Here is a 133,286-nt window from a genome sequence, read left to right on the forward strand (position 1 = left end):
TTTAAAAACAAAATACAGCATTTTGTTGACTACTATATACCCATTCCTACAACAGTGTCTGGCACATAGTAATTGCTCAATAAATATTGGCAGACTGAATCGCCTTTAAGTCTGTTAAATTACTGGGATGCTTTAAAATTAGACTTTTAATTTCCATGCACTCCTAAAGGAAAACCTATCCTAACAGGAGACAAACTGGAGGAAGCACAGTTCTGTCCAGTGCGTATCTGTAAATCGTGAAACATGGTAATTTTAAAATGTTGACCAAAAAAATCACGAGAATAAAATTCCACCAAGCAGCGTGTCTGAATATTTGTTTACCCACTCCCTATTTTATCCATGTTGTGTCGTGACAAGCGCCCCAGCCAAATTCTGAGTATTTGGTTCTAAAACAGAATTTGTCATAAACGAATTGTATGACCTTTGACACTCACCCGAAAAAAAAAAAGACACTTTGACTTCTTACTTTCCGAGGAATATGATGAAATCAAATGGGAGGAAAAATGAGCAAACACTTCGGAAAAAGTACGCGCCATGGTACTTGCTTAAGCCATCACCATCCCAACTTTCATCCCCACCCCGCCGGGAGGAGGCGACGGGGACTGCGCAGGCGCCTCCCGCCCCCGCCCCCGCCCCCGCCGGCCACGCCCATTCCGCGCCCGGCGCGCGCACGCCGCCCGGCGTCCTCGCTCCCGGGGCGTCGCCCCGCGTGCGCCGAAGTCGCCGAGGCCACCCCCGGCACCGGAAGTGGCCCTGGCGAGTTTGCCTTCAAATTCTTGGTTAGCTGAAGCTTCGCAGCGGGGCTGGCGACGGTTGGACCCGGCGCTGCTGGGACGGTGAGCACCGATCGGGGTGGTTGGGGCTGGGCAGGGCCCTCCTTCCTCGCCCGGAGCCCCGCTCCACCCTGTCCCTCCACCTGTCGGTGGGCGGTTTCCGAGGAGCCTCGGCCTCCGCAGGTGAGGGTTCGCTCGCCTGGTGCTGTGGGGACCGCCGACCCCCGCGGCCGAGTCGGGGAGGGACGTCGGGGCCTGGGTGCGAGACGGCTGCGCCTGCTGCTGGGAGCCAGCCCCGGTCTGCACGGGGGTCTCAGGTCCTAGCTGTGGTCGTGGACACCTGTGGCTTGGGTGACGGTCCCCTCACCGGAGCAGTTCTGTCCGGCGGGGACTCCGGGGGCGCCCCTGAGGACCCCATGTCTAGACCTGTGCCATTGGAGAAGGTTCTGGCCAGGAGAACGTGTTTTTATTCTCCTGTGGACGGATCCTCTCCCGAATCCGTCCACGCTCCCGTCCCCGAAATCCTCGCCCTAGGGAAACGGCGGGTAGGTCGGTGTGACCTCGTTGGGATGGTTATTTCTTACTTAGTTTACCCCGGAGCCGGGGGAGGTCGCAGCCCTTTTTGTGGAGAGTTGGTATCTTTTAAAAATGTTATCCCTCGAAACATTTGGTTCACATAGTGTCGTACAGGACGTCGAAGTTAGAGAGAAACGTGGGTCGGTACGTGCCTTACCGGGGAGATACTCTCGAGCCCTTTTATTTGATCTACAGTAATTTTCTCTGTGAACTGCGGAGTGCCAATTTTATGTCAGTTACTCAATTCCAACAGCACAGTGTTACAGCCTTCTCTCTTGGAAGACTTATTTTAAATGTCTTCCTCTTTGAAATCAGACCTTTCATCGCTGCTGGAAACATTCCTAAGCGTTTTGGAATGTGCCACCCATCTCTGCCGCATGGTAACAATGCTAGAACCCCGAGGTGTCCGGAGCGCTGCCCGCCGGGTTCGTGCATGCCCACCGGTGTCCATGCCGCCCTGCTGTCTTTGTCGTCGGAGAGTTCTCACACAGAAATAGCGGCAGCGTTCTTTTTCTTGGGTTAATCCTAGTAACTTGTGGCCCGTTTTATGGCTTTAAACAAAAGGCAGTGCCCATCAACTTTACAACAGTCCTCGGCTCTGAAAAGCTACGTCAAGTTCCTTTATGGCATTGGTTACTCAAGAAGCGTTTACCTTTTATAGATTCAGTACTAGACGTACTGTGTAGTCTGCATCTCGTTTTGAACCTGGTCTCACAATTCTGACAAGTACCCAGGATTAGAGAATCTTGTAGAATTTACTGTATTAAGGGTTGAATTTCTGTGTACAACAATGTTTGCTTCTTCTTTTTTTTTTTTCTTAGCTACTTAACTGGTTAAAAAGATAGTGTATCGTTTTAATTCTCAGACCCATGCAAGAGGCAACCACTGGATGTGTCTCTCTCATATAGATGTTCCTCCTTCCTTACCTCTCTCCCTCCCTCCTACTCTCTTGGGGAAAAAAATCTATGGAAAAAACCCTCAGGTGAGGATTAACAGACAAACAAACAGATATAGTGTATCAGATCCAAATGGTCAGTGTTGATAATATGCTAAAAAGATTATGCTGGTAGTGTTTATTGATATGGCTTTTAAATTACATTTAAATTATGTTCACTGATTTATTTTTGCATTGTTCAAGGTAAATGTAAAGAAAGTTTACTAAATACATATCTAATATAGGTATTTTTTTCTAAGCAGGTTGTTTTTCAGTGCTTTTTAAAAATATATATATATTTTATTGATTTTTTTACAGAGAGCAAGGGAGAGGGATAGAGAGTTAGAAACATCAATGAGAGAGAAACATCTATCAGCTGCCTCTTGCACACCTCCTACTGGGGATGTGGCCACAACCAAGGTACATGCCCTTGATCGGAATTGAACCTGGGACTTTTCAGTCCGCAGGCCGACGCTCTATCCACTGAGCCAAACTGGTTAGAGCTTCAGTGTTTTTTTTATATATTTACTAGAGGCCCAGTGCATGATTGAATCATGCATGTGTAGGGTCCCCTACACGCTTTCGCTTTCGATCACGGGGGAGCTGGGCGCCTGTCCGCTGGTGCACCGGGCCTGGTGCCTGAGCAGACAGGCACCCAGCTCCCCCGCTTTTGATGGTCCGCGGTGGGACGTGAGCTCGTTTCCCCAGAGGCTCCTTCTGTGCCGCAGCACAGCCATGGCGCAGACGCTGAGCTCGAGCCGCCAGCGTCCCGCCGGCCCAATCGGCCCCCCCGAGTCCTGCCCCCCCCGCCTCCTGGCCAATCGCGGGCATAGCGAAGGTACAGTCAATTTGCATATTTGTCTATTATTAGGTAGGATGATATGATGATTATAAGAGTAAGAAAAATGGATGTCATGCTATAATTAGTCATGGGTCACTCATTTATTGCTTATTCATAATCATCAGTGACTGAGTGTCAATTAGCATTATGGTTGCTTTCATATTCTAGACATGAACATACTGGAAATTGCTTAACATTGTATTGTCACATTTAAAGTTAACATACATTTGGTTCACTGAAATGCCTTAGGAAAATACATGATTTGAACTTTATCTGTTTTTATTTTAGGACATCAGTTTTGCAGATATTTTTAAAATTGATACTGATTTTTAAAATCTGTGCTAAGCAAAGAAAAATACACCTGGAATAAATAAAATGATACCCCTTTCACTAAGCTACAAGGATTTCAGGGTCTCATTTCATCTTATTTTTGTCTTCAGTTAAATTCCTTGCAACTCAGTAGGTGCTCTGTAAATATTTCTTGAATGACCTATGCACATATGGTAAAAACTACAGTATAAGTGGAGCCCTGTCTAAGATTCCTTTAAAGATTAAGTGAATAAGGTATCCTTTTTATTGACCTTTTACATTTTTTTTTTTAGTCTCTGTGTCATTTATTTCTGCTCTGATCTTTATTATTAAGGTGTCCTTTTTAGATGTGAAATAGGGAAGGCCCTGAGTTTGTTGTTTTGGAAGAGAAATCTTAGAATTCAAATATTTGAATCTATTGCCCATTTTTCAGTGTCTTTGATCACTTCTTTCCCTAATCCTAGAGGAGAAAAAGACACTTTAAGTCTGTTTGTGGAGACACTATACCACATCAGAATTAAGCTTGCTAGAAATTTTGCAGTGTTTAATTTTTAAAAATTTGACTCTATTACTTGAATTAAGATTTTATGGTGCATCATACTTAGTTAAAAAAAATGAGTTTAGCTGAATCATAAATACTCAAGTCATGTAAGAAAAAGGGTGGTTTTGATAGAATTATATAAAGGAAAAGTTTGTTGTCAGATAAACCAGGCATCACCACTTAAGGTTATTTTTCTCTTTAATGACCTCTGTAAATCAATCTCATTTTTAAAAAATGTTCTTTTTATTGATTCTAGAGAGGAAGGGAGGGAGAGATAATCATTGAGCAGCAGGCTCCTACACGCCCCCACTGGGGATCCAGCCTGCAATCCAGGCACGGGCCCTTGACTGGAATTGAACCTGGGACCTTTCAGTCCGAAGGCTGACGCTCTATCTGCTGAGCCAAACCAGCTAGGGCTGGACAGTCTCATTTTTATGTGTTTTATTAATTGAACCAGTATGTAGTGTTTACAGTTCATGGTGGTTAAATTTTGGTCTATAGGCTTTTCTTGAAATATATTAATTCATTTATTACCAGATATTGTGCTCGTTAGACCCACTTTCTGTCCTCCTGAGTGTAATTTTAGTAATGATAAGGATATATTCTTGAAAGTTGGAGAATCTTAAATTTAAAGTGCTGACATTTATTTGAGAAGAATAATGTCTTTGGTTTAGAGACTACTAAAAGAACAGGGAGAATTATTTTTGTCTAACATTTAGTCAACTAAGGATATTTTGATACTGTTTTCAGTAAACATGTTTCTTTGATAACCAAGAATTTTTCAGGTCATTTGTTAATGTGGCCTTGGATAGACTTTTCCTTTTTGTTTGTGAGAAAGAGTCAATTCATTGGCTCCTAAGGAATTTTATCTTACTAGAAGGAAATATTCACAACACAGAGAACCTTCAAAGAAGGCCTGGAGTGCGTTTGTGTGTTTTAGGCCATTGACTCATGGCTCTAAAAAAAAAAAAAAAAAAAAAAAAAAAAAAATGAGGACCACTCATATACATTCATGTATAAATAACAACTTAATTTAGATTTTTATTATTTTAAATGGGGAAAGGGAAGAAAGATCAGGAGAAAGTCTATTAAGGGAAAGAGGGAGGGAGCAGAGAAAAGGCATGAGAAGCCTGATAGACAAGCTCGTCCAGATCTGTGCAGCTGGCCTCAGCTGGCCTCTCTGTTGCCTAGACCAGGTGTCAGTGTAGGGCATGTAGTTTCAGGGCAGAGGCAGTCCCAGCTCTGACAGGGCTGATTTGAGGGTCAAGGAATGCCAGTGCTGAGGGGAAAGAGCTGGACAAAGGTAGGAAATTTTAATAGTTAAGACAAAAACTTGGCACTATTCATTCATTTAAAGGTTAATTATCTGCTGTGTGCCAAGCAGAGGTAACAGAAAGCCGTGATCACTGGTCATGGAGCTTTTATTAAGATAGAATATTACCTAAGTGACTCCAGAGAGTTGTTATTTAGGTCATGGGATTTTTTTCTCTTTCTTTTGCATCGCAGATGCCCAATCTTGAGTTACTTATAGACCTCATTTCATAGCTGTGCAGCAAATTACCCTAAACCTAGTGATTTAAAACAAACATTTATTACTCATGGTTTCCTTGGTCAGGCTCTGGGCCTGGCTCAGCTGGATACTTCTGATACAGAGTCTTTCACGAGCTGTAATCAAGGTATCTGGGCTATAGTCATCTCAAAGCTCAATGGGGAGGATCCCTTTGCGCGTAGTACTTGGCAGGATTCAGTTCCTCTGGGCTACTGGAGTGAGGCCCTCAATGCCTGACTGGCTGATGGCCTGGGGCCCTCCTTCAGTTCTTTGCCATGTAGAGCCTCTGCACTGGTTTCCCTTAGAGTGGTCTAGCAAGAGAGCAAGAGGCAGCAAGAGAGCAAAATGGAAGTCACAGCCTAATCTCAGAAATGACGTTCTGTTATTTGTGCATGTTCTGTTTTTTATAAGCTCACATTCAAGGGGAGGTGATTACACATGGGTATGGATACTGGGAGGCAGAGGTCCTTGCGAACCATTGCAGAGGCTCTCTGTGATGATCAATGGATAAAAGGCTCTTCTTTTGTTGTATTTATTTATTTTTTCTTTCCTACTCTTCATCTTCTTTCTCCACTCATATTTCCCTATCTTATCCTTCACAGACACTTATATACTTAATATATACTTAATATATATATTCTCAGATGTGTATGTAGCCTTTAAAAAAGTGTTTTATATAGCACATATAAGTAAAAGCGTTTTTAAAAATCCTCACCCATGGATTTTTTATTTTAGAGAGAGAGGAACGGGGAGAGAGAAAGAGAAACATCGATGTGAAAAAAGAAATATCGCTGGGCTGCCTCCCATAACACTCTGACTGGGGATTAAACTCTCAACCCAGGTATGTACCCTGACTGGGAATTGAACCCGCAACCCTTTGGTTTTCGGGACAATTCTTCAACCAACTGAGCCACCTGACCAGGGCAGATGTAGCTTATTTTTAATTTATAAAGTGTATTAGAATTTACATCTTGTTCTATGTCTAAGATTTTTTTCTGCCCAACCTTGTATTTTGATGAACTATCCATGGTGCTATTTGTAAAATTTACTTCCATCTGCTACGTGGTATTCCATTGTATGTATTCACCACTTTTTTTTTTTTAAATTCATTTCCTAGGTAGATTGCCTCCAACTCCTTGATTTCCCAAATAATTAATGTCATTAACATCCCCAAACAAGTCCCTTACTGGACCTGTGTGAGACTTTCTCTCCATGATATTTACAGAAGAGTGGGATTGCAGGGCCATCGGATGTATGCATACAGAATTCCCCTTAGTACTGCCACATTGCTCTCCAAAACGACTACCAGTTTATACCCACAAATTATATGTGCAGGGTTTTTCCCCCCCAAATCATTGGAAATACTGAATATTATTGGATTTATTGTTATTTTTAAAAGTCTGGTAAATGTAAAAGGGGTGTCTTCTTGTTCTTATTTGCATTCATCTGTTACTAGTATCTGTACTTCTTAGCTAGCTTGAGTTTTCCCTTCTGTGAATTGTCCTTAATGCTCTCTACCCATTCTTGTGTGAAGTCCCTTTGTCCATTAGTGTGAGGAATTGTAAGGATGGATTTTCTGATCTTAAGTTATTCTTGCTGATCATGGAGAAGGGGAAGGGGAGGAAGAGAAAGAGAGGGAGGGAGGGAAAAAGAGTTAGTTGACACTGTTAGCTAACATTTTATTTAGGACTAGAGGCCAGGTGCACAAAATTCATGCACAGGTAGGGTCCCTAGGCTTGGCCGGTGATCAGGGCCAGTTGGGGCCTTCCGGCTGCCAGCCAGGGCCTTCCTTCCCTGGCTGCCGGCTGCCGGCCGGGGCCTTCCTTTGTTCCGTGCCACCCCCTGGTGGTCAGTGCATGTCATAGCGAGCAATTGAACTCCTGAGGGGACACTTTGCATATTAGCCTTTCATATATACTAGAGGCCCGTTGCACAAAGAGATTCGTGCAATAGTCCTTCCTTCCCTTGGCTTCCAGCACTGGTTTTCCTCCAGCACCCGGGACCCAGGCCTTCGCTCCGGCCAGAGTCTGCCTTCTTCGTCTTCGCTGCAGACTCCAGCCGGAGTCTGCCATCTTCGTCTTCGCTGCAGACTCCAGAGTTTGCAGTTTTATCTTTGCTGTGGCACTCCGCTCCTGTAGATTCCTTCATCCCCTGCCCTCCCTCTCATAGCAGGTGTCCTGCCCCGCCTGGCCACTCTGTGCCTGGAGCAGCTGGGCGGCCGCCATCTTTGGCCTTCTAATTTGCATACTCACTCGGATTGGCTGTGGGTGTAGCAGAGGTATGGTCAATTTACATGTTTGTCTATTATTAGGTAAGATAAATACAGATTCCCACTTCTTCATACATAATTGAAATGGGCTTTGTATTCTTACTCAGTTTTGAAATTGAGGTGATCCCAGCCTCAGAAAAAAGAGTTGGTCAGTTTATCTCTTTTTTTTTTTTATGGACCAACTTATATGTGATTGGAATTATCTTCTTTTCTACTTAGAAGGTAGGTAAAAGCTCGCCCATAAAAAAAAAAAAAATCCCTCTGGGCCTGGAGCTTTTTAAAGGGGGAGGTCTTTTATTAAAATTTCCTTTTCTATGCACTTAGACAAAAAGAAAAGGGTACTGGACTTGCACTTGCAAGGGTGAGCAAGGATTGGCCAGGACAGTGCAAGTCAGAAAGGGCTCAGCTAGAAAACTCTCACCTGGCCCTGTTTACCTGTGGGCTGCCGTGGACCTCCCACACACCAAGACCCCATCCCATCTGTCAGATCAGTTGTTTTTCAGAATTTTATGTTTAATTCTGGGACCCATCAACCTTCTGTGAAATAATTGTTATTCTTCTAGGATTGGTTTTCAGAACGGGGGCCAGTAGTTATCTTGGCGTCTGTCTTGCCTTATATTTAGGAATTGAACCTAATAGCTGAGATTAAAGATGTTTGAGTTTGAAGTTCTTAATACATATCCTAATACATAATACATGACATGTATCAATCAAGTCTAACTGCGTAAAGGAACAACAGTTGTTTGAAGAAGGAGAAATATCAAAGACTGGCAGAAAATAGAAGCTGAGGTGGTTGCTGTGATTTTGACATCCCTACTTCTCCCTGGGGTGGTTGTGATCCCATCTCACAAGAAGCATAGAACCCACCCCCTTCTCTAGTATGGCATTGCTGATTTTTAGCTCTTCCACCCACCAACGTTTCCCATTAATCTTGCTTAAATTTTTTTTTCTTTTTATTGATTTCAGAGAAGGGAGAGGGAGAGAAAGAGAGAAGCATCAATGATGAGAGAGAATCATTGATTGGCTGCCTCCTGCACACCCCACACTGGGGATCCAGCCGGCAATCTGAGCTTGTGCCCAGACCAGGAATTGAACTGTGACCTCCTTGTTCATGGGTCAATGCTCAAGCACTGATTTGACCAAGTTGACAGAATTAGAATTGGAACCAACATTTTTCTAACTTCAAAACACACATGTTTTCTGTTCCTCATTGCCTTCCAAAAACTATCTAACATTTTACATTTGTTCTGCAGATATTCAATAATACTTATTTGCCATACACTGAGGATACAGCCTCACACCTTCCAGATGCTAATCCTACTCCCAAATAACTTGGTCTAGTAGAGATTAGACATATCAGTAACTATAATTCAAAGTAGACAAGTGCCTTGAGATGAATGTCCCAATAAAGTGCGAGGGGACTTTACAAGGGGGAGGGTTTATGTTGAACGGAGAATTTCAGAGGTAGACATACAGGGACAACTGCCATCTCACCTGGGCTTTGACACATAGGTAGGGTTTGGCTTTGGGAACTAAGGAATTTCTTTGAAGGATTGAAAGTAGCATGAGCAGATGTATAGAGATGGAAAGTGCAGTATGTATGTGCTTGTGAGTTTCTGGAGGGAGCCCTAGAAAGTATACTTTTAAAAAATTCTTTGTAGTACTTATTTTTAAGAGACATATAATATGAAATGTTTCTTTTCCATTTTTTTTTTTTTTAGCTTACATGTGAGCATGAGTCTTCTTATGATTAGCGAGAATGTAAAATTGGCTCGTGAATATGCATTGCTGGGAAACTATGACTCTGCGATGGTCTATTATCAGGGAGTTCTTGACCAAATGAACAAGTATCTATACTCAGTCAAAGATACGTACCTCCAGCAGAAATGGCAACAGGTGAGAATCATGACTTATGTATCTTTTAAATGGTTTAAGTACTCAGGAGATTTCAGTTATCAGTGCTTTTTGCAGTTACACATTGAGAGTATATCATTTGTTACATGAATTTGTATATAATGTTGAAACTTGATTTATTATATTAGTAATAGTCTATATTCACCATCATCAGTATTATAAGCTCTATTTAATTATTTTAATCGTTGGAATCTAATATTTTTCTAAGTAATGGTTTTCAATTTTTTTTCTAGATCATGTTTTTATCTGGTAAAATTAGAGTTGACTTTATTAAGCCATTTTCAAAAATGCACTTGACACCTGACTCTCATGGATACCATATTTTCTATAGAACAGGATAAAACAGACCATACTTGAATTCCATTTGAGGAACATTAGTCACTGAAGACCAATAGAAATTCACAGGTGGAAACTGTAGAACTTATAGGTACAGTTGAAGGTGGCATTTATAATAAGGTTCAACTATGTCACAGAGGAAAGAAATGTTACAGAAATTAATAGTATTTTGAGCTGGTCTTCTAGGTAGAATAGTATCCCTTGGATTCTACTGAACTGCTTTTTTTTTTTTTTTTTTAATAGTGTTCCATATTCGTCCTTAATTTCTTTAAAAGAGAAAATATCCTACTTTTTAAAATGTAACCTCTTTTCCTAAATCTGCCTCTGCACATCTCTGATGTTACTGGAAGGGGAAAGTATTTCATAAGGAGTTTTGCTTGTCACTGAAAGACTTACAAGACCTTTTGTTCTTAGGCCAGATACTTTTACTTTAAAAGTCTAAGCTTTTTTTGTAAAGATACTTAAGTCATTTAGTTTTAAGACATAACATTACCAACTTCATTTCAACATTTCATATATATATATATATATGTAAGGTTTTAAATTGAGTCAAGATCGCTTTTAAAAAACATCTTGGTTGTATGTGAATCGAGCCATTTATCTTCTGAAACCAAATTGCAATCCACTAGTGAGTTATGAAATTAGTGGATTCTAATCAGCATTTAAAAATTGTCAAATAGCATCAAAAAACGCATCAAAGTACAGCTTACAAAAATATTATTTTACCAAACTTTAAAATTACATCTAACTTTTTAATTTGTTTTGCAATTTGAATAAAAACCGAAAGTCAGCAACATGGCTTAATTAGCCAGAATATTTAATTTATTTTATCAGAATTAATTCTGCAATTGAAAACAAAGAATTAATGAACCATTATTAAAATCTTAACAGAATATCTTGGTGTGATTTATTGAATATTTGATGTCAAAATGGAGGTTTCTTTTTTAAAAATTGATATTTAGAGAGAGGAAGGGAGGGAGAGAGAGAGAGAAAGAGAGAGAAACATCGATCGACGGCCTCTGCATGTGCCCTGACCGGATATCACACCTGCAACCTGGGTATGTGCCCTGACCAGCAATCAAACCCACCACTTTCTGGTGTACTGAATGATGCTCCAGCCAACTGAGCCACACCGACCAGGGCAAAAGTGGAGGTTTCTAACATCTCTAATAAAAGGCACTAGTTTAATCTTGACAGTGATTTATTAGTTATAAAAATATAAATAGCTGTATTCTCCTTCCATCAGGTGTGGCAGGAAATAAATGTGGAAGCTAAGCATGTTAAGGATATCATGAAAACACTAGAGAGCTTTAAATTAGACAGCTCTCCATTGAAAGCTGCACAACATGAGCTTCCAGCTTCTGAGGGAGAAGTCTGGTCCTTGCCTGTACCTGTTGAACGAAGGTAAGTAGAGACCTTTTAAGAAAGACATGCCTTTTGGGGGGGAAAGAAAGTTTATTCACTCCTATCTTGTATGCAGTTATTGCCTTGGCTTCTTTAGTTAATGGGCTTTTATACACTATTTGTGTTCATCTCTATTTGGACCAACTCCAGGGGTTGATTATGATTTTAATGATCTTGTGTTTGATTAGACCCTCACCAGGTCCTAGAAAACGCCAATCATCTCAAAACAGTGACCCGAAAGCACACAGTAACCGTCCAAGTACAACTGTCAGAGTTCACCGTCCATCTGCACACAATCTTCAAAATGACAGAGGGAAAGCTGTGCGTTGCCGGGAAAAAAAAGAACAGAATAAAGGAAGAGAGGAAAAGGTAAATGTTACTGATTTTCATAAATGAAAAAGTTATTTTTTAACTTTAAAAATGAAGACTGTACAGATTTTAATAATTTTTAGTCATTAAAACTGCCAGACTATGACAGCTCTTTCCTTGGGCCTGATAATTCACTAGAGAGCTCACAGAACTTAGGAAACAGTTTACTTACTAGATTGCTGGTTTATTAAAAGGATACCGCTCAGGAGAAGCTGGATTGAAGATAGGGCGAGGAATGAGGGAAGGGACACAGAGCATCCAGGCACTCTCCAGATTAATTAACTCTTTTAATTGAGACAGTGGATTTGGATTTTGCGTCTATAATTTTGTCAGCTTTTAAAATAATTGTTTTTAAACCCAGGGAGTTATATCCTGGTTAATTGACCATCTTCAACTTCATTTTGAGCATCCAAAAGGAATCTACATTTTTTAAAATCTCTCGCTGCTTTCTTTTACCACCTGGTAGCTGTTAGTATGTTAATTTAGAGCAAGTTATTGCATAGGTGTATACTTAAAGAGAAGTGTACTAGGTCAGCTAAATCAATAAAATCCTATTAAAAATGTCAAAATTTGAAATGCCCTAACTTCTCTTTCCTGACCTATTACAGAATTGTTTCTTCTTTCTGCTTAGCTTAAATTTGTTTTGCTTTGGCTACAAACATTCCCTCAGCACTGTGTTCTGTGGGAGAAAGGAAAGTGAGAACTAGAACGTGTCTTCCATATGTATCTTCCTGGGCTTACTGTGTACTTTTCCAATAGTCAGGGACAGTGTCTTCTTTCTCCCCCCACAGCTGCTAGCACAGAACAGATTCTTGGTAGATAATCTCTGAGTGAATAACAACTTCATAAATACTTAGAAAAGATAACCTCCTCTTTTAAATGTTAAACAATGCCTTCCTTATACCTTTCATGTTAGTATTGGATACTGAATAGTCTGTAAATTGTAAAACAGACTTATTTAATCATCTAGTGTAAGACTATGAATATCATAAATATGGATTAAGTCTAGACATTAATGTTGACTGTAGAGAGCACCATTGACAAATCATCATGTTATGGGCAATGAAATGTTATGGACATGGGATAATAATCCTAATACAAGATCGAGTAAATGATTATTTACACTAATGCAGAGCTTCATAAATTTTTGGTTCATAAAATTCATGAGTGTCTCAATAATTTTTTTCACAGCACATCTAGGACAAAAAGAATACCTACTATTTATGAGGAGGTTAGGTTCAAAGAACTTTGTTTATGTCCTATCAACACCTTTCTCAGACCCTGGAGGCAGAGTAGACACTCTTATTCCTCTTCCACATCGATTTTTCCCATTATATCTCTTATCACAGCTATAGTCAAAAACCTAGCTTTCTAAAATACGGCATTTCTGAAAGGAATGTAGTGGTCTTCGTGTAGAAAACTGAACTACTTTGAGTTGATAGTTCATCCAGTGTTCAACAGTTGTTGCCATGCTTCCCTCAAAATTTTAAAATATCAAGTGGGGGCATCTGTAATACTGTAAACAATTTAAACATTTTTGTCTTAAATATCTTTCAAGTGCCCTATGAGTTTGCCATCGTGCCCTGGAATACTTTAGTATATATTTTGGATCTTTGGCCCTAATGACTGACATCACAGGATGGGAGCAGATCTTACCTAAGGACTGAGATGTCTCTATTGGAGGGTGGGTGGGAATAGTGAAAAGGGATATTTAACACAGTCACCGGTGACTGACACTAGACTTTCCATCCAGAAGACAAAACAAGCTGGGCACTTAACGTGTTAAGGAACATTAACGAGGACTGGTTAAAGATTGAGCCATAGTCTTAGTCGAATAATCCATCTATCTTTAACCTTATCTCCTCTGAAGCTTTGAGACGAATATCACACATATCTGATGTTCACTAGTGACCACAATTAATCTCAGTTTTAATTTTTTTGTTCTCATCAGTTCTTGTGCATAATCTTTTTGTTTTTAACACCATTGTCATACTTTTTGAATAAAAATTAAATATTGAGGATGAAACTCTGATGTAGAAGGATGACTTCTAGTCTCTGATTCTGCCTTTATTACTTGTACTATTATATTAGCTTTTTAAAAAATATCACTTGACTCCAATCTTTTTTTCTGACTCAGAAACAAAATACAATTTTTGAGTCAATCAAAAGCTCTTGTTTTTTTGTCCCGATGTAGAACAAATCACCTGCCGCAGTGACAGAACCAGAGACCAATAAATTTGATAGTACTGGATATGATAAGGACTTAGTAGAAGCTTTGGAAAGAGATATAATTTCTCAGAATCCCAATGTTCGATGGTAAGTTATAATAATTGGGTGTGCTGTTGTTGCTTTTTGGGGTAGAAAATGGAGCAGATGTGGGCATATACTGAAGATCAGTCCTTGGGAATAGAACCAGAGTCCATGCAATGAGAGTGTTACATTTAATGCAAAACTCCAGTTCAGGCTGTAACAAGTTTTTATCTGAGACTTTATAATAAAATAAATAATAAAATAATAATTTTTTATCAAATAAAAAATCTTAATTACAGAATGGGAATAAGATCATAGAAATTTCATTCAAAATATGTGTGGCCTGGCTGGTGTGGCTCAATGGTTGAACCTCAACCCAAGAACCAGGACCGTGGTCGGCAAACTGCGGCTTGCGAGCCACATGCGGCTCTTTGGCCCCTTGAGTGTGGCTCTTTCACAAAATACCACGGCCTGGGCAAGTCTATTTTGAAGAAGTGGCATTAGAAGAAGTTTAAGTTTTAAAAATTTGGCTCTCAAAAGAAATTTCAATCGTTGTACTGTTGATATTTGGCTCTGTTGTCTAATGAGTTTGCCGACCACTGAACTAGGAGGTCACTGTTCAATTCCTGGTCGGGGCACATGCCTGGGTTGTGGGCTGGATCCCCAGTAGGGGGTGTTGCAGGAGGCAGCCAATTGATGATTCTCATCATTGATGTTTCTATCTCTCCCTCTCCCTTCCTCTCTAAAATCAATAAAAATATATTACAAAAAATACTATGTTTGTAGTAGTGGTGGTGGTAATTTTGTGGTTGCAACTTCATAGCAATTTCTATGATACCCTTTATCCTTGGTGATTACCTCTTAATAGGGTTGGGGGCAAAGCAGCAGTATTGCAACCTGTCTCTGCTTTATGCCCTTTTTATTTTTTATGGTTTTTAAAAAATGGGCTCATTGTTTTTAAATCATGAAGTTTATGGAATGAGCATCAATAAGAGCAAGAATTTAAAATGAGATGGCATAATAATTCTTGAGTGGGCTGTCGACCTGTGTTCTCTTTGGCCATGCTGAGAATCACCACTGACAAAAACAAAGTACAGATTGTGCTCTTTATGTGGTTGGCATGGCCTCATCACAGTGTCTTAGTTCACCAGAGCCAAAGGAGCGCATTCTGTCAGCAATGTCAAACCCCGTGCTTCCAGGGGTTCTCAAGAACGACTCCATAGCGTTAAATATATACTCCAAAAGGTGGTTTATAAAATATCTTCTGTTTCAGGGATGATATTGCTGATTTGGTAGAAGCTAAAAAGTTGCTTAAGGAAGCCGTGGTATTACCAATGTGGATGCCAGAATTCTTTAAGGGCATCAGGAGACCGTGGAAAGTAAGTTTATTATGGCATGGTCAAAGTGAATGGCCAGTACATTGCTATAGAAAGTCAATATTTATCTGTTTTAGGTGAAGTGAGGAGAGAAAGTAGTAGAGTAAGTAAAGAAAATTTAAATTAAAAACAGTATGTTGTGTTATTCAGAATTTTGTTTAGACCAAAAGCTATTTCTAGGTTCTCAGAATAATAAGTACAATATGATCTTGGAAAGTTGGACACGTGGCAGATTTAGAATGAGCTTGTATTTGCAAATGTAAACAAATTGCCTAATGTAAAAACACTCTATGTTATGTGTCATGTTGCAAACTTGTATCCTATTCTTAAGAAACTAAGACATATTTGCATCTATTGAAGATATTTTTTTAAGAAATGAGACATATCTATATCTAATAAGCACTTTTTAAGGTCATGGGTCGATCTGAAAAGAGACTGTCAAAAAACTCTTAGATTTGGAAAATATGCTAATAGCTAAGCACTAATTTTAAGTCTTTATTATTTATTTATTTACTTACTTATTTTTATTGATTTCAGAGAGGAAGGGAGAGGGAGAGAGAAATAAAAACATCAGTGATGAGAGAGAATCATTGATTGGCTGCTTCCCGCAAACCCCACACTGGGGATCCAGCCTGCAACCTGGGCATGTGCCCTGACCGGGAATCGCCGGTGACCTCCGGGTTCATAGGTTGACGCTCAACCGCTGAGCCAGGCCGGCTGGGCAATTTTAAGTTTTTAAATGTGAAATGATAGCAAGATAAAAATTATAAACATTCTTTGAGTATAAATATGTAAAAAACAATAACTAATTTATTTGAGCAAAAAGACTAGCAGAAAATATATTCAGATAGTATAACAATACCTGTGGTAGGATATGATATTGTAATATCAGTATTATAATATTGATTATATTTTTTCTCAGTTCTGAGTTACATATCTATATATATAAAAGGCTAAGTGACTGACCATTCATCTGCCTGCCCGACCGACTGGCCAGTACATATGGCACACACTGGCAATTTAAAAATAAATGTTGATAAAGCTCTTGCTGACGCCAATTGCAAACGTGTGTTTCAATCTGTCATTGTCGATCGTGAATTTGGTTGTTTTTGTTGACATTCTGAAGCTAAAAGAAAGCAGCAGCATTGACAGAATATGTCTGAAGACCAACTATTGGCACAACCTGACACTTCTATTATAGAGAAAGGGCAAATAGTGATATTAAAACATTTCTTCTAATTAATTTCCTTTCAATGTGCACGAATCTGTGCACCGGGCCACTAGTTTTAAATAATGCTGTTATTATACTTTTATAATAGATAAAGTAAATTTGTGATAAAGTATACTTCTGTTTACCTTTCTATTTGTCTTTTGTCTTAATATTATGTGTTAGTTGAAAAGTGATGCTTAGTAATGGAATTCTTGTGAATTAGAACAATGACAGATACATCCTTCATTTACGCTGTTACATTCCCAACAGGGAGTGTTGATGGTTGGCCCACCTGGCACGGGAAAGACCCTCCTTGCTAAAGCGGTAGCTACAGAATGCAAGACAACATTCTTCAATGTCTCTTCATCAACGCTGACTTCTAAATACAGAGGAGAGTCTGAGAAGCTTGTTCGCCTTCTGTTCGAAATGGTGAATGTTTGAGACAACTCTGATTCTTTACCTCTAAAAGGGGAGAAAGTGAGTTGTCACTATCTCCAGTGTGTAGAATAGCTAGGAAGAATGACATTGTGCCCAGAGTGTGATTCCTGTGCCCCTGAAGCTAGAATCCTTTACTGATGTGAATAACTTGAGTTGCTCTTCATTCCCTTTCCTCTGGAGGAAAAGCCACCTCTGTTAGCTTATGGGCATGCTCACATTATGGGATCTGCCTTACTAATCTGCTATAGGAATTTGAAATGGTGTTTTTAAAATCAGTAGGCTTAGTTATAACATGGTAGATGCAGTATGTTAATGAAAAAAGGTGAAAACCATAAGTAGTTGTGGAACTTAGATCACCTCCAATCTATGAGATATACCAAATATCCCAAGTTTAATGACCCAATCTTTGGCTTAAGTTCTTTGCTCCATACTTTGAGTTTCTTTTATGTTCTTCCACTCCCACTAATCTAGTATCAGTAGGAGAAATGTAATTTAACAACTTCTGGATTGAATTCAGTAGACTTTGCTAAGCTTTACTGATTATTTCAGTCTTGCCGCATTTACGAAGTGGTGCTGCTATAAGTATGAGGACACATTCTTATTGTAAATAGTGACAAAGACTTGCATTTTTACTCTTGGTGGACAGAACCTGGGACCATGCTAATATTATACCAGATCTTCCTTCCTAGGCTCAGAATAAAACAAAACAGCAAACAGCCTCATAATTTCAGGTTCTTTTCTTATAAAGGCTTCTTCTGTTTTCAATTCCTGTTTTATTTTTCCTTCAATTTTGAAAATCTATTAGGCAGGATGCAAATTCTAAGAAGTTCTCAATGGCTTATTAATAGCCCATTCCACAGTAGGAATCTAATGAACCTCTGAGATCATTTTGGAAAATTAGTTTTCCCTTAGCTTCTGGGGCAGGGTGGTGGGGGAAATTATATTGCCAGTATTCCAGAATAACAAGGCCTTTAAAAATGTTACAAGGAGTTAATGACTAAATGTGGGGGTCGTTAGAGTTGGATGGCATGGGTTCAGATCCCACCACTGTCACTTTCCTAGCTGGCTAACTGTGGGCAAATTCCTTTCTTGATCCTCAGTTGCTTCATTTATTAGTATAAAAAGAGGCCAATAATAGAGGACCTACCCCTGCAATGTTCAGTGGGTAAAACAAGCTAATACACATAAATTGCTTAATACAGAGCCTGACATATGAGGCCTCATAGATATTAGCTGTTGCTTTTTATGAATTATTTGATATATTTTCTAATGTAGGGTTTATATTCAAGAAAACGGACCATTTTTTTCTATAGGGGGAAGCCTTTAACAAGGTGCTAAATTGCATTATTTTTTCTTTTTTAAAATATATTTTTATTGATTTCAGAGAGGAATGGAGAGGGAGAGAGAAATAGAAACAACAATGATGAGAGAGAATAATTGATCAGCCGCCTCCTGCATGTCCCCCACTGGGAACTGAGCTAGCAATCCCGGCATGTACCCTTGACTGGAATAGAACCCGGGACCCTTCAGTCCACAGGCCGCTGAGCCAAACCAGCTAGGGCGCATTATTTTTATAATGAGGTTTATGAAGCCCTCTCTAACAGCTTATTTTTTAAAGGTATTAATAGTCTGAAAAAATGTTTTTATTGATGTTTAAAGGGGGAGGGAGGAAGAGACAGAAACATCATTGACGAGAGAGAAACATCAATTGGCTGTCTCCTGCATGACCCCTACAGGGGATCTAGCCCACAACCTGGGCATGTGCCCTGACCAGGAATCAAACTGCGACCGCTTGGTGCATGGGTGGATGCTCAACCACTGAGCCATGCTGGCCGGGCTGGACTTTTATTTTTTAAAAAAACCTTTAACTTGCTTATTCAGTTCTGTTTGAGAAATCTCTGTTATCATTTAGTTCTTTTTTGTGCTGTGATTCTATAAGTTTGGATATTTCATTTTAAAAATGATTAACAAAGGAAACTTTAGTTACTGTAATAAATTGCTTCTTTAGACTCAAGGGTGATACTGTTGAGTCTTACATAGCTATTTACTAGATTAATACTTGACTAGGTGTTATTTAATGGATTAGTCTTTCCTGTTCTGTGGTTTGAGGAAGAATGCATTTAAGGTACAAAAATAAACTTGGGAGGTGTTATTCAGCCATAAGACAGAATGAAGTACTGTACATGCTACAGTATAGATGAGCATTGAAAACGTGCTACGTGAAAGAAGCCAGACACAAAAGATCACATATTGTATGATCCCATTTATTAGAAATGTCCAGAATACAGAAAACAAATTAGTGATTGCAAGTTGGAGGAAGGGAAATAGGGCTTTTTTTGGGGGGTCGATGAAAATATTCTGGTATTTGATAGTGGTGATTGTTACACAACATTGTGAATATACTAAATTGTACAATTTAAAGTGGTTTAAAATGGTAAATTTTATATGAATTTTTATCTCAAACAAAAAAACTTGGGCCATATAAATTTACTCTTCTAGTTCACTACTTAAGAGGATTTTAAAAAGTACTTGTTAAATAAAAAATGGCAATTAGAATTCCTTAGAGAGAATCTATGTAATTTTACTTAAGATACTGATTTTCTTTAACCAACTTTTTTCTAGAACTTTAGAACCCTTAACCAGTATCTGTGTTTTCCCACCAGTTGTTAATATTTTTGTAGTACACAGGACAATCCTGTATTTATATCACTCATAAGTAAATATGTATCGTTATAGTATTGAATGGCAAAAAAGTTTGCCGTATAATACTTGAGTAACTAAGTCTGTATTAGAAACTATATTTTAGCTGTTCCAGTTTTATCCTTTCCCCCAATATTAGGACAAGAGGGAAAGATACACAGTGTGACAGACTCCTCAGCCGTTTTGTGGTTGCTAAACTATAAATTACTTTTAAATGAAATAAAAACCTGGTGTTGCATGGTTTCTTTCTTTAGGCTCGATTTTATTCTCCAGCCACCATATTTATTGATGAGATTGATTCCATCTGTAGTCGCAGAGGGACTTCTGAAGAGCACGAAGCAAGCAGGAGGGTGAAAGCCGAGCTGCTGGTTCAAATGGATGGTAGGCATGTGTATATGCGTGAGTTGACCAAGCTCTGCTCGTGGTGCTAGCCCACACAGCTCCCCATGACGAGAGGGGCTGCAGTGTGACAGCATAAGGTGGTACACTGACAGTGAGTCATGCCAGAAATGATGGCTCTTCACAGGCACCCTTTGGCATATATGCTGTTCTATTTTTAGCCATGCATTTGAAATAAATGCAGATCAATTTGCCTGAGAAGGATATGTATGCTTTTGAAATTAAAAAAAAAAAAAAAGGTATGCAGTTGAGCTGGTCTTTTGATTATTTTGAGTCATATTGTTTGCATACTACAAGAACTTATTTTTCTAGGACCAAAGTTTACATATGTACCAGTTTGTTTTAAAAGTTTTAAAGAGGCTTGACCATTATACTACCTTGTAACGTTGTGCTAAATATTTGATGATCTTTAAGTAATTGAGCTTTATTTTATATATATGAGTTATCTTTTTACTCTCCCCTCACCCTTCTTTTAGGTGTTGGAGGTGCTTCTGAAAATGATGACCCTTCCAAAATGGTTATGGTTCTGGCAGCTACTAATTTTCCCTGGGATATTGATGAGGCTTTAAGACGACGTCTTGAAAAAAGAATCTATATTCCATTACCATCAGGTATCTTCATGTGAATCTTGTCAGAAAGCTCATAACTCTTCGTTTTTCTTAGAAATTTTAAAATTTGGTATTAACTCTCTTTCAAGAGACAAATGTGGGATGTTTTTCCTTATGTTAACTGGCTTGGCTATATCTAGAGCCTGAGAGCCTTGGTATTAGGAAATGTAAAATTCAGTGAGTAATAGCTCTTAAATTTTTAAGCAAATGAGCTCTAAGAGTTGGTAAACAACTTCTCATACAAAGTGGACTTGAAGAAAAATAATACACTGTGTTTATGTGGAAGGCTTATATTTTTAAATTTGTTTCTACCACTAGCAAAAGGCAGAGAGGAGCTATTACGAATAAGTCTCCGTGAGCTGGAATTGGCTGATGATGTTGACCTTGCACGTATAGCAGAAAACATGGAAGGTTATTCAGGTGCGGATATTACCAACGTGTGCAGGTATGAATTATTTTGGAAGCATAGGTTTTTGTGGGTCTAAACTTATGACGTGTTTATGCCAAGTTAAGATAAAGACACACTTTATAGTCTACAGTCAAAGACACAAGTTCTGGTATTTAGTTAGTGTTAGCAGGTGCTGGTAAAATACTGGTATATCTTATAGGTCAAGTCTGCAGTTCATTTGAAAACTACAAGTTCAAGAAGCTAATGTTATAACAGTGAGTGTAAAATAGAAAATCTGTAATTGTCTTGGATTAAAATGATGTTGGTGCAGTTGTTTAGTATACTGTCATGAAGGAAATAGAATTGTGAAATAAATTGACATGGCATACCCAAGTAGAGTACAATCTCAGTTTCAGTGAAAATGTCCAAAATGTGATAGGAATAGCAGTAAAAAAGAGAAAAGACTGCTTCTAATCCAGCTTATTCATAAATTTTATTCTAGTCCAAGTATTAACTCAGATGATTTAGCAAGGTGCTTGATTTAGTTTCGTCCTCTCAGAAGTGAGCCTGTCAGGTTAGGGCTCTTGTGAGGATTAGTGATAATGTGTGTAAAAGCTATGTTGCCATCCCTTTGTATAAGTGGTGGCTGCTATTAAGAATAAAACTTGGTGATAGGAAAGAGGTGCTTGAATCTAAAGTTTCTCCACAAAATACGAGGGGGAAAGGAGAAACCACCTAATAGGATCAGGTAGCTATTCCTGGTCATGTAGGAAATATATTTTTCTAGTTAATAGGTTTTCATTCAATCAAAATATCACTTAAAATTTTTTTAAAACCTAGGGATGCATCCTTGATGGCAATGAGAAGGCGCATTGAAGGTTTGACACCAGAAGAAATCCGAAATCTTTCAAGAGAAGAAATGCACATGCCCACAACCATGGAGGATTTTGAAATGGCTTTAAAAAAGGTTTCTAAGTCAGTATCTGCTGCAGACATTGAAAGATATGAGAAATGGATATTAGAATTTGGATCATGCTAATTCTCACATGTAAACTGTGAGAAACCTGCCTTAAGTATTTGAATAATTAAATGTAGTATTTCATTGCACGGAGTGCTATATTTTTTTAAACTTTCATAATGGTAAGATTTTTTTTTAAAAAAAACCATATGATTCTTAATAAAGGCAATTTTTTAAAGCTATAAGCAATTTATTTTACTTTAGCATTGCCTGATTTATTTCACTTACTACAAATGTTGTAATACAGATGCTGTTACTTAGTTTGGAAAACTGTCTGGATATGCACTTCTAAGAATAGCATCTTCCACGTCCATGGCTGCTCTTTCTTCTAGGTAATAAGACTGGCTCTAGCTCCTTGGGTGCCAGTGGAAAACTGAAAATTCCAGAACATTTTTACACAAGTAGCCAATTGAAACATAAACCAAGCCCAGATTGCCTTCCTGCTTGTGTTATGGTACCTTCCCTCCATTTCCTGGGAGATCTTTAAAGATCCTTCATTTCACTATGCATTTAAAATGAAAAAACATATATCTATATACAACCTTGCCTGACTTTATTCTGCCTGCATAAGAGGCTGCACTACAAGCAAGTAGATACTTCTAAGTCTATGCTGCTCACTGTATTATAATAAAACTCATTCACTCATTCACTCAGGATACTAAGCATAATTAAAAGTTGATGATGTAAGTAAAAGTTAAGTGAAATACAAGTTAATGGTATAAAATTTTAAATAAGATTTCTATTTATGATTACTTGTAAAAAACCCAAAAGACTTATTGTGTCATCCCATAGAAAACAGAGCCTCAAGAATGCTGAGTGCCTTGCTGTGGTCCTTCTCACTGGTAAGGAGAAAAGGCAGGATAGGGATCTACTGACTGCAAAGCCTGTACACGCCAATTGGCCATGTAGCCTTCTACATGGTTCTCACCAGAGCCTACAAGCTTATGCTGAATGGATGAAATAAGACCGTCATCCTTTGGAGTCAGAATTGGTGATTTCTAGCAACTTAGTGAGGAAGGACAGAAAAAAAATAGTGTGACCAACTGGGTGACTTTAGGATTTAAATTGTATGCTATTATTTATAATATGGAGATAGTACTTTTCACAGGGCTGTTATTCCTTATTAAAAACAGGCAAAATGAAGCATCACTCCTCAACTCTCTACCTGCCATGCTTCTCTCATACATCCATATCTATTTAGCGTAAATATGAAGTGGCTTTAAAAACCTGCCATAACTTTCTTGGACAATGTGTTTAAAATGATGGGTTGCAATAAAAACCTTACTGATAAAACAGAATAGAACGTATCTATCACATGGAGTAAAGACAAATACTGTATGTACTAGGTCACACTGTAAAATATAAGTCAATAGGGTAATGGTTAAAAAAAGACCAAGAAAAGAAAAAAAGGCCAAACATTACTGTAGGATAAATAGCACTGTATTTGGAACCATAAGGTATATTCTAATTCCATGATACTGATGGTCCTTTTAACTGACTTGAACATTGGTATCAGCCAGTGTACATGAAAGCAGCTATTATAACAGAAATAATTCTCACTTGGGTAAAGTTTTTATGCCCAAAAGACTATTTTTTCCTCAAAAAAAAGTTTATTTTAGAGTGAGAACATGTCACTATTATTTTTAAATCCTAGTGCATTCAAGGCAAGTGGTCTTGGTACAATGAAATCATGATACACTTCAGTGATTTTTATACTGAGTCACAGACAATATAAAGGCACATTTTACTGAATAAAAAAATAAGTGTTAAGTTCTTGAGCTTTTAAATTACAATTTCATAAAGTGCTTTTCATAAAGTCTTATATATTATAGTAATTAAGTAGATATAACTTCCTTAACAAAGGCACCTTGTAAAGTATTGGCACATGGCATTTTGTCTTGCCCATTTTTCCCCCTTTTTGGTAATTTCAAAGTTTCTTCACTTGTCTTCTCTTCCACTTTGTTTAAAATTTCCTTAACAATTCATCATCTGAATAGCCAGCCCTGTTAAAGAATAAGGTGAACTTTAACTTGACATTTTAAAGGTCAAGTTTTAGGCTGTTTTAGGAGTTGAGCAATTTCTCTAGTGTGTAAACTGATTCTTAATGATTTAAAGAAACATTCAAGTGGCAAATTTAGAGCCAATAGACTAATTCAGAGTCCATGATTTGAGGTGGTGTTTCAAATACATGTTTTATCTTCAAGGATTTCTGCTGTTTTCTCAGGACCATCTGCATATAAGTTGACAGCTGCCACAGGTATAATATTAACTTTATCCAACTGAAGAATTCCTCTGAAATACAAAATTAAAATTGGTAGTAAGATAGGGCTATTTCAAGGTTATAATGAAACTAGAGGCCCACTGCATGATATTCATGCAAGAATAGGCCTTCCTTCCCCTGGCTTCACTCCCAGCCGCCCGGGAGCCGGCACATCCCCGCTCCAGGCCCGCCCGGGAGCCAGCAAGTCCTTGCTTCTGTCCGGATCACCGCTCCTGTAGCTCCCTCCGCTGCCCCTCACAGCCTGCATATGCAAATTAACCTGCCATCTTTGTTGGGTTGATTTGCATACTCACTCTGATTGGCTGTGGGTGTAGCAGAGGTACGGTCAGTTTACATGTTTGTCTATTATTAGGTAAGATATATACCTGGGGTTAGGTGCTTTGCTTCATTTTATCTAGTTTATAATGATTGTACAAACTCTTGAGTCCAAAGTTCACTTTAAGCAAACTGAGAAAATATAAAGGTCTAAGAGGAAGTTCCTTACTTGGTACTGTAGGAAAAGAAAGGATAAAGAATAGATCTCCAAGACAGGTAGTTAGAGCCCTAGACTTGCACAAGTTGGGCAAAAAGACTAGGCCCAAGCAGCTTTCTAAACAGTACTCATTGCTTGAATGGAACCTTAGTCTTTAGACAGCATTTCTCCTTTTGCTACTAACATCCCTGACCAGAAGGGAGATCTTTGCATTGGCTCCAAGACCCTGTACTGCAAGTTCAATGACATCCTAATCAAACCATCAACAGAAGTTAGTTTATAAAACTGAACAAGCTGATTATAAAGTTCACAGGAGAGAAACTGCAAGAACTGCTGTAACAATTTTTTAGAACAGTGGAGAGAAGAAACAGCTGCCCTAAACAGCTAACAAAGATTTTATTGAAATATAATAATTATGGGGGCTGAGGTGGGGGGAGAATTTTGGGGACATATGTAATACTCTCAACAATAAATAAAAAATAAGAGAGTGCAGAATCATAAGAACAAAGAAAAAAACCATTATAACAACTGTGCCCTGGTCATAGGAAGAGTTAAATAGATCAGTGGAAGAGAGTCCAGAAACAAGACTAATGTATATCGGAATTTAGTTCGTAATAAGTTAACATTCCAAGTAATAGGCAAATTACTACTCTAGCTTAAACTATACACAAAAGTGATGGTAAAAAAAATAAGTTTTAAGAAAACATGTTCTTTTAAGATAGAAAAGGTCTACTTAGGAACATTAAAAACACTAGTAGTCATAAAGGAAAAACATGAATTGCTTTCACTCCATATTTAAAACTTCCATATGATACAGGATACCATACACAAGAGCAAAAGACAAATTGTAGTCTGGGATTTAAAAAAAAAAAAGATATTTCTGCAATACATATTATGGATGTATAACAGACAAAGGAACCCCTACATATTAATGATTATAAAAGGCAATACAAATGAAAAAACAGGCAAATTCTATAAACAGGCAAATCACAGGAGGAATATATATGTAGCTAATTATCACAAAGATGCTAGATTTACCTACACTTAGACTAGCAAAGATGCTATTAAGAAAATGCAGCCTTGCCCTGACCAGTTTGGCTCAGTGGATAGAGCATCGGCCTGCGGACTGAAGGGTCCCGGGTTCGATTCCGGTCAAGGGCATGTACCTTGGTTGCGGGCACATCCCCAGTGGGGGGTGTGCAGGAGGCAACTGATGGATGTTTCTCTCTCATCGATGTTTCCAACTCTCTATCCCTCTCCCTTCCTCTCTGTAAAAAAAATCAATAAAATATATTTTAAAAAAAGAGAAAAAAAGAAAATGCAGCCTGGCCCTAACCAGTTTGGCTCAGTGGATAGAGTGTCGGCCTGCGGACTCAAGGGTCCCAGGTTTGATTCCGGTCAAGGGCATGTATATACCTTGGTTGCGGGCACATGCCCAGTAGGGAGTGTGCAGGAGGCAGCTGATTGATGTTTCTCTCTCATCGATGTTTCTCTCTATCCCTCTCCCTTCCTTTCTGTAAAAAATCAATAAAATGTATTTAAAAAGAGGAAGAAAGAAAAAAAATGCAGCCTGGCCAGTGTGGCTCAGTGGTTGAGCGTCCACCTATGATCCAGAAGGTCACAGTTCAATTACTGGTGAGGGCACATGCCTGGGTTGTGGCTTGATCCCCAGTAGGGGGCATGTATGAGACAGCCAATCAATGATACTAATCATTGCTATTTCTATTTTGCTATTGTTAGTCCTCAACCAAGGATATTGTTCTATTGATTTTTAGGGAGATAGGAAGAGAATGAAAGACAGAGAAACATGGATGTGAGAGAAACACATAGATTGGTTGCCTCCTACATGCGCCCTGACCAGGGCCCAGGCCAGGGAGGAGCTTGCAACCAAGGCACGTGCCCTTGACCATAATCGAACCCGGGACCCTTTGGTCCGCAGGTCAACACTCTATCCACTGAGCCAAACTGGCTAGGGCTCATTGATGTTTCTCTCTCTCCCTCTCCCTTCCTCTCTGAAATCAATAAAAAAATATTTTTTAAAACAAGGAAAATGCAAATTAAAATGAGGTTATATTTTTGGCCACACAGCAAAAACAAAAACTATTACCAGTGTTGAGGAAGTGTTAATTACATACACTCTTTCATGTAGTAATTTCATTTTTAGGAATCTAATCCACATAAATACACATGTGCAAAGATATACATGGACATTAACGAATGAACACTACAGCATTATTGGAAATAACATGAATGGAAGAAGATATTTGCCAATGATACATCTGATAAGGGGTTAATATCCAAAATACATTAAAGTACTCATAGAACTTAACACCAAAAAACCCCCACCAAAACCCAAACACCCTGATTAAAAAATGGGCATAGGATCTGTATAGACATTTCTCCGAAGAGGACATACAGATAGCCAATAGACATATGAAAAGATGCTCAACATCACTAGTCAGAGAAATGGAAAATGAGATCATCACCTCACACCTAATAAAATGGCTATCATCAATAACTCAAGTGTAGATTAGGTGGTGGAGAAAAGGGAACCCCATGTGCACTGTTAGTGGGGATGTAAACTGATACAGCCACTATGTAGAACAGTATGGAGGTTCCTCAAAAATTTACAAGTAGAATTACATATGACCCAGCAATCCAACTTCTAGGTATTTATCCAAAGAACTCCAAAACACAAATTCAAAGAAAATATATGCTTCCCTATGTTCACTGTAGCATTATTTATAATAGCCAAGGTATGGAAGCAACCTAAGTGTCCACTGATAGACAAATGGATAAAGATGATGTGGTACATTTATACAACAGAATAGTACTCAGCCATAACAAACGAAATCTTACCATTTGCAATAGCATGGATGGACCTAGACTGGGGTATTACACTAAGTGAAATAAGCTAGACAGAGCTAGACAAATATTGTATGATTTCACTTACATGTGCAATCTAAAAATACTATAATTAAAACAGAAACGAACTGATACAGAGAAAAAACCGATGGTTGCCAGATGGGTGAAAAAGGTGAAGGGATTAAGAAGTACAAATTGGTAGTTACAGAATAGTTTCAGGGATGAAAAGTACAGCATAGGGAATATAGTAAATGATACTGTAATAACTATGTATGGTGTCAGGTGGGTACTAGACTTACTGGGAGGATCACCTTGCAAGTTATATAAAAGTCTAATCATTATGCAGTACACCTGAAACTAATATAATATTGAATGTCAACTGTAATTGAAAAATACAGTAGCTACAACTCAGTTATTAATCACTAAAAATACTAATGTTTCAAAAGTAAAAAATACTTACTTATATTCACAAACTGGGAAAAGCACCTTTAAGATGGTTATTACCGCAGCTGCTCCTATAATTCCAACCACCATGACGTTCAAAAACATAAAGAATACCGGGAAAACACTGTTCCAGAACCTGCACAGATCTTTTCTGAACTTTTCCATCCACTGACACATCACCTAAAAGAAGACTTTTGATTAGATATGCAAGTTTCATTTGAGTTCTAAGAAACTTTAAAAATCATATTCTAGTTTTGGGGTGATAATATTCTGTATCTTGATTGTGGTAGTGGTTACATGGATGTCTACACTTGTCAAAACTTAACTGTTCTTTTTAATGAGTGCATTTCATTTTAAACTTACCTCAGTGAAGTTATTTATAATTTTTAAAATTAAAATTCTAAGACACAGAAATATTACTATTCTTTACAATTATTTATACTGTTCTCTAACTATACACCAAGTGAAAATAATTGCTAACTAACCAGAGGTTAGGCTAGTCTACTTTATACAAAATGGACTGGATTCAACTATGTGTTTTCAATAGTTGGAGGACAAGAAAAGGAAGAGGAAAGGAAAGAGCATCACAGTATTAGCCCTTGGAACACATGGGGAATCTGTTGTGTGTTCCAACAGATTCCCCATGTTGGAACATGTTGCTATAGTAAAGAGTGAGAGAGGATAAAGATACTAAGGCAGCACTGATGGCCTGGGCTGTGAAAGCAGTCTGTTCCTGGGCTACCTTGCTCTGAGGGAAGTGAGGTAGGCAGGGTAAAGATACTACATAAGAGTTCAGGCAGCAAAAAGTGACCTGGGTTTTTTCAGCAACCCCAATCTTGAGTGAGAACTTCCAATAATCATCTCTGGAATCTTAAGACTAACCACAGACCCTGCTCATTTAAATGGAAATTATTTTGAGTAAAGGACCTAGACCAGTGGTCGGCAAACTGCGGCTCGCGAGCCACATGCGGCTCTTTGGCCCCTTGAGTGTGGCTCTTCCACAAAATACCATGGCCTGGGCGAGTCTATTTTGAAGAAGTGGCGTTAGAAGAAGTTCAAGTTTTAAAAATTTGGCTCTCAAAAGAAATTTCAATCATTGTACTGTTGATATTTGGCTCTGTTGACTAATGAGTTTGCCGACCACTGCCCTAGACCATATATACAGAGATATCAGGATACTCTCTCTGAACCCTGAATATTTCCCAATCAGCAGTAGAATGTCATTCGTAATATGTGAGTACTTAGTAGGTGCCAATGCATATTTACATCTGTACCCATTTATTAATCCTTTCAACAGTTGCATCAAATAGGCACTGCTTAAGTGGTGTCCCATTGCACAGATAAACAGAGACCGGGCTTGTCCAAGATCACACAACTAGTAAGTGGCAGGCAGAACCAGAATTCAAACCTAGGCAGTCTGACTCCAGAAAGTGCACTCTTACCCAAGTGTGCTAAGTCACTGCGCAAGATCCTGAGGGCACCATGCATGTGTGTGCAGCAAGGTGGGAGTCATAAAATAAACAGACAAATGGGGATGTGAGAAAGGCAGGAACTGAAAATCCAAAACAAAATGAAATCCAGTGCTTTGATAATCATTATCTGACTATATTATTATTAAATGAAACTTGAAAAAGAAGAACAAGTACCTAAAAATAACACATTAAGACAGTTATGAGTTCATTATTAACCCTGTCCCATGGTTCCAATCCACATGCTTTTCATCTCATTATGCTCTTTTCTTAAAAACCATAAATGTTTATAATGTGAAGATAATCCAAAATACCTAATTTACCTTATAGGAAGATGGAGCCTCTGCTCTGAGAGGAGTTTCAGGTAATTTGCCAGGCAAAGCATCGCCATCTACGGTGGTTTCCACATTCCTGAGAAGATACTGGCTGGTGGTCTGTAGCGAACTAACACTTTCTACTGAGGAGGAAGAGCCAAGTTACCAGAATGCCAGGCGCATGCTGGAGTCTCCTACCAGCCCTAAGACTGCTGTGCCGATAACATTTAGACAGCAGGAATATACATCTTTCCATGGGAGCAAAATACACATATTTGCTTACGCAGATTTAAATGCAAGAAAGGAGGCATAAACTAAGACCATTAAAAGGAAACTATAGCAGTTATGATTCTGTCACATAGTCAAATTTTTTAAAGTTCCATTTCATTGGGAAAAATGAATACTTCTTCCTTTAAATGAATGATAATCTTATTACATATTATATGATTATCCAGAGTAAGAGTAGATAATTACAGCAAAATATCCCTATACAATCAGCATTGATAATACTCTATTAAGACTTAAAACAGTCCTCAAATGGATATATAAAGTAATACATGTTATAAAGCATTTCTGAAAGAAGCTCATTTCAAACATATTAACTATGATTTAAAAGCTACCAACTAAAGAAATCAATAATGGCCTTTTAAAGTACCTTTTTTGGAAAGGTTGGGAAGGGTAAATAAAATGTCGTCATCTCTGGAAATGGAGTACAGCATGCTTTTTTCCAAAGGTAGCGTGTAGTTTGAATGTCTGAGTATTCCCTGGTTCTTAACTAAAAGATCAATTTCAGTAACATCCTTTTGTTGAGCCTATTAAAAAAAAAAAGCAATTACTCTATTTTAAATAATGGTACAATCCCCTAACAATTCAAAACTGAAATTTCCCTTCTAATTTCTGAACTAAGAAACTTGTCATATTCACACAATTTCTTTTTATTGCCCCCCCCCACTCTGAAGCATTTAATTTGCAACTTTAATCATACTCCTGTGTGCTGTAGCACTCATTAATATATGCTTGCTTTTAGTTCTATTTCATTTACTTAGACTTAGCCAGAGGAAATGGTAGCAGTTATGAGTCAAATTCAATCTCTTTACTTACTTGCTCTGTTGATAATGTTTTTAAAGTGATATAGACATGTATGAATATGGTCATTTTTTAAAAAAATTAAGATTACAAAATACTAAATAAGTAAATGCTAAAACAAATAAAAAATTCTAACTGATTGGATATAGGCAACATTAAGGGTACCTTTCTTTGAAGTCAGAAATAAAAAGTAAAATAATTGAACACATGCATAAAAACTAGCATAAATCTTTACAATTTAATTCCCAATTAATAAGCATATTATCTTACTTGTTTTCCATCAATCTCTACTACCTCTTCTTGAATGACAATTAGTCGCAAACTGGAACCAGATGTCATAGGCCACTCTCGAACTAAAATCCTTACACTGACAATTCCAAAATATTCTTTTTCATTCAAATTTTCTAGATTTTCATTCTTCACTATATAAAAAAAAAGTGACAGCTTTGAACAAAAAATGCCTATAAATCTGCTATGGAATTTGATTACTTTGATAACATTTACATGGAACAAGACAGTTGTAAGCTGATTTCTTAGGCTCTCTTCATCTCTGACCTCATTGATATTTCAGATTTATGAAAACAAAGACGACCTGGAGGATCATTACAATGCTTACAGTAATTTGAAAGGGAAAATTGTTTGATGGTCTGTAGATTTTGTAGGAAACACCACACTGGCAACATCCTTCCTAACCAACATGGCATAACTGTTTACAAAGCAGGTCAGAAGACACAGTCAATGCCATATGCAAAGTAAGCACATTCATTCATTCATTCATTCACTCACAAAATCCAGTAATAGACAGGGCTCAGACAATAAAGACAATGTTACTGTTGGAAAGGGAAGGAAAGGGGAAGAAAGTAGGAAAGCCCTCTAACTGCTCCCTATTAATGGATGACAGGTTAGGATTAGCTATTGACCATGTTCCTCTCTAGCTAAGAACCCCACTCCCGACCAAGTAGAGATGGGGTGTGGCAGTTGTAGCTAGTTTACTGAGCTCGTGGCTACCTTACTAAGGAAGGAAGTGCTACAAAAAGGATAAATCAACAGATACCAATGAAACTGGTGCAAATGGCAAATGAACATTTAGTTTCTGTCCCTCAAATGTTACCATCTGAGGATTATGTGCCAAAATGTAACACAGAAGGATATTTTAAATGCAGACCCAGTGGTTTAAACTGATTCTGTGCATTTGGAGGGCCATTCCCTTTATCTGGAATGCTCTGTACTTCTCACTCTCCCCCAGACACATTTTAAACATAAATTCCAACTTAGGAAGTTCTAGCACTGTATCCCTACAATGCTGAGTTCATACCTTTTCTGACTTTTAAAGCACTAAAGGTAGCTCTTTGCTTATAAACCTGCCTCCGGGACTAGGCTAAATTCCTTGGGAGTATGCATCAAGCTTTTTGTTCTATAGCTTTTGTTAAACAGTGACTCCATTCACAATTATAAACACTTAATTTAAAGTAAATATAAATGTTCAAACACCTGGTCTGGTTCTAAATTCTAACTATGCATCAGAAACACCTAGAACAGTAGGGTAACAGAGCCTTATCTCAATCTTAATAAATCAAAATCTCTAGATGGTATAGACCCACTTTTGTAAATTTTTTAAATAGGTGCAGACATTTCTATTGAGAACCTGGCATTTTAACTCAGTCTGACTAAATCTTCATAAAACTTCCTCATTGACTTTGCTGTTTCATTTGTTGAAAAGATAATGGCCCCAAACTTCTCCAAACTGACAAAAGACATTACTGGTAAGTCACAGATTAAAAAACCCACACTTGGGCACATTATAGTAAAACTGCTAAAAATCAAAGACAAAGAAAAATAACATTTAAAGCACCAGGAAAAAACAGAAAAATATTATTCTCAATGGAGCAATGACACACTGATTCTCAGCAGAAATTACAGAAGATGACAATGGAACTTAGTCTTTGATGTGCTGCTATAAACTATGCTTCCATATCCAGTAAAAATATTTCCTAAAGGCAAAGTAAAGATGTTTTCAGACAAACAAAAGTTTACATAATTCATTTTGCTAACAAATCTGCACTAAAAAAAATAGTAAGGGGAATTCTTTAGGCAAAGGGAAAATTACCCCAGAGGGGAACAGAGTCAGGAAGGCATGAGCAATGGAAAGGGTAACTGTGAGGGTAAACATAAATGAGTACTGGACCACAGGAAACAACAACAATCATGATGTTGTACACAGAGTTAAAACGCATGACAATGACACCACAAAACCAGAAAGACACTAAATGGAGTTTAAGTATTCTAAGGTTCTTGCATTGTTTGGGAAATGAGAAAAGTACTAGTTTATTGATCTCCAGGGTAACCATTAAAAGAACAGTAAATTATTATAAAAACCAATCAGATGAAGGAGAATGATGAAAAACCCCCCAAAGTATTTGGAAACTAAGCAATCTATTTCTGTAATGATTCATAGAGCAAGAAAATACCAAAACCAATAATTTAGAAAACACTAAAAACTAAATGATAATAAAAATTTATAACAAGTACAGGCTATAAGTGCTCAGAGAAAAACTTACTATCTTAAATGCATACATTTAAATATACATATACCTATTTCTCATATTCTTTATTTCATTCAAATAATATGGTACATTCCAATGTAACAAATTTTGTCTTTCAACAACTCAAAGAATTTAAAAGCTAAAAAGAAAAACGTTATGCAGACATAGGAGTAGAAGAAAGTGAAAACGAAAGAATCAGACAATTTTTCTTTTTCACAACTGTGAAAAGCCATTTCTCCAGATTTTGCCTCTTGTTTATAAATTTCCATTTACTACCTCTATGGACATTCTTACATGCTATCAACCTACTACAAATGCAGTTCCATCAATGTTAATCTCATGAAAAAATCTGAATATGCCAGAAATAACCAATGTAAACTTAAAACAGAGGGTTAAAACACATTAGTAATAATGTAATTATTAATTAAAAATGAAAATATATAACATCAAAGAACTGTGTTTTACTAATTTAAAATTATTAAAAACAGCAAAATTATGGAAATAATTTAGTAGTACTCACCTATCAAAGTCTGACAGCTTATTCGTGTTACACCACTATTTACAGGGAAGTCATTTACATATACTTGTCCACTCTCATAGGTTATGTTAAGAACAACCTTAAAATAAAGCAGTATATACATATGGTTTATAAATGACAACTCTTCATATAAAAAATACATTATTTAAATTAAAATAGGCTGCACAATATTTAGCTAAGTGATATATTAAAAACAATCAAAGGAGACAAACCTGTTCTTTAGATACCTCCCCATCATCTTTCAGGGTAGTTACATTAATTCTGATGCTGTTCTGAAAATCAAATATGATATAAATTGAATAGGTATGCATTTCACAAAATGAAATTAACTGTTCTTTCCCCCCCTCAATTATATTTATGATATAATCACTTATAACATTAAAAGAACATTTGTAAAAACACATCATTTTCATTTTACTGCCTTTTTTATGCTCACACTTACAATTCCAATTTTTCAAATCTATATACCTTTTCTTTTCTTCTTCAATTTTACACCTGGCATTTTTATTTTTTCATAAAATAACATTTTATTTATTTTAAATATTTTTATTTATTTCAGAGAGAGAAGGGAGAGGGAGAGATAGAAACATCAATGAGAAACACTGGCTGCCTCCTGCACAGTCCTTACTGGGGATAGAGCCTGCAACCCAGGTATATGCCCTGACCAAGAATTTAACCAGCGACCTCCTAGTACATGGGCCAATGCTCATCTAACTGAGCCATACCAGCTGGACCATAACATAACATTTTAAAAATATTTTTATTTTAATTGAATTTATTGGAGTGACATAAAATTATATAGGTCTCAGGTGTACAATCCTATATAATAAAAGGCTAATATGCAAATTGTCCCCTCGACCAGGAGTTCGACTGGGAGTTCGACCAGGGGGCGGGGCTGACCAGCCAACTGCCCATGCCCCTCCCCCCGGCCGGCCCCTACTCACGCACGAATTCATGCACCGGGCTGCTAGTTCTATAATAAAAGATCTGTATAGCGTATTGTGTGTTCACCATCCCAAGTCAAGTCTTCTTATGTCACCATTCATCCTCCCTTAACCCTCCTCTACTCTCTGCACCCCTCTTTTCCTCTGATAATCACCCTACTGTTGTCTGTGTCTATGAGGGTTTATTTTTTGCTTAATCCCTTCACCTTTTTCACTCTGCCCTCAATCCCCTCCCCTCTGACAGCCTATCGAGGATGATGTTGGCTGTGGGTTTGTGATATATAGCCTTTATTACATAGAGGTATGATCCCTCTATTCCCACTTTGCTGATAGTTTTTATCATATACTAGTAGCCCGATGTATGAAATTCATGTATGGCGGGGAGGTGTCCCTCAGCCCGGCTTGCACTCTTTCCAATCTGGGACCCCTCGGGGGATGTCTGACTGCTGGTTTAGGCCCGATCCCGGGGATTGGGCCTAAACTGGCAGTCGGACATCCCCCTCGAAATCCGGAACCGCTGGCTCCTAACCACTCACCTGCCTGCCTGCCTGATTGCCCCTAACCACTCTGCCTGCCAGCCTGCTTGACCCCAACTGCCCCCCTTGCCAGCCTGCTTGCTCAAAACTGCTCCCCCTGCTGGCCTGATTACCCCTAACTGCCCTCCCCTCCTGGCCTGATTGCCCCTAACTGCCCTCCCCTCCTGGCCTGATTGCCCCTAACTGCCTCTGCCTTGGCCCCGCCACCATGGCTTTGTCCAGAAGGATATCCAGAAGGTCTCCCGGTCTAATTAGCATATTACCTTTTTATTAGTATAGATGGGTGCTGGATTTCATCAAAAGCTTTTTCCTCATCTACTGATATGATCATGTGATTTTTATCCTTCATTTTGTTTATGTGATGTTATTACATTTATTGATTTGTGGATATTGTACCATCCTTGCATCTCCATAAAAAAATCCCACTTGATCATGGTGTATGATCTTTTTAATGTATTGTTGGATTTCGTTTGCTAATATTTTGTTGAGGATTTTAGTACCTATGGTCATCAGAGATATTGACCTATTTAAAATTGTTGATGCATGCAGATGTAGTGTTATTTACAGTGCTGCATAATATTCCATCAAATGATTACACTACTTATTTATTCCACTATCAATGGACATTTGAATTGTTTCCAACTTTTTGTTTTCATAAACAAAGTTCTCTAACCCTTTTAAAATTGTCCCTTATCCGTGGACAAGTATGTGTAGTGTACAATCAGTTTTAGTGCCTCCCAAGATATGCTCAAAAGCAGTCTAAGCCAATAGTTACCGTATTTTCCAGCGTATAAGACGACTGGGCGTATAGAATATTTTCCTGGGTTAAAAAGTCGTCTTATGCGCCGGAAAATACGGTAAGTATATTAATGACATGCTTTCTATAGATAAGAAAGCAATATTTTAAGAAGTATTCATCACTGGCCACAGGAATTACAATTTCTCATTTGTAAATCATACTCTTCTCTAAGTTTATTCATATTGCTATCCTATACAATACTCCTCTAAAATACTTTTTACTTGAGGTATTCTAAACTTTGAAAATAAAAAATTCTTCATAAATATCAAAGTAATATATAAGTATATTTCTTAGTACTGTGACTGTCCCCAATACTTCCTATATTTCCAACAAATAAGACTGAGTGATTTTCAGAGGTTGAGGTGATTCCAACAGCAGACAGGATTTTAACCTGGTAAGGCCCACACCATACACTAACGCTGACGTTGGTACACGTCCCAACTCCCATTGGAGCCCAGGAAGCTTTTGCACTAGTGATTCCTCAGAATCAGCCCAGCTTTCTCGTAACCCACCCTACACTGGAATTAAGCTAGAATCAATAAACTCATCTCTGTAACAAACCAATAATCAATAAGCCATCAAGTTAATGGCTATACTGTTTTGTATATGTTCAAATTCTAGTCAAAAATTTGTTTTCAAACTAGAGGACCTGTTAACTGTAGACTGTTGTTCTTCTTACAGCCCAGAGATAACTCTCCGACGATGATGATCTAAGAAACTGTTTTATCGCTCCTGCCTTTCAGTAGTGAACACACACTGTATTGTTAATAATTAACTGCACTTACATATATCACTTGCCTAGTAAAAGATGGGATTTGTAAAAGACAGTTAGCAGACACTAGCATAGTGTATTTTCTAAAGAACCAAGTTCAATTTTGGGGGTTCTTCTGAATGATTACATTTCAGAAGAGATTCTAATCCCTTATTGCCTCCTGAGGCAAAGTTCAGAGCTAGGTCACATTTGTTACTCTTCCTAAGAACCTAACTGAACTGGAAGTGCAGGTTTACCAGCCAGAGTGGTGTATACTTAGAAAGGGGGTGGCAGAGGGCACATGCCCAGGGCCGTGCAGGAGGCAGCCAATAGATGATGTTTCTTTCTCATCAATGTTTCTCTCTCTCTATCCTTCTCCTTCCTCTTTCTCTAAAAATCAATAAAAATCTATTATAAAAAAGAAAGTGGGTGGCAGAACTGAAATTTCTCCTCACCCATTTTCAACTCTTCCTCTAATTTCTTTATTCACAAGACTAGAGGCCTGGTGCACAAAATTTGTGCACAGGTGGGGTCCCTCCCTGGGCCTGGCCAGCGATCAGGGCCTATAGGGGACTGTCTCGCCCAGTCCCATTGGGTGGGGTTACTGGAGTTGCTGGCTGGGGCCTGTGGGCTGCCACAGGGCCTGTTGGACAGGGCCGGAGGGACATGGGGAGGTTTGCTGGCTGGAGGGAGGGACCAGGGGAGGTTGGCTGGCCATGGGAGGTTGGCTGTGGGAGCGCACTGACCATCAGGGGGCAGCTCTTGCATTGAGCGTCTGTCCCCTGGTGGTCAGTGCACAATATAGCGAGCGGTTGAGGGGCCTTAGCATATCATGAGCATATTATGCTTTGATTGAACAGATGACCGGACACTTAGCATATTAGGCTTTTATTATATAGGATAGCCCTCAGGGACACAACCACTTCCTAAGAACCAAGATAATAGATATCTATTTTAAAATAAATGAGTAAATCTTGAGGGAAATATATAAAATAAATATTAATACATATAAGAAAATAAGTGTCCTCTGGATGCCTCTTTTTGGTGACCATGTATTTTAATATTAGAAGAATATACTATAAAAAATGTTATTAGTTTTATAATCTATTTAACCACAACTTCTGACAACTGCATATATAAACAAAACAAAAATGTTTATAATCCAGTAAATCTGAATCACTGAGGGGAAATAGGAAAATATTCCTGACTTTAACAAATTTTCTTTTATCTTAATTTTTTAAAATTCTTCATTGTTGAAAGTATTACATATATCTCCTTTTCCCCCCCATTAACCTCTCCCCGCCCACTCCCACCCCCCAACAAATGTCCTTACATTTAGATCAGGGTGGATACAAAAATGAAGAGATGAGCAAATATGTGATAAAGCAAGTATAGTAAAACCTTAATGGTAGTCTAAGTTTATACTATTCAATATGGTACCCAGTAACCACATGTAGCTTTCTTCATTTAAATCAAAACTAAATAAGTAAAAATTTTAAAACTTGGTTTCTCGGTTTCATTGGCCACATTTCAAATACTCAATAGCCACAGGAGTCCAATGGCTACTGTCATGGGGAAACAGATCATACACCATCATTGCACAAGGTAATATGGGTGACCACTGTAAAACTTTTTCAAATGTTTTGTACATTTGAAATTTTTTACAATAAAACATTGAAGCCCTGGCCAGTTTAATCAGTGGTTAGAGCGTCGGCCTGCAGACCAAAGGGTCGAGGGTTTGATTCCCGGTCAATAAAACAATGAAAAAGCTTAGGTCAACAGATGTCAGCTTCCCATATAAACATTTCCACAGAATGAGATTCTCCTTCTAGCGATTCCACATTCATTTAATCTACGAAATTCTAAGTTTAGATCTGAACTTCCCAAAACTGGAATGAAGGGGTAGTAATAGAGAACTGAAATGATGAACTAAGAGACCACAGTATGGAGTATTTTCAGCTTGCCGTCAAAATGCATTTTTCTCCGATTATAGCGAAGACCCAAATGTCTTTTGGGTTCAAAAGTGACTATAATGAATCTTTCAAATTGGGAAAGGGGAGACAACAATGTCTTATTTGAACTTCAGAAATTATTTCACTTTTATTTATTGTCTTAGTGATTGCCCGCCACATTCATACTTTTGACCAGTTGCAACTGTGGTCCACATATACTTTCAGTTGTAAGGGGTTCTTCGGGCTTGCACTGTTGTGGCTTTTCTGAATGCCTCAGCAGAACTGAAACCGAGATATGTCTGTTATGTTTGTACCAGGGCGAGTAATATCATAACTCCAAAAAATTAATTAAAAGTGACATTCATAGTGTCAGTTGTCTCTGAATTCAGGGTATTCAAACCCTGACTAGTAAGAAAAGGTGTCCCAGGATCGTATCTTTCCATTCTGGGAAAACTTTTCCCAACCTACATTCAATTGATGAAAGGCAAATACTGGTTTAGGTCAGCACGACTCTAGGGCAACACACACACACACACACACACACACACACACACACAAAAAAAAAAAAAAAAACAAAACACAATAACAACCGTGGGAACCAAACACCCTTTAATACAAGGATGCGATGGTTCTCACGCTGGAGCTGACCTACGAAATCACCCACTGAAACAGATTTGGACCCCACCCCCCCAGCGTCTGATCAGTGCATCTCTACCAGGTCCCCAGGGGATGCTGGGCCAGCTGGTCCCACCAAGAACCACCGGGCCAACACCATCTGCCAAAAGGCGCGGCAGGCTGCACGTTGGGTCTTCCTCTCCTCCCGCGGCCCGGCGCTCGGGGGAGGCGCTCCCCGCCGCGGCCGGGTAAACAGTACCTGGAAGCTCTCTCTCATTGAGCAACTCCCCCATTTCCCGAGCACAGACACACGGCCCGGCCCCAGGGCCCCGCTCTCCTCAGGGAGGAGCCATTACCAAGGCTGGGGTCACTAGTGATCACGTATTTTCGACGGCGAAACCCCATGGAGATGGCAACAGCTCAGACTGCGTAAGATCCCGAAGGTGCGCGTCGCGAGGCTTAACCACACAAGCAAGAGCCCCGTTCGCTCTCTCACTGCCCCCTCCACGCCCCTTCCCTTTCCTGGGGTGCTTCTCCCCATTCCTCCTTTGGGAGGGAGGACCGCAGTCCACGGCCAGCCGGCCTGAGGTGGAATACGTCTTGGCGGACGCCGCGGTCCCCCGGCCCTGGCCTCCCCGGAAGGTTCCGGACGGAGAAGCGGCCAAGCTGCGCCCGCCCGGTCCTACCTTCGGAGCTCCGGGCGGCGACGGCTCAGGAGTGCCCGCCTTCAGCCATCCTGCGGCCGGCAATGTCGCGAGCAAGAGCAGACGGAGTACGAGTGGCGCCAGCGGAGCGCCCTCCATTTTGGACTGGCCAACGACGGCCGGCGAGGTGCGAGGAGGGCTGGGCGGGGCGGGGCCAGGGCGGGGCGGAGCTTGGTGGGCGGAGCTTGATGGGCGGGGCAAGGTAGAGGCGGGACTCCGGCGGCTCCGGGAAAGAGTGGACCACGCACGCGCGTCGCCGCACACTGACGAGGGGCGGAGTCAAGTCAGAGAAGGTCCGATGGCGTCATTAGACGGGCGCTCTGGATTGGAGGATTTCTCCACCTACACGAGTGTAAGCATTTTCGTTGCCATTCTTTTAAAATTAGTATTATACTGTATATGCCCACAGCTATATCTCTGTGTGTATATATATTTACCTATGTCCATGAAGTGAAAATAACTGCCGTATATCAGAACACTACTATACACTAAAAAGAAGATATATCACGTTTAGCGGGGAAATTTGATCAAGTCCGCAGTTCTCACCCTTAGCTGTCCAGGGGGAATTGCCTGGGGCAATTTTAAAAAGTACTGTCTGGGGTTTTCCAGGCCACCGAGTTTCTAAAAGCAAGAAGACATCTGTACCCAAGGTTGTTAAAAAGCATATTGTAAATTAGTGTCTGAGAAAAATGCTATAAGATGTTAATCAATATGTAAGATAATGACAGGAACTAGGAAATAATTGTCAGAAACCGTGAAGAGTCTGAGATTTTGCCCTATTTTCAAATTAACAAGTTAGCTTGCCAGTTTCATGGGTGCTGGTGTAAGATATGAGACCCCTGGGTGAGAGCCAGTCATTTGTTACAGTAGAGCAAGCTGCACGAGTACCAGCACATTTGCATCAGTTCCATTGTCAGATATGCCTTTATTGGAGGTTATAATGTAAAAAACCGCATAAATGAGAGTGATCAGCTTGTAGAGGGGAGTTTGGGGAATAAGCTTTGCATAGACACTCTCTACAGAGGCCAAAAGTAGTTTGTATGTCTTCTAAGTTAAAGATTATTGACAAAATCAGTAGAGATTTGGGGCTGAAGCCTACGTGTTGTTTTTTTCTCCCAAAATATATATTTTTATTGATTTCAGAGAGGAAGGGAGAGGGAGAGGGAGATAGAAACATAAATGATGAGAGAGAATTCATTGATTGGCTGCCTCCTGCACACCCCCTAAGGGTCCAGCCCACCCGGCACGTGCCGTTTGGGAATCGAGATCTCCGGATTCATAAGTTTATGCGCAGCCACTGAGCCACCCCGGCCGGCCGTGAAGCCCGCGTTTTCAGCTTGTGGCGCTAAGGACCCACCATCTGCTGCTGTAACAAGGGTAGTCTCCGACATAGACACGATCCGACAGGACAGAACTTCCTGTTAAGCATCTTTCTGGGTAGCAAACTGTACGTTTAAGGCCTCAAGTTTTTTTATTCAGAGCGACAACCTGACACTGATTAGGAAATCCCGAGTCGTCGGCCCCTACCGGAACGCGGAAGTAGGTGGCGCCGCGCCGTGGCCCTCGGCTACGACGGGGGCGGCCAGAGGGGCAGGAAAGGGTGGCTCGGAGGCCCGCCCCGTTCTGGAGATGGACATCAATAGGACACCACATCCTTCACCGAGGCCCTTTTGAGGGACAGGATTCCGCCCCGGCCAAGATTTTTCAAAAAGGGCCGCGCCGGGGGCGGGCCCCACGGGAGGGGCAGGCCTCCAGCGCCGCCCGAAGGGGGCGGTGTCGCCGAGCGGATGACGTCAAAAGGCGTCGCGCCGAGGGTGACGCGTGGCGTGGACGACGCGCCCTGCGCTCGTCACCGCGGGGCTGGCTGCGGGGGGAGGAGCGGGCGCCATGGCGGTTCTGCTGGAGACCACGCTGGGCGACGTCGTCATCGACCTGTACACCGAGGAGCGGCCGCGCGGTGAGGCCCGCCCCGCTCGCCGCTCGCCGGGCGGCGGTGTCCTTTCTCCACGCTCCCTTTGCCGCCCGGACCCCGACGTCGCCGCGTCTGGGTTGCTGGTGCCCGCGACCCGGCTCTGATGAGCGGGCCTTGGTTAGAGAAGTTTTTAGGAGGCGCAGCCCTTCTGCCCTGTCTGGTGCTGGCCAGTCGGGGGGCGGGTGCTTGTGGTCTTTCAATGCGTGTGTGTGTGTGTGTGTGTGTGTGTGTGGCGTGTCCAGGGGGGGGGGGCATACCCAGTGCCCACAAAGTTTTAGCGGCTTTACTGCGCTTTGCTGGTGACAGGAGCACAGCCAGTCCTCCTGGGTGTGTAATCTGTAAGTCCCGGTGAAAGCAGCGAGGGTGTGCTCCGCTCAGGGGCGTGGACTTCCTGCCTGGATGGCGGAAGGGCTGTCCGGAGGTGTAGCCCGGAGCCTCAGTGAACACTCATTGATCGCCTCCTAGGCAAGAGTTTGCCCAGCCTTGGGATGCGCGCCTTCCCGTGAGGGTGTAATTTTCTAGTGGGGGTGGGGGTGGGGGTGGGGGGCGATCTACGCTGGAACCCATTGAACTTTTAAGTGTAGAGGAGGATTGTGTGAGTTGCTATGGAAACCAGAGTAATTCTTTCTGGTTGGGGGCGGGGAGGAGTGAAGCAAGCAAAGAGTGCAGAACACTTGCACTCGCCCTTTCAAAGATGGGTGGAGATGAAGGTTTTCTTTGAGTTCGTTTGGCATTTCCTGGAAACAGCAAGTAGTCTGGCGTGGCTTGAAGGAATGGTATGTGACAGGGAACGGCAGACGGCGAGTCTGGTGGTATACGTGGGATCGTGAATGGTCTTGTGAGCCCTGCCGATGGCCAGAGTTGTCGAAGGTTTTAAAAACAGGATTGAGGCCTGGCACACTTGTTTTAGGAAGGTCATAGGCAGCAGTGTGGAGAATGCATCAGAATAAGGGCCATCTGGAGGCCCGGGGAGATTATTACAGTCAGGATCCTGCCCCCATGGAATGCAGAGTCTACCGAAGAGGATGGAACTCCCACACTCAGCTGTCTCCCCCACCCCCACCACTAAGTACTCAACCATATACCCATGCCTCTCATCCTGTTGCCTCAACCCCACATTCTCTCCTCTGTTGTCCTTTTGGCAGACTTCCTGCTTCTTGTTCAGAGCTCAGGTCAAGTATGATCTGTACTGTCTCTCCATTGTCCCTAAGCAGAGTTAGATCTGCTTCTTCTGCTCTGTCTCGAGTCTTTTATAAATCACACCACACAGATTTTGTTAAAATATTTATCTGTTGTCCTGGAGTTATTTGCAAGTCTTGTCTCCTCTCAGAATATAAACTCTGCCCTCGCCGGTTTTTCTCAGTGGTTAGAGCACCGGCCCTCAGACTGAAGGTTGGGGTGTTCAATTCTGGTAAAGGGCATGTACCTCGCTGCAGGCCTGATCCCGGGTTGGAACATGTGAGACGTGTGCAAGAGGCAACCAGTTGATGTGTCTCTCTCACTTCAATGTTTCTCTTTCTCTGTTTCTTCCCCTCCCATCCACTCTCTCTAAAATCAATGGAAAAAATACCCGAGGATGAGGATTAACAAAACAAAACAAAAGAATATAAACTCCAAGAGAGCAGGGACTGTGCCGTAATAATCTCTTTATCCTGAACACCTCGTGCAATGCCTGACACTTTGAGGTCACACATTGAAGGTTCATTATATTGACTAATCCATATACGTGTGTTGTATTAGGACTTTTTGTGCAAGTGTTAGAAATTCAACTCGAACTGGCTGAAAGAAAATAATTGATTGTCTTGTGTTACTGGAGTAAGCTTGGCTATAAGGATGGTGGGATCCAGGGGAATCAAAGGATGTTATAGGGAATTGTATTTGTCATATTTTGGTTTTGCTTTCCTTTGAGTTTGGTTGCCAATTTTCACCTGGAGCAGCACCTGGCAAATGAGGAACTAAGGAGAGATAGGCTTACTCCACCTAATTAACATATACAGAACAGACAAGCGTGGGTTCTGCAAAGATACTTCGAACACTAAAAACATAAGCCAACTCTGTTTATATGTATTTGTAAGCATGTGATTGGATATCTATTTATATGTATAACTACTTATCAATCATAGTAAACATATCCAGATTTATTTTTCTTCCTCCTTTTCCCCTCTCCCTTTTTTTCTTTACTTTTTTACTTTTTATTATAAAAAACTTAAGACATATACAGAAGTAGAATCATGTAAATGATCCCTCATGCGCCAATGACCATCTTCATTTAACAGTTGTCAATACGTTACCAATATTGTTTCATTTATACATCCCCCTCCATTGGATTTTTTGTAATAAATCCTTAATGTGGGGTTTATTTAATCTGTAATCACTTCGATTTGTATATTAAAAGATACATGAGTCTGGCTCTGGCTGAGCACACTGACCACCAGAGGGCAGTCCTGTATTGAGCATCTGCCCCCTGGTGGTCATTGCACGTCATAGTGACCTGTCGTTTGCTGTTCGGTTGATTTGCATATTAGGGTTTTATTTTATAGGCTGTAACATTGTACATGTTGTACATTCTTTGTTTTCTGCCAATCCACTTCTTTTAAAAGCCTCCACGAGGTCTTCTAATTTCTCTAGCCGGAAACAATCCCTCTTTTGAACTCTTGTGGCATTTTTTTAGCCCACATTTTACTATTTTACCATGTAAGTGGCAGAAATGGTATTTTCAGATATGGCCAGTATTGTAACTAATTTTTCTTTTTTTCTCTTATAAAATCAGTTAATAAATGATTGCTTATCTCAGATGTGTCAGTTTCCTGCATTAGCTCACCTGCCCAAGAAACCCTAAGAAAAAGAGAATAAAAAGATAATTTAAAATATATTGCTCTTTTTTAAGTTCACTGCCTTTTTTTATGGCTTTGGATATTTGACCATTTGGGGGGGAGGTTTTGTATAGTAATTTAGAAATTAAATTATACTAACTGTGCTTTTACTTGCTTAAAGTGTATTTGTGAACTACTGTGATACATTTATTATTTGTTTTCTTTCAGCCTGTTTGAATTTCCTGAAGTTGTGCAAAGTAAAATATTACAATTATTGCCTTATTCACAATGTACAGGTGAGTTGGTGGATATTAGTCATGTTCTTTGTTATTGGAACCATCTAGCAAATTATGTGAATTAATAAAATATCCTATATATTATAGAGGGATTTTATCATCCAAACTGGTGATCCTACAGGGACTGGCCGTGGAGGAGAGTCCATTTTTGGGTAAGTTCTTTTATTTTTAAATGAGTAAAATAGAATTGCCTCTTTATAGCATTTAACCAGCATATTTCAATCTGCATTTTAAAATATGGTTCAAATTAGATTTTTTCCAAGTTCCTGCAGCGGTCTCCAACCTTTCGGACCTTACAGACCACTGGTTGGCAACCGCTGGAAGTGAGGAATATTTTGAATCATACTGATATTTCTATAAAGAAATGGCAACCGTATATGTTACTAGTACTTCTATATTTCATGGTGAGAATACTTATATTTTATTACCTTATTGTATGTATTTTCAGTCAACTGTATGGTGATCAAGCAAGGTTTTTTGATGCAGAAAAAGTGCCAAGAATTAAGCACAAGAAGAAAGGCACTGTGTCCATGGTGAACAATGGCAGTGATCAGCATGGATCTCAGGTTAGGAAGTGGGTGAAAAGATGAGTTGTGCTTTAAAATGAGGGCCTGTAAGGATCCTACCAAGTTAGAATTACCCAGGAAGGAGAACATTTCAATCAAAGATATTTGTTAAAGGAAAAATATTACACTCTTTTCTCTTTATAACAAAAATGATATGACATCACACAAAAAAGAAAAAATTATATATTTTGTTCTTTTAAATGCAAGGCATGTCCATTGTGAGAAATTTAGAAAACACTGAAAAGTACAAAGAAGAAAATAACATTACCCCCAATCCCACCATAGTTCTCCCAATCCAACAATGCCTCTGGATACTAAACCTTGGCCTTTGATATGTGTATCTACTTTGCTTTAGGACAATGGTGTTAATAAAGAGCCAGGGGGTCCTGAGACAGACAGAACTTGGTTCCTATAGCTAAGCTCCTCTGGCTCCCCCATGGATTACAAATTTATATGATATTTCTAGTCTCTTGATTAATTTACAGCAGGCCTTCTCCAGATATTTTGAACCCTAACAGCAGCAGAGGAAGGCCAAGACTGCGATAACATTGTGGCCCGTTTCCTTTCTGTATTTATTACTTATTTCAAAACAGGCCATGTTGAGCACTTTTCAGTCTTTGCTTGCTTTAATACTCACTGAAACCCCCTTTGGGGAGGGTGCTTTTTCCCCTCACAGTTTACATGTGAAGAAACTGAGCCTTGCTTTGGCCAAGTATTTTAAACAATCAGAGCAACATCTACGTATGTGTTGGCATTTTAGTACTAGTAACAAGTGGGTAAGAATCCATGCAGTTAATGTGGAATCTTTTGTGTATTTTTTGTCAGTCTGTTAACTAATTTCAGTTTGAATTATTGTAAGCATGTGATTGGATATCTATTTATATGTATAACTACTTATCAATATATATGCATTTGTGTTCTTTGTTTTTCTTTATAGTTTCTTATTACTACAGGAGATAATCTAGATTACCTTGATGGTGTTCATACAGTGTTTGGTGAGGTGACAGAAGGCATGGACATAATTAAGAAAATTAATGAGACCTTTGTTGACAAGGATTTTGTACCATATCAAGATATCAGGTGTGGTTACAATTTACTATCTGAATGTACTAGAATGTTTTAATACTGTGATGTTTGACATGGTAGTGGTGATGCTATGTGAAAGACTTCTTTGAATAAATGTGAATTAATATAAGACTATAAGAATATTTATGTTTTTACACTTTTATGTTTTTACACTTGTATTAATTATTTATAATTGCATATGCTGGGAGGAATTATTAAGCCTTTAATTTAGTATTTAAAAATGCAGATTATTGAGAAATGTGGCAAAAGTACTAAGAATTAGACATTATTTTAGAGTAATGCATAGTAATAAATATAATATCAAACAATCAAAAACAGTAACACTAATTGTGACAGTGTACTCTAGTACCATCCTGGTGCAGTAAAATTTTTAGGAGCTTATAGTTTTTTGGCTTTAGGGATACATAGACATTTGTTAAAATATTTGCAAAAAGTAAAACATAGATTCTGAAGCAATGTAACGTTAACATTTGACATGGATTTATTTTGTAAGGATTAATCATACAGTGATTTTAGATGATCCATTTGATGACCCTCCGGATTTATTAATTCCTGATCGATCACCAGAACCTACTAGGGAACAACTAGATGTAAGTTGAGTCCTCTTGTGATTGAATGTCCATGAATATTAATGCTTTGCATAGCTTTTGCTTTTTAGCCTATTAAAACATTTCTTCAGAATGCCTATCTTGCTTGATCAATTATTTTAGGATAAGTGTAAAGTTCTTTTTCTTTCCTATGGAGGCAATTCATTTTTCTAGCTATGTTTTTATCATAATATCCTTTCTTCAGTTTCTGTTCCACCAGAAGAGCCTTAGTTCTGGAAGCTTATATGATTACTTTGGGAAAATGTTTGTGTGTTTTTTTAATATCCTAACTAAAATTTCAAGAATTGTAGGCTAAATTAAACTATCATCCTTTAAAATAATTTTTCAGCTGGGACATACTCTGAAGCCAGGCTAGAACCCAGAAATTTCTGTGGAATAATGCACACTTTTTCCTCAGATATTTTAAAGTATAAATTTCTGCTTATGAGACTTCCCTTAAAGCTAACTTTATCTTTATAATTGGATTTGATGCTTAGTTTCTAACATCATTTGTCTTCTGCATTCAACACTTAGTTGGATACAGATAGTTTCTATGTAAATGTTTATTTTGAGGTAATAAATTAGAAGATTAGTCTGGCTAATATTATTGAATTAATTTACATCAATTTTCAGAGGTAAGTTTCACATATGTGAAACAAATGAAGTTAATCTATTCTAATGCATTTGATGGAACTAAGAATAAAGCATAATGACCCAGATTTTTCTGTTTTTTTAAAATTATATATACACATATACTAGTATAAGATAAACTTTTGTCTTACAGAGTGGTCGAATAGGAGCAGATGAAGAAATTGATGATTTCAAAGGAAGATCAGCTGAAGAAGTAGAAGAAATAAAGGCAGAAAAAGAGGCCAAAACTCAAGCTATTTTATTAGAAATGGTAAGTAATTTTCTTTGTTCAAATAGTTGTTCAATAATATATTTAATACATACTTACTGTTGGTTTATCTACTTCTGGCTTTTTGATAGTCTTAAAATATAAAAATTTAGCTAAGAGTATTTTTCTGGATTAGATTTTGTATAAAATAATAATACATGAAAGTAAACAAATTTGATTCCACTATTAATAAAGTGCCAAGTGCCTTTTTAAAAAATGGGGAATGGATATCCAACTTACAAATATTTATGGATTTTAATTGTTATACTCATCATTTTAAAAGAGTGTTTCTTGGATTAAATTTTATGTATATTAACAAATAATTTTTTGTACAACTCAAGTATTGAGATTAAACATTAGAATAGTAGTTACAGGATAAAATAAACCTGGGTAGAACTGAGAGAAAGAGAGAAACATCGATATGCTTGCCTCGGCCCTGATCAGGATCGAACCAGAAACCTAGATTTGTGCCCTGACCAGGAATCATCCAAAACCTTTTGGTACATGGGACGATGCTCCAACCAACTGAGCCACCCGGCCAGGGCTCATAGTCTATTGTAAAATTCATATAGCATCATCAGTCTGAAGGAATAAGTATTAAAGACTATAATTCAGTAATAACTTTATTGAATTAAAAAAAATTGAAAATAATACATTTTAATGAGCACACAGTATCAGAGAACATTGACCCAGAACAATCAACACCAAGTCAAATTATAAGAAAAAATAATAAAAACTGGGCAACAAGAGTAAGTGACATATAAGGGAAAGAACATTAGTTTATCATCAGAATTTTCAGCAGCAAAAGTATAAGAAGTTCATGCCTGAAGAAAATGGGCTAATGTGTTTTTTAAAATTTTTTATTTGCAGATAATTTTAAATTTATGGAAAATTTACAAAAAAAATAGTGTGGAGAACTTCTATATACTTTTTACCCAGACTTACCAATTTTTAAATTTGCCACATCTGCCTGATCATTCTCTCTCCTCTTCCTCTCCTCTCCCTCCTCTCCTCTCTCTCTCTGTTCTCTCCTTTTTTATGTTTCTGATGATGTATGTACATGCACTTACTATTTTTTCTGGACCATTTGAAATTAAATTGCAAACTTCCCTCTTTACCTCCTACATCACTACGTATTTCCTGAGAGCAACAATATTATTCTACATATTCACTGTACAGTTATTGAAATCAGGAAATTAAATATTGATAGAAATTGCAGTTCATGCTCCGATCTTGTCAGTTATTTCGGTAATATTCTTTATAGCTCTGCCCCTCCCCACCCCTCCTCAGTCTAGAATCCAGCTTTCAAAACCTGTCAAGCCCAGAAGGGTGATGCATATCTTTGTGTTTTATGGGATACATCAGTGAAAAAAAGTTTTGCCTTTGTGGAACTTATGTATTAGTATAAAGCCCATTATTATTAACTAAAGTCTATAATTTACTTTAGGATGAACTCTTTGTATATTCTGTGGATTTTGACAGATGCCATGTATCCACCATTATAGTATCACACTGAATAGTTTCATTACTCCCCTAAATCATCTTCGTTCCACCTCTTCATCCCTATCTCCCACAAACTTTGATAACTACCGATCTTTTTTGACTGCATCATTTTTGCCTTTCTTCAGAATGTCATGTAATTGGAATCATACAGTATGTTACTTTCAGACTGGCTTCTTTCATTTAGCATTATGTGTTTAAGGTTCTTCCATGTCTTTTGATTGTTAGTGTACTATAGTTTATCTATTTACCTATTAAAATACTGGTTGCTTCTAAGTTCTAGCAAGTATGAATAAAGCTGCTGTAAACATTTGTGTGTGTATTTTTGTGTGGACATTTTTTAAGTCATTTTGATAAATACTTAGGAGTGCAATTGCTGGGTTGTATGGTTTAGCTTTGTGAGAAACTGCCAAACTAGCAATAAATGAGAGTTCCTGTTGCTCTGTCTCATTTCCAGCATGTGGTGGTGTCAGTGTTTTGGATTTTAACCATTCTAATACATGAGCCTGTCCTTTTTGGTCCCCGCTATTCTATTTTCTAAGCACATCAGTTTCTCTTACTTATTTGTGTGTAAGTAATATAATGATAATTCAACTAGTGTTTTGCATTATCAACCAGTGTTTTGAACTTCATAACTGTTAAGAGTATTTTAAATTTCCTTGTTATCTTTGACAAGTAGTATTGTAAGTATTTTACTAACATTAAAATTTTTTATTTGTGCTTCCTTGAGTTGTGATATTTCTGCACTGTAGGTGCTTTTGGCGATTTTACTGATTTGCTCTTCCCCATATGTGCTGTGATACTTCTTACTGGACATAGGTGGTGCTTGTCTTTTATAGGCTTTGAAGACACTGAGCAGATCTTTCTGGTGGTGTTTCTTCTTGCTGTTTCTGATTTTCATGATTTCTTTTTGTTTTAGCATGTTTATTGAAGAGGAAATGCTTTATGTGATAATCTTATGAGAAATCATCTCTGAGAGTTTTTGAATGAAGGAATATTGTTTTCCCCATCTAAAGGCCATGGGAAAATTATTTTCCCACAATGAAACCAACCCCATCATGGTTTTCTCTCACTGTTGCCCTCACTGCTTCTTCAGTGAGAAGTGGAATGCTCTGCTCAGTGCAGTGGTGGACTGTGAAGTTGACTCAATGTGACTGAAGGAGAAGATGATAGTGAGGGTGAGAGTGAAAAGCTAGAAACACTATTCAGAAATTATTGCTGTTCATATTGAACAATAATGTGGAAAGAACTGGTATTACTAATCATGTAAGGCTAGATTCAATAAGATAATATTTTTCAAAAGTTTTAAATCAAGCAAAACTAAATAATATATTGCTCAGGAATACATACCTATATGGTAAAACTCTAAAGATATGCAAGGGGATGGCCAAAAAGGAAAACCAAGAAGCAGGATATTCATTATATCTGGTAAGAGAGGCAGAGGGATAACAGGATCAGGAGACATTTTAGTTCTTAGCTATTGTCATCATAGCTGTTTTTTATGTTTATGTTTCATAACTTAGATATACTTTACATAAATTCTGTTTTAATATATCAAATAGGAAAAAGTGAAGATAAAACCCTGATAAACTTGGAGTCAAATCCCAACTCAGTTGCTTATCACTGTGTGGCTTTGGGCAAGTTAGTTATTTAACCTTTTTGAATTTCACTTTCACAAAATGGATTATTATTTTAAGAATTATCAGTAATGAATTTTGAGTTCTTACTTAGATTTCTTTTTCTGAACCTGCAGTTTATAATTTAGATGTTTTAGGAAAATTGGCATTTTGATGTGGATAGAGTTCTTAGAATGGAAAATAAATAAAGGAATTGATTTATATTTTTGTTTGTTTATAATTTAGGTGGGAGACTTACCTGATGCAGATATTAAACCTCCAGAAAATGTCCTGTTTGTGTGTAAATTGAATCCAGTGACCACAGATGAGGATTTGGAGATAATATTCTCAAGATTTGGACCAATAAGAAGGTAATCTCTAGAATTAGTGAAAGATTTTAGGAAAACTAGATATTAATTTGTGGCTTTCTAATGACATATTTCTGATGAAACTATGAATCTAGGTGAATTTTGTACAGGTGAGTTTTACAGTTGAATCTTTGGGACAAAGGGAAGAAAAATAATGTATGTATATGTGTATAAGTATACACTGTATAAGAATATATACATATAGCCCTAGCTGGTTTGGCTCAGTGGATAGAGCGTCGGCCTGCGGACTCAAGGGTCCCAGGTTCGATTCCAGTCAAGAGCATGTACCTTGGTTGCGGGCACATCCCCAGTAGGGGGTGTGCAGGAGGCAGCTGATTGATGTTTCTCTCTCATCGACGTTTCTAACTCTCTCTCCCTCTCCCTTCCTCTCTGTGAAAAATAAATAAAATATATTAAAAAAATAATATATACATATATATATATATATATATATATATATATATTACACACACACACACACACACACACACTGAGTGGCCAGATTATTATGATCTCTGAACCCATAATAATCTGGCCACTCAGTGTATATCCTATATAATAAATGGCTAATATGCAAATTGTCCCCTCGACCAGGAGTTCAACCAGCAGGCAGGCCAGCCAACCGCCCATGTCCCCTCCCCATGGCCAGGCTGGCCGGACCCCACCCATGCACGAATTCATGCACCGAGCCTCCAATACACATACACACACACACATATACACTGAGTGGCCAGATTATTACGTGTTCAGAGATCATAATAATCTGGCCACTCAGCGTGTGTGTGTGTGTGTGTGTATGTGTATGTATATATATATATATATATATATATATATATATATATATATATATAATTGAATGTTTTTCTAACACATTTTCACATAAGGTGGATGGAACAGTTTAAATCTAGTATTGAAAACGTTTTATCTCATTTATATTCTCCTTAGAATTACCAGCAATCTGTATCAAAATTAATTTGAATCTAAATTTTCCCAAATATTTCTTTTGGCTAATTTCCTCTGCATTGTTAATGCAAAAGTCTACTAAGTTAGTATTCCTGTGAGAAAGGGAAATATTTTATAATTAATTATAAAGTATTATTTTATGGCCCTGGCAGGGTGGCTCAGTTGGTTGGAACCCATACACCAAAAGATTGCAGGTTAGATCCCAGTTAGATGCGTACAGGAGGCAACCAATTGATGTTTTTCTCTCACAGCGATGTTTCTCTCTCTCTAAAATCAATTTTAAAAAATTATTATTATTATGTTTAGAATTACATTTCATTGTTTTCTCCCATGAAGCCATTCTTAATTCTTCCTGTTGAAATAAAAATCTTTCTGTAAATGACTACCCAACTTTGTTCCTTCACCTACTTACAATATATCATATTTATAAAAAATATTCCTATGCTGCTGCTTTTTATTTTTCAATTTTAGACATATGCTGACTTCCTGCTAAGCAAGATGGGGATTTTAACTCTATTACTAACTTCCCATGGTCATTCTTTCTTCCAACTACTTTGGTTATGTCATAATTTTGGTTAGGTCATTGTTTAATATTTATATTTTAATCTGTATGTAACTACTGTAACAGCTGAACTATTTTCTTTAATGTGATTACTTTTCCTTTTTCTCACAATGTTTTATTTTCTTGTTTCATTTAATATAAAATGAGATTTAGGATATGTCAGGAAAAGGACAAGCCAGTCGTTTTCAGCTCAACCTTATTGGCCCTTTCTCTTGGGTGTTAAGGTGGATTACTTCTGTAGACTAGCTATACTTGTGAGGTTAAATTTGAGCTTGGTTTATATTAAAATTCAAAAACTCCAAAGCATAAACTTACTAAACATGTGCTATATATGTATGAATGTGCATACATTATTCTAACAGTAACATTAGATATTCTATAATTTATCTACATATGGGGACTAGAAATGAATTATGATTTTAAAAACTTTTTAGCAGTAGTTTACTTTTGCTACAGGCAAATTAAATATTTTTATCTTATTCTTCCTTCAGTTCTTTGGGAATTTAGGGCTGCAGGCCTATATAGGGCATTTAGAGTAGAATTAGATAATGTGATTCCTAGGCTGGTGAACTAGTTAAAAAATTGTTATTGGAAAATTTAACTTTGTCTTTTAATAACTGTCTTATTTTGTTCTTCACTTATGAAGTGTGAGAGTGAATGCTTTTTTAACAAGTCACTTCTCCCAAACTTTCTTTCAGTTGTGAAGTTATTCGAGATTGGAAGACAGGAGAATCCCTCTGTTATGCTTTTATTGAATTTGAAAAGGTAGGTCATAATATAGAGCTATTAAGTTTGGTATTTTTTTGTTCTTATATGGTTTTAAAATGTGAAAATTATAGAACTCGTTCTAGTCCCTAAGATTAGGAAATTATTGTGTCCTTTAGGCACCAAAGAAAACTAACTGTCTTATAGTCAAATAGGGGATAAATTCAACATCTGTTGATGTTAATGTATGTACCTTTACATTACGCTCAGGTGCAGTCTGTGTTCATGAATCTTGAAAACTTCAAAGTTTTAGTTAAAGTCCTTCACACTCTATAAATGATTTTTCAGTGTTATTCAGATAGATATAATCGAGTAAGAAAAGAGAACTGGACTGGGTGTTAAGTTCTAGATATTAATCTGAGCTTTGTCACTGGCCAGCTATTGTATGACATTTGGCAGTTTAGAACTCATTTCCAGGTGTTAACATCCTTATAAATAAAGCTTGTGTATTGGATTAGATGGTACCTTCTAGGTCTAAAATAATAATGATAACTTATGTTACTCAAATAACTTTCTTTAAGCCAGGCATTATGCTACCTGACATGCATTTAATCTTTACATTTAATCTGTGAGGTGTAGGTACTGTCCTCCTTTTCCAAATAAGTAAATTGAGACACATAGTGATACCTGGGATTTAAAATCATGTCATACCTGGGATCTGAACTTACATATGTGTGAATTTAAATAAGTTCACTTTGCTTTTTGCCACTATGCTAGGTGAGGCTATTTTTTTTTTTTTTATTTCTTTATTGATTAAGGTGTCACATATTTGTCCTCATCCCCCCATTCCCATCCCACACCCCTCCCCATGGATGCCCCAACCCCCTGTTGAACTTAAGCATTGGTTAGGCTCTTATGCATGCACACAAGACCTTTGATTGATCTCTCCCTTCTCCCCCCACCCTCCCCTATCCTCCCTCTGAGGCCCGATAGTCCGATCGGTGCCTCCATGTTTCTGGTTCTGTTCTTGTTCATCAGTCCATGTTGTTCATCATTTCCCCTAGATGAGCGAAATCATGTGTCACTAGAGATGTACTTATAAGAATTGAATGTGCGACGGGCAATAATAGTTATGCTGACAGGCAAAAGATCAGTCTGTAGTGAGTTTCTTTCTGGACCAACAGTTCTTTTGTGACCCAATATCAATGTCCATCAGTTCCTTATGAGTTCGTGTCGGCACTGACCCCTCAGCTCTGGATGGTGGACAAATGGTGATAATGCAGGTCCGACTCCCTCTGGTTTGGTCTCGGCCGGACCCAGGGGGGGCACGGCTTCACCCGGACCCGGGACCCAGGCTCGCCCGGACCCGGGGCCCCAGGCTCACCCGGGTCCAGGGGCCGGCGGCCTCGCCCGGACCCGGGGCCCCAGGCTCACCCGGGTCCAGGGGCCGGCGGCCTCGCCCGGACCCGGGGCCCCAGGCTCACCCGGGTCCAGGGGCCGGTGGCCTCGCCCGGACCCGGGGCGCCAGGCCCACCCGGGTCCAGGGGCCGGCGGCCTCGCCCGGACCCGGGGCGCCAGGCCCACCCGGGTCCAGGGGCCGGCGGCCTCGCCCGGACCCGGGGCCCCAGGCCCACCCGGATCCAGGGGCCCGCGGCCTCGCCCGGACCCGGGGCCAGACTCACCCTGACCCAGTTCCCAGCCTCACCCGGACCCAGGGGCCCGCAGCCTCGCCCGGACCCGGGGCCCCAGGCTCACCCGGATCCAGGGGCCGGCGGCCTCGCCCGGACCCGGGGCCCCAGGCTCACCCGGATCCAGGGGCCGGCGGCCTCGCCCGGACCCGGGGCCCCAGGCTCACCCGGATCCAGGGGCCCGCGGCCTCGCCCGGACCCGGGGCCCCAGGCTCACCCGGATCCAGGGGCCGGCGGCCTCGCCCGGACCCGGGGCGCCAGGCTCACCCGGATCCAGGGGCCCGCGGCCTCGCCCGGACCCGGGGCCAGACTCACCCTGACCCAGTTCCCAGCCTCACCCGGACCCAGGGGCGCGCAGCTTCACCCGGATCCGGGACCCAGCGGGGTTTCGTCTTCTTGATCCCATTTCCTGTTGGTCAATTCCATCTCAGTAATTCCTTCGGCCATTTTCTCAGAGCTCCAGGGCAGCCGCCGCAGAACTCGTTGGGCAGCGGGGTCGGCGAAGCTCCGGTGTGCCCAGTGCGCGGCAGCGGGCTGGTCCGGGGTGGCTGCGTCGGCCCTTGGGTCTGCAGCGGTGGCCAGTCACCAAGCGTGCGCACCTGGCCGCTTCCGGGGCGTTGAGATTCTTGAAGGACTCGGAGGTCAGCAAGCGCGGAGTCTCCCACCCCATGTCTCCCAGGGGCTCGTCTGTCCGTGCTCGGCAGCGAGTGGGGCCTTCCCCTCAGCCGGAGACCGCCGGGGGAACTGCGCCGAGCACGTTCCAGGCCGCCACTGTGTCGTCTGAGCCGTAGTTCTTATAGTGTGATCTTTGAGTCACCGGCATCAGCATCATCCCGAGTACCCCTCTCTTTTATTCTAGTTGTAGAGCATCTGCTCAGTCAGCCCTCCGGTGGTTCTGGATGGTGTCTGCTCCGCTCTCCCGTCGTAGACTCAAAATTGTTGTGGTAGGCAGCAATCAGGCTTCCGCCCTATGCCTCCATCTTGGTCTTCCTTTGTATAGTTAAGTCTTGATTGTTGTTGGTGTCGCTGGGAGGAATTGTCCTCCAGGCCAATTGGCCGTGCAGATCCTCTGTGTCTATAAAGGAAGAGTTGCTGTGTAGGAGACAGATTTATGGGCCGGGTCTTGGTGCAGCAAGGCTTTGGCGCTCATTGATTCTGCCTCTGGAATGTGTCCTTTATGCGAGTGGTTGAAATCTGGTGTCATCTCACACCGACCAGTAGATGCCCTCGTTTCTGGGTCTCCAATGGTGTGTAGGTCAGCTACTACCTGAGACCACTCAGCAGGACTTACGGCAAAAACTGCAGTTTCCTCCTCCTGTCTGAGCGTCCCTAGAGCAGTCCAGCTAGAACCGCAGTTTATCTGGTCAAGCTGCCATAGGGCAGGCCACCCACATGCAAAAGCCGTTGCTTGGAGCCCAGGTGTGCCTGCAAGACGTGCGGGGCGGACCTGCAAAACGAGCGGGGCGGGTCCCAGGGCGGGGCGGGTCTCAGGGCGGGGCGGGGCCTCAGGGCGCCACCAGGCCATGGCGAGGCGAACCGCACTGGCTGCAAGTCTGCTTTTTCTGTTTTCCACGTTTCCAAGCCCCCTCATTCCGCACTCCAGCGCAGCAAACACTGATTGCTGGGCGCACCTCCACAAGGAAGTCACTCCCACTCTCCGACAGGAAGGCCGAGAGTCCAGCCTCTTCCCGCAGGCGTCTGGGGAGCTAATCTCCCCTAGGGTTGGAACAAAAGCCACAAGTCCCTTCCCCCGACCCACGCGCCTCCGCACCTCAGCTCCTCCAGAGTTCGCTCTTTCCTCTTCTCTCTTAGCTGTAAATCCACCATTCAGCCAGCTCTCCTGTGGTTCTGGGTGGCAGACGCTCTGTGCGCGGCGAAGTTCCTTTGTTTAACTTTGAAATTGCTGTGCGCGAAGTTCCTTTGTTTGACTCTGCTGCCTTCTTGGTCCTCCTCTCTCAAAATGGCTAGAGGACTTGAGTGTAAGACAGGAAGTCTTAAGAATCCTCTAAGTCGGTGTTGGCGGTCTCCGGGGCCCCCCCGAGGATCTCAGTGGGGAGCTGGGCCAGGTCGGTGACGCGGGTGGGCCCGTCTCGCAGAAAGATGGTCTCTTCCTTCACCGAGAGCCGCCGCGCCGAGTCCGCGGCCGCCGCCACAGCAGCTGCCGCGGCGCCCACGAGCTCATGGCCCCGGCTGCGGTGCTGGCTGAGAGGAGCCGCCGCCCGGTCTGGGGAGACGCGAGCAGGAGTCGCCGCGCTCACCAGTCCATCTTTAGTTGTTTTTCCAAAACTGCCATGTGAGGCAGCAGATCAGCCGTTCACCTCCGCCGCCATCTTGGCCTCTGAGGCTATTTTTTTATGCAGCTTTGGACTGATGTGTGTCCAATAGTAACTCATTCTAAATTATAGTTATCCCAAAGTATTTATTGACCCCCTTTTATTTTTTTTATTTTTTAATTTTTATTTTATTTTATTTTTTAAATTTTATTTTATTGATTTTTTTACAGAGAGGAAGGGAGAGGGATAGAGAGTTAGAAACATCGATGAGAGAGAAACATGACAGAGAAACATTGATCAGCTGCCTCCTGCACACCTCCCACCGGGGATGTGCCCGCAACCAAGGTACATGCCCTTGACCGGAATCGAACCTGGGACCCTTCAGTCCGCAGGCCGACGCTCTATCCACCGAGATAAACCGGTTAGAGCTATTGACCGCCTTTTATATATCAGTGTGGTAAGTCCTAGGACTACAAGATGAATAATGGAGGGTTAGGAAGACAGGCACGTAACAAATTTTACCTAGATATTGTCGGGTGAACCAGAAATGGTATCTACAAGGTACATTGGTGCTTTGGTTTGCTATGGATACTTCTTATAGACCTGACAGTGTCATTCCATCATTGACACTATAGGATATATTATTTACTCATTTCATTTATAGCACATAGACTATTGACTGCCTATGCTTTTCAGTCTTCTGCAGGTATACCATTTTCCATGAATATGTAGTGCAGTTCAACTTTATAGAATCTATGAGTTCTTTATCATGATTCAGCATTTCCATTTTTGAGGTGGATCTTTTGTGACCTTTATCATTTCTTGAAAATCAGATTAAGCTACATCATTCTGCTTCATAATTTCTCATGGCCCGTAGCCTCTTTGTAAGTGTTCATCATTTAGTTTGTATTTTTGCATGTACGGCAAGTTCTATATGTTTTGGATAATCTGATCCCCCAATTTTTTAAACTGAAGAGTAAACCACATACAGAAAATGTATAGCTCATGGGTAAACAGCCTGACAAATTACCACAGTTATTATACCAATGTAGAACCATCACTCAGGCCAAGAAATCAAACATTAGCAGGAAAAAATTATTAGGATCCCAGAGCCCTCTTTGTGTCCCCTGCAGATAATTTCTCCATCACTGCTACTCTGACAGCATAGGTTGGTTTTGTCTAATTTTAAACATGATATAAATGTCAACACATGTGTGTATTGTGTATTCAGCTTTATTTGCTCAGTGTTATATTTGTAAGATTTATATATGTTACTGCATGTAGTTTTAACCTTTTTGGTTAATTTTTATTGACATATGGTGTTTCATTGTAATGTGTGTGTGTGTGTGTGTGTGTGTGACACACACAATCTGTGAATTATAGAATACTCCTCAGGGTCAGCATCCATAATCAATCACAAAAATAGTTCTTCATTGAAACAAATGAATAGTCATACTAAGTGGGATAACTTAAGGCCAAGGCCTCCCATTAGGTCAGGTTTTGCTGTCAAATGGATTTTAACACCAAAATTTATAAAAACAACTTTAAATTTTCAGGATATTTATGGGTTTTGACTAAAAGGGCTTGTGGATTTGTATAAGACAATTGGTGCCTGGGAGGTGAGGCTCTGGTTGAGCATCAACCCATGAGCCAGGAGGTCATACACTGATCAATTCCCGGTCAGGGCACATGCCCGGGTTGAGGGCTCGAACCCCCAATGGGGGCTCGATTCCCCATTGATCGGCTGCAGGAGGCAGCCGATCAATGATTCTCTGTCATCATTGATGGTTCTATCCCTCTCTCTGAAATCAATAAAAAAAACATGTTAAAAAAAAAGACAATTGGTAAGTATATGTATGTCCACTACAATTGGACTGCCTCAGTTCAAATCTTGGACTCACCCTTGCCAACTGTGTGACCTTTGGCAACTTGAGTACTTTTGTGAACTTCTCTTTTCTCTTTGAGAAAATGTAAGATAATAATAGATAGTACCTCATACAGTTGTCATCAGAGTTCATTGAGGTAATAGATACAAATCATTTAATAGCATTTAGTTGTAGTAAGCATTCAGATCTTCATTTTGTAACCACATATTTTGTATTGTCAGTATTTGTTCTGAAATATTTTCATAAAGATTTATGCTTAGTTTTTGTTTGTTTGTTTGTTTGCCTGCAGATGTGGTTTATTTCGTTTGCACACAGTTTTTTAAAAAAATCTAAATTTATTGACAACACATTATAAAAATCTGGGTTTTAAGTTTCTTCTGCCAAAATCAGAACATTTGGCACTCCCACCCCAATATCTCCATAGCAACCAACAGCTGGAGCTGTAGGAGCCAACCCAGTGATGTTCAACCTTGATAGCACAGTAAGATCATATGAGGCTCTTTTTCAAAAATACCGATGCCTGAGCCCCAGTGCAGACTGACATCATTTTCAACAGCAGCTGTCACAGCAAATGTTTACTGAGTGCTTGGAAAGCACCCTGGAAAGAAAGCTGACATATAAAATACATTCATGTTGGGGACACAGAACATGTGTGAAAATTATGATAACTACACAAGATACAAGATCAGCTTAGCACCAAGTGTGGTATATAAAGCAGTGGTTCTAGCTTTGCTGCCTATTTGAACTACCTGGAGGGCTTTGAAAAATCCTGATGCACAGGTGTGCACCCCAGACCAATTACATTGAAATCGAGAAGGAAAAAAAGGAAGTCAGGCATCAGTATTTTTTTAAAGCTGGGATCCCAATGCACAGGAACATTTATGCTTAGTTTTTTATAACTATAGGAAGAAGATTGTGAGAAAGCATTCTTCAAAATGGACAATGTACTTATAGATGACAGAAGAATACATGTGGATTTTAGCCAGTCTGTTGCAAAGGTTAAATGGAAAGGAAAAGGTATGTTGGTTTATTTCTTTTCTTTTTTTTCTGTTCTGTTTTCCATGCTTTGTGTGTGTGTGTGTGTGTGTGTGTGTGTGTGTGTGTGTGTGTGTATTTTAAACTGATGATTAATATATTTTCTATGTTTGACTATATTGTAAATTACTTGTAATTACCCACTGCAGGCATGACATTTTTCCAAAGTAATTATTATGTTTGTGGTGGTTTGGTTCTTCTAGATGCAAAACCCTTAATATGTTTTGCCTAAAGTTTGTTTTATGTTTAGAATTTCCTTTCATTTCATGTCTTTCCCTGTATACATTTTATATACAATCACAACACCTCCCTGTGTACCTCCAGTTTACTTTTCTTGTACATTCAGTCTTGGGCCCTTCTGTAGGAAGCCCTCCCACTAGGAGCATTTCCTCATTTGTGTGGAGGAGACAGGAAAGGCAAGGCATCCAGCAGGTCTGGGCCATGGGTAGGAGCTGAATCCATCTGGCAGGAGACCAGGCTTGAGAGTAGAGAGGCTGTATGGAATGCTCTCTCCTTTCCTGCCCTGCCACTGTAGGCCAGTCAGGATTTAATAATAGGTCCTGTTTTTCTGAAGAGATCATTGTGGATTTAATTTTTGGCTCTTGGGAGGAATAAAGGTGTTCTTAAGCAAGAATTTTAAAGCAGAGACACCAGCCCTCCCATCTCGCATCTCAGCAAACTTCTACACACATCCTGCTGTCCCCATCTGCTTTGTGCTCTGTTGAGATTTGGGACAATGTTTTGACAGATCACAGGTCTTTAAAGCCTCACTTCTTCCAAACTTGTAAGTTTCTTGTATCTCAGACTCAAGTCCCAAACCCTTAGTTTCCCTTGGTCTAATGTTCTCATGGATATAATGGCTTCACTTAAACACTGCATTATTTTCCAGTGAACGTATGTATGCACTGTGTCGTTTAGAATTTGACAGTCTGGTGTTGTAATATTCATGTATTTCATTAGGTGGCAGCATATGGCTACCAGTTAAAATAGTAATGGAGAATGAATTATTATGATTCTTTTGTTCTCTTCTCAGCCTTTTTCTAGCCCCTGATATACACTGAGTGGCCAGATTATTATGATCTCTAAACGCATAATAATCTGGCCACTCAGTGTATATCCTACATACTAAAAGGCTAATATGCAAATTGTCCCTTCAACCAGGAGTTCGACCAGCAGGCAGGCTGGCCCATGTCTCCTCCCCCTGGCCAGGCTGGCTGGACCCCACCCATGCACAAATTCATGCACTGGGCCTCTAATATATATATTACACACACACACACACACACACACACACACACACACACACACACACTGAGTGGCCAGATTATTATGCGTTCAGAGATCATAATAATCTGGCCACTCAGTGTATATGCCACTTATAAAATCGCTCTTGTATATTATACCTCTTATAAAGTAATTTCTGTTCTTGATTAATTAGGGGATTTTTCTTACTAAGTTTTTTCTTCTTTTTTTAATAAATAGGTGGAAGATATACCAAGAGTGATTTTAAGGAGTATGAAAAGGAACAGGATAAATCATCTAATTTGGTTCTAAAAGATAAAGTGAAGCCCAAACAGGAGTATCCTTCACAGGAAGCAGTTAGTCAATATGTGTTGACCATGCACTCTGTGTAGAGTACTGTGCGATATGTTATAAAAAGTCACAAAGGCTGTAGAAAAGTCCCTAAGCCAGATGGTTTGTGAAGGAGTCATTATGTTTATCTCTTTTCACTGTCCTATATATACTTTGCTTTTTCAGTGTATTCTCTATTTGGAGAAAGTTAGGGTTGAAATAAATCTTTAGCCTTCTTTTTCCTCCCTACTCTTAGTTTAAAGTTAATACTTATTTGCAGAAGATCTTCAGGTAAGATTCATATTTTCTCTGTATAATTGCAATATTTTAAATTCCTCATAGTCAGAAATTTCTTTATTATAGCTAACCAAATCCTTTGTGCTAACCTTCCTCGTATGTTTAACTTTGGAGATGGTGAATATGTAGACAGCAAAATCCTGTTGTCTTTACATAATTAGGCTGCTTCTTTCTGCTTAATACATTGTCAGTCTAGCAACAAATACTTGTTGGGCTTCTCTTGTGTGCAAGAGTTGACTTTTATAGGATTAAAGAAATTCATTGACTTGACCATTTTATTTAGGTTTTTCCAAGTTTTAGGTTGAGACAAGTAAGGAGCAATGAAGCATACTGTTCATATTATGTCATTTTAATTTTTCATTGATGTTCTCATAAATTTATCACTCCACACATTGTAAAGCTTACTTCTTTTATGATTCTTTCTTTAAATGGTTTCTTTGTTTTCTAGTTTCTGTTGGTGTTTTAGGGGTTCTCTTTTCCCATACTGTACATGGAACATTTCTTTTCCAAGTAGTCATCAAGGAAAGATGAATATTGGGCTGACTGTTACGTACTTACAGGCCTGGTGCACGAATTCATGCATGGGTGGGGTCCCTCAGCATGGCCAGCAATTGGGGCCAATTGGGGGGGCCAGCCAGCTGGGGAAGGGACTGTGGGAGGTTGGCTGGCTGGCACCCCCCATCGGGGTTGATCGGGGGAGCCAGCTGGCCAGGGGGTGGGACCGTGGGAAGTTTGGCCCCAGCAGCAAGCTAACCAACAGCCGATTCCGTGAGTAATCGGGCTCCCTCCTCCCTCCTGTCTGGGTCCGGGGTGCAGGTAAACCAGATTTGGGGCTGTCAGGGTCCCAGCAGAAAGGTCTGGGTCAGTGCGTGTCATAGCTACCAGCCAGTCATTTGGTCGTTCCCTCCAGCTGCTGGCAGGCACCCAGGACCTGGGCTTCGTCCAGAAGGACGTCCAGTCTAATTAGCATATTACACCTTTTTTATTATAGACTAGAGGCCTGGTGCACGAAAATTCATGCACTTGGGGGGTTGGGGGGCTGTCCTTCAGCCCGGCCTGCACGCTCTCACAGTCTGGGACCCCTTGGGAGATTTCCGACTGACAGCTTAGGCCCGCTCCCCGGGGGATCAGGCCTAAGCTGGTGGTCAGATATCCCTTTGGCAGCCCAGGAGCCCTCAGGGGATGTTTGACTAATGGCTTAGGCCTGCAGGGAGCAGACCTAAGCTGTTAGTTGGACATCCCTAGCGCTGCCACGGAGTCAGGAGAGGCTCTCACCACCATCGCTGCACTGGCCAGCCATGAGCCAGCTTCTGGCTGAGCAGTGCTCCCCCTGTGGAAGCACACTGACCACCAGGGGGCAGCTCCTGCGTTGAGTATTTTCCCCCTGGTGGTCAGTGCGCATCATAGTGACCAATTGTTCCTGGTCATTCTGCCATTAGGGTCAATTTGCACATTACCCTTTTATTATATAGGAGGATAGATTTTTAAAACAGTGTTGATTGTTTACTATACATAAAGCATTCTAGGGGTTAGATTGGGTTGGGTAAAGTCTGCAGTATGTATGCCGACATAGTCAGCATGAGGAGCGGCTTTCACTTGCAAACAGACCAAACAGTGAGCTAAGATTTAGTCTGAAAAGATAAACAGAGAGGATATGATTAAAATTTTAAAATCATAAAAGGTATGGATGAAATACAGTTGAGATTTATTTATCAAATCTTTAAAATGAACTATAGTTAATTTTAGGATAAATACTGGTAACTGCAGCTGGAAGAAGAGGAGTGTGTAGGACAAATAAAAGGAAGTACAGTCGTAGAGTATAAAGTAGAAGCAGGTGACTTCCCCCATAGAATTAGCTCAGGCTCAGAAGAAAGAGTATGTAGTATTACAGTGTTTTGAATTCAAGATGATAGATTACTAAGAGTGAAGAAAGGAAATGAGGCATGTTTGAGAATAAACCTCTAGCCCAGTCCTGTCCAATAGGACTTTGTACAGTGATGGAAACCTACTATATCTCCACTGCCCTATATAGCTACTACTCACGTGTTTAATGAGTTTAAGTTTAAACAATTACAGTGAACAGTGCCTGCTTTAGGCTTTTGAAGTTGATGGAAAAGACAGACATGTCCTGGTGTAAACCACTGCTAATTATTCTCAATCGGAATATTGAACAAGAAAAAGGAAATTCATGAGTCTGACCCTGCACTCTTATTTCCTATTCTGTTACTAAAACAATGCTGGCTGTGACCCACTAAATGGACTTTGCACTCCATTACTGGATCATGACCAGCATTTTGAAAAACATTTCTCTAAAGCCTTTTGGACAGAGGGAGAAACATGTGAAAAGCTACACGCTAAGATGAAATCATAGGCAAGGGCTATTGAATTTGTATCTGAAAAAGAAGATCCAGAAGGTGTCCTGGAAACAGTGTGATATGGTGTGCCATAGTATAAAGGAGAAAAGAAGTTAGACATAATCCTATCTAATAAAGAAGGAATATGCTAATTGACCCTCACGCCATTGCAAAGATGGCAACACCCACAGCCAATAAGGAAGGAATATGCTAATTGACTGCCCGACCCTCAAAGATGGCGGCACCCACAGCCAATAAGTAGAGAATATGCTAATTGACTGCCCCGCCCTCAAAGATGGCAGCGCCCACAGCCACAAGTTGGCGGCTCCCAGTCCCCTCAGCCCCGCCAGGGTGGCAGGTGCCCGGCCGCTCCACGCCCCTGCCTCTGGAGTTCCCCAGGCCCCTTAGCCCCCCAGACGCCCAGGGCCGGCCCAAGTTGCAGGCAAAACCTCGGATGGTGGCTGCCCAGCCCTCCCATGGATGGCCTGAGGTGCAGGCAAGCCTCGGATGGTAGCTGCCCAGCCACCCAGGGCCAGCCCGAGGCGCAGGCAAACCTTGGATGGTGGCTGCCAAGCCGCCCAATGAGGCTTGCGCTGCCGGCAGTGGCAGCAGCAGAGGTGTGACGGGGCGACGCCTTCCCCTGATTGTCGGGTCGCCTCCCACCCCTGAGGGTTCCTGGACTGTGACAGGGAGCAGGCCAGGCTGAGTGCCCCCCTCCAGTGCATGAATTTTCATGCACCAGGCCTCTAGTAGAGTAATAATAGGACAGTACAGGCTGACTAGCCATCTTCTGAAAGTGAAGAGTGCAGTGGTTTCCTGGTTAATCTGAGGGAGAAGTGAGTCACCACTGAGGAAAGCATAGACTGTGGCATCGTGGAAACGGATAGGACACTCTGGTCCCTAGGGAAGTGTGTGCGATTGCTCTAGGCCCACATGCCGCTGAAATGGCCCTGCGTGTGGGGCTTCCTCATAAGCTTTCTTTTGAAAACCACTCTTCTAGCCTTCCTCAAAATCTGTTTTAGGAATTGAGATTATTTTCAGCAGAGGTTATAGTAGTTTTATCTTTTCTCTTATTCTAAGACATGAGTTAGTTTTATTTATATTAGAGAAAATACCTATCTCTGAATTAAAACATTACCACTATTTTTATAACATATTTATGTGGAATTTAAAAAATTCAGTCATTGTTCTACCATCACAAATGATATTTATTTTTCCTTGTTCCTTCAAGATTTGATCTTTGTAAACTTATAATCACTGTATGGTATATATGGTTTTTGCTTTGAGCTTTTTTCACTTTTAATTTTTCAGAAACACCTTCCCACGTTTTTCATAGCATTAATTTATCATTGTTAATAACTTCTTTTATAAAATATCATGTTGAAGTACTACAATATAATTGAATCTATAGTTCATACTAGGCTATTTGTTGTTCCTAGTTTATCACTAAAAATAACCCTATTATGTATACCTTTGTTCATTTGACTTGTTATTTTATTTAATTTTTTACATTAAATCTTTATTGTTGAAAGTATTACATATGTTCCCCCTTTACCCCCATTGACCCCTTCTACTCGCCCCAGTCCCCCACTCCAGGCCTTCACCACCCTACTGTCTGTGTCCATAGGTTATGCATATATGCATACAAGTTATTTGGTTGCTCTCTTTCCACCCACCCCCGCCTTCCCTCTGAAATGCCACAGAATTTTTATAAATTCTTATTTGAATTTAAGCATAGTAACTGTTGACATGCACTGCTAAATTTCCTCCTAGCCAGGTGAGCTAATTTGCTCCTCAGAAGAAGAGTTACATGAATGTACCTTTTATCTTATGTAGCTTTTCTGGCTTTGAAGTTTGTATTATCTTAATTTTTTCTAGTTAAACATGTACCTCATTTTCTAAATTTAGGTTTTCTCATTATTGACAAATGTTTCCTTATTTTTTAGATGCTAATATTTTAATTTGTGGATATTATATGTCCCCCTCCATATTTTTTGCCCACGTACAGTTGTTAACTGCCTATATACAATCAGGGTTTTTTCCATTTTTTTTCTATGTAATGAAAAAAAAATGAATCCATTTTGTTTTAGAAGTAAACTATACTTGTAAGATGCTTTTATTTTAAAAAGTTACCTTAAACTTCTTGGTCTCCTGTGTTCACCAGATTCTTAGGTTTTGATGTATTACCAGTATTCATTCTCACGCTTGTCCTTAACTAGCTGCTGCAGTGCAAAATATGATCTTATATTAGAGGAGCAGTCAGAAGACTCAAAATCAAGTCACTCACACACAAGTAAAAAACACAAGAAGAAAACCCGTCATTGCTCTGAAGAAAAAGAAGACGAGAACTACATGCCAATCAAAAATACTAATCAGGTACTGCTAATGTCCAGACTCAGCTGTGGAGAAATAAATATTTTATCCCTTTATAAATTACATTGTAGTGATGGGCATGTTCTAAGTCTAAAGTGTAGAATGGTTTCACTGGGTAATGAACTTTAATTTTCAAGAATATATATCACAAATTATAAAGATTGCTTTTGAATTAACTTAGTATGTAGTTTCCCATTGTGGAGCGAGTGATTTCCATACCACCTGTGGACACTCCTTTGTTCCCATGAAAGCAAGTGTGGTTGTGCTCAAATAGTTCTCACTTATCGTTTTATCACCAAGTGTTGTGTGCTGCACCTAAAACTCTTTTTAAAAATATATATTATTGATTTTTTACAGAGAGGAAGGGAGAGGGATAGAGAATTAGAAACATTGATCAGCTGCCTCCTGCACACCCCCTACTGGGGATGTGCCCACAACCAAGGTACATGCCCTTGACCGGAATCGAACCTGGGACCCTTCGGTGGCTGACGCTCTATCCACTGAGCCAAACCAGCCAGGGCCACTTAAAACTCTTGAGGGTTTAGGACCTGTAAAACGTTTATTCCCTTTTGTATTGTATATATGAAATGAAAACAGTACTCATAATTGAGCATCCAAACGCTTTCTTTAACAATGCATTTTCTAAGACAATAATAGTAAAAATTCCCCCAAAGAAAATTGATTATAAGAGAAGAAAGCATTTCCAGCCTGCATTTTGGCTCTTAGTTAAATGAAAAAACAAACTACACTACAGCTCCTGCTTTTGTTTCACCATGTGAAGGTTCTGGGCCCTGGTGGAGGAGGAGGTGTCATAGGCCCAGGTGAGAAGGAACTCAAGACGGAGGATGTCAGGCAGAGACACTATGGAGAGAGGCAGTATGGTTGGCAGAAAAGCCAGGTTTAACTTTCCGCACTGCTCGTCATTGATGTGACCTCAACAAGTTACTTACCTTTCTGAACCACAGTTTCCTCTCTGAGAAATTGAGATAATATTTATTTCACAGGCATCTTCTTCAGACAAAGTGAAAAAAATGTGTGTGCAATCATTTTCTACACTGGCTTTTGTTACTACTTTTACTTATATAGTCAAATTACTATGTTTTAAATCAGTTGGAGTACTTTCTCTGTGGTAATTCCATTAATTGGATTCATATCACATAAAAAAATTTTTAAGGATTGCTTTAAATTTTTTGTTAGTTTTAAAAATCATTTATATGGTTCCAAAGTAAAATCTACAAAATGGTACATGCGCAGAACTGAGCTTCTATCCCTGCCTTCTCCACCTTTTCTCTCCCCCCGCCCTTGTAGTTAGCCATTTTAATGTGTTTTATTCTTTATTTAAAAAATTTTCAGCAAGCATATATTTTATATATATTCTTAGCCCCCTGTTTTCTACATAGCAAATATTCTTATTCTTTGCTGTTGTCTAACCAGAGGTATACCTTCTCCTTTCCACAGCCCTTTAGCTATTTAAAGCTTGCCCTCCTTCATGCCCTGGCTTCTGTTTTTAAGTTACACCTTTGTCAGTCCTTTAAATGATCCGCACATGAATCAGTAATCGCTAACATCTTCAGAGTCTTTACAGTCAGGTGGATACTGTTGGCCCCATTTCACAACAAAGACAGTGAACACGGAAGAGGTGAAGCAGCTTGCCCATAGTTTTTTTTTTTTTTAATATATTTTATTGATTTTTTATAGAGAGGAAGGGAGAGGGATAGAGAGCTAGAAACATCGATGAGAGAGAAACATCGACCAGCTGCCTCCTGCACATCCCCCACCAGGGATGTGCCCGCAACCAATGTACATGCCCTTGACCGGAATCGAACCTGGGACCTTTCAGTCCACAGGCCGACGCTCTATCCACTGAGCCAAACCGGTTTTGGCAGCTTGCCCATAGTTTTACAGCTAATAAATAGTGGAGGCACAATTTAAATTCAGACTTGTACTCCTAACAACTCTACTGCTGCTCTTCTTACCTGGAATATATTTGTCCGTTTTCTTTTCTAAATCTTATTGTTAGTCTAATATAATTTGTCCCATAGTGTAATATTTTAGTGTGATCTAATAGGAACATCTCCTTCCTAATGTTTGTACTCTATTAATAAATTTAGCTTTTTTTTTGTTAATATATTTTTATTGATTTTAGAGAAGAAGAGAGAAACATCAATGATGAGAGAGAATCATTGACAGGCTGCCTCCTGCCACCCCCAACTCGGGATCAAGCCCAAATATAGGTCGAGGCTCAACCATTGAGCCACACTGGCCAGGCTACTTAGCTTTTTAAATGGTGGCTATATCACATTTCTATGAATATGTAATGTTTTTCACTAAAAACCCTTAATTATCGCTCCCACCCCATGTATCCTTCAGCTACAGTTCACCATCCTGCACTTATACATGGAATCGTCAATGAATCTAGGCCTGAGATACACACTGGTGTGTCTGAGATGAGGTTTAAAGAAAATCCAAAAACTGGCTGCATTTTAAGTCTGTTATTTCTTCCCCTTATTATGAATCTTTTTTTTTTTTTTAATTCTCACCCAAGGATATGCTTATTGATTTTAGAGAGAGAAAAGAACGTTGGGGAGGGGGGAGAAGGGGAGGGAGAGAGAGAAAGAAAGAAACATGGATCATTTGCCTCCTGTAGGTGCCCCACCTGGGGATTAAACCCACAACCTAGACCTATGCCCTGAGCAGTAATTGAGCCTGAAACCTTTTTGGTGTATGAGACAACACTTCACCCAGCTGAGTCACCCGGCCAGGGCTTATGAATCTTCTATTCTGCTGTTTGCTTACTTAAAACTTTACATTAGCAAATATCCTCATTTGGCACAGAGTAAAAAGCATCAAGTGATATTTGGGGAGAATACTGTTGTTGTTTTTTTAGAGAATATTAAGGTAGTTGCCAACTATAAAATTGTTAAATTCCAAATAGTAATCTCCTAACTTTATTTCTTCCTTTAAAGTGTATTAAAGCAGATGGGTGTTTTTTAATTGAGGTAACATTGGTTAATAACATTATTTAAATTTCAGGTGTACAACATTGTAATTTGCTATCTGTGTACACTATAGTGGGCTCACCAGTCTAGTTTCTAGTCGTCACTGGAAGTTTGACTCCCTTTACCAATTTTGCCCCCACCACCCCCACTCCTCTGGTAACCACCAATCTGTTGTCTGTATCTTTGAGTTACAGTAAATGTTTTTTATTTTATATTTTCACTTAATAATATAGCTATACTATTTCTTACTATTTTTAATAATAAAATAACATCCATATTTAAGATTTAAGTGGGCCCCAATTTTTTCTATTACTCTGATTCTCATCCTTTTGATTTCAGTCTCAAAAATATAATCATGAAAGGGAATTTTCAATACTAGGTAATTTCTGTGTATAGCTCAACTTTTTCTATTTGTTGCCATTTTGCTTGGTGAGCCTCATTTCCTAAGAATGTTTTAACTTATTTCTTCAAGTTCTTTGTTTTTTATTTAGTGACAACCTTATTGTTCAATTTGAAAACTTCTCTATTTAAATTTTCCACCTGTGTCTTAATTCCAAAGATGGTTTCTGTGTTGTTGAGGTTTGGGTTTTGCTAGAGTTACAGGAAATGAGTCCTCAGCTGTGGGTTGCCTGGCTCCGATGTATTCATACTGGTTGTCAGTCCTCTGTGGTTTTCATAGGTGTTTAGTAGTCTTATAATTTGGGACTCTATTTTTACTGTCATTTTAATCCTTTAATGTTATTTTAGTGATTTAGATTTAGCTAAATCTTTGATTTAATTCCAGTGACCAGAGCAAGGATAATTTTTAGTTAGATTAGACTTTTTTTTTTTTTTTACTTTGAAATCATGGATTGGGTTGGTTACTTTAAATTGGCCACTTTATGTTTTCTTTTTTTTTTTAGCTACATGATAGTTTAATCATCTTGTCTTATGTCTTAAATGTATAAAATGATAGAATTGTTTAAAGTCTGTACTGTACTTAGAGCTTATCTAATACATTTCCTTCACCTTAGATATGAGAGCCTGGCCCCACAGGCCATGGACCTATAGCTTAGTGGGAAAGCTGGAAGTTTAATGTTTATTTTGATTCAGTCAGGAGTGCCTTTTCTTCATTATTCTTGATCACCCCCATTTCAATTTTATATGTCCAATTATTGATCAATTAAATCATTACTTCCAACCTGTGCAGACCTCAAGGTCAGTTTTCTTATTTCCGGAATGAGGACGATCTTGTACTCCAAAAGCACTTAGCACTGTGCTAGCCCATACTTCGAGGGCCTGTCCCAATGTGTGGCTTCTTCCAGGCACCTGCACTTTCCTCCTTCATGCTCTCAGTGCTCATTCTTCCTTGCTTTTCAGTTTTCACTTACACTGCTTGCACTAGCCTTCTCACTGCCAATCCAACCCAAACCCTCTCAATCTTTGAGGCTCATCTAAGTTCTAACTTTTCTATAAAACCTTCTCTGATAAACCTAATCTCAAGAAATGACAAAGACCATCAAAACCTAAAGCTGCCTGTCTTCAAAGCTTGTGTAGCTTTGAAATTACTCCAAGTTGGAGAGGTTTTAAGGTTTCAGTCCATTTCAGATTTTCAGGTTCCTCAATTTTTTCAAAGAATTAAGTACTACATAACTCCCCCCACCCCTCTCTTTCTCTCGTTTTAAACTCTTAAAGCATTTAAGTGCCAATATATGTAATGTGCTAGAGATTTTACAGCGTTATACATCAGCTAACTGTCTCTTTAGGTTAAAAGTTTATTGTCTCAACCAATTCAGAAAATAGGTGTACAGACAAAATTGTACATGGCTACATTTTGTATATGTTTGAGAAGCACAAAAATTCTTTTATCTAAGGATGGAATATTTTGTTAGGAAATAATTAGTAAAGGGTTAAACCAAATACTGATTCATGATAAGAACCATAGGGATTGTGTGGGAAATAATGAATTGGTTAGTAATGTTGTATTTCACAAACACTGGTTATAGTGATCACATTAGATCTCTATTCACATACTGCAATCTCCATGCCAGGTGTAATGTACAGTCTCTAGACAGCTATGGAATAACTATGAGTCATTTGCTTAAAATTCAGTCTTTAACCAGGGGTATCCATTACTGTAGATTTTGAACCTTGACATTTACATCTACTTTAATAATATCTATGGTGATAGAGGCGAGACCCTTGGGAGTTCAATCCTTAGGATTTTGCTCTGAGAAACCTTGTAAGAAAGTTGAATTTTACAAACTATCTCTTGAAAGAGCACTGGCTCTGGTCACTTTAGATTTCAGCCTCTTGCTGAGAGAACTCATTTTAATTAAGGGCAGAATACAAGCAGAAATAGAATTATAATCAGCCCTCTCCTATATGGGAAAAGTACTACTGCTACTTAATATGAAGAATAGAACATTTTGGGGGAGTGGAGAAGGGGGAGGTGGAAAGGTAACCGTACATAACCAGAATTTTTAGTATTGCAATTTTGCTCTAAAGACCTGTTCTAATTTCAATTGGGCAATTTCAGTTTTTTGTTTTTGGTTCTGTTCCTTCAGTTTGGCTGAAATAGATACAAACCAATGAGACTGATGAGAAAAATGGTCAAATCTTTTTCTGAATTATTTTTGCTTTTTAATTTACAAAATGTCTGGCATTAGTGGTAGTGTTCAGATTTGAGCCATTACAACTGCCTTCTAATGGTGGGCTTGTCTATAAGTTTTATTAACTGACAGTGATTTTATTAATTCACTTGTAATTCTCTTTATTCCTCTGACAGGATATCTACAGAGAAATGGGGTTCGGTCACTATGAAGAAGAAGAAAGCTGTTGGGAGAAACAAAAGAGTGAAAAAAAGGACCGACCTCAAAACCGAAGTCGTAGCCGATCTCGAGAAAGGGATGGTCACTACAGTAATAGCCACAGATCCAAATACCAAACAGATCCCTATGAAAGAGAAAGGAGTAGGAAGAGAGACCGAAGCAGGAGTCCCAGGAAATCCAAAGATAAAGAAAAATCTAAGTACAGATGAAACATGAAGAATCAGACATGAGTGGCTAAAATACTTACTCTTGTCTAACTAGAGTAATAGATGTTCAGATTTTGTGTCAAAACAGTTAAAGACTCTGCTTGGTTTTTTCCTATATTCTAAGTGTCCCTTTATAGATTAATACTGATTGTGTGGGGCACACAAAGACAATAAAGAATTGAACATTTTCTTTGTATATTTTTTTACACTAATTTTATTGTTAAGCATAAATAGTAGTCTTCATTTTTCAAGTCTTTCACATTTTCCACTTTTTAAAAATGAAATATTTCATACCTACAAAAACACATGTATATATAAGGTATTAAAAATAATTATCTTTGTACCTATCAGCCAGATTAGGAAATGAGTATTACCTGCATTTTGGAAGTCCCTCTCCTCAAGTAATTATTATGAATTTTGTGTTTGTTATTCTCTCACTTGTTCTAGTTTTACAATATATGTATCACTAATTGAAATGTTAAGTTTTATATGTTTTTGAATTTTATATAAATGGCATAACGTATGCTCAGTTCTATGACTTGCTTTTTTTGACTTAGTCCTTTATGGGAGTCACTCATTTTTATTGCCGTATAGTTCTACGAATAGACTGCGGTTTATCCATTCTGCTGTGGAGGGATGTTTGGGTTTTGTTGGTTTTGTTTTTGCTATTGCAGATAATGCTGCTATGAACATTGTATATCTAGGAGGGACACTGCTTGTCCATGTGGTATGGAAGTCTTCATTTTACAAGATAATGCAACTCTTCTGCGTGGCTGTACCCATTTATACCCTACCAGCACTATGTGAGTTACCTTTCTTTCACATTTTCTCCAACATTTCTTAATTCTAGGCCTTTTCGTTTTGCCAATCTCGTGGAGGTTAAATGGCATCTTATTGTGGTGTCCAGCAAGAGCACTATTATTACTACCTTTGTTCTTCTATATGTAATGTGTCCTTTTTCTCTGCCTGCTTTTACCTTTTTGAGTTTTAAGCAGTTTGATTATGATGTGCTTGGAGTAGTGTGGTGTTTTTTTTTTTCCCATGTTTCTTCTGCTGGGGCTCTTTACCTGTGGTTATATGGTTTTCATAAAATTTGGAACAATTTTGTCTATTATTTCTTCTATTATTATTATTATTATTATTATCTTTCCTGTCCTCTCACTGCTTTCCCTCTGGGACTCCAATTGTATGATAGTCCACATTAAATTGTTTCATAGTCTGGTGGGTTTTTTTAAAGTCTTTTCTCTTTGTATGCCAAGTCGGACATTTTCCATTATGTCCTCAAATTCATTAATCTTTTCTCCTGAAGTATCTAATGTCTTGCTAATCCCAGTCAGTGTATTTTTGACCTTGGACATTATATTTTTAAACATTTTTTGTTAATCCTCACCTGAGGATATTTTTCCATTGATTTTTTTTTTAAGAGAGGGTGGAAGGGAGGGGGAGAGACAGAGAGAGAGAAACATTGATGTGAGAGAGATATATATCACAGGTTCAACCAAGGCCAGGAATCGAGCCTGCAACTGAGGTATGTGCCCTTGACCGGAATCAAAGCTGGGACCCTTTAGTCCACAGGCCAGTACTCTATCCACTGAGCCAAACTGGCTAGGGTTGACATTATATTTTTAATCTTTTTAGAAGTTTCATTTTGTTGTTTTATTTTTGTTTTTAAATATCTTTATTGATTTCAGAGAGGAAGGGAGAGGGAAAGAGATAGAAACATCAATGGTGAGAGAGAATCATTGATTGGCTGCCTTCTGCACCTCCCCCAATGGGGATCAAGCCCGCAACCCAGGCATGTGCCTTTGACTGGAATCGAACCCGGGACCCCCTCCCCCCCCCCCCCCCCCAGTCCCCAGGCTGACGCTCTATCCACTGAGCCAAACCAGCTAGGGCTCATTTTGTTTTTTTATATCTACCACTAGAGGCCTGGTGCATGAAATTTGTGGGTCCCTTAGCCCAGCCTGCACCCTCTCCAGTCTGGGACCCCTTGAGGGCGGTCGGACATCCCTCTCACAATCCAGGACTGCTGGCTCCCAACCGCTCACCTGCCTCTGCCTGATTGCCCCTAACCGCTTCTGCCTGCCAGCCTGATCACCTCCTAACCACTCCCCTGCCAGCCTGATAGATGCCTAACTGCTACTCGGCCAGCCCGATTGCCTCTAACTGCCCTCCCCTGCTGGGCCTGGTCGCCCCTAACTGTCCTCCCCTGCAGGCCTGGTCACCCCCAACTGTCCTCTCCTGCAGGCCTGGTCATCCCAACTGTCCTTCCCTGCTGTCCTGGTCTCCCCCAACTGCCCTCCTCTGCCGGTCTGGTCACCCCAATTGCCCACAACTGCCCTCCCCTGCAGGCCATCTTGTGGCGGCCATCTTGTGTCCACATGGGGGGCAGCCATCTTGTGTCTTGGAGTGATGGTCAATTTGCATATTACTCTTATTAGATAGGATGTCTGTCCTTAACATGCTTGTGCATTTTTTATCTTTTGAACATCTGGAGTATCTTTGTAATAGGTGTTTTAATATTCTTGTGCATTCTGTCATCTGTGTCATTTCTGGTTTGTTTCTGTTGGTTGATTCCCCCTCCTCCCCCACCCCCTCATTGGATTATAATCTCCTCTGCATGCCTGATTTTTTAATTTTACGTTGTTAGGTGCTGGAGTTTTCTATATTCCTTTAAATATGTTGAGATTTATTCTGGGACATAATTAAGTTACTTGGAAGCAGTTTGATCCTTTCATAGCTTCCTGTTAAGCTTAATGAGGTCAGACTAGAAAAGCCTTTAGTTAGGGCTAATTCCAGATAAGCCTTAGGTAATAACCTTTCTGTATAATCTGCCCTGTGCCTGGTCTGGTATGAGGTTTCTCCATTCTGGCTGTTGGGAATGAAAGCTATTCTAAGCCCTGTATGAACTCCCTGATTGTGTCAAGAATGTCACTTTTAGGTGTTGGTTTGCTTTTTAATCTAAACTCAATCAAAGTTCACGCATTGCATGCTGTTCTTGTCAGTTTATTCTGTTAATCAACAAGAGTTTCCTACCCATCCATCCATCTCTACCTCCCTTCTTTTTAATGATGTTGACGTATGTTTAAATTTATTGTTGAAAGTATTACAGATGTCCTCTTTGACGTTGACTTTTTGAAGAGTTCAGGCCAGTTGTTTTGTAAAATGTTCCATTTCTAGAATTGATGGTAGCATCATGGTGTCTTCTAACCTCTTTATTTCCTGTAAACTGGAAGTTAGGACTAGGTGTCTAATTAGAATTGGGTTTTATATTTTAGGTAGAAATTTTTAAGTTTAATGTCAAATTTATTTGCTTTTCTCTGTGTGTTTTGGGCCTTTTGTATTTTGTTTAAGAAATCCTTAATAAAGATATTCTATATTTTAAAAGTTATAAAGCAAGCTTTGTTTTTTTACATTTAAATATTTAATCCTCATTAAATTGTGTGTGTGTGTATATGGTGTGATATCAAGATCCAAATTCACTTTTTTTTTAACATATGGGTAGTCCAACTGTCCAAACCCCATTAATGAATGGTTTGTTCATAAAGATAGCATATCCTTCATTTAGTTATTTAAATTCGTAGAATTTTCTGTATAAAGCTTTTGAACTTTCTTTGTTAAATTTACTCCTGGTTTCCGTATCCTTATGTTCTATTATAAATAGTATCATTTAAAAATATGATTTTCTCTTTCCTGACCTATGAAGTTACATATATATTTTTAACTTTTTATTTTGAGATAATTTTAGATTTTCAAAAGGGTTAAAAAAATAAAAATGTGTAACATCCTGTGCAGGGGCTATGCTAATCGTCTTTGTAGCATTCCAGTTTTAGTATTTGTGCTGCTGAAGTGAGTTATATTTTTCATCACTGTTCTTACATCCACCCATTTTACTAAATTTAAAACCTGTAAGGTTTTGGGGATCTTTTAGTGAGCAGTAAATAATATCTGAAAATAATAATTTTTCTTCATTATTTTAAAATTTATTAAAAAATATGTATACATGCACAGTGTAAAAATATCAGGGAAAACAAGTCTACTTTTAAGGTCTATCCCGACGTCCATCATTGCAGAGCTGGGAAGGTGCCTGCAGATGTTTTATTCCAGCCTAGTCTTTCTCTGAAGGTGAGCCCTTCTAGTCACCTGGCTGTATGTGAAGATTTTATTTAAAAAAATTTTTTTTTAAATAATGTTTTGATTTTGAAGAGAGGAAGGGAGAGGGAGAGAGAGAAAAAAAAATCCATGTGAGAGAGAAACATTGATTGGTTGCTTCCCGCATGCACCTGCAACGTAGATATGTGCCCTGACCGGGAATTGAACTGGTGACCTTTTGGTGCACAGGATGATGCTCAACCAACTGAGCACACTGGCCAGGGCTTATGTGAAGATTTTAGACTCAGCTTCCCAACTCTCCTTCAGGCCCCAAGCCTCGTCTTCATCAGCTTCCCTCCTCACTCTTGGCCTGAGGCCTTTAGCCCCCAACCTCTGCACTGTACATAATTCTGAGCCATCAATATAGAAAATGGTAATGACATTACATAAGAAACTATCACCCCCACCTGGCTGGTGTGGCTCAGCGGTTGAGCATCGACCCAGGAACTAAGAGGTTGCGGATTCGATTCCTGATCACATGCCCGGGTTATGGGCTCCATCCCCATTGGGGGCCATGCAGGAGGCAGCCAATTAATGATTTTCATCAATGTTTCTATCTCTCTATCCCTCTCCCTCTCTGAAAATCAATAAAAGTATATTTAAAAATATATTTCCCTGAATAGAGAAAGATAAACATTGTCCATACAGAAGACTCTATCATGTGGCCTTAAAGAATGAGCAAGGGAGAAAAAATGGTTGAATATGACAGAAGTGAGAAGAAATAACTTACTGATTTCTGAAACTTGAATTCAGTAGGTTTAGTGGGAAAAATAAAAGTAGTAAAATTTTCTGTACCTAGCATTTCAAGGGAAAATTGTCCTTAATTTCAAAAGCTGACAATTTAGGTATGAAAAACTGTCGTTTTAACAAGAGATGTATGTATGGAAACAAAGTTCTGTTAACAGGAAGTGATTTTAATGGCGATGGCCTCTAACCACAGTGTCCATCAGGCACCCTTGACTTACAGGGCAGTCTGGTGCTCTGTTACTACTATTAACATCTAAGTTAAAGTGACCATGTGATTTTGAAATTAAAATTGCTCACTCATTATAACTCGCTGCAAGGTTTCAGGTTGATCTCTTTAAAAATTTTTTAAATTGATTTTAGAGATAAAAGGGGGGAGAGAGAGAGAGAGAGAGAGAGAGAGAGAGAAACATAAATGATGAGAGATAATAATTGATCAGCAGCCTCCTGCATGCCCCACAGTGGGGCTCGAGCCTGCAACCTGGGCATGTGCCCTGACCGGGAATCAAACCATGATCTGGTTCATAGGTTGATGCTTGACCACTGAGACATGCGGGCCGGGCTGGGTTAATCTCTTTTACCAGTTGAAATTTGAAAGATTTTGGTCTGAACTATTAAAGGCTAAAAGTAGAGAAACTTTAAGTTTATACTCACACAAATGTTTTTAAATATATTTGTTTCTTTTTAGTTATTGAAATATATTTCATGTTTTCCACTGATCATAAAAAATTTTAATCTCAAGTTTGACATTTCTTACCCATCTAGACTGAGTCACAAAGAATGCATAATAGATAGTAAAATCGAAATCACAGAGGCCTTACCTTTCAGTGGCTGTTGCTATGAAACTCTGTTTTGATGGGAAATTTTAGAGAAGCTTGTGCTTCCTGTTATTAAACGATAGAATATGGAGATCCCCTTAATTTTCAAAAAAATTCTCTCTTTTTTTAAGCAAGTAATCTTAATTCTTGCTACTGGGACAATCTTTATTCTTACCCGATCTTACCCCATAGCGGACTGCTAATTAGGGTTAATTTTGTTTGCTTCCTTTCCTATTCCTTGTGTATCGAATGGGCAGATGGGCAGGGGTTTTGAGAGGTGTTTTATGTGCAGTTAAAAAGTTGTAGTACTATTATTTTATTTTGCTTAGGACACTAGGAAGCTCGAGACACCTAAAGGATGGCAAATATGGCAACACACTAGCAAGAGAGCTTGTATAAAAAGAGAACTTAGGAAAGTGTGGCTTTGTTGTCACGGATCTAGAATAAGACCACACTCACCTGTGGTTCTTGAAAAAGAAAAAATTTTTGTTTTGTTTTGTTTCTCCAAGGGCAGCTTGGTCTGGTGGACAGAGCTTGGGGTTCTGAGTCAGAAAACGTGAGTCAAGAGCAGGGGCAAGATGGAAAGAAGAACAATGTGATGGTGTGACTGAAGAGAGGACGGAAGAGTGGTGAGCGTCGGAAGGGAGGAGGAAACTAGGGAAGGGCGTGCACTGAATGCAGAGCTGAGAAGCATGGATTTGCTTTTTCAGGCAGCAGGAAAGTAGAACATATTCCTGGGAAAAGATGTGGGTGACATTGGGGAGTTGGGAAAAGTTACTCTGGGGGTTGAATACAGGCTCTTCCCCAAGGGCCAGCCCTCAATTCCTCGGATGGCATTGCCTCGCATTCATTCACTATCTGTGGATAGCCCCCAATCCAGACTCCTATCAAAGCCGGCTTCCCAGGGGAGACGATGTGGAAGCTGAGACCTTGTGCATTGGTAGCCACGTTGCTGCAGAACTAGAATGTGGAATGCGCACCACAACAATAAAAAACTTTGAAGTTTTGCTATCTTTGCTACATAATCACTCATTTGGCATTATAGAAAGTAATGCAAATATCTTGGTCATGGATGGACAAGCTTTTAGGAAAACTCTGACATGGTGGAGGGTCAGAATGAAGACTGGCTTGTTGGCGGTGCTCCCCTTATCCTGCGTTGTAAGAAGTGTGGTGAGGGCTGGCCTGTGGTCCTGAGAACAGGCCCTCATCTGGCACGTGGAGGGCACCTCCCGAGTGGAAAACTGGTCTCGCAAATTCTGCAATCTCAGCAGACGGCAGGAATGCATTTTAAAGTTATGTTTCGTTATTACGTTGACAAATGGTAGCTACTGTTAGAAAATCCATTGAAGCTCGAATTAGTGCTCAAAGTGACTATCTTAATCTAGGTTCCTAGCAAAATGTTCCTTTTTCTATTGGTTTGAGATTATACTTTTAATTTGTATGTCAACAGTCCCATTCTGTGTGTGTTTTCATCTTCTAGACGGCCTCAGCTCTTCTCTGGGAGACCAATGGGGAGTAAGTAAGTAAAGAAGAGAAGCGAATCCCAGTTACCGTGTGCCATTCTTACCTCCTCAGCACCCGCTCCCAGGTTCTAACCCAGCCCGACCCACGCCGACTGCGTGTCCTTGGACCGTCACCCTGGAGGAGAGTCTGTCCCATGATGGGACTGCTGCAGGGCCCGGCTAGCTCAGGGCCAAAACAGAGGTTGCTGCCTGTAAATCCCCTCGGAGACCGATCGCCCCCTCACCTGTGCCCAGCCAGGTGTGCTGGTTCCGGGGACAGGCCATTGCCCTACCCAGGCAAGTACGTAAGGCATTTTGCCCGTGTCTGGGGCAGGTCACGCCCAGTACCCCTACTCACCCTGCTCTGTTCTAGATCATTCTTTAGTGCCTGCCACACGGGAAGGAGGCTGTTCCTTCATCTTGCCAAGATGCTCCTCGAAAGGTCCCTTAATAAACGCTCGATGTAGGGGTGGAATGGCCAGCCTCTCTCTTTGGTCTTGGGCACTTCAGAGGCATTGTGTTTTGTGGGGAGGTGGGCTACTGTGTGGTTTGATCCTGTTCTTCGTCTTATTCTGATCCCTGATGGGCATCCCCAAGGGCAGGAAATAAATGCAGTTTGGGGTCTGTTTGCCCATATCCACTGAGGCAGCAGAACGCTGGGGTCAGGTGGGTCTGGGGTCAGGTGGGTCTGGGGTCAGGCTCCCAAGCCTCAGTGACAGAGAAGCAGTCTCCTACCCCTTGCAGAGCTGCAGGGACCTGAGCCCAGGGTCATATCCCCGACAGAGGCAAGTAGCCTGGTCCCCCAGCCCACAGGACATGGGGACTTCCTTGGGACTCTGTGACGGAAGGGACAGGGTCCTTTCCCAGGCCCATGGCCCCCGTGCACCCTCTCTGCACAGCCATTTCTGTGTGCTGTAGTTCTCTGTATAAAGCTGTGAGCCCTGACTGGTCTCGGGAGCCTGTGGGCTCAGCTGCAGCCTGGGGGGGAACTTGGAGCGGAAGTTCCCCCCCAACCCATTAGCGCCTCTGCCGCCCCAGTCCCTCCTGGCTTTCCTGTGCTGCCGGCCAGGGCCCTCACCCAGAGCTCTTTTGCATGTGGTTGTTAAACTTTGATTCATGACTCATGCTGAGGCTCAGGCTTGAATGCCTCCCTCATTTGATTGCTTTCTTCCTTTCCTTGTTTTTTTTTTTTTAACCAAAGCAAAAGTACCTTTGCAGCTGAGCGGGACCGTGGCATCCAGGAAGTGGTGCTCAGGCATAAGAAGTCTCCCCACAGCCACGTGGCCTCAGTGACACCTGGGTCGCGGGGAGAGGAGGGCAGCGTGGCAGCTGGACAGCCCAGAGGAACGGAGGCCCCTGGAGTCCACTGCGAAGACCGCAGCGACAGGCTGTGCTGGTGAGTGACGGCCCTAGCTGGCAGTCGGTCAGACACCGCGCAGAGCGACCGAGCACAAGGGGTGGGAGGGGGTGCCGGTTGGAGAGCAGTTCTTGGATGAGGAATCTGTTTTCTCGCACCTTAAATCATTGTAAGTGCTCAGATGGGAAAAAAAATAAAAGGTAAGCATTTTCAATTTCCTTGAGGTGAAATCTTTGTTTATTTCAGCAAAATTGTCTTTGATTTCAGGATGGTTTTTGTGGGGGAAAGATTAATCAGAGGAAGCTCCTTGGTTTCAGTAAAAACTTCTGCTGTAGTCTTTGGGAGGATTTTAATTTTATGAAATCAGAAGGAACAGGACCGCGGACCCATTTTAAACCTGTGCCACGCTCTGGGAGGCATCTTCTAGATTAGAGATTGCTGTGTGGGTGTCAGTTTCCTGGCCGACCAGGACAGAAGGCAGCAGCCCAAACACCGTCTCCTCGGGAGGGTGGCTCTGTGGGCTTCCAGAAGGCCTGTGAGGACGCTGAAATGCATTTTAACCTGACGGCAGCGAAGACAATGTTGGCTAATTCTCTGCCCCCATGAGAAGCCTCAGCCATGCCCCCAAGACTACAAACTTTCTCCAAGGCCCAGGGAGGCCAGCTCGGGAGTGCCAGCACCTGACATGTGAAGAGGCTGGGAGCGGAGGATAGCAGAGGGTTTTGTTTTTTTGAAACGTTGCTTCCGAGTTGCCCTGGGCTATGGATCAGGGCTGTACATACTCACATGTGCACCCAAAGGAGCCTGTAGCAAGAGACAAGTTCAAGGAGATAACCAAGGGCCAGGCCAGTCTACCCACACTCACAGCGGCCGGAAGGTGGCAGCAACCCAGTGTCCACCGTCCGATGAAAGGCTGAACAGAATGCAGTACATACACACAATAAAATATTATTCAACCTGAAAATGGAGGGACATTCTGACACATGTTACAACAAAGGTGAACCTCGAGGACATTGTGCTGAGTGAAATAAGCCATCACAGAAGGACAAATGCTGTGATTCCATGAGAGACCCAAAGTAGAAGTGTGTTTGCCAGGGGTGAGAGAAGGGGAGAGGGAGTTAGTGTTTCATTGGTATAGTTTCCACTGGGGAAAACGAAAACGTTCTGGAGATGGATGGTAGTGATGCTTGCTTAATTCTACTGAACTGCACTCTTAAAAATAGGTAAGATGTTAAATTTTATGTATATTTCACCACAGTTAAAAAAAAAATTGTAACTCCCTTTAAAAAAAGGGGGAAGGGGGAGGGGCCAGGCCTGGGCTGAAGTCCTTGCCTCTCTGTGACTTCCCCAAAATCTAACTGACTCCATTGAGGGCTCTAGAGCTGAGCTGAACTGGGCAACTTCCGCCTGGGCTCCCACAAAAACTTGCTCCCCATCACAGTGGAGCTGGCAGAGGTGACCGGGGATGGACTTGGGGGTCTGAGGCTGTGTGTTGGATGTGCTCACTCTGGGGCTGATGTGTGGGCTCACTCTGCCCTGAGGCCCTGAGCAGCCCTGGGGAGCACCCTCTGACTTGGGAAATGGTGGGAATCACTGCTCTTGGGAGTCTGGTCTCTCTCTCCCACTCATTAGCTGTGGGATCTTGGGTAAGTCAACAATATCTCTCTCCTCCTCAGTTTTCTCACCTGCAACATGAGCAGCCCTTTCTGCCTCCCAGGGATGTTAGCTTTTCCAAAGATAGTACACAAGGAAGCGCCTTCTAACTGTAAAACACTGCGCACGTGAGCTACTGGTTCCCTACGGTCTTCCCCTCTCATTTCCTCCTCAAGGTTCCCCTTTACTCCTGCCCGCAGGGGCCCTCCCCGACCGCTGGGATGGATTGGTTGGTTCTAGAAGGGCCAGGTCTGATCTGACTCCCATTTCCCACCTGTGAGGTCCCCCGTCCCCGCTTCCTTCCACAGTTTAGTTGGGTCACCTCTGACCTGGGCTTCTACCTGAGCAGCAGTCACCGCACGGCTCACCCCATGAAAGGGCCGCGGCGCTGACCCTGGTGGGAGCTCCTGAGGAGACGTGGGAGGTTTTCAGTGTTACTGATCAGCGGGGCTGTTTGTGACTTCCAGTCAAGATTGAGGAAGAAAGCTCAAGTGAACTCGTTCACACTTTCAGGTCTTAAAAATAGGAAGGAAAAGAAGCCGGCCGTGTTGCAGCTCAAAGACCGTCCCATCTGCAGGGAGCGATGGGACCCGAGGGCCCGAGAACAGCCCCCAGCCCCGGTTTCTCCCTTATTTGGAAATTTTCAAAGGAAATGAAATTGATTTTAAAGTCTCAAGGGGGAAAAAGCCTCTAAGTGGGCAGATGTTTCAGTTAAGTCTCTTCAGAAAGCAGCTGTGTGGGGACCTGAGCGCTCTGCAGAGAGCTAGAGAGCTGCTGGGGGCAGGGCCTCTCGTGGCCACTCACTCCCCCACATCCTCTCCACCCCCCCTCCCACTCCCCCAGCGCCCCCGTGAGAGACCCGAGGTTTTTTATCTTGAAAATGTTCAGGTTTCTGTCATTCCAGAATGCAAGGTTACAGAGCTCACACGGACTCTCCTCGTAGCTATCACTTTGGGCCCAGAGAGGTCACCGGGCCTGTCATCCTTGGGTTTCCCCCTCTGCAATAACAAGGTGTTGCCTCCGCCCTGAACACAGCTCAAAGCAGCGCGGTGTTTCTGGCATCCACCTGTGATCAGTCTCTGCCATTTATGAGCTTTGTACCCTTTACTCGGTGCCCCTCTGAGCCTCAGTTTCTTCGCCTATGCAAAGAGAGTACTTTCATCTACCCCGCCCACCCACCAGAGATCATGGAAAGTTCGAGCAAGAGTCTCTATGTGAAAGCAATGTGGAAAAAATGAGGAACTATGTGAAAAGGACTTTTATGTTCATGTTGCTTGTTTCTTTCTTCTCTTATCTCTGACTTTAGTCCCATCCTGCTAATCTTTCTCCCCTCCTCCTCTCTCTTCCATTTCTCTCTTTCTTCCAAACCAAAATAAGTGCTACAGTGCATGCATTAGCAGGGAGGGTTAGGATGGGACTGGACCTGGAGCTATTGGGACTGGTAAGGCTACTTAGAGGATGTGACAGTGGGGTTGGGCCTGGTGGAGGGGCGGGTGCTACAGGCGAGGGAAGAGCGGAGAGAAGGCCTGCTGGCCTGGGAGACTAGGGCCTTTCAGGGACAGTGAGCGACTCCTGGTGTGAGGCTGGGCTGCCAGGCTGTGTGAGTGCCCTCCTCCTCCATGGAGATTGGACCCCAGCCCAAGGGAACAGCCGTCCTGAGAGGGGACTGGTCACTAGTTAAGAGTAGAAGGAGAGGCTGGACTAGAGGTACGTGACCAAGGATATTGGAAGGTGGGCCTGGCCCAGTGGGGAAGGGCCTTTAGGCTCAGCTGTAGAGTTTTGACATTTGCTCTGTACAGGACGGAGGCACACAGACGTGTTCGAGAAGATACAGGAAGTCTTTACTCAGTGCACGCACTTCATTGGAGCTGTGGTGACAGGTGGGAGAGGAGCCCCTGGGAGAGACACGGGCCGGCTCAGACTGGGAAAGGCCCGTTCTTCCTTTGTTCTCCGGGTCTGCGAGGACCTTCTGGTCTCTCCTTCCCCTCAAAGGAAGATGAGTCATTCCTCACCTGTGTTTTTAAAACACATTTTTCTAATCAAAACTATTGTGTTTATCATCATGATTTAGGGCTTATTCCTTACATTTGTTGTCTGTTTTCCTGAATAGGTTCTGAATGAATTGAAATTAAACTGCATTTTATTTTGTTTTCATAGAACTGGGTTGCAGCACAGTAGGTGATCAGTGTTTGTTACATGAATGAATGAATGAATGAATGGATGAATGAGTGAGTGAATGAACGCACTAGAGTGGTGGTGCTGTGAGTGTAAGAGCGGATGGGTATGGAAAATGTCCAGGAAGTAGAAGTAATGGCATTTGAATGTAGATGTGAGAGAAAGGGAAGAGTTAAAGGCGGCTGAGATTCTTCTTTGGGCCTCTGGGAGAAGCCATTCAATGAGATTCAGAACCAAGAAAAAAAAAAAAAACATGCGGAGAAAAGATAATTTCAGCTTTTGACATTTGTTAAAGGAAAATCTATTAAACTCAGGTAGAGTAGGCACTATGCCAGGTATTGGTGATTCTGAGACAAATAGATCAGAGTGCAGTTCGCAGATTCCTGAGAAATAGATAAGGAATTCAGTGTGTCATGACAGGTGTCAGCAAAGTGCCTAGTGGATGAGATGACCAGCCTCTCATTCTGTCTGTGGAGTTAAGGGTGACCGCTTTGAGTGCATTGAGCTGAATCTTGAAGTTTGTCAAACCAAACAGCATTCCAGGCGGAGAGGAAAGCATGCACGGTGATGTGAATGTTCTGGAATAGTTGGGGAGCCGGGAGGGATTCAGCGTGGCTCTAGAGAAAGGCCTGGTGGGCCAGTGGTGGGCGGTGAGGTCGACAAGTGACAGCCCAGCAGCCTGCTCAAGAATCCAGTGCCTTTCTTGTAGTCAACACGAGGTCAGAGGATATTTATAATCAGAGGGTGATACGGGCCCAGGCAGGGGGGTGATGGTGACAAATGGGCGCAGCAGAGGTCTCTCTGTCCAGGAGTCTGGCTGAAAAATGCCCTTCACCTGCCAGCCCCTGTCATTGTTGGTTCTGTTCGGGTTCCAGCCCTACAGGGAGAGGCCTAGCATGAGATTGAGAAGCTGAGCTGGGAAGCTAGAAGAGAGATGTGGGTCCTGCAGGGGACTCCTGTGGGAGACTAAACTGAAGGTCAAGACCAAAATCAGCGGGCACGAAGGTTCCATTGAGCATGATTTGTAACAGGGAAAAATGGAAGGCAACTTAAATGTCATCCTTTGGCATATGGTTAAACACCCTTCCTTCCTTCCTTCATTCGTCCGCCCATCTATGCATCCATCCAACAAATATGCATCGAGGTTCAGCTGTGCCAGGCCCCCGTGCAAAATGCTGGAGAGGCAGTGGGAAGTGAACAGATAAACAGATTTCCATAACTCATTTTTCATAAGAAAAGCAAGTTGTTGAACATTACCTACTGTATGGCACTATTTATGTTAGAAAACATCCTCCTAGGACAATACATCTGTGTGTGTATTAGATATGCAAGTAAATGCATAGAAAAAATGCTGGGAGAGCGCAAATACCCAGCAGGAGATGCAGGTGGGATTTGGGGTGTGTACGAAGAAAGAATATATTTTTATTCTTGTACTTCTGCGTTGTTTCACCTTTTCACAGTTCATTTATTTTCAGGATTATGTCTGTCTTCTAAGATGTTTTTTGGAAGATGTCGGTCTTTGTGCGTAGAGGAGAGAGGGGCCCAGTCTGTCCAGAGTGTCCTCTTGGTTTAATCATCTTCTTTTTGTAAACATCTGGCTGCAGGCCCCACCAGCACACCCCTCCCCTCAGAGGTGTGGGCCACGCTTGGGGGGGAAGGATCACATTGGATTAGGACCTTTAGAGGTTCGGTATGGTCTGAATGAATTGCTAGGGAAAGCCGAGCCAGTGCACAGAGTTGAATTTGGGTGCACTTGCTGGGCATAGAATTTGCCAGGGGGATTTTTCCTTGTTTAAGCCGAGGAGCTGTATTAGTTTACCAGAACTGCCATAACAAAATACCACAGATCGGGTGCTCTTGGTTATATGTTATGTGTTATATATTATAATACTATTTTATGTAATAATATACGCCATTATAGAATATTTTATTTATTATGATGATTGTGTCAGTGCTGGAGGCTAGAAGTCTGAGACCAAGGTGTGGGCAGGGCTGGTTCTCCTGAGACCTCCCTCCGTAGCATGGAGATGGCTGCCTTCTCTTTGTGTCTCCACATCGTCTTCCTTCTGTAGCCATCTGTGTCCAAATCTCCTCTTCTTACAAGGACACCAGTCATATTGGAGCAAGGACCCCTTTTTAAGTTAATTACCTTTTTAAAGACCCCCATCTCCAAAATTTAGTCACATTTTCAGGTATTGGGGCTAGGGCTTCAAAATATGAATTGGCATGGACCCCGTTCACCCCATGACGGAGCCTCAGAAGCATTTCGTTGGCCTGTGTGCCAGTGTCCCCAGTCCTGGGGGCCTTCTCAGCGGCCCCGGGTGCCTCTGGCTGGGGATCCTTGCCGGGGTGCTGTGTGGGGCCTGGAGCAGCGTGATTGCATCTGTGGCTCCCCAACCACACCGAGCAGCTGAAAATCCCCAAGGGGGCCAGGCGTCCTCAACACGATTTCCTGACAGATAAGGCGCGGAGGGAGCGTAGTTCATTTGCCCTCAGTAACCTGACAGCCAGCCAGGCTGCCCAGAAAACGCCTGATGGATGCCTTTTCTCTTTAGCTCATGCCGGTGGGGCTCTGCCAGGAGAAAGCCGGGGGCAGGACCCTTGCCAGGGGCCTGGCTGGCACAGCATGGAGCATTCAAGCAAGATGGAGTTTTTCCAGAAGCTAGGCTACGACCGGGAGGATGTGGTCCGGGTACTGGCCAAGCTGGGCCAGGACGCCCTGGTCAACGACGTGCTGCAGGAGCTGATCCAGACTGGCAGCCGCCCCGGGGCCCAGCAGAGCAGTGCTGCACCCCTGCTGGTCCCCAGGGGCTCCTGTGGGACCCCGGACGCCATCCAGCGCGGGCTGGGGGCCGATCCCGAGGAGGAATGCGGAGACCCGGCCAGCTCCTTGAGACCTATCGTGATCGACGGCAGCAACGTGGCCATGAGGTAGCTTCCTTCATTCTGTAGTAGGGGTGACGGGATTGGGTGGGAGGACTGACCCTCTTTTCAGTGGTTTGGTCCAAACAGTGTAGGACCCATGGATGGGGCTTTGAATCCTTTCCCATCGCTTAGTGGCTGTGTGGCCTTAAGTAAGTCACTTACCCTCTCTGAGCCTCACTTTTTCCATCTGTAACGTCTGAAACCACCCTAGAAGGGAGCTGCATGAAATGCTGAGGACAGTACCCGACACGCAGCAAGGGTTCAACAAGTGGCCGCTGTTATCACATTAACCCCGAGAGAGCCTGCTTGTGGGGAAGGCTGTGGTCATTGGGGACGCGCGGCTTCTTCTCGGGAGTCTGTCCCGGACCAGTTGTGTGATTCTGGGAAAGCCGTGTTTCTCGTTTCCTCTTCTGCTTCCCTCGAGGGTGTGAGAACCAGATGGGAAAATGAACGTGAACTTCGTTGGAAGCCCTCTGCTGGGGCTATGGGGTGGGTGGGGTTCCCGAGCTCCGTGTGGGAGGTGAGCTCCTGGCCCCGGGGGCAGACATGGTTGTTCATATCTGGGCATTGGAGGAGAGCGACAGGCCCCGCCTTGTTGTTTTTCCTGGTGAGGCCAGGTTCAGCTGTGAGAATCTCCGCAGCCTCCCCCACACTCCCCGCTGGGCTGGGCGAGGGGAGGCATTGCCCACACCAGTGCATTATCCTGCTGCTTGGCTTGGTGACAGCGGGGCAGAGGGCAGAGCCATAGGAAATCAGTCCCTCACAGCTGCAACGAGATAGGCTTCCCGTTCCCGAGGCCGAGGGCGGGAGGGGCTGGAGACAGACTGTTACCAGCAGCACTGATGGCAGCAGCGCGCCCTTGGGCTGACAGGCCGAGGGGCTTTCCCTGGGGCCTTGGTCTCCCTCGGCGTTTGGAACCACAGGACCCAAGCTTGGAATGGCTCAAGCCGGGCCTCAGGGGCTGCTCCTGCGTGCGCTGCCTGGTGTGGGGGAGGTCAGGCTGTAGCTGGAGGGGGGCTTCCTAGGCTCGATTAGATCAGAGAGGGTAACGGAGCCCTTTCTCCAGGGCTCGGGCTGGTCCTCAGGGGGTCTATTACATTCTCCCGCAGGCTCCCAGCCAGCCTGTGAAATCCTGTTTAAAATATATTTTATTGAGTTTTTACAGAGAGGAAGGGAGAAGGAGAGGGAGAGGGATAGAGAGTTAGAAACATCGATGAGAGAGAAACATCGACCAGCTGCCTCCTGCACACCCCCTACTGGGGATGTGCCCACAACCAAGGTACATGCCCTCGACTGGAATTGAACCCGGGACCCTTCAGTCCGCAGGCCGACACTCTATCCACTGAGCCAAACCGGTTAGGGCTGAATCCTGTTTAATGCAAGATCTCTGGGGGAGTTATGGGATTTTTAGGAATCCGGTAGGTTCTGAGGGTCCTAGAAAGGAAGTCTAAGGGGTGGTGAGAGGGGACCCTGGCCTATTGATCGGGCCCCACTCCCTTTGGGCATCAATAGAAATACAAGGTGACATCACTTACGTCGCAGACCTTTCCAGGGGAAGATTTTGTGAGCCCTGAGCGTCCAGATCAAAGGAGCAGAAAGGCTGTGGGACAGAGTACTTCAGGGGCCACAGGGAAGCGCAGGCATCTCTCTGGGGACCGGGCGTGTTTTAGGAATTGTTCTGATAGGCGGGTGGTGGAGGGTTTTCTTGTCATGGAAGTCTCTGTTACTGCTTGGAATTCAAATGGGAACCACATTCTCTATTTGCACGTGACCATGATGTGTCCTGGCTACATCCGTTTAGTCCCACCCTCCGCCCTCCAGTTGTGGCAGTTTAATCCCTTCAAGCTCAGTCTGCGAGTTACAAATGCAAACCACCTCTCGGGCTATCAATTAAAATGTGTCAGACACGTGCTGCCTGAAAATCACCCCAGTGAACCGGAACACATGCATCTGTGTGTGTTCTCAGCGTGTGTACGTACGTGTATGCACATACACAGGTCTACACATGCACACACATCCCCGACTCCCTGCATCTCAACATGTGTATGCACACACACAGGTCTACACATGCACACACATCCCCGACTCCCTGCATCTCACTAGCTAGGAAACAGGACACATTGCACAGCCACCACCGGACAGGTGGGACTTGACTAGTCTAAGGCAAGTCTGGGGGAGAGTGGGGTCTGAGGTGCAGCTCCCTCTCTTACAATAATGCCGGGTGTGTCCTCCAACCAGACTTTCAGCAGGACTAGGCCCCAGGCCCTGGCAGATCCTCAGGACAGATCCCAGCGTGGGGCTCGCCCTTCAGAGGGAATGGATGGCTGAAACCCAACGCGGTGTCTAGTTATTATTATCTCTTGACCTCAAAACTCAGTTAACCTCAGAAACATGGTTTCTCAAAATTCTCCTCTGCTGAGGTTTTGTAGTATTGCAGACCTTGTCATTCTGTGTGTGTGTGTGTGAGGTTTTTTTTAGTTACCTAAATAGAAATCTGTATTTTAAAATATATTATTTATTTATTTACTTTTTTAAGCTGTAGGTTTTATAAATATACTAGAGGCCCGATGTATGAAAATTTGTGCAAGAGTAGGCCTTCCTTCCCCCGGCTGCCGGCACCTGCTTCCCTCCGGCACCCAGGACCCTGGCTTTCCTCCTCCGGCCGCCAGCAGGCACCCAGGACCCGGGCTGGCTTCTCTCCGGCCCCAGCTTGGTCAGGAAGGACATTCGGAAGACGTCCGGTCTAATTAGCATATTACACTTTTATTATTGTGAATATGTAAATATATTTCAGAGAAAAAGGAAGAGAGAGAGAAAGATAGAAACATCAATGATAAGAGAGAATTATTGATCGGATGCCTCCTGCACACCCCCTACTGGGGATCAAACCATGACCTCCTAGTCCATAGGTCAGTGCTCAACCACTGAGCCCTGCCCATGCTGGCTGGCCCCACGTGCTTTTTTTTTTTTTTCCCCTCAAGTGCTTTTTAGAAAAGTGGGAATGTATTTGCTCAAAGCACATGAGAGCCTGGCCTTTCAAAAAAACGCATACTATCCTCAAGTCATTTAAATAGATCCACACCACCTTTCCTCTCCTCATTGTAACACCAAAGGGAGTCCATTTGGCATTACAAGCAGGACTGATGGCCTCATTAGCATTTCATAAGTGATAGGTCAGCTTCAGTGAGAGTTCTAAGTTGCAATGTCAGGAGTGCATAAGACGGGGACCGAGAAGCCAGACCTCATGCTTGCCCCATAGTTTTGTATTTCATGTAGAAAACCAGGAGGTCCCTGTGGTGTTGGAAAACTCTGTACCTTCTCTGTCCATTGGGTCGCCACTTGTCATCTGTGGCTACCTGGCACCTGAAATGTGGCTGCTGTGACCACATAGCTGAATTTTAATTTTTTGCATTAATTTGCATTTAAGTGCAAATAGCCTCATGTGGTGAGTGCCCACTGTGCAGCTCCAGCCTTTCATCTTACCAGCTGCGTGACCTTGGTGGGAATCACCTTCTTTGAGTCCTTTTTATACAATTAAGAGGTTAGACTAAATAATGATCTTCACTGGTTTTTCATCTCTAACAGTCTAAGATTCAAGGTGATTCTTTTATGCATGGCTTGAAAGAAATGAATGCTTTTTTTTTTTTTTTTTTTATCAATAAAGGAATTTTTCTTCTTTGGCAGAGGTTCAGAGAAAGTAAGTAACTTGCCCAAGGTCACAGAACATTAAGTGCCAGGCTCTGGATTCCATGCTCTTGCCAAAGCCCTACATTTCCTCCAGTACCAGGAAAGGGTCTCAGGGTGGGAGACCCTGACCCCAAGGCTTTTATCCTGGGCCAGGGCCTGCCCAGGTGAGTCCCGGACCTGCACTTCTCCACTGCAGATAGGATGTGCTAAGCCCCTCCCCAGGGCCCCAGGTGTTGCTGCAGGACTGGTGCCCAGGACGCTTCTGCTGCTGCTGCCAAGCTTCAGGGGGCCCTCAGGGCATCGAGGTGCATGGCTTGGTGGCTCTGTTGCAGACTGACAAGTCCAAGCCCCACACCTCCAGGGGGTGTATGTGTGCATGTGTGTGTGTGTATGTACGTGAGAGAGGGAGACGTGAGTTGAATATCTGAGTCACAATATACCTGGCCTTTAGAAAAATGTCCAGCAGGTTTTATTTTATTTTAATTTTTTTAAATTTAATTTAATTTAAATTTTTTAAATTTTTTTATTGATTAAGGTATCATATATTTGTCTTCATCCCCCCCATCCCCATCCCAAACCCCTCCCCATGCATGCCCCCATCCCCCTGTTGTTTTTTATTACGTTTTTAAAAATATACTTTATTGGTTTTTTACAGAGAGGAAGGGAGAGGGAGAGAGAGTTAGAAATATTGATCAGCTGCCTCCTGCACACACCCTATTGGGGATGTGCCTGCAACCAAGGTGCCTGCCCTTGACCGGGATCGAATCTGGGACCCTTCAGTCCGCAGGCCGACGCTCCATCCACTGAGCCAAACCGATCAGGGCTGTCCAGCAGGTTTAAAAAGAAGGCTGCTGCCCTATCCGGTTTGGCTCAGTGGATAGTGCAGGCATCTTCAAACTACGGCCTGCGGGTCACATGCGGGTGTTTCTGCCGTTTTGTTTTTTTACTTCAAAATAAGATATGTGCAGTGTGCATAGGAATTTGTTCATAGTTTTTTTAAAACTATAGTCCGACCCTCCAATGGTCTGAGAGACAGTGAACTGGCCCCCTGTTTAAAAAGTTTGAGGACCCCTTGGGATAGAGCATTGGCTTGCGGACTGAAAGGTCCCAGGTTCGATTCCGGTCAAGGGCATGTACCTTGGTTGTGGGCACATCCCCAGTGGGGAGTGTGCAGGAGGCAGCTGATCAATGATTCTCTCTCATTGATGTTTCTAGCTCTCTATCCCTCCCCTTCCTCTCTGTAAAAAATCAATAAAAATATATTTTAAAAAAAAAGAAGGCTGCTTTCATTGAAAGTAGATTGAAAGCTGCCCGTGGTGATTGGGAGGAACTCACGTGACAACCGCTGCGAGCGGCAAGCTCACTCTGTAGGCAAATTTAGCAGAGGCGTGATTTGAAGGACTTCAGCTTGGGGGAAATCCACCTGATAATTTCACATCCTCTTACTGCCCCAGGCAAGGCTTTCATTTGACTGTGTCCTCATTTTGGGGTACAGGGCCTTTGGTTTGAGGTGTTGCTGTTTATGTTTTAAACTGTTAGAAACCTCAGCAGAATCTGGCTTCTTTTGGAGGAAGGAATCTTCAGCGAGCGGGCTCAGGTCTTGGTCAGGCCCCTGTCAGTGGGTTCCCATGGCCGGGGCAATTCCCTCTGACCAGCCCTGGCCTGGGGTTCCGACCTAAGTCTGCATGCACCCTCCCATTGGTAAGATGAGGGTGCTCCAAGCAGCCCCCTGCCTCTCCCTCTTCCTTCAGACCTGAGCTGGGGGTGATCCCTGGGCGAGAAGGGTTGTAACTCCAGGTTCAGAGTGTTGACACCTTAACCCCCAATACCGAACAGTCCAACAGTGGTGCCCTTTCCAGGTTACACCGCAAAGGCCTGTGCTGTGAGCCGCAGAGACTGCGGAGCCTTCTGGGCAATAGTTGAAGATACAGGGCTGTCCCCGTTAGATGGTCCTGTCCCTGTTCGTGGCTACATGCTAACTGTGGCTGCCTCATGCACGGCTGTCATGTAGGCAGAATTTGTCTCAGGCACCAGCCCACTTCCCCTTACCACCCGCCCTTTATTCAAAACCCACCCTCCTATTTCCTTTTCCCAGGGCCTGCTCTCGGCGTGGTGCCTGGGAAACTGGCCCGCAGTGTCTAGTAATAAGCGCCAAGCCCCCTCCCCAGTGCAAGATGTTAGCAGCGAGTAACTCGGGCTCCACAGGAGCTGCGGTCTGGATCTCCGGGGCAGAGGCCGGGGAGGGCCAGGGATAAAGGGGATACATGGAGACGGGGAGGAAGCGGTTGCAGCCCAGCCAAGGAGGCTCTGAGATCCGCCAGATCAGCGAGCAGCCACACTGCTCTGCTTCAGTTTCCTCAAGGGCAAAGCGGGACAAAGGCCACTTCCTCAAGGGCTCGTTGTCACAATGAAATGCGGTTCCCGTGCAGTGTGGCCTGGCACACAGGGCTCTCCGCGAATTTTAAAAGTCAGCTCCGAGAAGCAGGGGGAGGCCAGCCGCGCTCCCACTCGCGAGCCCCAGCACAGAGCCCCGTGGAAGTGGATGCTCGTGCACTGATGTTGAGTGGATGGAGGAAGCGCAAGCGGAGGGTGCCTTTGGTCGGGTGCTGTTCTCTGTAGGTGGGGAGTGGGCTCCCGGGGTGACCATGAGCTTCCTTGCTTGACTGGGGCCTCTGCTGGCTCCTCGTAGAGACAGATCCCCCTGTGAGGAGCTGGCTCCTGCTGTGGCATCCATCCTGCAATTGCCCAGAGCTTTCTGTGGCCAGAAATAGGGCAGCCATGGTGGCATTTTGAGGTTGGTAAACAAATGTGGCAAGGATGGAAACACAATCTTCACATCTCAGAAGAGACCAAGGCTTAGGAGGGGAGGCTGGAGCGGGTGTGTGGGAGTCAGTCCTGCAAAGCAATAGGCCTGAATGAGGGTCTTCTGTTCCACAGAGACAAGCCTGGGGGTCTGGGGGCCCTGGGGGTCAGCTCAGACTCCCCTGTGAACGACCCCCTCCTCGTTTCCCCTCCATTTCTTTCTTTTCTCAACTTCCACTGGGAGGAAGGACCTAGCTTTCCACTTCCTCTTCTTATTGATGATTTTAACCAGACAGCTTCACTGATATTTTCTCCGGGCTGTTTGCATAAGCCTCACAGCTTGGCTGCAGTGGCCGACGGGCTATTTTCTCTAACCTGGAAGACACCACAGACCTGGGCTCCAGGCCTGCTTCCTGGTCGTCACTGGAGCTAAAGGAACTGAGAGTTCTGAGCCTCCACAAAGGGCGACTTCCAATACTGATGATGCATGTTTCCAAGCACGCCCGTTTCCTCTTTACAAACCTGAACCCATCCCCATCCCCTCTGAGAAGGTAGCAGGCGAGGCCTGGGACCATGATCATGTCACCCTCGTCTGGACCCGGGGCACTTCTGCAGGCCTGGCCTCTCAGGGGAGGGTGTGCGTGTCATGGTGACCCCTGGCTCCCCAAGAACCTAGCCCTGCCTCCTACCTTCTACGACTCTCCCCTTTGCTCACTCCACATGCTCCAGTCACACTCTCCCTTTTTGGTCTCCAAACATGCCACGTCTTCCCTGCATCCGGGTCTTTCCAGCCAACCCTTCCCTCTGCCTGGTTGCTCCTCCTCCAGCTCCTCATAAGACGGTTCTTCCCAGTCATTTACTTATTCAACACGTTTTATTAAGTCCTTACCAATTATCAGGCACTGTGCTAGGCGCTGGGAATTCAATGGGGACCAGAAGGAACGTAGGATTTAGAGAAGGGACGACCCGGTTCGTCCCTCATCTTACCAACGGAAGGGTGTATGCAGACTTAGGCTGGGACCCAAGGCCAGGAAGAGAAGTCTGATGCTGTGAGGCCTCATACTCAGGATCTGACAGAGTTCAGAGGCCAGGGGATGCTTTCCTGAGGAAGCAGAGATAAAGCTGAGACCCAAGGGAGGAGGGGACTGGCCGAGAGGAGAGGAATGGCTGGCGAGCGGCTCTGTGGTGGGAGGGGAGGAAGGTGCATGGGCAGGACAAGGCTGAAGGAGGTGCAGGTGGCTGAGCCGGAAGCAGGGAGCACAGAGTAATCTCACCTCAAAGCCAGGCATGTCCCATCACAACTAAGTCTAATTGGTTTGCATTCCCAGTATCTCAAATCTGTCCACATATCTCCTCTCCAGCAAAACACCACTGACCTCCATCAACTAAGCCTGAGGGTTGTTTTCGGCCTCATTGGTCCCTCGCAGCAGCATTCGGCTGCCTCCTTCCCGTGGCCTCCACCATGCGGCTCTCTTCCGGTTCACGTCCTTTCTCTCTCCTGTAAGACTGTCCTCCTCTACCTGTAACCAGCTGTTGAGTTCCAGACTTCCTCCAGCTCCAGCTCTAGGCCGCTCTCTCTCCCCAGGCAATCAGGCAATTCTCTCCGTGCGGTGGCTTCATCTGCTGCTTAAATACAGAGGACCCGCACATTTCATCACCCAGACCTCTCTTCTGAACCCTAGCTACTTACTTAACATTTCACCGTGAGGTCACAAAGGCTCCTCCAGCTTAGTATGTGTCGGCGACCAAACTCGTGATCTTTCCCTCCAAGCTCTGTATTCCTTCAGAGTTCCCTGTCTCAGCAAAAAGCCAATCATACAAGCCAGAGATCTGAAGCTTCCTCAATGCCTTCTTCTCTCTGTCACCCTATACCTGATCACCATGTTTTGGAGATTTGACCTTCTAAATAGCTCTCGAGTTCACCTACTCTTCTTTATGCATCAATACCTGCTCGGTCAAAGTCCCCATCCATTTTGCCTTGATGACTGCAATAGCTTCTTAACTGGTACCCAGCACCCACTCTTGCTCCCTTCCTATTTAGTGTCCTCTGTGCTGCCAGAGTGAACTTTCTGAAACATACTTCGGATCACATCATATCACATCACATATACCCCCAGTCTTAAACCCTTTTATGACTTCTCATTCCTCTTCAGAGCAAGAAAAATCTTCAGTAAAGCTTGCAAGGCTTGGCCTGGTTTTAAGCCTCTTCTCATACCACCTTGTCCTTCCTGCCACCATTGATGTCTTTGGTGGAATTTATGGGGAAGGTTGGCCTCCTTGCTTAGACCTGGGAAGCCTAATAACATAGTTACAGCCCTCTCTTAGGGTGAGAGCATTCTGAAGATGACTACTCCCATCCAGCTTATGTTGATCTTTATTAGCTTCAGTTAATAAGAGAATCTGGTCTATTAATCCTGGGAATGCACACGTCTTGGAGCCTACAAACTATCAGAAGCTACGTGGTTCCAGTGAAGAGATATATTTTGTGCAAAGAATGAGCTATATTTTTAAAACATAGATTTGTCTGATTCCCTCTGATTATGAGACTGCAGTCCATGATATTCCCAGGGGAAATCACTCTTTAGAAACCCTCTCTGTGTCTCTACAGATTCTTTGTTTTCCCATTATAGCCATGGAAATAAAGAAGTCTTCTCTTGCCGGGGAATCCAGCTGGCTGTGGACTGGTTCAGGGAACGAGGACACACCTACATCAAAGTTTTTGTCCCATCCTGGAGGAAGGAACCACCAAGGGCTGACACCCCTATTAGAGGTATGCTGGCGCAGGCGCATGCTCCCCAGGTGCTCTGCACTGTCCGCAGTAGTCCTGCTGCTAGTTTGCAGTCAGGGATCTGCAGAGCTGGTTGTCTGGTGAAGTCTTCCTGAGCTCCATGCAGGCACTGACTCTGTGTGCTCACCACACAGCCCTGACACCTGGCACTGAGTAGGTGCTCACTAGATAGTTGTTGGATACATGAGTGAACAAGTTGCTTCATCTTTTAGTGTGAATGATTAAGTGCCAAAAAAAGAACTGTGTTTTACAACTTTTAACACTCTGCAGAAAGATTGGATCTGCATCCCACCCCTCATAGAATGTAGGATCTGAGAGAGACATTCATTCAGTCTGGTGATATTTATTTATTGAGTCCTTAGCCCTGTCTCTTCATAAACACACACACACACACACACACACACACACACCACAAAAACACAACAACATATGTTTTGACTTTTTTAAAAAAAAGAACACTGAGACCCAGGGAATTCTTCATTTTTAATTCTTATATCATATGGGTTTATTTTAAGCTACACAAACAGGGCTTTGTTTTTGTTTGGCTTTCTTATAACAAGAAGCCAAATGCTAAGCCATTGGCCTTGTTTCAGCCAAGTTGATGGTAGGGCTGACCTCCTGGTGATTCTGGGAGATTTCTTTGACTTTGTCTTCCAGCCTTTTCCCCAAAAGCTTTTGTTTTTAATTCTATCAATTACCGATTGCTTCTACTTCTCTTAATTAAGAATTCTCTCCTTAATTTTTAAGTAAAGTGCTATTCTTATCTTAGGGATGCAGTATCTCTTTAATAATTCTTTACTATTTCTATAGACCAGTGGTCGGCAAACTCATTAGTCAACAGAGCCAAATATCAACAGTACAATTTCTTTTGAGAGCCAAATTTTTTAAACTTAAGCTTCTTCTAACACCACTTCTTCAAAATAGACTCGCCCAGGCCGTGGTATTTTGTGGAAGAGCCACACTCAAGGGGCCAAAGAGCTGCATATGGTTTGTGAGCCGCAGTTTGCCGACCACGGCTATAGACTGTCACAATTCTCTTCAGTTCCATAAATCATATTTATTTTTTCCTGTGGTCAGCTCTCTTTGTTCTCTTCTATCTCCCTCTCTCTCACTCTCTTTTTTGTGCTGTTAGGTCTTTTCAAAAGTCTGGTGATCCTTTGGTTGTCAGTTTTTATCTATATAATACAAGCCTAAGTGATTGTTATGATGGAAGCACCAGAACGACCAGTCGCTATGATGCCCACTGACCACCAGGGGGCAGACACTCAATGCAGGAGCTGCCCCCTGGTGGTCAGTGCACTCCCACAGGAGGAGCGCCACTCAGCCAGAAGCCAGGCTCACAGCTGGTGAGCGCAGCAGTGGTGGTGGGAGCCTCTCCCGCCTCCGAGGCAGCACTAAGGAGCAGTGACCTGAGTGGTAAGGAGCAGCGAGCAGGCGGGCATTAAGGAGCAAGGGTTCCTGGACTGTGAGAGGGATGTCCGACTGCCGGCTTAGGCCCAATCCCCAGCAGGCAGACATCCCCTGAGGGGTCCCAGACTGCGAGAGGGTGCAGGCTGGGCTGAGGGACACCCCCCTCCCAGTGCATGAATTTCATGCACTGGACCTCTAGTTTGTGAATAAAAAACCAGATTATATCTTTGGTTGCCACGGGCTTTCTCTCTTAGTATGTGGACCTTTCCCTGAAGGGCTGGGCTGGCCTCAGGTGGTGACGGGCAGATTTCACCCAGCATACCCTGCACGAGCAGGCAGGCAGCTGGGCCACAATGATGATGGTCTTACTGTAGGAGGTCAAAGGCCAGATGGGAACTTCCTCTTCCTAGCTGGGCTTCATTTTCCTTTTGCTTAGGCATAGGGAAAGGGTGGATGCAGCTGCCCCATGAGTAGCCCTTCGTTAGCCATCCTGACTTCCCTCCCTCTCCACGTGCCTGGAGCCCCACCTCCACTCAGCCTTCTGTGCACATCCTGGCCTGTGGCTCCCTCTGCACATTTTGCAGCAGTGTGATCTAGTCTGCTTTCTGTCTTCCTAAAATCTGTCCAAATCCTGGGTTTGCTGCTGTCCCCAAGAACATTTTTTAATGTGACTGGGGATCCCCTCCCCTTTTGTACTTCTTTGCTGCCATTTCAATGGAATTATGAGAAGCAGGGGCATAACCACTTGTGTGCAGCTCTCCATCATGAACTGCTTACCCCATATTATTCTTTATGGTCTGAACGTGGAGAATGGTGGCTTTCAACAGTTGTGTAATATTTAAATCGAGTCTGGGTAAAACATAGGGAAATCATTTTGGGGTAGGGAAGGAATTTTTAAACAAGCCACATACGTGCAAATGTGTGGGAGAAAGATTCATAAATTTGACTACATTAAAATAAGAGCCTGTGTTCATTAGTGGATGCCACAGAACAATAAAATGAAAAGAGCAGCCTCAAACTGGGAGAGGCTCTACATCACTATTCCTGATAAAGGATCACTGTCCAGACTCTACAGAGAATGTCTCCAAATTAATAAGACAAAGAACCAATAGAAAGATGAAGCAAAATGCATAATAGGTCTTTCACAGGAAACATAAATGGCCAATAAACATATGAAAAGATGCTCAATCTCATTAGTAACTAGAGAAATGTAAAATCAAGCCACCACAAGAAGCCACTTGACGCCCACCAAATTGACAGAAATTCAAAAGCCTGAAAATGCCTAGCGTTGACAAGGTTGCCTTAGTGCTGTGCTGGGTTGTTGGGTAGTAACTTGAAATACCCACTTTGGAAAACAATTTGGCACTTGTTTTTCCTATATAATTTTATTTTATTTTACAAAATAATTAGTAACTTGGCACTATTTTGTAAAGCGCCTTTTCCTACAACTCAACCATATCACTCCTGGAGACACACCCTAGAAACCCTTGCGTTTCTGTACCCAGAGACTTCCGTGCGAAGCTGACAGCAGTGACCATGTGGCCATGGCCAAACCTCATCAACGCCATGTTAAATGAAGACAGCCAGTTGCACCAGACTATGTACAGTGAGTCCACTGGTGTAAAGTCTAGAGGTTCATAATCACATGGAAAATAGTCCTTTTGGGGGACACATACATATGCATTTTTGAAAAGTGAAAGCAAGGGAATTCTAAACACGAAGTTCTAAAGATTGGGCTATCTTAAGGGGGACAAAGAGAGATGCCAACCCGGAGGGGCAAGAGGGACCTCAAAAGCACGGGCCGTGTTCCCTTTCTCAGGGAGTGCCTCATACGCGGCATTTAAAGAAATGATTCTTTGTGCTCTATATGCACCGTGTGCCTTTTTTAAAGTCTGGAATCTATGTTATAGAGGAAAGGACTTCAACTTGAGAGAAAAACCATGTGAAGCACATGCTAATGCTCTTCCAGTTCGGAGCAACTGGTTTGTGTAGAAGGGGTTTGCTTTGCATGTGTGTTTCCAAAGGCAAAACTAAGGCCAAAGAGCTGACCTTCCAGGACGTGGAATTCAGCTCCTCATGGGACCTCGTGACATCTGCGCACGTTCCCCTCCTTGCCAGCGCTGAGCCTGTCCAGTCGCCTCGCAGACCGCGGAGGCAGGAGGAGTTACATCTTCGTTTTATAAAGGCTAACACTGAGGCTCAAAGCGGGGAGAGGCGCCAAGAGCTGGAGCTAAGACCAGAACCCAGGCTGTAGATTCTTAATCCTGGACTCTTCCCTTGACATTCTCGTGGCCCTCAGAGCTGTCACTTATGCGATGCTCCATCCTGAAGGTGTCCCAGCAGATTGCCAGGATTCCAGTTGTAATGTGAATGTCTCTCTCCCGTAAAGGCCGCTGGTGTCTAAAGTGACTCTTTTCTCTTGGGTACCATACTCTGGACTCCTCGTGACTCAGGCAGACAGAAGCCAGGAGCCCCTTGACCTGGGGCAGCTGCCTTATTCTGCTCAAGACCTCCCCGATCTTCCTGATGTGCTGGGCCAGAGGGAGGGGGGCGCGGGAGTTGGCTCAGAGGGGACCCCTGAGTTGTCAAATGTGCTCCGTGATCTCAGGATGATCTTAGGGGGGGAGGGAGTCATTCTGAGAAAGCCGCTACATGCCATCCCCCCTCCCTGTGGCCCCCAGAGCAGCATGTGCTGGAGGAGCTGGAGCGCCAGGCGGTGCTCGTGTACACCCCGTCTCGCAAGGTGAATGGCAAGCGCGTGGTCTGCTACGACGACCGCTACATCGTGAAGGTGGCCTACGAGCGGGACGGCGTCATCGTCTCCAACGACAACTACCGTGACCTGCAAAGCGAGAACCCCGAGTGGAAGTGGTTCATCGAGCAGAGGCTGCTCATGTTCTCCTTTGTCAACGACAGGTACGTGGTGGCCGGGGGGGCCTGGCACGGGTGGGTTGGGGTGACGGGAAGAAAACCACTCCCACTAGCCTAGGCCCAGCGGGGTTGGAGGTCACAGGACACCATGCCAGAAGCAAGGACACCAGGCCTGGCGACAGCTGATTGAGGCACCCTCTCCGCTCCACAGCGGCACAGCCTCTCTGTGCTTCTGCGACTCCTCTCTGTTGCGACCCACTTTCTCCAACGGGGCTGTTTGCCCCTGCTGTCCACGACCTTTCTGTTCCCGTGTCCACATCTAGCGGACCCGGCATAGGGCCATCCAGCAGGTGGGCCAAGCGTGGGCTTGGGGCACCATACAGTTTTGTTTTTCTCTTTAAAGAATGTAACACCTTTAATAAGAGCACTGCAACAGTCATCAGGGGGATGTGGACTTGGTTCTACTTCCTTTCACTGTTTTCATCTTTTTGTTGCTGTTCTTTGGAATCACATGGGGGAGTGGGCAGCATCGTCTTGAGGCTGACACCATCTTGGAACTGACTCTGTCTCAATACCTCTTGGCTGAAACTTTCAAGAGAATCTGTTTGGTTCATCTATCCCCTAGGTTGGTTCCTCTGGGTCAGGTCCATCTTAGATAACCAGCTACACGAGGGTCACAAGGCACAAACCCATTAGCAGGTGCTGGTTAGCGAGGGCCCCCAGACTGAGCTAAGCTGGGCGGAAGCGATGGCTGGTCCTCAGCAAATGTGCCCAGGCATGCTGAGGGCCCGGGCTAGGGGCCGGGCGATGTGGGTGTGGGTCTGAGACTAGCATAGGGCCAGACGGTGTGGGGCGGGCACCGCAGGCTGGGTCTTCACTCCCCCTTCAGTGTCTGTTCCAGGCCATGATAGCTCAGTCCTCATCCTGGGCTCTCCAACTGGCTTTCAGGAATGTGGTTTGAGACAAGCTCCCCAGCTCTGTGAAGGCAGGCACTGCATCCTACGCGCCTTGGCTCCCGCCCTCGGCACTCAGTAGCTCGCTGTAGATGAGTGAGTGAGTGGCTGCAGTCTGGGAAGGGAGAATGGGGAGAGAGGAGGCAACATGTCAGCTGGCCGGGCCACTTGCACATGGCAGACCATCCCTGACCCTGAAGCCGGGGAGGTAGTGTGGTGTGGTGGGAAGATCTGGGGCTTTAAATATATATAAAAATATATTTATATTTTTTAAATATATTTTTATTGATTTCAGAGAAGAAGGGAAAGGGAGAGAGAGATAGGTACATCAAAGATGAGAGAGAATCATTGACTGGCTGCCTCCTGCACATCCCCAATAGGGGGATTGAGCCTGCAACCCAGACATGTGCCTTTGACCGGAATTGGCCTGCGGACTGAAGGGTCCCAGGAGGTGAGGTTTTAAACTGAAGCTGTGCGATTTACAGAGTGTGTGTCCTGAGGAAATCACTCAATTTCATTCAGCTGAATGCTCTTTACCTTGAATTAATGTACCTGGATTAATCAGATTTATGCCTGAGATGGTTGTGAGGATGGGAGAGAATTGTACCCTGCTATTCTCAGGCCAGGCCAGGACACGGTGCCGCCAGGGAACGCTGTTGCCCCCATTACCACCTGGCACAGCCGCGGAGGGGGAGGACCCTCCTGAGCCCCAGGGCAGATGCTAGTGGCAGCTCCCTGCAGTAGCCCCCTGGTCACTTCCACAGACGCAAGGCCAGCGGCTCCTTTCTCCGGCCCAGGCCTGGAGGAGTCTGGCAAGTCTGGTCACTGTGGGTTCCAGAAAATCCTCCCTGAGGTCTGACGGATCATGGCTGCCTCTGGCCTGGTGACAGCCTGGGGCCCAGGCCAAGTTTTTTTTGACACACGGGCCTCTGCTAAGGGTCTGCCAGAAGGTTGCCTGGCTGCCAGAGGCAGGGCCTGCCCGCTGCCTGTGGGCGAGGATGCCCACCCCAGTGCCCTGGGCACGTCCGTGGGGCCCTCTTGGCCCAGCCAGCAGCTGCGAGGCCGGGAGAGAGCAGGAGGTGAAGCCTTTGGGAACTTTTAATAACCGCAGTGGGCCGCTCCCCGGATTCTTGGTCAGGGCCCAGCTCCGAGAAGCCGGCTGTGTAGCTGGGATCTGAGCTGCGGACGCTGCCCGGGATCGCCCAGCTCCGGGCCGGCCTGGTGGATGTGGTCTGCAGGATGGGACCTCAGCATGACCCTTGACTCTTAGGGGACACAAACGTGTAAATACAGGCCCTCTGTTTAGAACCCACAGCCCCTCCAGCGGAGCCTTTCTGTGACTTGGAAGTGTGTCCTGGGAACAAAAGTATTCATATAAAACACTGGATGGTGCTAAACCAGGGGAGTTTTCCTTCTCAGGAATGTTGTTTTCCCCTTTGAGCTGTTAGCACCCTGAGGATGCGTTCCCTTCCTTGTTAGACTGAATGCCAACGGAAGGGGAAGGGGCAGGTGCGGGGCAGGGTGGGGCAGAGAACATGGCCTGGGTCAGGCAGTCCCGGGAGCTGACACCAAACCCACCCAGAAGCCGGCTTGGCAGAGGAGGGTTGGATCTGCACCTGGGATCCGCAGCTTTGCTGACTCGCCAGCGGGTGTTCCAAACTCGAGTTCATGTCAGTGCCCGGGCTGTGGGGGTAGTTACAGAAATGGGATCTGAGCCTCAAGGACTCAGAGGACCAGGGCTGTTTGTAGCCCCACGGAGGTCTCTAACTTTCTCTGTTGAGGACAAGGGGAAGGCAGCTCAGAGCCGCTTTCAGAGTAGGATTGGAGGGGGTCGAGAGCCATTATGCTTCCATTTGAGTGGATAAAAATCACCCGGGGCCTTGTTAAAATGCAGGTTCCCGAGCAACTTGAGATTCCGATTAAGCGCGTCTGGTAGGAAGCCAGGGACCTGCGCTTGGAAAGGAGTTGCTGGGTGGTTCTGGTCCCGCTGGCTGGAACCGCAGCAGGAGAGACTCGGCGGCGGCCCAGGGGCTGCTCTCCAGGGATCCGTGCTGGGCTCCGCATGCAGCAGAGCGAGAGAGGGCTGTGCCGCGTTCACACCCTGTGCCATCTGTGGGCGCAGGGAGAGCTGGCTGGTGAGCTGGCCCAGGGCACGCCAGGGGCTGCCGTTCTCCTGCTGGGCGCGCGCCGTGCCGGTGGAATTGTTGAGTCCCTGTTGGTCTTGCAGTGGCCCCTCTGTGCTTGCTTTCTAGGTTCATGCCTCCTGACGACCCCCTGGGCCGCCGGGGACCCACCCTGAGCAACTTCCTGAGCAGGAAGCCAAAGCCCCCAGAGCCCTCCTGGCAGCACTGCCCATACGGTGGGTGACACCCCGTGCCCCCTGGGCCCAGTTCAGGGCCTTGTGCCTCGACGGCAGTTTCCGGACGGGGTTATTGTAGGAATGGACTGACATCTGGGCTGCCTGTTGCATGGGAGTATTTTGGGGGGGTGGATACAGGGGTCACACATAGGACAAAGCTGGTCTCGGAAGCAGGGAGGCTTTGTGTCCCCCAAGCTCCTCTTTATCAGTCCCTTCACCTGGCACCTGGCATGCTGTGTCCCCTCCTGCCCCCCACCCCCCACCCCTGGGCCCTTATGGACGTTAGTCAATGCCATCATTAAGAGCTAGGGATTTTGGCTCAGTGGTTGAGCTTCAACCCACGCACCAAGAGGTCCCTGGTTCAATTCCCCGTCAGGGCACATGCGGCTTGATCCCCAGTAGAGCGTGTGCAGGAGGCAGCCAATTGATGTTTCTCTCATGGATGATTCTATCTCTCCCTTCTCCTAATCCCCGCCTCTCTCTAAAAATAAATTTAAAAAATTAAACAGTAAGATTAAAAAGAAGAGTTAGGGGTTTTATCCAGAGCCCACCAGGGCGCCAGTCTTCGCTAACTTGCTTGGAAAGTCATCCGATGTCCCCAGGCCTTGGTTTGCATGCCCATAGAAGTCCAAAAGGCCTTAGGTGACAGGGAGAGTCATTTCATGTTAGAATGAAGGTGAAACACAGTCAGGCTGATGCCTTCTGCTCCCTTTCACTCTCAGAGGTGCCCAGGTTGTGATGATAAATTATTTCATCACCTGTTAGGACAGTATGTAGGGAGAGGGCAATGGTTCACACAGGAATGTGGGCAAATGGAGGAAACTGAGGCAGCCCTGGAGGTGCAAGCCTATGCCGCAAGTACCCACCGCCCACCACTCCTGAGACCCCCTATCCACAGGGTTCCTGGGAAAATGGAGACTGAGGTCCATGGATGGAGAGATTTGGTCTCACTCCCTGGCCAAAGGGAGTTCCCAGGCGGACACCCTCCTGGCTGACCCCGGGGTTATTGTGCCCAGAGCCTGTACCCCAGGGAGGCGGGTGCTGCCCCCTGTGCATCCCTCCTGCGCCCCGGGCCCCTTCACCCCACCTCGCCCTGCCCCGACCCAGCTAACTCTGCATCCCGGGCGCTTTCCGTTAGCAACGTCCCAGGAGCAAGCCGAGGGGCGGGCACTGCCCCCGCACCCGGCACACAGCCCCGCCCGCCCGCCCGCCCGCCCGAGGTCTCACCCCGCGCCCTCTCTCGCCCCGGCCCCTTCCAGGCAAGAAGTGCACCTACGGCATCAAGTGCAAGTTCTACCACCCCGAGCGGCCGCACCACACGCAGCTGGCGGTGGCCGACGAGCTTCGCGCCCAAACGCGCACCTGGCGGGGCGCGGGCGCCGACGAGGAGCGGCCGAGGGCCCGGGCGGAGCCGGGCGGCCCCCGGAGCGCTCCCGCCGCCGCCTGGCCCGGCCCCCGGGAGCCCGGCGCGCGCAGCCTGCCCCCGGCGCAGCGGCGGCCCGACGCGGTGGGCCTGGAGGGCGGCCTCTCCCGGCTCGCCCTCAGCGACGACCCGGGCACCTTGGGGGCGCCCCCTCCCGGCCTCGCGCCCCGGCCACGCTGCCCCGATTGGGGGGCGCCCGCGGCTCCCCTGTCCCTGCCAGCTCCGCCCGGCCTCCCGAATCCCCGGAGCCAGTCGGGCCCGCAGGTTCGGCCACGGGCTGGGGGCCGCCTCGGGGACCCGCAGGGGGACCTGCTACCCCAGGCAAGGCCGCCCCCCGACCCGTGGTCCCGCCCGCACGGGGCCGCCCGGGGGCCGGGGCGCTTGGCCTGGGCGGAGCTGAGCTGGGGCGAAGGCGCCTTCTGGGGCCCTTTGGGGTCCGCGGCCGGCGAGGGGGACGCGCGCGCCCGAGCGCGCACGGAGCTTTGCAGCATCTTCCCGCCGCAGCAGGTGGACAGCGTCATGGCCCTGTTCCCCGCGCTCTCCGACGTCACCAGGCTGCTGCTCCTCATCCAGAGGTTCCGCAGGGCCGGGGCGCCCGTGGGAAACCCCTGAGGAGCCAGTCCCAGCCCCTGCGGGGGTCTCCCCTTTGCCGGTGGTTGACACTCACACCTGGGCCCGCCCTCCCGTGGGGGCTCCCTCCTCCTTAAAGATGGCAGGGAAGCCGCTTCCTCCCCGCAGCAGCCTCGGGGGCACACGGTGACTTACCGAAGACCAGGCTGCCGCTCTGCTCCGGCCCAGGAAGGCGGCTACCCCCGTGCAGGGTGTGATTTCTCTTGCCGGCAAGACTACTGCCCCGGCTCCCCCGGGTGTCTGGAGCACTCCGGGGCTGTTTTGTCAAACTGCAGATGGGATCCACAAATGGGTCACAAGGTCCATGTAGGCCGCAGGGGTCCTCAAACTTTTTAAACAGGGGTCCAGTTCACTGTCCCTCAGACCGCTGGAGGGCCGGACTAGAGTTTTTTAAAAAAAACTATGAACAAATTCCTATGCACACTGCACATATCTTATTTTGAAGTAAAAAAACAAAACGGCAAAAACACCCGCATGTGGCCCGCGGGCCGTAGTTTGAGGACACCTGATAGGGGGTCACACCAGCAATGGAGTGGAATTGGAAATGTCGGCGCACACAATCCGGCTAAGTACATAGGAAACCCGCTTGTTGGCTAGGCGTGTGTATGCTTGTGTACCCAGGTAAACTTAATGTGGGCCATGGCATAGGTGTGTACCCAGGTAAACTTAATGTGGGCCATGGCATAGGGGTGTACCCAGGTAAACTTAATGTGGGCCATGGCATAGGTGTGTACCCAGGTAAACTTAATGTGGGCCATGGCATAGGGGTGAGAAATCCGGGCGAATGGGCTTGGATTTCATTGCGTCAAATCTTGTTTGAAACATGTGGTCATCCAGGGGTTTTCCTATGAGCTGTTTCTCTTAGAGCCTCAGGAGGGCAACAGAGTCCTAGCCTGGACGGTGGCTCCACTGGCCACGGTGAAGCTGTGTGTGTGTGTGTGTGTGTGTGTGTGTGTGTGCTGGTCTGTGGAGGTGTGGCAGGGGCACGTTGTCCTGAGCCCCAGCCTGCAGGGCCTTCACCCCCTCCACACAGCGCACGTGTGTGCACACACAAGTACACACAGGTACACACACACACACACAGGTACACACACACACAGACATACACACAGGTACACACACATACCCCATTTGACTCAGAGATAAGTGCCCAGCACAGGACCTCTACTGGCCGAGGCTTCTAAACGCCCCCTCCCAGCCCAGGCCCTTCTGCTCAGAACCCCCAGGCTGGCTGGAGGCGCGCTGGGTGAGCCTCAGTCGTGGAGGCTCACTGCCCCCTTGCACAGTGACTGCTTTTCCAGCCAGCCACGGCTTTGACTTGTGGGCACAAGTGGTCCACCTACTCGCAATGGACGAGAAAGGACAATGGCAGACGATGTTGCCCGACGTGGACCTGTGTCCTCCGGCATCTCTGAGTGGCGTCTGCCTGTTCATTCTGGATGACGAGTCCAGTTCCTCAGGTCTTGGCTGACTTGTTCCTGAAGGGACCTGGTGGTGTGGCTCTGGCAGAGGCGGCGAGGGGCCTCTCAGTGGAAGCCAGCCGCCAGCCCCTGCCAGCCTCCTGCAGACTGGCGAGAGGGTGCACCCCGGGAGGATGTGCTCCTGGCCCTCTCACTCATGGCCGGTGCCGCCCCTGCAGGTACCGTGACGTGCCTGCCTGTGCTCCGGTTCGTCTTTTTTTAAATTTTAATTTTATGTTTTCATTGATTTCAGAGAAGAAGGGAGGAGCAGGGAGAGAAACATCAACGATGAGAGAGAATCACTGATCGGCTGCCTCCTGCGTGCTCCCCACTGGGGATCAAGCCCACAACCCAGGCAGGTGCCCTGACTGGGAATCAAACCTTGACCTCCTGGTTCATTGGTCAACACTCAACCACAGAGCCACACCGGCCGGGCCCGTGTTGTCTTTTAAACCAGATTCTTAGCATGGCTTCAGACAGATCTGTTCCTCGCCTCTTTGTTCCAAAAGAGGACACGGCACCTTATCATTTTGGGACCTCAGTCCTGAAGAGGACCCACTCTTCCTGGATAAATTGAATTTCCCTCTTGGTCTGTCTTTCTTTCTGGCAATGGGCTTTTTATTTTATGTTATCTTTTTGGTGTTTCTTTTTAAGTTTTTTTTCTTTTGACAAGACAAGCTTTATGTTAGAGCTGCTTCTGTCTCCTGGGCTGCTGCCCGCCGTGGCATCGCTGCGCGGCTGATTTGCGGCTGGAAGTGTTTGAACGGCTTCCGTGGAGGACAGGTCTGAGTGCTAGTAAGCTGTAAAGCTATTTTACTTGACTCCCTGTGATTAAGACAAGCACAGGACTCACAAGTGAAGAGACAGCACATTCCAATGTAATCCCCTTTGGAATTTTTTCCAAAGTCTTGGTATGTCTTTGTGACACAAAACATGGGTGGGACGGGTGAATGAAATGTTCCTAGTTGCATGGCTGTTAACATGTTCCAGAAATAAATCACTTTTACCCACACCTGGGCTCTGCGCTGTCAAATGCTAGGCCAGTTTCTCCCATGTCATTCCCCCCCTCGCCTGTTTTTTCACGTGAAACACTGCAGGTGTGAAGACGGAGGCTGCTTTATGCAGTGTGATCCCACCCTTGGGGGGGGAGGGGGGGCTGGAATCTGCCTTTTCCAGGAGAGGCCGCGAGGCCCCGGGCAAGGACAGGCCTTGGCTGGCTGTTCAGCAGGCTGTGCCCAAGGACACCGGCTGCTTACCTGTTTGCTAGACGTTTCAAGTCCTCATTGCAGAGCAACGCAGTGTCCTCGTAAAAGCTGCTCTTCGTGTGTGGACCTGCAGCTCAGATCCGAGGAGCCGGGTCCTGGACCATGTTCCCGCTGACGCAGCCCTCCCAAGGCCCCGGGGTAGAAGCCAGAGAAGCCGCTCGTGTTGGCACTGCTCCGGATAAAATGCATCCCAGCGCTCGGGATTGTACAGAGAACTCCGAGGGGGAGCAGGGAGCCGACGGCCAGCTGGCTCCCCGTGTGACGGCATGGCTCCCTGCCCCTGGGAGAGACGTCCCCCGTGGGGAAGAAGAGAGTGGGGGTGGGCGGGGGAGGGGAGGAGGTATTCCAGAATGGGGCGTGGGAAGGGCGACGCTGGAAACTGGAGCAATTAATTGGAATCACAAATCCCACCCTGAGGAGAGATCAACCAAAGGACTTGTGTGCATGCATATAAGCCTAACCAGTGGTTGTGGACCACAGGGGGGTGGGGGCATACGTGGGGAGGGGTTTGGGGTGGGAATGGGGGGAAGAGGACAATTATGTGATACCATAATCAATAAAATAAATAAATTAAAAAACAAAAAACACAAATCCCACCCTGGGAGAATGCCCAGAGCCAGATCCAGCCACATACCCTGTGGGCCCTGGGCAAAATGAAGATGCAGCGCCCCTTGTTCAAAAGGGACCAAGAATTTCAAGAGGGTGACAGCAGAGCGTTCAACCAGCGTGGGGTCCTACTGAGTGCAGGACCCTGTGGGACCGCACAGGCACTGCCCATGGAGCCGCCCTGTGTGTTGTAGGTGCCGACTAGACAAGAGCATTCTCCGTACTGAGTGCGTCCGAACAAAACAGGGAAGGAGTGGGGCCTTCGCCCCCTCCACACAGCGCACACGTGCACACACAGGTACACACACAGACACACACAGGTACACAGACACACACAGGTACACACACACACAGGTACACACACAGACACACAGACACACACACAGGTACACACACACAGGTACACAGACACAGGTACACACACAGGTACACACACAGACACACACAGGTACACACACACACAGGTACACACACAGGTACACACACAGACACACATAGACACACACAGGTACAGACACACACACATGTACACACACAGACACACACACAGACACAGGTACAGACACACACAGGTACACAGACACACACACAGGTACACACACAGACACACACAGACAGACACACACACAGACACACACACAGGTACAGACACACACACAGGTACACACACACACACACCGACACACACAGGTACAGACACACAGGTACACACACACACACACACAGGTACACACACACAGGTACACAGACACACACACACACAGGTACACACACCATTTGACTCAGAGATGAGTGGCCCAGCACAGGACCTCTACTGGCCGAGGCTTCTAAAAGCCTCATTCAGGAGGAGCCACACACTTTATAGCTGGGAGAGGGCAGGTGCTGGGCGCCCTGGGCCTCACCCTCAGGGACCACCCACTGTTACGTCTGATCAAATAACTGAATCGATACCCCTCCCCCGGGAACTGGCTTTTCGGGCCATTTCACTATGGACATTCCCTTTGCTGAGACCACATTCCATTATCTCCCCTCCGGGTACGCATAAAGAAGTCTCCGCCCAGAAAAAGCCCGCCAAAAGTCCTTGAAAAGCCACTGACTCCCGTCACTGGGGGCTGGAGCCATCCAGGCTCAGCCACCTGGTGTGCGGATGATTGAATAAAGTCGTCATCCCTCACCATTCTGGCCTCACACCCACCGCGTCCACCAGCGCCCTGAGCGGCCTCCCTGGTTTTCCCGCCCATCTCTGATGCAAGAAGCTGAAAAGGAGAAGTCGAGGGGCTTGGGCAAACCACACACCGAGTCGGCCACTTCCAAGTGGGTGTGAGATGTGGGTGGGGTAGCTCTACCCAGGCAGCAAGCACGCTGGTTTGTATTAGGCAAGGCTCTTCGGTTCCCAGCCTGGCTCACAAACCAGATGGCAGGAGGCCAGGGGGGCGTGGAGGCAGCTGCGGGGCTGGCTGGCATTAGGGGCTTGAACTCAGTCAGGACTCTCATCTGTTTTCTCCCGCCTGCGAGATTAGGCACTTTCCAAGGGTTTCCCTACACAACGAGAGCCATTCTGTTGGCAGACCGAGGCACACATGCTTCTAGCTAAAGGGCTCAAGAAGCCCCTTAGAAAAATCCTGGGGAGGATTCTGATTGGCTGGCTTGAGTCATGTGCCCGCCCCTGGACCAATCACTGTGAGGCACTGCCATTGGTCCAGCTGGGTGGGTGCCCAGGCCTCTGGCTAGGATGAGGGCTGTACTGTGATTGTCAGGTCCCACCTGCACCCACATAGTTGGGGTGGTGGTGGTGGTTCAGGGGTTGATAGGGCTGGTAATTCCTTCAAAGAAGTGGGGACAGCCGAAACCGGTTTGGCTCAGTGGATAGAGCGTCGGCCTGCGGACTCAAGGGTCCCAGGTTCGATTCCGGCCAAGGGCATGTACCTTGGTTGCGGGCACATCCCCAGTGGGGGGTGTGCAGGAGGCAGCTGATTGATGTTTCTCTCTCATCGATGTTTCTAACTCTCTATCCCTCTCTCTTCCTCTCTGTAAAAAATTAATAAAATATATTTAAAAAAAAAGAAGTGGGGACAGTGTCCAGACAAAAAAAAAAAAAAAAAAGCCCACAATAATGTTCAAACCTGGATTTAGGATGGCTCCACGCACCCCATCCCCAACTCTGGACCTCCCTGAGGAAGGAGTTGCTGTGTTTATTCCCTTTGCCCTGAGTCAGGAAGAGCTGTGTCTGCCCACCCACCGACGGCGGAGCTCTCTGTGGGAGGCAGTGGAAAGGGCGGCTGCTGTGGTGCCCGAGGTATCCTGGTGTGGATCTTGCCCGCCCGGGGCCTGTGCCCAGCTGAGCACTGAGGCGGGAAGCCGCCACAGGCCCCTGTAGGGGGGGAAGCGTCTCTTCAGGGTCCAGCGGTGGCCACGTTGCCTGTGACTGGATTCTGACCGGCTGGCTGTCCTCTGGGCCAGGAAGCCCGAGGATCTCAGCTCGGCCCAGCAGCGGACAGAGCGGAGGAAGGAGGGCCGAGGGCCTGCCCCAGCGTGGCCATCACCTCGTTCTGAGCTCCTGAGGCAGCACCTCGCCCTCTGTCCTCACGGAGGGGTGACACACGCACGTCCGTGTGCAGATGGAGGGAAGGAGCCGGGTGAGCACACGGGGGGGGGGGGGAGGGGGGGGGACACGGCAGGTCTCAGAGCCCGCGAACGCCCTGCGGACGCCTGGCCGGCTGGCTGACAGACTGGCTGACAGAATGGCTGACGACGGACAGTGACTGACCCACAGGTGCTGACTCGCTGGCTACAGACACAACGGACACTGACCGGCTGCCTGGCTGACCGTGACCGACGGAGAGACACTGGCCGGTGGGTGGACAGACTGACAGATACCGACTGGACGTCACCGACTGGAGGGCTAACAGATGGAAAGAATGGTCTACACCTGTGGTGGGCAAACTCATTAGTCAACAGAGCCAAATATCAGCAGTACAACGATGGAAATTTCTTTGGAGAGCCTAATTTTTTAAACTTAAACTTCTTCTAACGCCACTTCTTCAAAAGAGACTCGCCCGGGCCGTGGTATTTTGTGGAAGAGCCACCCTCAAGGGGCCAAAGAGCCGCATGTGGCTTGCGAGCCGCAGTTTGCCGACCACTGGCCTACACCTGTGGCTGTTGGGAGTCATGCTTAAATAGCGTTAGCAAGCCACAATCGTTTTTCACTTTATCTGAAGTCAAACTTTCTCTCTTTTTAAAATTTTTTATTGTTTAAAGTATTACATGCAATATTACAAATGTCTCCTTTATTCCCCATTGACCTCTCCCCGGCCACCCTCACCCCCCAAACCTACTCTTGGAAATAGCCCGCACGTGATTCAAACAAGACCTGTTCGGCCTCCGAAGGCAGTGTCAGCGCTGCCGTTCCTGACCAGGCCGTTTCCAGAGGCGTTTTCCCCACAGGAAGGGCGGGAGGCCCAGGACAGAGGCGAGCTTCCTCTCCGTGCAGCCGCGGTTCCTCCCCGCCTGGCCCCTTTCTCGCTCTGTGAGCCTGCCTCCAGCTCTCATGCTCTCCACACCCCCGCCCTTCAGTGGCCCCAACCTTCAGAGACCCGCCCTTCAGGTCTCCTCCACGAAGTCTGCTCAGACCCTGTGAGCCACCCTTCCGCTCGAGTGTCCTTCCCAATGCTGTCCTGTCAGGGCCCACCAGGTCCGACCGCTCCGTGGCACCCTGGACATGGCTTTGCTCTGCATGGCTAATTGCTGCTCATCATTGAACCCTTTCCTTAGATTTATTTTGGGCTTGTACTTAAAGCCACAACACTTGGAGGGCTGGGACCCTTTGAGCTCGTATCTCCATCAGCCTGAGGACGGTTAAGGTTACGTCACAGAAACAAAACAGTCCCCAACCCCAGTGGCCAAGACCAGAGTTTGCTGCCCCATGGTGCTCCATGTCCATCGGAGGTTGGCTAAGGCTGCACATGCAGAGACCAGGCTGAGGGAGGCGCTGTCTTCGTCTCTGCACTGGGCTGAGGCAGGAAAAGAGAACATTGGCTTTTAAAGCTTCTGTGTGGGTATCATCACTGCTCACGTTCTGTTGGCCAGAACCAGTGCCAAGGCAACACCCAACTGCCAGGGTCAAGAAAGTGCAGTCCTACTGTGCGTCTGTACAGAGCAGGCATAATGGGAAAATGGTAATATGACAATTTGCCTGTGGTGGACTAGAGCGAGATAGTTAAGCATAGTACATCCATTCAATAGAATACTGGAAGCTATGAAAATGATATTGTGGGAGGATGTTAATGACATACAAACGTTGAGCATGTATTATGAAGTATGAAAGTAGATGATAGAAAAGAATTGTAGGGGAGTATGGGACTTGTTTGAAAAAGTCTGTAAGGAGGATTCTCTGAAAGGCCAGGGGCTGACCCTGCCTTGACTTTTCCAAACAAGTCTGAGCCCCCGGGTGTTTTACTAGAATCCTTATGCTTAGACTTCAAAACGTCCTTGTTTGAAAGACCCTGCAGATGCGGGTGTTTGCTCAAGGATGCTGACCCTGCTGATGGTATCCAGAGGTTAATTTGAGTTCAAGCTGTTGTGACAATAAAAGCCGAAGGAGGCAGGCGAACAGGGCTATTTGCTCCTAAAGCAAAACAGCCCCTTAGCCTCTCTGTCACAGCAACTGTGTGTCAGAGTGATCACTCATCCATCACTCAGGGTCTGCTGGTCAGCCCGGGCAAAGAATGTACCATATGGTCTCTTTTTTTGTTAAAAAATATATTTTATATTTATAAAATATAACCAATGCAAGTTCTCTAAAAGATAACAGAATATATCTGGGTGGTGGGATTATAATTACAGGTAATTCTCTCCCCCTTTTGGTTTCTCTATATTTTTCTAAATCTTCTATAATTAATAATTTTGGTAACAAGAAAAGAATGCCTTGCTAAACAATGCTGCCTTTAAAAAATAAAGTAATATATATACATTATAAAAGTTTCAGAAACATCAGGACATCTGATAATATTAAAGGCTAGATCCTCCCAGACCTCTTTGCATACATGTATGCATATTTAATTGAAAGAAACCTCTCAGGCCGGGGCTGATTCAGTGGCATCACAGTCCAGGTGAGCACCCTGCAGCTTGCGCTGCTAGAATTTCCCAGGCAGGCCCTGGTTCCTGGGCAGGTTGGAGGATCTTGGGAGGCCCCCAACGCCCACCTCTTCACCCTCCAAAAGACCCATGTCTGCTGGCTGCAGCGGCTGTTCCGTGGAAGACCCATCACCCCGTGGCATGCTGGGCCTTGGACACTTACACTTAGGATCATGATCGCAGGGGAAAAGAGGCAGCCCTCCCCCTGGAGACCCCAGCCCTGCGGCCCCACAGCCTTATCACTCAGGAGAGGAGGGAAATGAACATTTCCCCATTCTCTCTATTTATGTTTTTAAGTTGATTCAGTTCCAGGGAATTTTTTATTTTTTTTTGTCAAGTCATGTTCAAAATAACTCTTCATGACCTGTTTGGGGCAAATGCAACTGATTTATGACTCTGCTGCCTTTTGGTTGGTTGGCAAAGCACTGCCTGGCCCTGGGGAGGTTTTGCTTTGCTTGTTTACCCAGAGTGATTTAGGAGCAGCAGGGCCAAGGAGGTTTCCCTATTCCTTCAGCCCCAGCACCGACCCCGTGGCCCCTGCCCTCGGGGCTCACACCCTGGTTGGGGCTCAGCCTCATATTTTAGACAGAGTGGCAGTTGTCCTTTGGATGCCCTGAGCCACATCACTCACATTCTCTGGCTTGTAGCCCTTTAAGAAGCCCCCAGGGAGGCCCGTCCCATTGACGGCTGCCTACAGCCCAGCCTCCTCCTCGTCTTCTCGGGCCTGGGCCCCGCTCTTGCTGGGGGGCCTGAGGCAGAGATGGATGAATTATTAATATTGATTCTGATGGGTTAGCTCTTCACCGAGTCTGAGCACAGCCAGGGCCTGCAATATAAAGGAGGGAACTACTGGGATATGCAACACGAGTGAACCTCAAAATAATGAGGCTGAGTGAAAGGACCCAGCCAACCCAGAGTACCTACTGTATGACTCCATTGACAGAAAACTCTAGAAAATGTGAGCTCAGCTCTAGTGCCAGAAAGCAGATAAGAGGTTGCCTGCAGACAAGGAAGAAGGAAGGGGCAGGAGGGGGTTCCCAGGGGGCATGAGGAAGCCTGGGGGATAAATGTGTCATCATCCCGATTGTAGTGGTGGTTTCATGGGTGTAAACAAATGTCCAAACTCATCAACTGTACCTTTTAAATAGGCGCAGTTTATAGCAGATCAGCTGTACCTCAGTAAAGCTCTTTAGGAAAAGGAAAAAAAAAACCTACATGGAAAATGTGTTCCCAGAATGACTAACTCTGGAGGGTTGGATGCTAGGAGAAAAGCTCAGGACGCTCACTTAACTCCTGGAATTCTCAGAACTAATTTAGGTCTTCGGGGGGTGGGGGGGGGGGCATCCATCTGATTCAGCTAAACTGAGAAGGGAGCCCATTAACTAACCCACTCCCGTCGGAATCCTTTCCCTTTCCCATAAGAGCTGCTGGAGGAACCGGTCACCCCTGCTTCCCAGCCCTTCAGATCCAGGAGCGCATGTAAGTACCTACACTGACCATGAGGTGTCGCTGTTGTACACAACATGTGTCGACCCGGGGTTCCTCTGTTGACTGCTCTCCAAGTTTAGGCGCCCTTGGCTTTCTGCATCAGGAATTCTCTGAATGCTTTGTCTACGTCTCTGGAGATAATCACATTTCCCCCTTTAATCTCCTAATGTTCCTTTTTTTTTTTTTTTTTAATAATTTTTGAAAGGTGAGCCATCTTTGCAGATGGAAAAAGGCAGGTAAGTTTCTCCATCAGTGCTCACTAGTGGGAGTTTCTGCGAGGATGGAAATGTTCTCCTCTGTCCAAGAGGGAGCTCCCCGCACATATGTGGCCATGGGGCCTTTGAAATGTGGCGAGTGTGACTGAGGCACTGAACTTCACATTTCACTTTTCTGGGTTATGAACGTGGACAGCCACAGGTGGCTCATGGTTGCCGTCTGCACAGAGTCCGGCTGTGAGCCTGGTGCTGGCCTGCCTGTGAGGTTGCTCCGCGTTTATATCCTCTCCTGTCCTCTCAAAAGGTGGTCTTCGGGAAATGTGATAAAGGATGCAGGACTATTGCTGTCCCTGGGGAAATGTAAAAATGCCACTGAAGCCGAACCCGAAGATGATGCAGTGAATAAATCACACGATGGCCGCCATCCCAGGCCTCCCCGCCCCACACCCCTTCCCATAAGCAGGGGAGTCGTACTCCACCTCATTGCACCCAAACACTGCACACGCCGGCGTGGTGAGTGAGAAGCCCTAACGTTACATTTTTTCTTTGAAAAATAATGTGCATGTGTATTTCATTATTAAAGAAATACCCATTATAGAAAACACAGTACAGAATGATGGCAAGAAAATAAATCAAACACAATATTTTGGTGTATTGCCTCTGATGTGTTTTCAATATGTAAAGTTTTGTTGTTATTGTTGTTGGTTTGCAGATGTATGAGCGAGATCATTCCCCATATAACTTAAAAATATTGTTTTTTTTAAATTATAACATAAGCATTCTATCATCTTATTACAAACTTAGTGAACACCATCTGTTAGAACTATGTAATGTTTTCCACAGTGGAGAGCTACAATTTATTTAATGTATTGAACTTCATTTATTTATTGCGATTGCAAATATAAGTATCGTTGGCATAAAGCATTTTCACCCTTTCAGAATGTACTCGAAGTGGAGTTACTGGAAGCAAGCAAAGAAACGGATATTTTAACGCCTCAGCAGCCTGTTGCCAAATTGCTTTCCAAAAAGGCATGTAAATTTATACCCTGCACTTTATCACCTGCCCACCAGCAAGAATTCATTAAAAACAAAACCCCACACCACCATCAGCAGCGCCACACCAGTGATTTGATAGGAGGGCAGCTGAAACGTCGCATCTTTGATGAACATTTTTTCCACGTGCTGGTTAACACGCTTGATTCTTCTTCGGTGAATTGTCTGTGCGAGCATTTTATCTGCTTGATTAGCAAGGTCTTAGTCCTTATTTATTCATTGTAAGCACCCTATTCATGCTGAAAATAGTATTCTTTTGTCTTTTTTATTTGTTGTGAACATGCCCTCTGTTTGGTTTATAGAATATGGCTGTTTCGATATGCACGTATTTCAGATTCTCCTCGTCCTGCCCCTCTGCCGGGCTCTGCCTGTCCGTGAGGCACGCGAGTGCTGGCTGGGCCACCCCTTCCTCCTCACCCCTTTCCCTGGGGGGTGCTCCTCCTGGCTCGAATCATCACCGACAGCAAGCTGCCTCTGCTGTGAGGACACACCTCAGGGGCAGCCGCCCTCTGACAGCTCTCCTTGGATGACTCACTGGTGCCTGGGACTCAACACGCTTCAACCTGATGTCATGAATTTCCTCCCAACCCCTTCTCTGCGAGCGTCTCCCCCATCCACCTGGCGGCCCTGCCGAAGCTGGGGACACCCCTGCCCTGCCCTCTCCACTTGGGTCTCAAATGTCCATTTTGCTCCCTACCAGCCCTTTCTTCATCCCCGTGAGTCCTCTGAGAATTGGAATTGTCTCCTGGGTTACTCAGGTCTTCTCCCCTCACCCCCAAACTTTCCCAATAAAATATTTTAAACACACACAAGTGCAGAACTGTTATAACCTGTACCCATGCATCTACCACACCGCTTTGGTTTTATAAATGTGAATGATGGCAGTTGAACGCTTCAAACTTTTTAAAGAATCAGAGGGCTGGCGAAACCGGTTTGGCTCAGTGGATAGAGCGTCGGTCTGCGGACTGAAAGGTCCCAGGTTCGATTCCGGTCAAGGGCATGTACGTTGGTTGCGGGTACATCCCCGGTAGGGGGTGTGCAGGAGGCAGCTGGTCGATGTTTCTCTCTCATCGATGTTTCTAGCTCTCTATCCCTCTCCCTTCCTCTCTGTAAAAAAGTCAATAAAATATATTTTAAAAAAAGAATCAGAGGGCTGTGGATAGAGCTGAATGCTCTTATGGCTATGTCCTGTCGTGCCCCTCTCTCCCCAGCCGTCTCTCATCCCTTCTGCTTTTACCCTTCTGCCATATGCATAGGAGTCTGAGAATACATACTACTTTGCATTTAAAATGTTAATAAGTGGTACCAAATGCCATATAATCCTCCTGCCTGCAATGTGCTTTTTTTCACTTTATATTTTGGGATGTAGCTCTGTTAGCACAGGTGGCTCCAGTTTATTTTAATTGCTGTATGGATTCCACGGTATGCAAGTATCCCAAGTCACACATCTACTCCCCTATTGGGGGAGGACACTCAGGTTATTGCCCCCTCCCCTCCCCTCTCCTCTCTTCTCTCACCAGAAGCCAGGCTAACAGACGTTCTTACACCCAGGCCTGCGGCGTGTGGACGGGTGTCCACCGGGCACCTTCCTGGGAGTGGACTCGCGGAATAGACACATCCTCAGCCTCACAGGTTCTGTAAACTCGTCCTCCTGCAAGGCCTCAGAGCTCATTTCCCCACATTTCCCCCAAAGAGGCACGGACAGCTTTCCCACGGCTGCGGGCTCGGTGGCGTGGATGGCAGGTGGTCTGAGTGGGGCTCTCCTGGTCACAGGTGAGGCTCAGCGTCTCGGCCCACCCGCCTCAGCTGCGCCCTCCGGGCTGCCCATGGGAGCGCGTCCTGCTGGCTCCCGCCTCCCACTCCCGTCCACACCTGTGGCCGGACGGCGTCGGGGAAGGCAGCTCCCCGGGCACCGCCGTGAGCAGCCCTGGCAGCCAGGCCCACCCCCTGGGTAAGGGGCAGCTCAGACCCACCCCCGTGGGTAAGGGGCAGCTCAGGGCCACCCCAGTGGGTAAGGGGCAGCCAGGGCCACCCCCGTGGGTAAGGGGCAGCTCAGGGCCCACCCCCGTGGGTAAGGGGGCACCTCAGGGCCACCCCCGTGGGTAAGTGGCAGCTCAGGGCCCACCCCCGGGGGTAAGGGGCAGCTCAGGGCCACCCCCGTGGGTAAGGGGCAGCTCAGACCCACCCCCGTGGGTAAGGGGCAGCCAGGCCCACCCCCGTGGGTAAGGGGCAGCTCAGACCCACCCCCGTGGGTAAGGGGCAGCTCAGACCCACCCCCGTGGGTAAGGGGGCACCTCAGGGCCCACCCCCGTGGGTAAGGGGCAGCTCAGGACCCACCCCCGTGGGTAAGGGGGCACCTCAGGGCCCACCCCCGTGGGTAAGGGGCAGCTCAGGGCCCACCCCCGTGGGTAAGGGGGCACCTCAGGGCCCACCCCCGTGGGTAAGGGGCAGCTCAGGGCCCACCCCCGTGGGTAAGGGGCAGCTCAGGGCCCACCCCCGTGGGTAAGGGGGCACCTCAGGGCCCACCCCCGTGGGTAAGGGGCAGCTCAGGACCCACCCCCGTGGGTAAGGGGGCACCTCAGGGCCCACCCCCGTGGGTAAGGGGCAGCTCAGGGCCCACCCCCGTGGGTAAGGGGCAGCCAGGGCCACCCCCGTGGGTAAGGGGGCACCTCAGGGCCACCCCCGTGGGTAAGGGGGCACCTCAGGGCCACCCCCGTGGGTAAGGGGGCACCTCAGGGCCCACCCCCGTGGGTAAGGGGCACCTCAGGGCCACCCCCGTGGGTAAGGGGCAGCTCAGGGCCACCCCCGTGGGTAAGGGGCAGCTCAGGGCCCACCCCCGTGGGTAAGGGGCAGCTCAGGGCCCACCCCCGTGGGTAAGGGGCAGCTCAGGGCCACCCCCGTGGGTAAGGGGCAGCTCAGGGCCCACCCCCGTGGGTAAGGGGGCACCTCAGGGCCCCACCCCCGTGGGTAAGGGGCAGCTCAGGGCCACCCCCGTGGGTAAGGGGGCACCTCAGGGCCCACCCCCGTGGGTAAGGGGGCACCTCAGGGCCACCCCCGTGGGTAAGGGGCAGCTCAGGGCCCACCCCCGTGGGTAAGGGGCAGCTCAGGGCCCACCCCCGTGGGTAAGGGGCAGCTCAGGGCCACCCCCGTGGGTAAGGGGGCACCTCAGGGCCCACCCCCATGGGTAAGGGGCAGCTCAGGGCCACTCCCGTGGGTAAGGGGCAGCTCAGGGCCACCCCCGTGGGTAAGGGGCAGCTCAGGGCCCACCCCCGTGGGTAAGGGGGCACCTCAGGGCCCCACCCCCGTGGGTAAGGGGCAGCTCAGGGCCACCCCCGTGGGTAAGGGGGCACCTCAGGGCCCACCCCCGTGGGTAAGGGGGCACCTCAGGGCCACCCCCGTGGGTAAGGGGCAGCTCAGGGCCCACCCCCGTGGGTAAGGGGCAGCTCAGGGCCCACCCCCGTGGGTAAGGGGCAGCTCAGGGCCACCCCCGTGGGTAAGGGGGCACCTCAGGGCCCACCCCCATGGGTAAGGGGCAGCTCAGGGCCACTCCCGTGGGTAAGGGGGCAGCTCAGGGCCACCCCCGTGGGTAAGGGGCAGCTCAGGGCCCACCCCCGTGGGTAAGGGGCACCTCAGGGCCACCCCCGTGGGTAAGGGGCAGCTCAGGGCCCACCCCCGTGGGTAAGGGGCAGCTCAGGGCCCACCCCCGTGGGTAAGGGGCAGCTCAGGGCCCACCCCCGTGGGTAAGGGGCAGCTCAGGGCCCACCCCCGTGGGTAAGGGGCAGCTCAGGGCCCACCCCCGTGGGTAAGGGGGCACCTCAGGGCCCACCCCCGTGGGTAAGGGGGCACCTCAGGGCCACCCCCGTGGGTAAGGGGCAGCTCAGGGCCCACCCCCGTGGGTAAGGGGCAGCTCAGGGCCCACCCCCGTGGGTAAGGGGCAGCTCAGGGCCACCCCCGTGGGTAAGGGGGCACCTCAGGGCCCACCCCCATGGGTAAGGGGCAGCTCAGGGCCACTCCCGTGGGTAAGGGGGCAGCTCAGGGCCACCCCCGTGGGTAAGGGGCAGCTCAGGGCCCACCCCCGTGGGTAAGGGGCACCTCAGGGCCACCCCCGTGGGTAAGGGGCAGCTCAGGGCCCACCCCCGTGGGTAAGGGGCAGCTCAGGGCCCACCCCCGTGGGTAAGGGGCAGCTCAGGGCCCACCCCCGTGGGTAAGGGGCAGCTCAGGGCCCACCCCCGTGGGTAAGGGGCAGCTCAGGGCCCACCCCCGTGGGTAAGGGGGCACCTCAGGGCCCACCCCCGTGGGTAAGGGGCAGCTCAGGGCCCACCCCCGTGGGTAAGTGGCTGGACTTGCACCTCCGCTGCCGCCTCCCAGCGCGCCCGCGCAGGCCTCGCTCCCGCCTCTCTCTGGGCTCCAGGCCGCCGGGACTTGGGTCATTCTCATGTGCACACAAACAAGTCCTTTGGTGGAGCTCTTACCCTCCTCCCCCCGCTGTGTCTTCCCAACAGCACAACCCCTTTGAGGTTGGATGGATGGTCTGTTCGATGCTTCTACTAGTATGTCTCTGGATCTGTTTTTGTTCATCAGTTTATGTTGTTCATTATATTCCACAACTGAGTGAGATCATGTGATACTTATTTTTCTCCGACTGGCTTATTTCACTTAGCATAATGCTCTCCAGGTCCATCCATGCCACTGCGAATGGTAAGAGTTCTTTCTTTTTTACAGCAGCGTAGTATTCCACTGTGTAGATGTACCACAGTTTTCTAATCCACTCATCTGCTGATGGGCACTTAGGCTGTTTCCAAATCTTAGCTATGGTGAATTGTGCTGCTATGAACATGGGGGTGCATATATCCTTTCTGATTGGTGTTTCTAGTTTCTTGGGATATATTCCTAGAAGTGGGATCACTGGGTCAAATGGGAGTTCCATTTTTAGTTTTTTGAGGAAACTCCATACTGTTCTCCACAGTGGCTGCACCAGTCTGCATTCCCACCAGCAGTGCACGAGGGTTCCTTTTTCTCCGCATCCTCGCCAGCACTTATCGTTTGTTGATTTGTTGATGATAGCCATTCTGGCAGGTGTGAGATGGTACCGCATTGTTGTTTTGATTTGCATCTCTCAGATGATTAGTGACTTTGAGCATGTTTTCATGTGTCTCTTGGCCTTCTGTATGTCCACTTTTGAAAAGTGTCTATTTAGGTCCTTTGCCCATTTTTTGATTGGATCATTTATCTTCCTTTTGTGAAGTTGTATGAGTTCCCTATAAAGCTTGGAGATTAAAGCCTTATCAGATGGAACATTGGCAAATATTCTCCCATGCAGTGGGCTCTCTTGTCATTTTGTTGGTGGTTTCTTTTGCTGTGCAGAAGCTTTTTATTTAGATGTAGTCCCATTTGTTTAATTTGTCCTTAGTCTGCATTGTCCTAGGAGCTGTCGGTAAAGATATCAGGGCTGCTTTTTGAAACGGGGAGGAGTGTGCGTGAGCCCAGGTGATCCTGCCGCCACCTCCTGCCCCTGCCCTGCCTCAGGGAATTGTTCAGAGACATCTGCAGCCCCTGGCCTGGGAGGCTGTGGTTGCCAGGGGCCCTGGAGCCCTGCTGAGGTGGGAGCTGAGGGTGAGGGGAACTAGAAGGGAGGAGGGAGAGGGGGTACCAGTTGTGGCCCTGAGGCCACCTGCAGTGACGGGGCTGCAGTCTCTCCCACCAACCTCCTCCTCAGGAAGAGGCCTGTGGGACCTCAGTGGACAGAGACACACCTGTGCAGTGCATGGCTGGGCTGTGAGCGTGAGTCCTGCCCCGTGTCCTGTGGTGGGAGTGCAGTTGGCCCCATCACATTTGTCCTGGGGATTTCCTGCAGGTCACTTACAGCAATGGCACAGGTTGGGTGGTAATTCAGGCCCATCCCCCAAAGACACAGGGTCCTCGGACAGCTCAACTACCAAGCCCCACTGCTCTGGCTGGAACTTAGGATCCATCCAACCACTTTGCCACCCCTTCTTCCCAGGGTCAGAGCTGCAGTGTTGGCAGCCCCCCCCCCCCCCCCCCCCGCCATGCTCCCCCTTATCTCCTGCCTCTTTAATTGGACTCAGCGTCTGCTTCCTGGAGGGTGTGAACTAACAGAGATGCTCTTTGGATTGTAAAGCTCTACTGGGAATTTCTCAAGGGGGTGACGGTCCATAAAGGGCACATGCCCGGGTTGTGGGCGCGATCCCCAGTGGGGGGCGTGCAGGAGGCAGCCATCAATGATTCTCTCTCATCATTGATGTTTCTCTCTCTCCCCTCTCCCTTCCTCTGTGAAATCAATAGAAATACATTTTAAAAAATGAATGCACTGTTGATCGTGCTACAAATAAAAGTGGATATCAAAATAAGTGTACTGAATGAAAAAAAAAAAGTTCAACATGTTAGAATAAAAGGCAGCCTTTAAAACAAAATCAGTTTTGCTTTATGAAAATTCAGCACATTGTTCTTCTTTTTGCCCCAGTTGAGGATTGGGGTGGCCTTGAAGCTTGGCATTTTGGGGCCACAGGAGTCACCCCGCTGGGCTCACCTGGTTTCCTCTGCACAGCTGGACTCCTCCACGAGGTCCCGGCGTGTTTTTCCAGGAGTGCTTTGTGAAGATGGGTAGGGATGATCTTACTCAAGTTTCAATCCCCAACACAGCTAACATGGGTCGGTAAAGGCCTGCTGTAGAAAGATCGTCCTTCTCACCCAGGTGAGGGCGTCACGTGGGTTTTCTGTCCCTTCTGGGGTGGAGCTGAGAGGTGAGTGTGTGTGTGTGGGGGGGGGTCTGGATGCTGACCGCTTCATTTGACCCAGAACTCCCCATGGCCCATCCTCTGCTTGGCATTCGTTCGCTCCCATCAGGTGATTTGAAGCCTGCCGGGCCACGGACCACACTTGTGTCATCTTTTAGAGTCAATCAAAACGTTAATCCTCTGCTTGAATGGTGTTTTTTGAACTAAGGAAATATGAACTCTGTAAGAAAATCTGTCTGATGAGAAAACTGAAAACAGCTTGAACTTTTCTCTGTGAAGTTTTTTCCGGGTGAGCAATGTTTTCAACTTGAAAACGTCCCTTGTAATTATGCCTCTGTGTGTACTCCTGCTTTTCCTGTGCTTGACTTCCATTCTGCTGACTCAGCAGCTAGGAGCTGAGCCACACGGGGCTCAGGATGTGCTTAGAAAGCAAGAAAGCGGAGCCCGAGGAGAGAAACCACACGTGTGCAGTTCCCTCCCCGGCACAGCGTTTAAGGCGGAGAGGAACCCTTTGGAGATACTCTGTCTTCCTCATCGAAGAGGACATCTAGAGAGAGACCGCGGGAAAGAAACAAGAAATGAGGGCAGACTTGGAAACCCATCCAACCTGGAGAAAAACCGAGGCTGCTAAGCACACACGTGTGAGACGCACCTGGTGCCGTGCCTAGAGCAAAGGTCGCCAGCCTTTGGTAGCCCCAAACGTTAATAACCCCATTCCCCTTCCCACCCCGTCTCCCAGCTTCACAACGCAAACCAGTTAGTTCTGAAGGGATGGGAAGCTAGTTTTTTGAGCGTTTTAGCAACACCCCCCGACTAATGAGGTTCTCCGCGGCATCACAGAAGCAGAAAAGCAGTACAGTTCACTGATTTTCAGCAAAGGTGGTGTGTGCTCACATTTCGAAATGCATTCTTCCGGATTTGAACATCAGAATCTGAAGCCAAGATACTGTGAAACAAGCCCACCCTCAAAGCAATCAGGCAACATACAGAAGGGACGTGACAAGGTCGATGACGTGACAGTCCAAAGCCATGGGGCCTGGGGGCAGACGGGCACAGGGTGGCACTGGGTCTTCTTCGAGGTTGTATCCCCAGAATCCAGAGAGCACTTGGCACATAGGATGCATTTTTTTTTTAAATCAAAATGCCAGTTTAACTCTAGGCAGGAGAAGCATCTGATCGTTGTTTGGGATTTGTCAGCGCAAGATGCTCCATAGCGAATGTAACCAGAGATATCCGTATTATATACGAGAGGATTACGAGAATGAAACATAAACTTTAATGAAAAGGCACTCAAAACGGGGGACCACGAAAGATCGGTTGCTCCCCTGAGAGCATCTACGCAGGTGCGAGGCCAGAGGCTGTGCCCACAGGAAGTCCACGCCTGACGCTCTGGACCCTGTATGGACCCCGGGTGGTGGCTGCGTGGGAGCGTGAGCACCAGCAGAGCCGGGCAGCTTCTCTCTTCCCAAGGAAGAAGGATCCTTCGGAAGGACTGGAAGAACCCAGGGGCTATGAGTGCTGATCTTGGACGTATGGCACAGCTCACTCGGCCACTTTACAGTGGACTAATGGGCACCGATGCCGCAGTGCTGGCTGGGAGGAAAGGGTGGCCCTCACCAGTTAGCTTTCCTGGCATTATTCAGTAGGGTTATGGTTTGAGAAGAACATTGGCCAGAAACGTTGGTCACTAGATATAAATGGTGGTATATTATAGAGGAATTTGTATGTACACGACTAATTTGAAATTGTAAATAAAACACAAGTTAGCAAGAGTATAGAAAATGGACGTTCTCAAATGGAATGATGTCTGTGAGTCTTTGGCTTTAGATATGGCAAGGCGTTACCTTATTTCTGATAATGACTAAGAGAGCATCCAGTTGGTAACTTGTTTTGTTTCTGCTTTTCTCTTTGCCTTTTTCATGTCTGTTCATCAGGATGGCGTATGTATTGAATTGTATCAGGTGTTTCCTCCCCTAGACCTCCTTTTAAAACAAATTTTTAATATACATTTTTACTAATTTCAGAGAGAAGGGAGAGGGAGAGAGAGATAGAGACATCAATGATTAGAATCATTGATCGGCTGCCTCCTGCACACCCCCTACTGGGGCTCAAGCTCACAACCTGGGCATGTGCCCTGACTAGGAATCAAATTGTGACCTCCTGGTTCATGGGTCGATGCTCAACCACTGAGTCACAATGGCAGGGCTGGGGTCATTTTAAACAGCAAAATCACCAACAAAGAGTACAAAAATGCAAAAAATGTGGCAGTATACAGACGGTAAGAAAGGACACTGTATACAGTGGCAGCTGAAACCAGAAGGCGGTGTCAGCCTCTTTGACCTCAGAGGCCACATGAGCAGAAGGGGACTCAAAATTTTCACCACGCTGTGCATGTCCACGAACCCACGAATGATTACAGTGAGTAGGCAAATTCACAAACTACGGAATCCGAGGATGAGAATTGCTGGGATGTGCACGATTTCCCTTTTGTAAGCTCTCTAAGGCGGTTGCTTTATCTCCTGTGTTGTCTGCCACACTGACTATGGGAGGAATGATCAAAAAAATAAAGTTGCACTAGACTACAAATTTACATGGTGACTTAACATTTGTTGTGCACCTACTGTGTGCCAGGCCCATACTGGGAGCAGGATATGCAGCGGTGAACAAAATCAGAGACCCTGTCCTCACACATAAGAATACCAGTAGGAAGACTAGCAAAAGGAGGAAGTAGCAAGGCTTGAAATGTAAAACTTCTCCTCAAATGGAGATGATTTTAGAGACTGAGAGTTGGTAACGTACATGAGCTACCTTGGAATTAATAGAAATAAAAATCTATTTGCAGGCCCTAGGAGAGGCAGAAGGCAGAAGATCATAGTGGTTACAAGCACATCGTACTGGAGTCAGACTGCTCCACCTTGAATTCTGGCCCCCGAGTCTCAAGAGCTGTGTGGCCTGGGGTGAGTGACTTAACCTCTCTTTGCTTCTACTCCTCTTCTGTAAAATGGGGGTAGCATACATCTACCTCTGGGCTGCGATGAGGATTACATGAGAATGTTTGTAAAGCAATAAGAACAGTGCCTAGCATAGGAATAAGCACCTGTTAACCATATTGTAAAGATTATGTACAGTAGGACTCAATTTATCTGAGGAAGCAAATTTTGTCAGGTCAATTTGATTAGCTTCAGAGAAAGAGGGCAGTGAAAGGTGAGCCGTTCTCATTATTAGGGTGGAAGATGCAGTCCTAGCCCTCAGGCGGACAGCCTGGTGTAGGGATGTGCTGAATGGAGATACCTGACACTTAGGCTCAGCATCGGCACTGCCGTTCTGCTCAGGGTCTTGGTGAGTGGCACAGATCTGCTGAGCAGGTGCTCAGATATGCAGGGAAGGATAACAGAATGGACTGTAGCCTAGCCAGTGTGGCTCTGTGGTTGAGCATCGACCTATGAACCAGGAGGTCAGGGTTCGATTCCTGGTCAGGGCACATGCCTGGGTTGCGGACTCGATCCCCGGTTTGGGGTATGCAGGAGGCAGCCGATCAATGTTTCTCTCTCATCATTGATGTCTCTCTCTCCCTCTCCCTTCCTCTCTGAAATCAATAATATATATATATATATATATATATATATATATATATATATATGTATATATATATATATTTTAAAAAAGAGAATAAACTGTAAACAATGAAAGAGAAAGTAAACTTTACCAGTAAATAATCTAAACTATTAGAAAAAAAATTCTATAAAATAGCATCAAGTCAATAGCTCTGAAGTAAAACCACTGATGGATTAAAAAACACTCACAATAAAAGCAAAAACCGGAAGGAGTGACTGGATTGCACAATTCTCAGGTCAGCCGGGGTCCATGTAAAAGCGCAGGCACGTGCTGTGATGAACGCCCCAGTGGGAAACCTCCACTACGCCCCTGACCCATAATCAAAAGCACACGGCATGCGAGGGCCAGACAACACGCGTTCAGCCCGTTCTCTGAATGAACCAGGATGCCAGAGGCCCAGTGTCCAAGCATAATTCATAAAACGTGGTGGAGGAAGCTGGTCCCCGGGGAAGGGAAATAGATTGTGTGAAGAAAGACTGAAGGTAGTCTACCTGGAGAAGAGAAAGCAGAAGAGAATGACGGGTTTTTTTTCTCTCTCTCTGTATCTTGACTGTGGAAAACTGAGAAAACAGAATCAATGAGACTCATTACAGTAATAAAAGCCTTTTACTTGTGGATGGATGATTATGTCAAACTACTATGAAAACGAAAGCCCTATACAACTCTCAGGGGGAGTTCGTTGTCTCAAGATTTCTGCACTGCAGCCAGCAACTGTAGACACCAGAGCATATATGCACAGAGAGAAAAAAGATGACAGTGGGTTTAAAGTTTTCAGTGAGTCGTTTATTCTTTATTTCACTTGTTTAGAATGTGGGGGCCATTTGTTTCATGTAATGTGAAGCCAGTGCATTTAATGGAAGCATCTTAACAGTCATCAACAATGGAAAAAAAGGAATTTAGTACTTAATAAGGAGGAATTCAGGTAGCATGTTTTAACTTTGCTGTTTTTGTCTGACATTAAATGATGCTTTGAGCAACTTCACAAAAACCACGTATTGTCATTCTCGGAAATGAAATTGCTGCACATTCGGTAGCTTAGCAGAGTGTGGTTGCCCGGGATGGTAAATTAGTGTTCTTAGATGTGTGCACAGTCCTATGAGGACAGTGGTCGCAAACTCATTAGTCAACAGAGCCGCAGTTTGCCGACCACTGTATCAGGAAAAGAACCTAACTTCAGCAAAGGGGTCTGTGAAATCATTGCTAAAAACCAAAAAGTAGTAATTAAGATTCCAAGCCAGTTCATGTAATAGAACACACACTTGTTTCATGGTATTCCTCACAGAGTGTCTTGGTTATGTACAACCAATCTACAAATATACAAATAGTTCTTGCTTTCTATTCCTTTCGTCAGAAGCCCACTTTTTCACATCTTTCTTGGGGAAGAGGGTTATTACACACTTTGCATTTCATTTTATTCTTTTTTTCCTCTTTTCCTGACCAATTTTTTCTCAGGAAAAAGAGTCCCTCATCCCTCTGTGCTTCAATCTCGAGGGGAAAAAATTGATCCTCTTGTTAAAGAATAAGAAGCCACTCAAATATCTGTATCCAAGAAAAGGCAAAATTTGAGCTTTGAAGTAAAATCGGATGTTAACAGAATCAGCATCCTCAATTTCAAATGCCTACTTCTTAATTTTCTGGAATATCTACAGAGGTTTCTACTCTCCCATCCTCTTCCAGAACCACAGATAATAAACATTCTCAGTTAACTTCACTATTACATTTACATACCCCAATAGTACTGTACCTTATTTCCATATTTCAAATGCAAAGCACTCCAGTTAACTAGCAGGTTGGTCTGGAAACCTATTATAATACTAGAGGCCCGGTGCATGAAATTGGGGGGTCCCTCAGCCCGGCCTGTGCCCTCTCACAGTCCAGGACCCCTTGGGGGATGTCCGCGGGAGGATTGGACCTAAGCCGGCAGTCAGACATCCCTCTTGCAGTCCCGGGCTCTTGCAGTCCAGGACCCCTCGCTCCTTACTGTCCGCCTGCAGCGGAGGCAGGAAAGGCTCCTGCCACCTCTGCTGCGCTTGCCAGCTGTGAGCCCGGCTTCTGGCTGAGCAGTGCTCCTCCTGTGGGAGCCCACTGACCACCAGGGGGCAGCTCCTGCATTGAGCATCTGCCCCCTGGTGGTCAGTGCATGTCATAGTGATCAGTTGTTCTGCCGTTCGGTTGATTTGTGTATTAGGGTTTTATTATATAGGACTGGTCCTGTGAGAAAATATATACCAAATTCAAAATGGCTGTACCCACTGATTAACTTGGAATTAAATGTTAGAAATAAATTTGGCCTGCAAGAATCATTATCACTGTCAACAATTACTGACCTCTTACTATGCATAAAGGTATTTACTGTGGGGGACAGAGGGGTATGTCATAACACCTACCATATCAGTACATGAATGGGGAGGTCAAAGTAGCAATGAATGCCAAGTGGGCAGAAAACACATCAAGTGCAAAGAAAAGGTGCAGTTTGGAAGGGTCTCATAATCTTGACCCTTAAAAGTTAAACTTAGAGAGATGAGAAATGAGATGGACAAAAGTACATTAATGGGAATGTGGAACATCTATTAAGGGAAGTGACTAGGCCGGATTAATGTAAGAGCATTCTGTTGGAAAGGAACAAACCATCTAGAAGAGGGAGGTAAGGACCAGACTACAGAATCTTACAGATTTCTCAACAGCAGCGTGCGGACTCCCTTGGTGTTCTCTTTACCCAGCTGCAGTGTGCTGAGGTGTAAGAGCCGGAGGCAGGGGGCTGATTAGACCAGACTGTGAAAAGGCACTAAGCCTACTAGAACTGATGAGTGGGATTTAGTCCTTTTCTTCTTTTAATATCTCTGGGAAGCACTTCCATGGTGAAGATGCTGCAGTATTTGTCCACTGTGCTATGAGAATTATAAAGTTTCAGAATGCAGATCTGTAAGTTGTAATGGTTCTCCTGTGTAGTTGAGATCAGAGGAAGAATGTATCCCTGCCCTCAGAAAAGGAGGAGGTAAAGATCTGTAAAGAAAGCAGCTAGAATGAAGTGTACCTTGGGTCAATTTTAGGCTTAAAAGGAATATGCACTTGCACAAACATTGGTGTTAGTCCTTTGAAGAAAGTGTTTATTTTCCTGGAAAAATAATTTGTTATGCTCCATAAAATGTGCATTCTTTAGATAGCTGGACAAGTAACAGAAATATGAACACACTTGATCTTTAGGTCAGCATAATTTTATCTTTGCAAAGCAACCAAACTTTTGATAAAGCAAAGAATTCAACCACAGTGACTTAACTATTAAATTCTGAGCCCCTGATATATCTCTAGACCAATTCAGAGAAATAGCAAACTTACCACTTTGTTCATTAACACTGAGGAAAAAATGCCTTACAACTCATTTGTATAAGAACATGACCTACTACTTTAGGATAATCCAGTTCCTAGTGAGAGAAGGGATTGGTTCAGGAAGTTTCACATTAGTCCCCTTGTGAGGTGGGTTTAATGTTAATATAAAAAACAAGGAAG

The 133,286-nt window shown here is 44.6% G+C and overlaps 4 protein-coding genes across 8 annotated transcripts; 3 read left to right on the plus strand and 1 right to left on the minus strand.

The window, feature by feature from the left end:
• Nucleotides 1-676: 676 nt before the first annotated feature.
• On the plus strand, nucleotides 677-23,486 carry KATNA1 (katanin catalytic subunit A1). 2 transcript variants are annotated; one of them, XM_079779849.1, is made up of 11 exons: nucleotides 677-956; nucleotides 9,514-9,688; nucleotides 11,289-11,446; nucleotides 11,635-11,815; nucleotides 14,010-14,131; nucleotides 15,339-15,444; nucleotides 16,922-17,080; nucleotides 20,044-20,170; nucleotides 20,665-20,799; nucleotides 21,115-21,241; nucleotides 22,025-23,486. In XM_079779849.1, the coding sequence occupies exons 2-11, from the start codon at nucleotides 9,527-9,529 to the stop codon at nucleotides 22,221-22,223; spliced, it is 1,476 nt and encodes a 491-aa protein (XP_079635975.1). In that variant the 5' UTR covers nucleotides 677-956; nucleotides 9,514-9,526; the 3' UTR covers nucleotides 22,224-23,486. The 2 variants fall into 2 exon arrangements, with proteins under 2 accessions (XP_079635975.1, XP_079635974.1); XM_079779848.1 differs by having other exon boundaries at nucleotides 677-836.
• A 441-nt stretch (nucleotides 23,487-23,927) lies between these two features.
• Nucleotides 23,928-40,655, minus strand: GINM1 (glycosylated integral membrane protein 1). Of its 2 annotated transcripts, none has more exons than XM_079779851.1 (8): nucleotides 40,498-40,655; nucleotides 34,427-34,486; nucleotides 34,197-34,293; nucleotides 31,404-31,555; nucleotides 30,703-30,859; nucleotides 30,057-30,187; nucleotides 28,281-28,444; nucleotides 23,928-24,494 (listed from the first exon to the last, which is right to left on the minus strand). In XM_079779851.1, the coding sequence occupies exons 1-8, from the start codon at nucleotides 40,612-40,614 to the stop codon at nucleotides 24,383-24,385; spliced, it is 990 nt and encodes a 329-aa protein (XP_079635977.1). In that variant the 5' UTR covers nucleotides 40,615-40,655; the 3' UTR covers nucleotides 23,928-24,382. The 2 variants fall into 2 exon arrangements, with proteins under 2 accessions (XP_079635977.1, XP_079635976.1); XM_079779850.1 differs by having other exon boundaries at nucleotides 30,057-30,190.
• Nucleotides 40,656-41,843: 1,188 nt separating this feature from the next.
• On the plus strand, nucleotides 41,844-77,465 carry PPIL4 (peptidylprolyl isomerase like 4). 2 transcript variants are annotated; one of them, XM_079780402.1, is made up of 13 exons: nucleotides 41,844-42,472; nucleotides 45,529-45,596; nucleotides 45,684-45,748; nucleotides 46,045-46,162; nucleotides 47,100-47,242; nucleotides 47,742-47,838; nucleotides 48,620-48,736; nucleotides 52,096-52,220; nucleotides 54,441-54,507; nucleotides 61,200-61,311; nucleotides 62,812-62,908; nucleotides 67,781-67,928; nucleotides 73,692-77,465. In XM_079780402.1, exons 1-13 carry the CDS (start codon nucleotides 42,403-42,405, stop codon nucleotides 73,941-73,943), a joined length of 1,479 nt encoding a protein of 492 aa, XP_079636528.1. In that variant the 5' UTR covers nucleotides 41,844-42,402; the 3' UTR covers nucleotides 73,944-77,465. The 2 variants fall into 2 exon arrangements, with proteins under 2 accessions (XP_079636528.1, XP_079636529.1); XM_079780403.1 differs by lacking the exon at nucleotides 41,844-42,472 and adding an exon at nucleotides 42,701-42,989.
• A 5,018-nt stretch (nucleotides 77,466-82,483) lies between these two features.
• ZC3H12D (zinc finger CCCH-type containing 12D) lies at nucleotides 82,484-108,409 on the plus strand. 2 transcript variants are annotated; one of them, XM_079780400.1, is made up of 6 exons: nucleotides 82,484-82,552; nucleotides 88,897-89,272; nucleotides 98,386-98,525; nucleotides 102,635-102,869; nucleotides 106,030-106,136; nucleotides 107,396-108,409. In XM_079780400.1, exons 2-6 carry the CDS (start codon nucleotides 88,968-88,970, stop codon nucleotides 108,169-108,171), a joined length of 1,563 nt encoding a protein of 520 aa, XP_079636526.1. In that variant the 5' UTR covers nucleotides 82,484-82,552; nucleotides 88,897-88,967; the 3' UTR covers nucleotides 108,172-108,409. The 2 variants fall into 2 exon arrangements, with proteins under 2 accessions (XP_079636526.1, XP_079636527.1); XM_079780401.1 differs by lacking the exon at nucleotides 82,484-82,552 and adding an exon at nucleotides 86,671-87,060.
• The last annotated feature ends 24,877 nt before the right edge of the window (nucleotides 108,410-133,286 follow it).

The sequence above is a fragment of the Cnephaeus nilssonii genome (genome assembly GCF_951640355.1).
Source record: "Cnephaeus nilssonii genome assembly, chromosome: 9".
Lineage (NCBI taxonomy): Eukaryota > Metazoa > Chordata > Mammalia > Chiroptera > Vespertilionidae > Cnephaeus > Cnephaeus nilssonii.

Bases quoted from the DNA above. Each gene is read 5' to 3' on its own strand.
- KATNA1 (XM_079779849.1), top strand. From the start codon at position 9,527: ATGAGTCTTCTTATGATTAGCGAGAATGTAAAATTGGCTCGTGAATAT. The intron at 20,800-21,114 runs GTATCTTCATGT...TTCTACCACTAG, and splicing joins CTATATTCCATTACCATCAG to CAAAAGGCAGAGAGGAGCTA. The intron at 21,242-22,024 runs GTATGAATTATT...TTTAAAACCTAG, and splicing joins GATATTACCAACGTGTGCAG to GGATGCATCCTTGATGGCAA.
- GINM1 (XM_079779850.1), bottom strand. From the start codon at position 40,614: ATGGAGGGCGCTCCGCTGGCGCCACTCGTACTCCGTCTGCTCTTGCTC. The intron at 34,294-34,426 runs GTTTGTCTCCTT...CTTTATTTTAAG, and splicing joins GGGAGGTATCTAAAGAACAG to GTTGTTCTTAACATAACCTA. The intron at 28,445-30,056 runs GTAAATTAGGTA...GTCTTCTTTTAG, and splicing joins AGGCTCCATCTTCCTATAAG to GTGATGTGTCAGTGGATGGA.
- PPIL4 (XM_079780402.1), top strand. From the start codon at position 42,403: ATGGCGGTTCTGCTGGAGACCACGCTGGGCGACGTCGTCATCGACCTG. The intron at 45,597-45,683 runs GTGAGTTGGTGG...TATATATTATAG, and splicing joins GCCTTATTCACAATGTACAG to AGGGATTTTATCATCCAAAC. The intron at 47,243-47,741 runs GTGTGGTTACAA...TTATTTTGTAAG, and splicing joins GTACCATATCAAGATATCAG to GATTAATCATACAGTGATTT.
- ZC3H12D (XM_079780400.1), top strand. From the start codon at position 88,968: ATGGAGCATTCAAGCAAGATGGAGTTTTTCCAGAAGCTAGGCTACGAC. The intron at 98,526-102,634 runs GTATGCTGGCGC...TGTGGCCCCCAG, and splicing joins GGCTGACACCCCTATTAGAG to AGCAGCATGTGCTGGAGGAG. The intron at 102,870-106,029 runs GTACGTGGTGGC...CTTGCTTTCTAG, and splicing joins TTCTCCTTTGTCAACGACAG to GTTCATGCCTCCTGACGACC.